At 45.1% G+C, this 144,179-nt stretch overlaps 1 protein-coding gene across 4 annotated transcripts; it reads right to left on the bottom strand.

The window, feature by feature from the left end:
* Positions 1-25,182: 25,182 nt before the first annotated feature.
* Positions 25,183-104,884, bottom strand: ADAMTS9 (ADAM metallopeptidase with thrombospondin type 1 motif 9). 4 transcript variants are annotated; one of them, XM_066327253.1, is made up of 40 exons: positions 104,591-104,884; positions 104,095-104,483; positions 102,783-102,945; positions 90,080-90,366; positions 89,029-89,112; positions 88,808-88,929; positions 88,403-88,443; positions 88,175-88,280; positions 86,181-86,327; positions 85,180-85,321; positions 84,860-84,967; positions 80,304-80,449; positions 74,268-74,449; positions 74,031-74,167; positions 72,879-72,996; positions 72,520-72,615; positions 69,826-69,992; positions 69,588-69,717; positions 68,893-69,019; positions 67,061-67,271; positions 66,193-66,357; positions 64,926-65,090; positions 63,933-64,052; positions 62,056-62,160; positions 61,746-61,913; positions 61,283-61,567; positions 60,508-60,669; positions 59,764-59,940; positions 47,632-47,799; positions 43,424-43,597; positions 38,209-38,379; positions 36,541-36,735; positions 34,140-34,272; positions 33,798-33,892; positions 33,551-33,645; positions 33,323-33,456; positions 31,733-31,824; positions 30,154-30,258; positions 28,070-28,164; positions 25,183-27,769 (listed from the first exon to the last, which is right to left on the bottom strand). In XM_066327253.1, the coding sequence occupies exons 1-39, from the start codon at positions 104,682-104,684 to the stop codon at positions 28,075-28,077; spliced, it is 5,796 nt and encodes a 1,931-aa protein (XP_066183350.1). In that variant the 5' UTR covers positions 104,685-104,884; the 3' UTR covers positions 25,183-27,769; positions 28,070-28,074. The 4 variants fall into 4 exon arrangements, with proteins under 4 accessions (XP_066183350.1, XP_066183351.1, XP_066183352.1 ...); XM_066327254.1 differs by having other exon boundaries at positions 84,860-84,964; XM_066327255.1 differs by lacking the exons at positions 25,183-27,769; positions 28,070-28,164 and having other exon boundaries at positions 33,357-33,456.
* Positions 104,885-144,179: the final 39,295 nt, after the last annotated feature.

Here is a 144,179-nt window from a genome sequence, read left to right as displayed (position 1 = left end):
TGCAGGGAGCGTCCCACTCTGCAAACTCACTCATCGCTCACATCCAAACAGCTTCACTTTTCCTGGATCACACAAAGGCATTTCCCAGCAATAGCCATGGTCAGGCCAAATTTCGGCCTTCCAGCTGCTGTTGTTGCCATGGAAGAGCATTAAGGAGATGTAAAGCTGTGTTTCACTTTGCCTAAAATATCCCACAAAGGCCAGACAGATTTTATTTGAAGGCTGTTATCACAGGTCTCACACTGATGACCACTTTCTTGGTCCCTGGGAAATTCATGACATGACTTCCCCGAGGTCAGGATTTCAGTCCAAGCTTGGAAGAGTTCAGGTCAAAAGGAAAGTTTCAGCAGTTGCTGCGTGCACTCTAAGAAGCAGCTGGAGCAGGGAGCCAGTGTTTAACAGCACTTGCAGCCCTGCAAAATTTTACAAGACACAACCCTCACATTAGAGGATCCATTTCTTTCTTCATAAAATATATTGGGCCTTTCCACAACCTCCTTTTATTGGTCCATTTGGCTATTCACTCCTTTTATGAACTACTCAAGCTCCTGGATCATCTGGAAAAGCCAAGGGAGATGGTGGAGCTGAACCACAACGATGTGCTAGCCATTGCTAACAACCCTCTCTGCTACCAGGGCTCAGGCACTGTGTGCCAGCACACAGGGCAGCTGGATTTCAGACCCTGAAAGGAGGCATGCAGCATCCTTTTAACCCATTTCTTCTCACTGCCTACAAGATTTTGGAGTCCCAAAGAGGAGATAAATCCCCCAAACCCAGGTGTCTTTATGCCTTTCACTTCATACCAAAATCCACTTAGCAGCAAACAAGCAGTTAAGACAGGGATATTTTTTTAACCAGCCTCCAACATCTCTTCCATGGGGGTCCTTTAATTGATCTAGTTAAAGAGCAAGCTTGCATGGAGGTCCACATGCTAACATAACAACATATTTTAACTGTGTATTTAAATAGTTTCATTTCTATTGACACTGGCTAAGGTGAGTCCTAAGGCATGCTGGTCTCCAGCACAAGGCTGGACAATTCGTAAGTGCAGCTTTTCAAGCTCTGCATTGCCACATCTCTGTTAACAACAAAACATTTCCCAACCAGTGTTTCCCGAGGAGACTGCTACCTGGGGCACTCTGTGTGCTAAGTCCAGTTCTTCTTGGCATGGTCAGCACTGAAAAAAGACCAGGAAAGCCTTACAAGAAAGGAAAAGCCAAGCAGGAGGAGCAGATACGTGCCCAGCTCTACACATGTGCTCCTGCCCAAAAACCTGTAGCCAGCAGGGCAGGACCAGGGTCCTGTGCTCCAGGCTGTGGTGCTGCAATTTCCTTTTGGTGCCAATCCCAGAGCTACAACAGTTCATTCCCAGTAGCCTTCTCCCAGTACTTCCCAGCCCACCAGCAGAGGCAGGAGAATCTAACTGGTTGTGGCAGCACCATATGGCTCTCACAGCCCCAAAACCATGCGACCCAGAAATAATGGGACAAAACACCCCGATCCCAGAGCCCAGCTCCAGTGACACCTCCACAAAAGTAATTATCCAGGCACAACAACATAACAGCGCCTTTATCCTAGTGAGAAGGTGCTTTGCAGCACGTCGGCCAGCTTGTATCCTTGAAATTACTTACATATGTCATGTCTGAGCTGTACCAAGCCCTTGTGAAATAACCGGCCAAGGGCGAACGCTGCTTGCGACAATCCCACGGAGAGGCTGCTTTAAGCCGTGTAACAAGGAGCTCTGCTGCCCTCCCAAATAGCAGGAGCTACTTCAGAAAAAACCTTACTATTGTAATCTTGGATTACTCCCTACCACCCAAATCCATCTCATCATAATTAGCACCCATTATTATAAAGCCCCTCTGGCATTTCCATATTTCTCTGATCATTACGCTCCACAGATACTCTATAGCAAAATCCACCCAGCTGTGTATTTTGCATAAACTGGTTATCTTGAACCACATGCCCTCTCATTCTTGTTACCAGGCCTATATTTTATACAACAGCGTTGACACTTCCAGCCTCTTGCAGGAGCCTTCCTTTGAGAGATTTAGATTAAGCCCAATGCAAGCAGATCACTGGGGGAGACAGGAGGAAATCTGAATTCCTCTTGAATTAATTACTAAAATCTGAAAATTCAGCATGACATCATATAGTTTTACCATGAAACATGTCACCCAAAGCATGGCACAAAATCCAGCTACCCAGAATACTTTAACAGCACTACAATGCAGCCAAAAGGTGATCAAGGACTTTGCTTTGGAGTTCTTTACTCCCTCTTAAAAGAAAAACACAAGGTGCTCTAAGAGTTAAACTAGAAACACACTGTGGCAGTACCTTGGCAGTTCGAGCAATCAGCTAAAGGGAAACAAAAATGAAAAAAGTCCATTTTTGTTGGAAAAAACTTATACAGAAGATAAAGTGGCCCCAATCTCTGTGATAATTTCCAGACAATGAAGCACACACCTCGGTACCTCCAGGATGGGGTCCTTCCCCTAGCAAGCAGGTGTTTAATCTTCCAGCTAACAATGCTCCAAGCCAGCATCCAGCTCTTCCACGGCATCCTTGGGGCTAGTGCTGCTTCCTGCTCCAGGCACAATCTCAGTATTTTACATTTCCTTACACAGATAACTTCTACAGTAAGGATAAGAACAATCTCAGGGATTTTCACAAGAGCCTCGCAACTCCACTTTGGTGCTGCTGGGAACGAGACCTCAGCACTGCAAACTCCAGCACAGAACCCCCAAGCCCCCAGATCAGATGCTTTTCTAGACAGAAGGACTCTTAATTTTGCACCCGCCAATATTATCCCTCTTTCAAGCTCTTTCCTTTGCTCGGGTTGTTCCCAGCATCCCGGCTGTCACCAGATTCTGTGCCTTCAAGACGAAGATTGCAACCCGTCACTAGCCAGGGCCTCTTCATTTTCTCCTCTCGGCGCACTTCAGTCCCCTCTGAAGCTCAGCATAACAGCAGGCAGAGCATTAATCAACACAACATGTGCTTCACCTAACTTCAGCAACCACTACGAATATTTAAGTTTTACATTATGTGCTGGGATTATTTTTATATATACGCCACCCTGTGTCTTTTTATATACACACTCACACCCCTATATAAGCAAACACACACACAGAGTATTTCATTTCTGCAAACTATAATTTAAGCACAGGGATTTTTTTTTTTTTCCCTTCGGGCAGCTGGAGCAGCAGCCAGAGTAGTACAGAAGCGATGCCGAGTGCCCTCTGCTGTACATAAGACAAATGCTTCTTTGTTTAAAAATCTTCCTCAAATACTTAATGACTTTTCTTAGGAAAATATTTATTAATGTTACATTTGATCATTTCGAGTGCAACATGCAATAATGATGCCACCAAATTTCTCCTGTCAGACTGAAAGATTCATGTTTCTCTCAAGTTACATCAGCAGAAAGTAAATAAGACTGGGCTGGAACTGCACCGGGTCCAATGTGAAAATGTTTTATTTATACACTTGAAAATAACAAAGGGAGATCAGAACAAACAATATAGCTTTATTATTCAGGCATTTATCAGATAGCCTTCACACTTCAGCAAATCACATCTATTAGAGGTACAAGCTGAAACTGTCACGTGGCAATGTGAAATCATTTTTCTATTGTAAAGCAGCATAGTTCCTGCTACGGGAAGGAAAGATAATACTAAAACATATTCAAATATATGTATTTCAAACTGCTACACCTTGTAATAAATTATGCACTCGATATTAAAAATCCAAGCTATGCTGCACAAACCTGACTTCAGAATATTATCTTTTATTGTCTTCTCACATCCCAGTTCTTCTCATAGGTGACATTTAAAGGGGCTGCACTTTAGACATGTGGCCTTTATGGCACCAAACACAGATAATATGGCCCAGCCACAGCACTGTGATGAGTGCTCCCACTGTTTGGCAGGTGAGAAGAGAAAGAGAATCAAATGAGCTTTAAACCCATCCTGCTGCTACTTCTTCAAATGTGTAATTTCAAGCAAAAGTCTGACTTTGATAGAGTTGGGGTGTTGCAAAAGCAGAGATTAAATCATCTAAGAGTCAGGGCAAGATAGGGGACACCCGGTCCAGCAGCATCTCTGCACAGAACTCCACCTCCAGATGGGTCAGAGAGCACCCAGGTCCTTACAGAGCAAAGCCTGCTGTACCAAGCACCCAACAGCCTGGAGGGATCAGAGCAGCACTGTCTGCTACACAAGCATCAAAATCCCAGTTACTGGCACCACGATGTATTTTCTCCCTCTCTGTGTCACACTCCCACAGAAGGAGACATCTTTTTTTAACCTGTCTCTGTGCAGTACCTTGGCTCTGCAAGAAGGGCCCATCTGCTCCACAGTGCTCCGTGAGGACACCTCCACACTGCCCTTGGAGGGGAGTCCAAGCACCCTTGGGTGCTGGCTAGAGATGGCCAAGCCCCCAGATGATTCCACACAGCCACCCTGTCCCCGTTGGGTGAGAGAGCTGCCTGTCGATCAGCACAGTCACACCAGAACAACTGGTTCCTCATCCCTTCCAGTGACTCACTGCAAAACCTCTCAATTTCCAGCATTTGTATTCACTTCACAGCTTGGATTTCCTAGAGGAGGCACTACCCAGGGAAACAAGCCTCCTCTTACACCCTCCTGGAAATGTGTCCACATGAAGCTGATCAAAAATATTCCAGATTATTTTTTTAAACAAAATCTTTTACCAGCATTTTTTTTTCCACCAGCAAAATGCTGTGGTTTTTTATAACTTCTCATCTTGCTCTTCTCAGGGATTCTTGTCCTAGATTCCCTGTCTTGGTTGAAGGCCAAGCATCACTAGCTGAGCCAGAGGGAATATAAAAGCATCTTTCTAAGACGCTATAGAAAAGAAGAAGAATTGGACCCTGCGAGACAATTCGCTTTTATGCCTTGGGTATTTAAGGATCAAACACACATTTGTGAGCTGACACCAGGTAAAGAGGTGGCTTTGAGACTTTATGGCATCTAAAGAAGCCTCTCAAAGCATCTTTTTACCAACTAGAGCAAAAGAGAAAACAAGGAGCAGTGATACAATCCCTAGTGTGACTGCCAAGCCCCTGGGGACAGCAGGGCTCATGGGCCACTCCTGGTGACACCAAGGGCACTTGCAACCACTGCTCCACTTGCAAAGCAAACAGATGAAGGCAGGGAAACAGGAACCACCCAAGACATGCTGAGGAGGTTTCCTATGGTTACTGCTGCCATGGAAATATTTTTTTGTTGGCTTGATCTAAATAATCTCTGGCTCCTTGGCTGCAGTATGCTTCCTGCAAGGTTGGGTTGGATCCTTAGACCTTCACTCTGCTGCTGGAATGTGAATGCACTGAGCAGTGGCCACTTTCAAGCTGGTCCAGAAGCATCTCAAACCTGAACTGCTTGAGCTTTCCTCTGGACTCCCCATAGCCTGTGACTTGCTTTCAAAGAGAAGAGGAGGAAAGAAAGTGCAGGGAGGGGAAAAGACATCCTTTACTAATTGCTCACAGCTGTGTCCGAGCAGCTCCCACTTCAGCTGCCAGGAGCTGCAGGCTCCAGAGCAACAGAAACCCCTCCCAGGGAGAGGGACTCTCCATCCATCCACACAGCTCTGCATAGAGATTTCAATAATTATACTTATACACTCCCCTTATCAGCAAGAGCAGCCATTATGTTTTTTATCACCGCAGCGGCAGCATCCACACAAGGGCGATGGATAGCGGGTGAAATATTTGCTGCAATGGCTGAGTACAAAGTGTCTCCCTCTGCAGCGAGAATAATAATTGCCACGCTGAGCTCTCCAAGTGATAAGCTCTGGTATCAGGGTCCTGTGAAGAGCAGAGCCACACCTGGGAAGAAACAGCCTCTCCAGCAGCAGAGAGGAGCACCCTGAGTTTTCTGTACACCTCTTGGCCCAAGCACAGGGGAACTGAGAAAGGTTCTGGCCATTGGGGCTGCACTGATGCGTGTCTGGGGTCTGCAAGCATGAGAAAAACGTTCTTTACAGCCATGCTCATGAGGTTTACCCTGAAATTAGTTTTCCTCACATCAGACAATTCTGCTAATGTTACAAATTCCTCCAACATTAGATAGTGACCGCAGAGATGCTACGAGCGCAGGAAGAGTCCAGGAAGAGTCCGGCTTTCCACCACCACGGCTGGGAGATTATTCATTGGAGAAAAAAGCAAATATCCAAATGAGCACCACAAATTGCAAAGCCAGCTGCCAAAGGTCTCAGCTGATACTATCGGCCATCCTTAAACTCGGTGATAGACTTACAAGCCAGACAATGAAAACGCAATTCATTATTTGAAGAGTGACTCACTGGTGTAATAAGGATGGATTACTGGGGCCGGGGGTGGGGAGGGGGGAAGAATGTCTTTGAAACAGTCTGAAAGACTGCAGATTGACTTTTTAAAGGCAAACAGAAAACGAACAAAACCAAATAAAAACTCCTGAAAACACTGCAGACTCTCTAGAGTCGAGAGCAACAAAGAGGAGGGCAGCGCTCAGTGGGCGTCAGCCAAAGAGCCGCGCCCGGCCCCTCCAGCGGGGATCCCGGGTTCCAGCCTTGATCCCACCAAAGCGGTGGCTGGCAGCTTTTTCTTTCACGCCACACCGCGCTGGTGACAAAGGCCTGTTGCAAACCCTCTGTTAAAGCAGCAGGGGTTTTCCTGCCTACCCACAGGCCACAGGCAGCACAGCAGCGGCGGGTTCCAGCGGGACACATCCCGTGGGGAGCGCGGATCCGTGCGCTCCTTGTGCCGCCGGGCCAGGAGCTCCGGCAGGGCACGAAACTGCAGCAAGGGCATCAGGATGCGGACTGCAGGAACGACAGCTCAGCTTTGCATGGCACAGCACCGGGGCAACTCTTCATCTCCCACCTCCTCCCCCTCATCAGCCCAGAAGAGGCTTCAACAGGCGATTTAACCCATTCCCCTGGGCTTGGGTGGATGCACAGGGATCTTCGGACCTTGCACATCCAACAGCGCTGAGCTGTTAAATCAGTTCAGCATGTCCCACTAAATCACAGCCTGCACAGCTCCCAAATCCATGACTGGCAGCCTCCAGCACCAACAGCTGTCTGCTTCTAGGAGATCCCAGCGCACGCCAATCCATCCTGCTTCCAAGTTTTGTGGGTCTCTCTCGGGCAAATCCATCCCGAAAGGCTCCAGGAGGGAACCGTGCTTTGTGAGTCTCCAGCAGCGCAGCCCCGTGCCTGAGGCACCAGGAAAGGACTCACCAGCCAAATTCTGCCTTGGGGACGGCAGACCCCATTCAGTCACACCAGGCAGGTAACATCCTACTCTTTGCATACCAAGAAACACTTATAGTCATAAAAAAACCCCAACAAACAAACAAAACAAAAACAAACAAATCCCCAAAATAAAAACAAAACAACCCCCCCCAAAAAAACCAAAGCAGAAGCTAAAAAAAAAACCAACCCACCCACAAACTAAAGAAAACCCCAACCCAACAAAAAATTGACCAAATTTTAAATTTTTTTTGTTTAGAAGTAAAATATCACACAAATTCAGAATTCAGTGTGTCTGCTCTACAGACAGCTATCCATCATCAGTGTAATTCACAATCACACCAGAAACAGAATAAACTCCACAAAATCAGCCCAAAGCCTGCAACAGCTTGTTTTTTCACACCATTCATAAAAATAGACTCACACAAGGCCACTTCAAAACAGGCAGAAAATCTACCCACACTGGCCGTTCCTTAGGAGAAATTCTGCTTTTCTGGCTTTCTGCAGAAATTCTGCAGCTCAGTGGCAATGGAGCTGGGCAGAGCAGCTCCAGTTAGAGCAGCTGCAGAGCAGGGCTCTGTGCTCAGCTGAAATTCAATCAACAAGTGTCCAAACTCCTTTGAGTTCTTGCAATACAATCCTGAGTGGCTTGTAAAGGACTTCAAACAGGCTCCCTGGGCTTGCCCGGAAACAAGTACATACCTCACCTGCTCTTTTGTACATCACATACAAAAAATTAAAGAATTTATTTTAGGCTTTTTGCCAGGGACAACACTGCCTCTGACACTGTAATGCTCTGGTAATGTGGATACTGTGTCTCCCAGCCAACACAAACAGGATACCTTATCAGTCTTGGCTGTTTTAAGCGCTGTTTCAAGTGCTGTTTCAGCAGCAGGGCACAAAGAAATGGAACTCACAAGTCAGAAAAAACGGTTGGGAGTTCCTTAAATGTAACTGTGCCCTCAACATTTAGGAAAAAATTGTCCCAGGGCAGGACAAAGGCAGGACAAAGGCAGGACAAAGCCAATACCTACAGCACAATCCACCCAAACCCCCACCTCAATGCCCCAGCTGCCCCTTGGTAGAGCTGCTGTTGGAACAGTGCGAGCAGCACAAGCCATCACTCATTACCCCAGCTCTCCCTGCTACCACAGGGGTGAAAAGCACCCCCCTCAAAAAGTAGACCTGATTTTCCAAACACTTACACAAGTGTTTTATCTCTCAGGAGTAGGAAAATAGGACAGCTGAAGTCATTGATGCCAAGCCAAGTGCACACAGCAGCCACCCCCACCAAACCACCCTGGGCACGGGGGTTCAAGGGCATTGACTGTCACTGAAGAACCTGGCAGGGAATGACTCCTCCTTTCTGAACCTGTGACCAAATAAGCACACAAAAATAAACTAAAAACAAGGTAATGATACCAACAGCTTTGTGTAAGGCTTTAAAGTCAGCAAACAATACCAATCTTTGTTTTTTATTTTTTTTTTAATCCCCTCTGCCAGGGTGACAGTACCTTTGGGAATCAGGTGACTCCTCCTGCCCACCCCAAGGACAGGCAGAGGCCCTCTAGGGATAGCAGCACCCTTAGCCCTCTGCAGTCCCTTAGGGACTTACTTCAGGAGCGGTGTGATGGATCTACACTGGACTAGACCAGCATTGCCTGAATTTTGCCTATTTCAGCCCATTTCATTTCAGGTTCCCAACTGCAAAATGATGAATTTTCTAAAACCTTCCAGGCCAGCACAATTCACCGCAGCAGTGATAGGATCATCAGCCTATTCAAGATAAGGTATTGCTATTCTCACATCTCCAAATCCTTTCAAATAAACATGCAAGGAAGTGCAGAATATCTGAATCCTAAAGAAGAGAGGCACAAAGCCTGTTATTCATGCCAGGGAAAAGCTGGGAGTGTGTGTGTGCAAGAGACATAACCTATGAAAAATGCTGAAAACATATGGAAGCAATAATCTGTACTTTTTTTTTTTTTTTTTTTTTTTTGGAAGTAGAAACAAATGCTTGAGAATTCGGTGTTATTCGTTCATGTGCTGTGTTACAAATATTATTGTTTCTGCTCTCTGGATGAGGAACTAGGCATCAAACTGGAGACCCAAAGGCACTCAGGGATGTACACAGGAGCTTGCTGTGGTGTTATCCCATGGGCAGGATAAGAGCAGCAGGAATGCAGAGAAAGGCTGCAAACACACAGAATTTCTCATTGCTCCTGCACAGCAATCTCCAGAGCACTGGGCACTGAACAAACACACAAACAAAACAAACATCCACTGTCACCAGCAACTCCCTGCCTAGAGTCAACAAGGCAGAGAACGGAGTTGCAAAGCGACTTGTGCACCATCACCCAACAACATCAAACACCGCAGGGCTTCTGGTCCATCATCTCATTTTGGGTCACTGTCCCCTGACCTTGTCTTTTCCTTGTCCATAGGATTTGTGATCCAGTGGTCAATCACAACCCTTTGGGCTGATCACCTGGGATCTCCAGGCAGATCTCTCCTGAGCAGATGAAAAGTTTGTCTCTGCAGACGCTCCTTAATCCAACAAGGCCAGATGAGATCAGACTTCAGCAGGACTCACTGCAGCAGATGCTGAGTTATGGAAAGAAATAAATAAATGCTGGAAACAACTCTTATGCAGCAAAATTTGTTAATATGGAATATTACTGAATACTACATCAGGTCACATGAAATTGCCCTGGAAGGGAAGGGCCAGGCACTGTGCTGTACAAACACACACCACTGATATTAAGAGCATGATGTGTGACAGCAATGCATGAGAAGAAGTAGATCTCTTCCCTGGCAAAATGCGATTCCAAGGGACAAAGACTGCATGACGTGTGCAAGGAAAAAGATGCTCCAAGAAAAGATGTAAGACATAATCTCACACTGAAACTAAAACCTTGGGAAACCAGTCTTTGTCTTTATGTCATATTTATTACTGCTTTTCAAATGCTTCTGCAAACCAGGAGAATAACTATGGCAACAAAGACTTCTCCAAAGGTTTTCAGACTCTATTTTTAAAATTGTCTTCTCTGTCACAGCATCCAAATTCTTTCCCTCAGAAACCAGCCGTACGCCACTGCCTCTGCAGGCTTTGCAAACCAGGTGGTGCATCCCTCCTTTTTCACACCAAAGCTCAAATACCATCCTGAGACCTGGATGTCCTGCATCTGTGTTTTCAGCTGGTGGGGTCTGGAGAAGGCAGAGAGCAGGGAACAGCAAGGTCTGTTGAACTGCAAGTGTATTTTGCAAGACGTTCTCCAGGAGCAAACCAACCATGGCTCCGTGTGCTAAACACATGCCAATCTCCAACACCAAGGATCCGCTAATACTGCGGCATTAAGGCTGCAATTTTACTTCACCCCGAGTAAATCTGAAATTAGTTCTTCACAGTAAGCTTAACAGCAGCAAAAGCCAACCATTTGTCACCTTTAAGGTTTGCATATTCACACTAATTGCACCGGTACTAGGTTATAAATTCCCTTCCCTGCTCCTGGACCACCTCCCTCGAAGGCTTTTCTCCGCAAGACATTATGCAAAAGACACTCCTAATGGCTATTCATTCACCAAACTCCAGTGAGGGCTTTATTTAATGCCAAAGCTTGTTAACAAGCTGAATGGCACACAGTTTAATGTAATGCAGATCTGATTAGAAAACAGCAACCGGGCTCCTAAGGAGTTCAATTTTTATTGAATTTGATTTCCCTTTTTCCACACAAAGCCACCTTTATTAATGAGGATTTGGTTACGCCATTTCCATCTTCCCGACTGGAGCCCACACAGATGAACTCAGTCCTTTTGCACTTTGCTGAAAACCCACCACAGCAGAAAGCAATGAGAGGAGAGGAAGGAGTCGTTTTCCTGCTCAGGCCATGAGAAATTCAGGGTTTTACTGGTTATAGTTTGACAGCTGTGTCATCACGTACTTCGAGCCCAAAGAGGGTGGAATTCAATCTTCAGCCTTCTCAGACAAACCACTTACTTTTTCCTCTTTGGGGGTTAAATGATGTAAAACTAAAAATTGAATTTCTGCCTTACAACAAGAGGCAGAGAGATCTGCAGCATGCAGAAGAGAGATTTGAGGGAGTAAGATGTAGGCTCTAGTCATGCTCTAGTTTAACCGAGCTGTTTTCAATTCCTTGCTTCCACCAGATTAGCATTAAGTATACTGACACTGCTACAGGATAATTCACCCACTACCCTGAATGTGGGATTATAATTTCGGAGGAAAATTATGAAGATTCAAAAACAGACTTCAAAAACCAGGGATGTTATTTAATTATTTAACAACCTCCTTTCATCTTCTTTTTGCACACCACCTGCAATACAGAGACTAGGCTTATTCTGAAAACAGTTCTGCAGAACATAATTTATTTTCAAGAGTTATCCCTGTCTCAGGAAGCGTGCCTATGCTTCCAGGAATGATAAATTCAAGGAACACTCAGAGCCATCTCGGAGAAAAGTGACTTATAAGGCAACAAACAAGCACAGAAATCTTCACTGTCTAGCAAAGCAATCTGCCTGCTTGAGGGAGTGCCTGCACAGATCACACCTAAAATCACAGGTAAGTAGAAAATACACAGTCCAGCATAATTAGGTATAGACAATGCCTGTCTCAGCAGTGGTTTCAGCATCTGCAAGTTTATAAATTTTGTCTCCCTAAAGTGTTACCACCACTCTATATCTCTGAATCAAAAACATCCCATTTATATTTATCAGCAAAACTCTGTTGTCAGAAGATTATAAAAAGCCTTACAAATCTCTACTGGTCAACTGAGCTGGATTTATACCCCTAATCTGAGGATCTCCTTGCAAATGCATGTTTTCTTTCAATCTCATTCTGCACATTCAGGTAAGCAGCCCCACCACTTGTGCACAGAGGGCACAGGCTCCTCAGCATGTTTTCAGCCTACAAACTACTGTGAATAATTTGCCTTCTTACCTATTCCTGGCATTAATAGACCACTGGCTAGTAAAAAATGAACACATTTCCTCTCTATTGTGTTCTGGCAAATAAGCTGCCTTTATTTGGTTTAATTGCGTAATTACTCTTACATCAAGGCAATTAAATGGGAATGTCTGCAGGAGGGCTCTCAGCTCATCGAGTCCTGGTGTGAGAGGTGTAAGGTCTAACCTGCTCAGTGGGATGCAAACCCGGAGCACAGGCTCCAGTGCCTCTAGGGACTGACCCCATCCATACCCAAAGGGTCCCCACCCTTCTCCTGCCCCAAGGGACATAACCACTCCTTTCCTGAGAGAAAGCTGCTGGAAAAATCCACACTGTTTTAGCAAAAATCCTCTCCTATGTCTGGGGTTCTTCAGGAATGGAGATGGTTATGGGCAGTCCTGGCAGGCTGGAGGCTGCTGCACACGGGGTTTGGCAGGATCTGGCCTAGAGGCACGGTGTACCAATGCAGAGGGCACAATCTGAAAAGTGCCGCAACATCCTTCTCATCTGACACTCCTCAGGTACCTGTGTGCCCCTTCTGCTGGGCCATTTGGCCTCTGGTGGGATGCTATCAAATTTCACTTAATTCTTCAAAAGCTACTGTACAGTTGTACCCTCTGACATAATGACAGCACCTCACGAGTCCTTGGAGCAGGGGAGAAATACTGTTGGTGACCACGGCTTTTCTTCTTATCCTGCATTCCAAAGTTCTCCTCGACACTTTTGTAAGTATTACAAAGCGGCTCTGCAGTGACACGAGGGACAGCCGAGGACCACGGCAAGCCCCACCTGCTGCTGTGCATCCCTCAGGGCAGACCTCAGCCTATGGAACCCGTCCCACCACACCCTGGGGGCAAAGAAGCGATGATTTGCAAGGCTAAACATTAAGATACAACTCAACAGGAATATATCAATTCCCCTCCTCGCTCGGGATCCAAGCTTTAGCCTGGTGAGACACAGATCTGAGAAGTAGGGCAGAGGCTGGGAGGAACGCCAAGCACGGCAGATGCTGGAAAAAAAGGGTATACCCTGAAAAATAAGGTTAAAAGGTCGCCAAGGGCTCCCTGGCCTACTAAGACTGCGTAGAGCTCCCAGAGCCCACAGCCCAGATTTAATATCATCAAGTCCCAGATCGCCCATCAGCATGAACTCGTTCTGAGGCAGCAGAACACGGCGAGGGGAGAAGGGGCTGACCCAGGAGAAGCCAGGGCTTGCTGTGCTTAGCAGGCACCGGCACTGTCAGCTTTGTAGAGACACAACAGAAACAGCCAAAAATACTTATTCATTCCTACACACCCCCATCCGTTTCAACAGCTAAATCTCTGCTTGGCATCACCGACGGGATAAATCCAGTCACAGGGGACGCGGGAGTTTCATGCAGCGGTTTGGTGCAGACCGCCAGAACCCCTTCAGCCCCATTTTTCCCTTCCCACCCCACCCCGGCTGTCCCTGACAGCTGAGGGCGGCTTCAGCCCCCGGCAAGACCCGGAGCAGCAGGACGAGCTCCTGACCGCAGCGGGGAAGCTGCGAGTTGGTAATTACCAAACCAGTTACCCCAGTCCCGCATCTGGAGCCTGCTGCGCCCCGCACCGGCCACGGGCACACCTGCCTGGGGCTGGCCCACCCGTGTCCCCAGAACCCCCACCGTGGGTGGGCAACGCGCTTAGGACTAACACAAACACTCCCAAAACAGCCACACCTGCACCCCGGACGCGCAGGGAACTGGGAGGGCGCCGAAAAACCCTGCGAAGGGAGCGCCACGATGGGAGCGCCACGATGGGAGCCAGCGTGGGCGGACGGGGGATAAGCGGGGGTCTCGCCGGGCCTTACCTCCACTTGTGCAGGGCGAAGCCGGGGCACTGGTCCCCGCAGGTGTTGCAGGGCTGGCCCCGCTCCGGCTCCCCCGACGCCGTCAGCTGCAAGGAACAGCAGAGTCAGCGCCGGCTGCGGGACGAGGGGGACGGGAACAGGCACCCGGGGGACAAGGAAAGGGGCACGCCCGGGGGAAAGGCACCCGCACGGCTGGGAGAGGGCAGGGGAAGGGCCGGAGCGGGGGCGGCGGGGACCCCAGCCGGAGCGGGCGGCGGGACGGAGCCACAGGTTGGAGCGGACGCGGGGCAGGGGGGGCGAGGGGCCAGAGCCCCCCGACACTCACCGAGCGGCTGGAGAGCCGCTTGCGGGAGCCGCGGCCGAACATGGCAGCGCTCCCGGCGCGAAGCCCGGCGCAGCCCTGCCCGAGTGCGCGGCAGCAGCGGCCGCCCCGTCCGGGCCCGTCCCGCCCCCCCGGCGGCCGCCCCTCGGCCGCGCTCCCGCCCCTCACCCGCCCCTCAGCCCGGGAGGCACCGCCCCGGCAGCGCCCGGCTCCCCCGGCCCGGCTCTCTCCCGGGTCCCCTGCCCCGGCAGCGCCCGGCTCCCCCGGCCCGGCTCTGCCCCGGCAGCGCCCGGCTCCCCTCTCCTAGCAGCGCCCGGCTCCCCCGGCCGGGCTCTGCCCCGGCTCCCCTGCCCCGGCTCCCCCGGCCCGGCTCTGTCCCGGCCCCCCCGGCCCGGCTCTGTCCCGGCAGCGCCCGGCTCCCCCGGCCCCGCTCCCCTGCCCCGGCAGTGCCCGGCTCCCCCGGCCCGGCTCTGTCCCGGCTCCCCTGCCCCGCTCCCCTGTCCCGGCAGTGCCCGGCTCCCCTGCCCGGCTCTGTCCCGGCTCCCCTGTCCCGGCAGCGCCCGGCTCCCCTGCCCCGCTCCCCCGGCCCGGCCCTGCCCCGGCCCTGCCCCGGCCCTGCCCCGGCCCTGCCCCGGCCCTCGGAGCGCCGCGCTCGGCCGGCTCCGGGCCGGGCAGCGCAGTGTCCTCGCTACGCTCCGCAGCTCGGCTGCTGATAAAGAAGCTGAACTCCCGAAGGGCAGAGGTGGGGCTCGGCAGGGATGAGGTTACCTGCGCTGTGCAGGAGGGGTTTTCTGGCCCAGGCAAGGAGCCATCGTCCAGGGTCCATGCCGGGCGTCCGATCCGCTCTTCAAGAAGAACAGATTTAGCCCACAAACAGGAGCAGGGTGCAGGAAAAACACTGTCACGGGAAATATATTTGAGGCCTGAGATGCTGGGACGGGACACAAAGCACCTGTTACAGCTCCAGAGCTCACGGTCCTCCCAGAGTTACTTGTGGGCCAGCAGGGCTGTGAGCCTGGGATCCGTGGGGCTGTGATCCTGGGATCCTTGGGGCTGTGATCCTGGGATCCGTGGGGCTGTGAGCCTGGGATCCGTGGGGCTGGGATCCATGGGGCTGGGATCCGTGGGGCTGGGAGCCTGGGATCCATGGGGCTGGGAGCCTGGGATCCATGGGGCTGTGATCCTGGGATCCGTGGGGCTGGGAGCCTGGGATCCGTGGGGCTGGGAGCCCGGGATCCGTGGGGCTGGGAGCCCGGGATCCGTGGGGCTGTGAGCCCGGGATCCGTGGGGCTGGGAGCCCGGGATCCGTGGGGCTGGGAGCCCGGGATCCGTGGGGCTGGGATCCATGGGGCTGTGAGCCCGGGATCCGTGGGGCTGGGAGCCCGGGATCCGTGGGGCTGTGAGCCTGGGATCCGTGGGGCTGGGATCCGTGGGGCTGCCCATGCATCAGCCCACTCTTGTCATAAATACAGTGCACTAAAAGCAATGCCCACAGCCCACAACCACCCCGTGCCCCTGGGTTTGCAATCGAACAGCACATCTGGTGCAAGGCAGAGCAAAATGAACCGTGGGGAGAGGAGGAACAGCAAAGGCTTCACAGAGCACAGGGCTCCTCAGAAACTCTTCCCCAGTGGGGCTGGAGCAGCTTCACCATTAGCATTTCACAGCTTCACCCAGGGTTGTGGTTGTTTGCAGATCCTGTCAGCTCCTTCTCCTCCTTCCCTGCCTCTTTGTTCCCTTGCCTTGCTGCCTCACAGGTGGTTAAAATGGTAACCCTTTGATAACTTCTTTTTTTCCTTTAATCAGTTCTCATTTTTGATTCTTCTCTTGTATCTTCCTCCCTGGGAGGCTGAAATGAGGCTAGGAGCTGCATAGCTGAGGTGGCCTTTTGAAGAGTCTCAGGCAAAAAGTTTTGGGGAGATTTTCATTCTTTCCTGCCATAAATACTGTGCTTCCTTTAAACAAAAAAAAACAAAAAAACAAACAAACAAAAACCCAAAAACCAAAACAAAAACAAACAAACAAACAAAAAACCCCAACCAAATAAAACTAACAAACCCAAACCAAGAAAAAAAACTCTGTGTAGAAAATTTTATCATGGTGAAAATTTCCTTTTTCACAGGCTTTCTTCATGGCACTGGGAAAATATTGAATGCTCTGTGTTTCTGTGGTTGCTATTTTTACCTTTCCAAAACTCTCCAAGCTTCCCTCCTTTGCTCCCTTCTGCTAAATTTCATCATCATTTTCCTTCTTGGTTTCTCTCCCAGTTTCCAACCCATACAGTGGTGCATGAATATATTATGAGCTCTCAAGGGAAGAGGTGATCTCTCCAAGTATACATTTCATCACACAGTAGGCAACTGGTTGCAGACTGGGGTTTGACCTCATATTGAAACATCTCTACCTACAGCCTTTATCCAATGTGGAATACATTATCAGGGTGCTGAGTTACTGTTATCTCTACAGAAGGACAATGGGATTTCAGGGAATGTGTGTTGTGCAAGAGAGGGCCTGAAAATCTCCAGCACTTTGGGTGTCTTGCATAAGATTCAGAATATTTAAAACTTCAATTAAAACTGCTGAAATAAAAGCAGTATTTGGATACAGGACTTATAACAAGATTCAACGTGCTGTGGGAAATGCTTTAAAGGTGACCTGCAAATCCTCTTTAATTGCTCTGCTGTTGCAAGCAATGCTGTGTGCCCTCAATAACAGGGCTGGTGAGGACATCTGCTATGAGTTTAAAACAGCAAATGTAAGTCAAAGTTGGAGGATAAATTCCTTGGAGGTGTGGCTGTTCTGAATCACAGCTCCAGTCTTCTGATGAAGATGCAGGTCCTAAATTGCTACCTAAAACAAGGCTGGCTGGTCCTCTCTTTCCATCCCAAGTTGTCCATGAAGCTACCAAACTTCCCTGTCACCCTGCATGCTTGTATCCTCCAGGCTCATGCCAGCAGATACTGCAGGCACAGGGGGTGGCACAAGCGGAAGGCAGGAGAGGCTCTGAGCATCAAGGCTTGCATCAGTGTGTAGAGAAGAGGGAAGATGAGGGCTCAGCCTGGGAGTGCAGAAGATGCAGATAAGAGGGGTGAGGAGTGCTCACTGCTTCTCCTCTGCTGTGCCTGCGGAGGGATCTGGGGGAGTCGGGTCCATGCAGAGCCAGAAAAACGTCCAGGTAGCACAGAGCCCAGTGAAGTCAGGTCCTTAGGGACTCCTGGTCACCTAAATATCTAATGGGAACAGCAATTTCTCTCTGGTCTGAGACATCCAGGGAAAATGAAGGGCTATTTGGGAGGACTCCATCCGCTTTTAGGGATGCTCAGATGCTCCATCTCCATATGGAAACAGCCAGGCCAGAACAGCATCTCTGGGATGCATTTGGGAAAGGGAGGGGATACATTATCTCATTGGCCTGAATGCTCCTCTTTCCTCCCCCAGAAAAGCTGGCAAGAGTAAAGATCTCTCAGGAAATAAACTCCCACTCCCTTGTTCTCACCATGTGCAAAGGGGATGATGCACCATCCTGGCGTGGCTGGGTGGGCAGGGGAGAGCAACACAGCTCCAGCCCTACCTGTGCTACCATGACAGCTACTTTCAAAGGGGATTTTGCATTATTATTTTTATAGACATGGAGATCTTTCTCTCGAGTGGAGGCAGACTCAGCTTGGAGGTGGGGGTGTCAGATACTGCTGTCAAATAGGCTCAGAAACAGACACACATGTATAATACATGCTAGACAGTTTGTCTGACAAATTATTGTTTCTGCTGTCACTTAAATTGTTCCATACGTCATCTTCCCCTCCCATTTCTGCTTCAATCAAACCTGCCTAGGGATGACTCTCCTTCCAGCCTTTCTCATGACTAAACCAGTTTAAAACCCAAATTGCTCCATTCATGCACTGCGAGTTGGACTCATTTCCCTTTTGAAGTTGTCCTCTTTGGATGGCCAAAGAGGAGGGAAATGACAGGGACACTCTTTGCTTCCTCCTCCCTGTTGTACCTGATATTACAAAAATAATTATGGTGAAAATCAAAGAGCTCAGGAAAAGGAAAAATACAGCTCCTGTGTTAGCTTTTGGTCACAAGGCAGGTGGAACAGGGACTGGCACGGGATAGATGTGTGCAGAAGAGCAGCCTGGGATGCAGGGCAGAGCTGTCATTAGGGCTCAGTTTTCCTGGTGACCTCCATCCCATGTGGGACACCAGCATGTGCAATAGCAGCAGTGATTGTGTCCAAGCCCTGCTGGCAGTCCTTCCTACCCAGGAAAAGGTGCTGCAGGTCTACAGCAGTAGCTGCAACCAGGGAATGGGAAATATGGGAACAACTTGTGCCACCAAAGACCACGGAAAGTCTGCCTCCAGCTCTGGTCCAGCAATCCTGAATGGGAGTTAGCTGGCAGACAAAACAGTTTTGTGTGTGAAGCCAGGAAAATTTGCTAGTCTTTCCAGGAAAGTGCCCCTGGCTTTTCTATCCTGCAAATCATGCCTCATGTCAGGAAATCACCTCCAAAATACTCACATGCAGGAAGCTCTCAGCATCCCTCCATCAGCTCTGACACACCTTTGCCTCCCACAGTCCAGCCTTGACCATCAGCACCAAGGCAGGGGAAACACCAACAGAGAGCACTGGAGTCAGGCAGAAAGCAGCTCTCATTTTGATGCTGGACCCATCCATTTCTCCCCTCTGTGATGTCAAGGTGAATTTGCCTGTTACATACCAAGTCAGTCCCCTCATGATTCCTCTTGCCAGCAGCCTGTGCAGGTGAATTACAGCTCAACATGAATCCTGTCTCCATCTAGTTCCCTGAAGGCAATAAATGTCTGACTGTTATTAGGGAGTTATTGTCTGAAGCCTCTCAAACAGCAAAAAGAGGGCTTAAAAACACCTCTAAGTGCCACAGCTGCTGAAGGAGTGTGCTGGGGAGCAGGCATCTAATTTGCTACATCGTTCCTCCACCAAGCCTGCTTCCTGGGTAAATGTGCCCCCATGAGGGTCTTTTAGGAGTTCGCAGTGTTTCTGCTCACTCCAGCTCCACGATCTGCAATTACTGCAGGCAGAAAAGGCTGTGCATAAACCCCAGTTTGAGGTGGGGATATGGAATTTCAATCTGTGCTGTGCATAACAGGAACCCAGGCCGGGATGAATCATGCTATGTTACTTCAGTTTTAAATTTTTTTTGCACTGCGTAGGATTTTCTGGGGCATATTCCATCAGGCACGTAATGGTCAGATTCACTCTGAACGTTTATTACATGATTGCTTTACAGAACACACACTTCAAATGTCACAAATGGCAACAAAGTGGGTTTAGCAACTTAAGATACCCTTCTACAAGTTCTGTAGATCCCCATACATTTTCTGAGTGCTCTTTATCACAGCCATTTGACTACTACTTTTTCGGTTAGATTTCTGTGTTCTGAGGTATTTTGATTAAAACGGTACTGAGTAATTTCACCTTTTTTTCTTTCATCAGTACACTCATTTGTAAATATCCCAGGAATTTTTTTTGTGTCCTCCCACCCAGGAATGCAAATGGCCATTATGTGTTCCCCAAGGTATCTCCAAATAACCCTTCTCCTTTTAACCTTAGGATTTTATTGTGTTAGTTGCTAGGTAACTGAGTAAGATTTATAGCCATCTATTGTTAATTTTGAAGGCGGTCTTCAATTTCCCTGTAAATAGCATTTGGGAGTTGGAGTCCACACCAATAAAAACTTGGAGCCCAGTTCCACTCTGCAGAGAGGAGCACCTGCTATGAAATGCAGAGCCAAGTGGATACATAAAACTTACCCTCTCAAAAAGGGACCTGTCCCTCTCAGAGTGGGCAGGCTGGGCATCGTTGAGGTGCTGGAGGGACCCTGACCTCTGATGCCAGCCTGGCAGAGTGTCACAGGCCCCCTTCTCTCCCGCTGCTCCTTTCCAGCCCCTCTCCTCATCCTTCGGGCTGTTGCTCCCTGAAATGAAACGACAGTGCTTCAGCTTTTCCCCAGAACTGTATTTCCCTGCTGTCACGGTCAGGAGCCCCTCAGCACAGCTCTCCCAGCCTCTCCGACAAAGAGGGGTGGGAGACGGCCCCGGTTCACGTTGTTGCTTAATGCCTTTCAATTTGAGGCTAAACAAAGCAATCAGGTGGGATTCTCCCGATTTGCACACAACATCCTTGCACTACAGCAACAAGTAATTTTCTACTGTGCCCCCTCGCCCTCACTCCCTGGAGCTCTCTTAGGTGCAGCAGAATTATCTGCTTTACGCTATAAATTCACACTTTGCCATTCTACTTTGACTTTTCAGGAGCATTTATGAAGAGAAGGAAAACCAAACCAATTTAGGGTAACTGGCAGAGAGGCAGGTGCCAGCAGGAACGGCAGGAGGTTGAGCTGGCAGGAGTGAGGCCCTGCTGCCCTTCCCTTGCCACAGCACTGGAAGTGTCACAGATGTCCTGCAATCCCTCACATTAATTGTTCATTTGCCACCCTGCAGGTAGAAAGGTCCTTTTACTCATGTTTTTAAAGCTGTTTTACTGTCTCTTTTGATTGGGAGGAAAACAAAAGGGTCTTTTGCTTACCATTTTACAGGATTGAAACCTATGGAAAGAGAATATAGGGGGAGAATAGGGGAGAGAAATGCCTAGCAAAACCAGGCTGCTGGTGGTAGCTCAAATAATGAGAAATTAGGTAGCTGGTCAAAGGGAAAAATCAGGAAACTTTGTCAGTGGCCCTGAGATGCCAGAAATTGTTTCTTTTGCTGGACACCAGTGTTATCAGGTTTTATATAGGTGCTGTTTTTGCCTGCTGGAGCCACAAGTCCTTTAGCCAAGGCAAACAGCCCAGGACACATCTGCTGTCAAAAGCTTCTGATTCTCCCTAGTTAAATGCTGCCATATATTTAAGTTCTTGAAAAGCCTGAGCCATTGGGAATGATCAGATGGGAAAATGCCATTAGTGATATCTAAGTGCCAGTTATGCCTGGAAAGCTTCACATACCAGTTGCACAATGTGGGGGAAAGCTGAAGAGGAGGACACACTCAGGTTATCTTAGGCCACAGCCTCTCCAGGACAGGCAGGCAGCTCTCAGGGGTTATTCCAGGTGAGCCCTGCACCAGCACAAGGCACACCCACTGCATTTTTCCACACAGAGCAGGGTGAAGCTGTCGGTGTTGACAAGAGCTGTTGAAAAGTCTTGAGGACACCCCACTTTATGCAATTCAGTCAGCAGAATTTAGAAACATCTCTAGAAAGTGGATCTGAAGGGTATCACCTCTCCATTTGCCCTACCTGAATGGAGCAGCAGCTCAAGTGAGAGTCAGCAGAGTGATCTGCTGGGGTTTCCTTAGATCACCTGTGCCACTGATGTGGGTGGACTGTCCCCGAGGCATGTGGATTTGAGGAGACACGGCATGCTCAGGAATACCCTGGGAGGAGAACAGTGAAGAAAAGACAGACAGCAAAATGTCAGAGCAGCTGAGCCCCAGCACAGGTAAGAAGAAAGGCCGTTGCCTCCTGCTCCCACAAACAAGGCTCAGACTCACCGTGCTGCTCCTGTGCTGCCAGGAAACAAGCCTCCACGGCCACTGCTGCCCTACATCTCCTGTCAGCAGCTCGTGGTTTGTTATTCTAGCTCTCAGTTTTTTGCCAGTTCAGCTATGCAGCGTTTTCTGGAGCAGGGAAAGATTGCCACCAGTGTGTACTTGCTTGTTCTAAGCTCTGGCAAGGCGTCAGCCTCAGTGGGAAGTGCAGAGCTGCATGCTCCCACCACTGCACACGTGGATCCTGCTCCAAAGGGCTACTCAAACCTGGGACCAAGCTGAAAATCTACCTGTGGGAAGTCCAAGCCATGCACGAGGCCACAGCTCCAGCCTCTGGCAGCATCTGGTACCTGCTTGCATCCTCTGCTGCGGGCGGCCTCGCTCCCACCTGCCGGCGGGGGCTTGGAGACACCACGTGTATTGAGTGCTCCTTGTGTTTGCCAGTAACAGCAGCTAACCTGGACACGTCTGTTCTTGCCGGTGAGTTTGCAGGGAGCCATTCCCACTTCCCTGCTCCCGGGAGCAATGAAAGCGTTTCACAGCCAGTGCTCATTTCTGTGCGGGGCTGGGGAAGGCAGGCAGCGAGCAGTGAATAGCTTCAAAGGGGAAGGTCAACAAGCCAGCGAGGATGGATTAGAAAAGGACAATGCAGGAAAGACCTGATTAATTTAATTGCTCATCTGAAATGTAGTCGCAGACTAAAGAAGGATGAAGAAATTATAAGCATATGAATGGAGCCAAGTAATGATTTTAAGAGAGAATATCAGAGTCCTGCCTCCCCCTGCGCCCTCTGCCTCACATACAAAGGGTTTTGTATTCAGAGATTACTCCAGACTGCTGGCTCTTCTCCTCACTCTGTCTCTTCAGAAATAGAGACACTGACTACCAACACATGTTTAATTAGCTGCAGCTTGATCTTGCTGCTGGCGGCTCAGACTGATCATTAGAGCCAGGCATGTGCCAAAGCCTGTGAGGAGATGTAATGTGGAAACCATTCTGCTCCCAGCAGAACTGAGGTTTTCCTGGTGGAAATGGATTGACGGGCATGGCCTCAGCCTCTGCACTTCATATCCTGCCTTGAAGGACCTGGATCAGCATCACAAAGGAGAAATACATTTCTACCTCCCCTTTCTTGAAACGGTATCTACATCGGATCTTGTACTTACAGTCAACAGATCACATCTCCAAACACTTCAGAACTTATATTTATAACTAGAGAGAGGCAGAAGTAATTTCATGGAAAATTTCACAGGTTTTTTGTTTCATCGGGGGTTTTTTGTTTGTTTGTTTGTTTTTAATTGGAAGAAACAAACAAAAGAAACCTCCCCAGGAAATACAGTATAAAAGGCATTTAGGTTAGGTCAAAATACTATTCTTCCCCGCCTCGTCCCCCGAAATCTGTGCCTTATGTTTGCTAATACTAAATAGCTGAAAAATTAAGCCAACTTTGAAGTGGAAACTCAGACTCTTCTGTGAAGGCTGAAAATAACTTCTTAGCATTCTTCATCTCGCTGTTGCAAAGAGAGGTCAGAAACTTGTCAACTAAATCTGCTTCTGGAAGGCTGCAATTCCAATTGCCTGGATCACTTCGCAGGCGAAAACACTTGGAAAATATTGGAGCGAGACTGACAGGCACCACTTTCGGTCATCAGCTTCTTCCTCCCGCTCAACGCGAGCCGGAGAGCTGCCTCCAGGAATTTGTACCACAGAGGGACTCATCCCCTCCCACTACGAGTCCAGCACTACAAAGGGTTGTGACTTCTGGATGAACTCAAACACGTCTCTTACAACGAGGGACTGAAAGAGTTCTCCATTTGAAGAGTTCAAGTGATGGGAGAACTTAACGCATGGGCTGAGCCACTTCAGCTGTTAATGACTCCTGGGTTGGGTTGAATTCCTGTGCCTTTGCCTGGTGATGGGAGGTGTCTCACCTCAGTGCTCTTCCCCCGACAGAATGCTTGCTTCTGAGTCAGCCCTCAATCATCTGTTTGAGGAGTTGTGTTGGAAAGTTGGAAAGGCACAGTAGAACAGGCCTCTCTGCACTCTTCAATATGATTTTCAAAGTGTGGCTGTAAGGAAAGGAAGGAAAGGAATCAAATGTCCTGATTTAGGACTAATTCCTTGAGACATGCCTTTCCAACAGCCTTCAACAAAATGCGTTTTATTTTTCTGTAGAAGAAAAATGCCCATCATTGGGGCAGAAGGCCAAAGTGATCAAGCAATCACCTCTGTCTCTGAAGCTGCACAAAGAGGCTGAAGAAGAGTGCTGCAATTGTCATAGAACGTCAGCACTTAAGCACACAGAACCTAAGCACTGAAAGTGTTAAAATGACCTTTCATTACACGGGGCTGGAAGGTAAAATAAGATTCAGGGTCTGTGTATTAGTTCTACAGCAGCTCACGTTTAAAGCCTGTAATAATTTATTAAGGATAAATGATAAAAAATACACTTTTATGGGATTGGTAATTTAAAATAAGAATTGAGCTTTTGAAACCCTGCATGTGCTGTTTTCTGCATCTGACAGTGTTTCACACAGCACAAGGGAGGAATCCTCTCTCCTTTGAAAACACAGAAGCTGGAAAAGTCTGGACCTGCCAACACTAACAGATCTGCAGCATTTTCTGAGACAAAGCATGAGGAACATATAAGGGAAGACAGAAATTGCAACTTCACTCTTACCTGCAGTATCTGGGGCAGTGGTGATGTAAGACTGCTGGCACTTCAACACTTGATTGCCATCCTGGAAGGCAGTCCCTACATTTGCTTCCTTTTAAATCAAATTTCTCCTGCCTGAATTTTTCTTGTATATTTGGCACTATCTTTTCCAATTTAGAAAAGTTGATTTTTTTTCCCACATTTCTTTCCGTAATATTGTAAGTGGTGGGGACCAGGCCTGTTATCCCAGCTCATCATTCAAAAACATTTGCAAAATAAACTGCAAAATAATCTCCCTTATATTCCATATCAAAGGATGTCCCTGGTCATTGAAGGCAGCACCAGCCAGTCACCAGACAGTCTGAACAATGCATAGGACATTTCTGTGCTTTTGTATATTATGCACCTTGGAGCAGCCCTTTCTGGACAGGAATTTGGGAGCATCAGAGTCTTCAACCAGCAGGACATGAGTGGGTGCTCATGGCCATTCTCCAAGGTGGTCCCTGGTCCACACACTCCAACATAAGTTTGGGGCAGGGCACCATATAAACAACATTCTTCCCGTCCCTCATTCCTTTTGCATGGGACAATCACACCCAAACCCTGGAAATAAACACCAGCACAGGAAGGAATGTTTACCATTCAATGTATTACTCCCTTGTGTACAAAGTATTTTGTCTCTATAGTAGCACACAGATACTGAAATACGATGGCGAATGCAGCAAGACCATACAGACATGTCATACAGGTATTCTCATTTCCTTTTGAGTATAAGCAGAAAGAAAAGAAACATTGTACAGGAAAGTGCTTGCAAACAAAAAAATACCCCAGTTTGTAGAAAAATAATGGCATTGATATACAAAATCCAGAGTTCTTTCCTGAACAAGAAATGTCTATTGTCTCTGATCCTCAAAATCTGCTCTATTTAATGATGACCGTTAAGGAATGTCAGGGTCAGTGCTCTGTCATTTTTTCCCTTATAGTTTATTTCATATCTTTTTAGGTTCTGCTAGCTCTGTTAATAGCTGCTCTGAAACTACACAGTAGAAATGAATGTGTACAGGTCAAAATAGTACTTCTTTTTATAAATAGCCATTCACTTCACTTCACTTACAATGGTAAAGCACCACTATTTCTTTCTAAAGTTCATAGTGCAATTTTCCCTTTTCCCCTACAGAATTTATACATAAGCAATTATCATTAGGAAATCACTATTCCATCATTACTCCTTTCCCCTTTCCCTTTTTTCTCTTTCTCTTTCCCTTTTTCCTCTTTCCTTCACCAGTTCTTCAGCTGCCGGGCTGTACCACAGCCCTGCTCGCCTGTGAGATGTCTCCCAGCTGACAGGAATGTGTCAATCGCTGACAAACCCTGACAAGTTTCACTCCAAAGGCTGAACACAGCCCGGCACACACAGGTTATGAATCCAGGGATCATCTATCACCATTGATCCGACTGTTTTGTAACACATTGATTACACATCTTTTGGGGAGCTCTGTGAAAGACTCACACAAGATCCTGAGGTTGCGTTTGGTCACTGCTTGCATCCAAAATGGAAAGAGTTATCTGGAGTAGCAGATAAGCCTCTTTGGTTTTCCAAACTGCTGGTAATTTTGTGCTGAAAAGCTTCCTTTCCTTGTAGTTTGTGCTCCTGGCTGCCTCGGAATGTAAGGTGAAAGGGCAGCACCCTCCTATCACTAAATAAAGTTGTGGGGAAAGAGGTAAGGGTCATAGTCACAGACTACAGCAATAACCTGGTCACACCACCCCCATTCAATGTGCTACGAAGCTCTGTGAAAGCGTGGCATGCCACAGGCAGAGGGCTATGTACAGGCAGGAGCCTCCACACCTAAGGGACATGGCTCCTCAGTTTGATTAAAAAAAAGCCAACAGTAAATGTCTGGCTGTACACGGGAATGAGGAGAGGCAAGGAGCACAGATGCCTTACCAGGAAGATCCAAAGCAACACAGGAGTAGGCGTAAAGCAGCTTGCTTTTGAAGGGGGGGGGGGCAGAATCATCTGTAGGTACAGAGTGATCTTGTTGAAAGGAGGCAGCGAAGCCTCCCTTTGCAGATGGTCTGGGAGTGAGTAGGAAGCTGGGGAAATGCTGCAAGTGCCTGCAGAGGAGTACCCTGGCCAAGAGAAGGGGTGGCTTGGCTGGGTGTGCTGTCCTCATCCCCTGGGCGTGCTGTCCCCATCCCTGGGTGTGCTGTCCCCACAGTCCTCACCAGCCCCATGGGGAGGGAACACCACAGGGATGCTTTCGGCTTCACGCTAGGATTTTGTAACAAAGTCTGCAAGAAACTACATCTCTTCTGAGCACAGAGCCCAGGGAAACATATGGCCTGATCAGCCTGTCTGGGATGAGTTAATACCCCGCTTCCAGATGGAGTCAGGAAGCACAGTGGCACATGCAATTAGGAGACAAAGATGTTTTTTAAAAAAAGTGAGTTCACTTCAGAACCCTAAAAAAAGGGGGCTTGAGCTGAAGATCCATCTGCAGGAATTTTCCTGAGCCTGGGGTACATCTTGATTGATTTGAATTGCCTGACAATTTTTCTGCTTTATTCCCTTCTTCAATGATAAAGGCACTGGATTAACTAAAACTATAGAGAATTAATAAATATCATGTTAGCACCAAACCAGTGCTTCCAGCACTGGCCACAGAGGTCATGTGAAATTCAAAACGTACCTAAAAGATAAAGATTGCTAATGCAACTAGCTCAGTATTCATTGTCATGTTTTCCTTGAGTGCTGTCAACCTAATCCCTAAAAATAAAAATTTAAGCACATCTTGTCTAATTTCCTTGCATAAAGACAGATTGAAATGCCAAAAATACCCCTATGCAGATTGTGTAGCACCGTGGAGGGCCAAAGCAGCCCATAACTGAAGGAAAATTACTGACTGAAAGTAAACAACTGAATACAGTGACAATAAAGTATCACTTGTCATAATGCTACATATAATGTAGAGTATACAAAATGCAGTGGTTTGACTGCAGGATTTAACAATAAAAAATTAAAATAGTAAAAGCAGCCTTAATATAATGATTTTACGTACAAAAATATTAAATCAAAATAAATAATTCCAAACATAAATATTATACTATATGCAATCTATATACACATATACACAGATATAAAAGTGGAAGGCAGAGGTATTGCATCACTATCCTTCATCCATCTCTCATCTCCGCTGGCTGCTCCCAGAGAACCTGGAAAACACAGAAAAGGTGCACATTTAGAGTCATCCTGGCCTCTGGAACATGTCACTAGAGAAACTGGCACAAGAGCAGAGCAAAAGTGGGTGCCAGTAAGGTGGGGAGGTGTTTTCCTGGTGACAGTGCTGCATCCACAAGGGTTCCTGGGGAAGTAGGGGATCCCACTCGGATGCTCTGTGGGCTGGGTGGCTGTCACCAATGCCCATGATGTCTTTTTGCAAGCATGGCCATATCCGCTCCTTCAGGACATTTTGGGGAACATTTTCCTTCATGCAGAAGCAGCTGAGAACTCACCACTGCTATAACACCTGAATGTCGAGGCCTGTTCCAGATGATGGAGTGCACTTCCCACAGTAACCACCACATCTTCCTACTACTTTGGTACCATCCTGCAGGCAAAATCAGAAACAACAGCTCAGTAAGAGCTCAGGGAATTCCGTGCTGTAGAAAGGCCAGATCTGGGTCACTCAAGCCAGGTTTTTAGGGTGTATAAGAAAACAAATGATGCCGAAATCAATCTATGAAATCACTGCTATATTCAAATATACACAAATGTAATTCTCTTAAGTGCTAGCAGGTCAGATGGTGGACACAAATAGCAGAGGGTAGTTTTGATTTATTAAATTGAAAGCTGCCCAAGGAGACCATTTGAAGGGCATCTCAAGGATATCTGCTTTCTCCAGTTTGCCCCACAGTGAATAACAGTAATGAGTAGAAAACTTGGCTCATGCAAGACCAAAACCACCCTGGGTCAGTAACAACTGCTCAGCTCTGCCTGAGCATGGGAAGGGCATGGAAAGGGTATTTGCAGGCAATACCAGGAAACATCCGCTTGGAAGGGAAAGTCCTGGAGTGGCTCCAGAGACAAGAGAGGAGGGAAAGTGAGGAGGTGAGGTGATGTCACTTGCTGAGGTGTCAACCCTCCTCCCCTTCCCACAGCCAGAAGAGGTAAGTATGAAGTGGTCCTGAGGTTGACCTGGTCTCTAGGTGAGCCCAAGCAAGCAGAGTGCAACTCTGGGCTTGAGTCGGGAGATTAATACCTCCATCTGGCCTTCCTTATCTCACCTCTGCAGAGTCTCTCTCCTCTTGGTCATTACAATGGACAGACAGTCCTTGAGGGGAATTCAACCCTCAATTACCAGAAAATTGGACTTAAGCGCACAACAAGCTTGCACAAAGCATTTATTTTTAAACGGGCTCCACCCTGCCCTTGACGTTATTGATCTGTGACTGCAGCAGGCTGCTATCATCTCTTCTCACTATACCCTTCTTTCTTCTGCTCCTGCAGGCAATTACAACCTTGGAACAGCACTTGACAGATGCCACCAGGTGATGGAGGATTTTTGAGCAGCCCTTAAAAGTTTGTTTTAATTCTGCCAGCCATGATGTTTTCTGCAACCCTAAAGCTAACTTCTCTCCTTTTAGAAGAGGAGAATAGAAAAGCACTTGCTTGAACCGACATACAGGACCTGCGCTGGTCCTCTTCCATCTGTAACATGGTCAGACCTGTAACATTATTTCTCCTGTAAGAGCACAGAGGAGACTTGTGCTGCCCAGAGCCAGGGGGGAGACTCAAAGCAGTACAGGAGAGGATAGTTTGCACACTGCTGTTATTTAAATGACGGTGACCTCCTTTGGAGAGTTTTAACAGGGGCAATTGGGATGACTCACATGAAGCAACAGCCAAAAAAGCAATCCTGGGTTTCTACCATTTCAGAATAGGACACAGAAGCAACAGAGTGAAGGCACACAGTGACTGCAGGAGGTGTTAACAGGCAGGCAAATTAAGCAGTACAAGTACAAATTTGGCTTTGAGTGATTGTGAAGGGCTGCCTGGCTTACCCTGAGGCTCCAGGCAGCAGAGCCACAGGCAGTGACAGGGGATGGTGCCGCTGCAACACTCCAGTGACTCGAGACTTTCCCAAGGAGATAAACTCAGACCAGACCAGCAGGAATGTCCACATCCTCCATGCTTTATCAGCGATGTGTTGGGAACAATTCCTGCTCACAGCACTTGCCTGGCACCAGACCCTACCTGCAGGCCCAGCTCTGCTCTGCAGCCCTGACCCTGTCCTGCTGCCCTGCCCTCTGATGCACACTCCATGCTGAACATCTCAGGCAACTGATTAAGGATATGTCTGCCCCACAGCACTCAGTGCTTTCAGCTTCACAGTTAATCAGGCTCACTAATTAATTGCAATAACTCTGATCAAGTTAAACCCCGCGAGGGCCTCACCCCACTACCACTACATGCAACACTTTAATGTCAGATGTTCATTTTTTGTTAGTCTCTATAGGAAGATGTTGCCGTGAATGACAAACTGGTGATTAAAAACTTCTGCTGAGCAGGTATAGCCATAATTAAAGTTACAACTCACCGGGGATTTCTGAATTTCCGACACCGCGTAATTCCCTTGTGAGAGCCACTTGGCTGTTCCCATTAGGGACAGGCCTGTCCCGTACAGGTCTATGCTGAAGCGACCCTAAAAACCAAGAAGAGCCTGGTTATCCCAAAATGCCATGCTCCAGCCTCCTGGCATGCCACGGTGTCTCTTTTCTAACAGGATCTTGACAGCGATGTTTCCCTTGTTTTCCACTGCTCTGACCATGATCACTGTACAAATCACAGCATGGCTCACAAAAGGAATTCCTTCTCCTTGGTGGCTGCAGAGGAGGGGCTTCAGATTGCTTTTGAACTGCCTTTCCCCCCCGGGTTTTCACTGCTTTACCCCGATTTTGCACTATTATTTTCTGGTTTTGCACTGCTTCTTCTCTGCCGGCTGAGGGCATTGTTGGCTTTCCCATGGCAAACTGCAGAGCCTGACGTGCTCCAGCAGCTGATGGGAAGGAACCTCAGGGATGCGCTGCAGCCGCTGTCACTGCTCCCTCCTCAACTGGAGAGGGCACACTTGTCCTTGTTTTCCTTAGTTTCCACTGGTGGTTGTTTTTTTTTTGTTTGTTTGTTTTTTTTCAGACTAGTGAAATAAAAACTCTTGAATTTGCTTATTTCTTTAAAACACTTAATTCCACCCTTCCTCAAAATGAAAAAGATGGATGGAAAATTAAAGACTATGCCAGCATCCAATAGTCAGCCCCCCAGCCCTCCCCTCACCCCCATGGCAGACCCCAGTCCTGCCGATTTCTGGACCCACAGAGGGATCCTTTGGACACATCCCCAGGCTGACCCACAGCCCAGCACGGCCGTGCACTACCACGCGGCTGCTAGCTTTGCTCCTTGCACTTACTGCCTTGGGACTGCTGGTCTTCTGTGAGGAGCAAACTGTCTGGGTCAGGTGGATGGATATTAACATTTATGAGCATTCCTGAGGTAAGGAGTCAATCCCTAAGCTGCTGAGCTGTGCAGGAAAGTGTCAGCTCTGAAAGCAGGGAGGGGAGGAGATGGGAGAGGTTTGCCCTCTGCTGTCTGCTGCTGTGACTCCCTGTTAATGCCCTTTATAATGCCCACCCAATACCTTTGTCTATCCAAACAGATCACTTATCATCCCCAGCCCCACAAAAAGGAGGTGTGCTGGGAACATGCAGCAAGGCATCCCTAAGACAGTGTTATTTGTCTTCTACAGACTTTCAAAAAGCATCTGCTCTCTCTGCCCAGCATTTCCACCAAGTCCAGTCATGGACTGGTCCCCTCATCTTCACCTATGCAGGCAAAAATCCAGTTCTATCCCCACAGCCTCTTTTTTCCTCCTTTTCTCCTTTACTAGGGCCCTAGGGAATGCCAGTGGCCTAATAACATAGAAAATGGAAACTACTTTCTTCACGTTCATAAAGGAAACTTTCTCTATCACTTTCTCCATCTTCACAAAGGGGAAAGTTTCAGAGGGCTGAGATAAGAATGTGCCACTCACTGAAGCTGAGCTGCTGAAATCAGCAGCAATTAATAGAGGGCCTGAACATAACAAATGGCACCAATTCCTGTTAAATACTCTTGTCAAATACCTGCGGGCATTTGGCAGCACTGTAGCAGTCCCCAGCAGTGGCATAAGGAACAGGCCGTCCATCATGTGTCTGTGCAAACTGTAAATCGGTTGCTGTGGAGAAGAATTGGTGAATAATGTGGAAATAAAGATGCAGGGAGAGACAAAATAAATGTAAACATCCCCTTTGCTAATGTTTAAATTCACCAAAGCTGGCTTCCCACATTAATGTATGAAGTCAAGACTACTATATTTTTATGAAATGAAGATTACTATATTTTTAAATATTAAATCTCCTGATTCACCCAACATGTGATTCCCAGCATATAAGCACTGAATTTAACAGACACTTACACTCATTATTTACAGCTCAGTTTAAATCTGTTGGTGATTTAGGAACAAGGTATAAATAACAACAAAACTCGAACTGAGGTTTATTTCGCTATCAAAAAATTCCCCACTTTCAAGAACGCTACAGCACCTTCTAAATCTCTCCTTTAAACAAAAGCAAGCAACATCTCTGCTCTCCTGGCTGCCCCAGCCCAGGGGTCGGGTTTTCAAAGGCAACTGGAGTATTTTGCTCTGGAGTGATCTGAAGTAACTGAGACTCATTTAGATGGGGATGTGAGATAGCTCCTGCCTGACGGAGGTAGGTGCCCAGCTCCTTTTGAAATTCAAAGAGAGCTGGTATCAAATTCCCAGAGGGTGGTTCCTTTGAGATCTTTACCTAGGAGCTTTTACAGATTATTAGTTGCTTTTTACAGATTGATAGACTGGGAGGTCTTGAAAATTAAGTGATAAAACCCACTTATCAGATAAAGAGTCGTTTTACAGGGAAGGATTTTGATTTGCTGAAAAAACACTTAGCTATTTACTGAATGAATTCCCAACAATATGCTGTATTTTTAAAACATTTGCTGGAAACTGATAGCTGTGGAGTCAGGGGGACTTGAAACCATAACCCCATGGAATGCTACAGGGTCTCTGGTGGTGGGATGGGCTCCCAGCTCATAGGAATGACAAAAGAGAGTGTGTTACTCATAGTGCACAGCTATACTCTCTTTCTGTACTGCAAATCCATGCCCCCAGCCCTCAAGACAATTTATTTCCCTGTGGTCTGGCTCTGCCAAGACACTTTTCTGCCCTGGCCACTGGGAACAGCATCCCCACCCCGGTGGAGACCCCTGCACTGGGATCTCCTAACGCCTCTCTGAGCAAAGTGGAGGGGTGTGGGGAGGTGGTTGGGCTCCTCCCTGGTTGTGTCCGAGTCCAGTCTCAAAAGAGGGGACCAAATGAAATAAAATAAAATCCTTCACAAAACCCACTGGGCTGCTGGGAGCGTGCAAATACTCATTCTGCAGAGCAGATACACCAGCAATCGCCTTAGTATTTTCCTGGTTTACAGAGGAATAACAAGAGCATCTCTGATGTGGCCAAGTTGCAGTCTCTAAGAGTAAAGCAGCAAACAGGTGACCCAATCTAAAAGCAGCTTTTAACAGTAATTCCCAAGAACATTGCTCACTAGAGTACTACTCCTTGCTTGTAGTTACAGCTACGTTTGTGTAAATAAAGATTTTTTTTTTTTTAATGGCAAGGCCCTGTTTTTACTCACTTATTATTTGCATAGTGTTCAGGTCCAGCCTTACTTTGCGGAAGGTGGAAAAACCAGCAGCTGTGTAATCTTTCCTACACTCGCAGTCTTCTCGTCTGCTCCCGTTATACGGACACTCGGTCGGGTTATGCAGCCTACATCAAGAGAAAACCCCTTCTACTCATGACCAGGAAATATTGCCATGGAAAACAAAAACGCTGTGAGGTTCATGATTACAGGATTTCTTACCTGTAGCCATACACCTCTGAAAAGTTCTCTGCATCCCCGTTTACAAGGGTCACATACTCCTTTGGGCTGTCAGTCTGCATCCCAGAGCAATACACCTGAGAAAGAGAAGCCAGAATTGTGTCATGTGCAAAGGCATCACTCAGACAACCAAAAGTAGAAAATCCAAGAGTGGAAGTGAAAACCACATGCAGTGTCCTCTTGAACCTTTAGAAAACCCATTAAGTATCTTTCTGTTGCTGAAATGCACCTTTAATGTCTTTCCTTTGACTTGCAGGAGATATTCACCATCTTCAGTGACACCTTCAAGATTTTTAACGTCTTTGCAACTCCTTGGTAATTCACCTGAAACAAAACAGAAATACTTGTAGTCACTGAACAACTATATGTCAAAATTTCTTTTGGAACACTCTGAATCTTCCAAAGCGTCAAAACATCTTGTTTTATTTTTATCAGGTTTCACTGAAATGTCTTAGTGCTTACTTGGATGCTTCCCAATGTTTGGAAATACTGCAGATCTCTAGGAGTTTGATGGGAAAAACATGCTGAAGCCATAAGAAAGGCAAAAGAAGGTGTAAATCTGCAGACTTACAGTCATGGACATTGTGGCATGTCCTCCTCTCTTCAGGTTTCAGGTCCACATGGCACAAGCTGCTGAGCTGGTCGTCGTTGGTCAAACACTGCACTGAGCGGTGCATGACCCCAACTCCACAGGTGACAGAGCACTGCGGGACACAAGACAGAGATTCCTGGTTTATCTCAAGGGTTTATGGGCTCCAGAAGAAAGAACAGAGACAGATGGTTTCCCTTGTATCAAGAGACAGCAGCAAAGACTCCAATCCTGTGAAGTGTTCAAACGTAGGCTTAATTTTAATCAAATGAGTAGTCCCTTTGGTAATTAATCCCTTCCTTATTATCATTGATTACTTCAAGACTACCATACTTGGCTCATTGTTTGCACACTTAGCTAGATGAGGCACTTGGTTAAAGTGAACCATGTGCTCAAGTGAAATTGCTTATTTTTCACATTAGGAAGATTGTTGTTTTCTATGCCAATTGCATAAAAAACCCCTAAACAACCAAACAAACAACAACTCCCCCAAAAAAGCCTCCAAATCTTCTCTCACCTGCTGGGAAAATGGCTACATCTGTGCAAACACTGGGACATCCTCAAACCAGATCAAGGGCAATCCTAAGGCTGAAATCACACAGGCTACTGGAGCTACCAAGCAGCAGAGCATCCAGCTACTGAGTGTGGGCTATGGGAGGTGGGAGCATCTTGCTCCCCATCCATAACCTGTTCTTTCAAGTACTTGAGAAATGAAAACCAGCTCCTTCCACAGCTATTAGATTAGGCTGGTAGAAAGAAAATGAAGTTGTTCATCCATTTAGAAATCATTATTCTAAAGGAATACACCATGAAGAAGGTAGTCTTCAATGGCTCGTGGTATTCACAGCTGGGGCATTTACTCTTTATCAAGTCCAGTTCCATAAAACTTAGCTAAAGCGCTGAGTAGGACTCTCTCTGTCCATCAAAGATAATGGCATTTTACATTAAATCCCTTTGAAAATCACAGCTGAAAAGGGTCATGACACTTGGTGGTCACTAGGACATTCAGCAGCCCAAAGTGAGGGGAAAGGTCTTGCTCTCTGAAATGACTGCTCTTTGCAGGAAAGCTGGATTAACGAGTTGGGTATTTTGCACTTAAATTCTCAGGGAAAATACCAATTAATTGAGGCTGAGCTCTTTGCTTTGTAACACCTCAGAGCTTTGTAACACCTCTGTGCTGACTCACAGGGAGGATCTGAAGCTTCCTATGGGGCAGAAGGAACTTAGGTTTCAAATGGCTTTGCCAGTTACCGTGACAACTTCTACTACCTTTCACTTGGCTTGACACTCATTGCCTTGTAAAGGTTTGACAAATTCCTACAAATGCCTGAGCTGGGTTAATAAATCAAGTTTATGGGAGAAACATCACATTTCAAAGAATGTCAGAAGCCCTAAGAAGTGAAATGTTATCACCTTAACTAAAATTTGATCTTGTAGTTCAGGTCCCAGAAGAGTCTCAGCACAAATAACTTTAGCAGAAAGGCCAAGTTCTTTCCCCTGACCTGTCCCAGCATTTATGAGAAGGAGAAGGAGGAAAAAATGAAGAAAAAAAATTCTTTTAAGGCTCAAGTGACCAATGTTTCAGCCTAATTCTGGCTCCCAAGTCTTTCTCATACACATGGCCAGGTGGGATCAACAGCAATTGCCAGTGACCTACCAATCCTTCCAGCACAAGGCTCTCAAACCCATGTTTTCTGCAATGACCCCACTCTCTGACTAAGCATTTAGCATGGCTATCAATATGGTCACAAATGTTGGCTACATCCCAATTCTCATGAATGACTCTACATGTAGCTGCTGGGAATTGTCCATACGAAGGGGTTCAGTCTGAAGTATGGAGCCCTACACACACCAGGGCTGCTGCTGCACCAGCAATATATTCAATGCATTATTTTTGTATATTCAAATTCATATAATGCATATTCAATGCATTAATTTAAGCAGCTCTAAAACATTCCCCTGCCTGTTGTTGTAGGACACAAAAGAAAGATGAGAGACTCCAAGTATTTCAGAAGGCAAAGAGTATAAAAAAAGGCTTTATTGTCTAATTCTTACTACCTTTTATAAGGTGTTCTGATTCACACTTAATATGATTGGTGAATAGGAATGACACCTCTCTGATCCCATTGGTTAAACTAGAGAAACAGCAAAACACCACCTGGAGAAAGATTGTTTTGAGAAAGGAGAGTTGCTTGCCAAGATTGTTTTGAGAAGATTTCTTGAGAAATTTTTCTTTGGGAAAAAGTTAGCAGCTGCTAGCAGGCTAAAATCTCTCAGACCCAGAAATATCAGGCCCACACGCTGCCAAACCTTCGGTCTGTGTCCAAAACCACCCCAGGTTGTTCTGGTCTTTTTGGCCAAAAAAGAAGGTTGCCCAACTTACGCTCCCCCAGTTGCCAACGCGCCAGGAGGCCGAGATGGGGCACTCCCCGAGGTAGCAGGGCTGGATGTTGGGGGGCTGTGTGCCAGGACAGTTGACCATGTTCTGGTAGCCGTACTCGTAGTGGTCCTTCCCGGTGTAAATCTCACTGCAGGACACCAAGCGCTGTCTGTATCCCTTCCCACAGGTGACGGAGCACTGCGGGCAGAGCAAAGACCAGTGAGCACCATGTGCTTCAGGAAGGCTGCCCAAAATGGGAGGGGAGGAAACCAGGCCTGTCAGCTTTTAACACAGAGAACTGCTTCAAGGGATCACTGGTATCTATTTAAGCCAGTCATGAATATTGTAAGCGGCTACTACAAGTGGGCTGGTGCCTGACACTATCTTTGAGTACCCAGTTCCTCTCTGGGATGGATCTACAGCAGCTTCAGGACTCCCTACGCCAGGCTGGCTCCTGGGCACGTTATTTCTTCCCAAGCACACAGAAAGGAGCAGAAGATCCTTGGGAATTTGGAAAGGCCTCTATTAGTTGTTTTGGTTTGGTGGTGCTTTTTGCCATGGGATACACAGAGATAGAAAATGGTCAAGGTTGACCCTGAATTGCAGGTACTTGTCAGCAACCAGAAGAATGAGAAATTTTTCATTGTAATTAGAGGATAAACAGCACTTCTGCACTCCTCATCAAAGGGCTGAGTGGGACTTGGGGAGAGCCATACTCTGGCTCTGTAAGCCCTCTCCACTCTCTGTTTCATGGGCCTGAGTGCTCCCAAGTAGTCTCCCAGGCATTGTGAGTGGTAGAGGGTGCCTGGGCAAGGAGCAGCCAGACTCCCAGCCTGACAGGCACCTCAATATTTCTCTTAAGAAACCACTCAGGAGACCAAGCTGCTCTGAGATATTCTCATGTCTCCATGTTTCTCCCTCCTTGCACTATCTCAGGTGCCTTGCCTCTCCTCCCCCTCAGTCCCGGTATGGTTTCTTTTTTTTTTCCTCTTTCTTGTTCTTTCTTCTTAATCAATGCTGTGTCAGCAGCTGCCTTCTCATTTCCCTCTGCTGTTTCTCCAACTGGAAAGTAATCCTTCACTGGCTGCAGAAGGAAACAGGCTGAGATTAGCCTGGGTCCTCCCGCATGCGGTGCCTGCTGCAAGGAAAACTCATCTATTTTCCTTTGCCTCCCAGCTGTGAGGGTGAATGTCCTGCCTTCCCTCACTCTGGGTCCTTGCCCCTGCAAAGACAGCACTGAGGAAGGATGTGCCCCCATGGTCACCTCCAGGCTTGCCTCTCCCCCATGATGCACACCTGGGCCCCTAACACAACTCACAGGGCCCCAGAGCCCCTAAGGAGTGGATGGGAATAAAACCAATTAATTACATAAATGAAATAAGCCAGCAGAAAACCAAAGAGGGTGCCTGCTGAATGCACTGTGCTTTGGAAGAAAATTGCCTCCGGACAATATTAGCTAGGACCCTGAGCTTTTAGTCTAAAATATCCTGGTTGTCTCCCACAGCACCGCTCCTTTCTGTCCAACAGGGAGACTGCACACTGAAATAAACCCAAAAATAACAATTAAAATCCACAGCCCTGCCTTGCCACTGTTGATTTGGGTTGCAGCACCTCAGCAAGGGCAGTGCTGAGGGGAGGAGAGCACGGCCTGGTGCAGGGATGAGGACTCACCTCTGACCACTCTCCCGTGATCCAGATGTACTCGCAGGGGGGCAGCCCGCAGCTCTCCACCTCGGGGGGCCGTGTGCTGGCGTCGCAGTGGCCGCTGCTCTGCAGCTGCTTGTTCTGGTCCACACAGAACACCTTGCGCAGCCGGGACGCCTCCCCGCACGTCTTCGTGCACTGTGTGCAAAACAAACAACAGCTCATGCAGCCCCTGAGGGGCTCCAGTGAACGAATCCACATCCAGAGGCAGCCCTCTTCCCAGCAGCCCTGTAAGGTGTCACTGGTATCACTGGGGGAGAATTTCCGACAAAGACCCTGCTGTGCCACATGCTGCTGCCTGTGACAAATTGCTCCTAACCCAAATCCACAGGAGAGAGGAGAAACCAAGGTAGCAGGTCTTGGGATGGGGCAGATGTGGGGTCCAGCTGTGATAGGATCAAAAGGTGCAGGATTGGACATGCTGGGCCAGGAGATAGGGCAAGGAGAGGAGAAAGGAGCCAACCCCCATTATTTCAGCCCCTAGTAAATACAGATGTTTGGAGAACGACAACTCATCCCCCTTGCAAAAATCACACTGCTGCACCTTTGCCTGTGGCTGGTGTGGGGGGGAGCCCCTTCCTCAGCTCTCTGCCTTGGCATGAGGGCACAGAGAATCATCATAGAATAGTTTGGGTGAAAAAGACCTTGGAGATAATCTCATTCCAACCCCCTCCCATGGGCAGGGACACCTTCCCCTAGAGCAGGTTGCTCAGAGTGTCACCCAGCCCGGCCTCAAACACAACTCTGCAACACTGCAGTGGAGGCCGCCCTACAGGTTTATTCTCTTTTAAACACTGCCGTGCCTGATATTAAGAACAACCCATGCCAGCCAAGTACAACTGCTCCCCAGAGCCTTCTGGAGACTTCAAGGACTCAGTTCTTTCTCTGCTTGTCCTGGAAAAACGAGCCTGACTGTGAGGCTGCATTCCTGGGAGTAATGTCCTTGGAGAGCATCTTAGAAAAACACATAAAACAAAATAAATCAGTGTAAGAGCAGCTGTCTAGATAAAACCCTATTTTCTATTAGTTATTGCCTGTAATGGACTTCTAACACTTTTAACTAACTGGATTAACAAGGAGAAAAATGCATGAAAATAATCATTTTATAGAACATGTTGGAAATGTCTTCCCCTTAAGGAAAAGGATAAAACATCCAATCAGACCATCCCTATCTGTACAGAAACACTGTTTGAAGTCACCTAGGCTTGGAACTCTGTGCCAGTTTAATCTAGCTAGAGTCTTACCCTCCAAACATGATTTCCAGCCTCCCTGAAGCAGCTCCTGCTCTCCTGGCTGGCCAACAATTAGGAGGATCTTAGTGGGTCCAGCTAATTGCAAAATGCAGGCACTGTCATTACTGTTTCTGTAATTAGCTGTCAGAACCAGGATTGTAAATTATTTGAGAATATTGAAAAATCAGATCAGTCTGTGGCAGCAGCAGCAAACCGGAAGAGCAGCAGCGAGCACAACATCATGTTGGGAGTAAGTGTTTAAAGCTGGGGCAAAGTGGAAGGGGATGGGGAAGGAGAGGCAGTTCCACAAAGCAGCATTTATTCCAAAGAAATAACTTAGGAGCTCTTAGGCAACAGTCAACATTGCAAAATCTGCAGTCTGCCAGAAGACCCCCAAGGGCTTTGTGTGCTTTCAACCTTATTTACTCTCTTGCTTTGAGTCTTTGGAGTGGAAGCTCCTTCTAGGTCTGTGCTGAAACATGGCAATCCTACAGGGGCTGGAAGAATTTGCTGGAGTGTGATTTCCCCAGAAAGCAAACAAAGTGAGCTATATTTGTCCATCTCTGATTATCCCCCTATTATATAAGTAAAAACTGAAAGGGGGTCATTGTGTGTGAATATGGCACGACGACAGCTCCATCATTAGGGAGCTCCCTGACAGCTCTCCAGGCACCTTTTGGGGCAGCCTGAACCCTGACCTTCCTGCTCCTCCCTAAGGAGGGACTCTCCAGCACAGTGAGAGTGGGGTCACAGGATGCTCAAAGCTTCTCTCCTCTCTGGTTTGGCAGTTTCCAGCCCAGCAAGGGGTCAGCAATACAGGGTGAATTATTCCATGGTCCCTCACAGCCAAAGTAGGCACCTGGGAAGAACCAAGCCTGATTTTGTCTCATCTCCTTAATGGATATTTCATTAATTTTGCAAAGTACATTGGCTCATGCTTCACTTTAAGAGGGTGAACTATCTCTATGCCATCAAGGCATCTTCTAACATTGGCAGTTAGAGCTATCACATCAAAAGCCCATCCTTGTTTAAAATCCTTACTTGCTGATGAGAGACTGACACTCCCAAGCACAGGCCAGCCTGTTTTGGGTTTGTATGCAAATAACAACTGTGTGGCCAAATAAACCCGAGCCACATCTATGCATTTTGTCATCATCAAAAATTGGAAGTTTGGTTATTTGTATTTTTAAGGGAAACTGGCAATTAAAATAATCCCACTGAAATATCAAATGAGGCTCAAACACAGTGAGACCATCATAAAGTAAGCCAAAGAGAAACACTGCAGAGGTTCCAATCAGCCACCCCAAAGTTAAAAAACATTATTCATGTAGAAAGCAGACAATTCAGCTAGCATGGAAAAACTATTTTTCCTTTTAATGCAGTGACAGATTTTGCATGAAATCTCATGTTCAGGACTGCTGATTTAAATCTCACACAAAACAGTGGGGCCAGGCTATAACAGCTATTGATAGCAAACTCTGAAAAACAGGTCAGGCATTTGACAATATTTGTCTCTTTTGCCTCATTTCCCAACTTCTGAACTATTTTCCTGGCAGTTCAAATTAAGGATAATTTCAAGGACTTCTGTAACTGTTTTAGAAAAGCAATAACAATAATTAAAATAACCCCAAAGGCATTGCTTTGCAAAAGCATTGATTGTTTTCTTCTTTTTTTTAAATAACCATCTGACACAGGGATGAAATGTACCCCCCATGCCACGAATGTTTGTCTTGGGTAACTCTGCAATTCAAATCAGGCAAGGATGGCACAATTTCCCCCCAAAAGGAAAATGTCAAAGATTCAGGAGTTGCATGGCAGCTTCCAGAACCATGCATTGTCCTTCCACAGAGACTCATATTAAAGAAAAAAAAACCCTTCTTTCTCCCAATTTTCCCTTTTTCTTTGTGACTGCAGTCTGAGTTTTATTTTGACATTAGCAAGGTTCTTTCTATTGACTTTCTTCTCCCTGGTGAGGGCACTGAGAACAGGTGATTAATGGTGACACACCAACAGAGCAGTAAATGGTTTCCAGTAAGTTTCATATTCCTTCTCATTGTCAAGACCAACACTTTTTTCTAAACAACAACAAGAGCAAAAAGGAACAATTAAAAGCCCCCAAACCCTCTTGACAGATTTCCTTTAAAGATAAGAAATCGAGAACAAGACAGCAGAGAGATGTTATTTATATCCTGCCTTCCATGTCAATGTTCATTGCTGCTCTCTGCTCAGAGAATACCAATGCAATCTGTGCCTCCTCATGGACAGTGCCTATGGCTGGGGAGGAGGTGCTCTTCCTTTGTTTCACTCTGTACAGCAGAACAACATCAGAAGTGCTTGGAAGAAATGCTTGGAATCAGCCAAAGAGGCCAGCTCAGATTGGGCACCTCCTGCATTTTCCTGTTCATGGTTACTTATGAGCACTTATGAGTGCTCCAGTCCATCCTCCTAGTAAAGCTCTCTTGGAAAAAAAAATAAACCACCTCCATAATATGTTCAAAATTTTCCCAGTGCAATGGGGAGTCCTGGAAAACTTCAGAAAACATCAGTATTCGTATCCCATCAAGGGATCGGAAGGGTGGAGGCAGGCGCCTCTCCAAATTGTTTTGAGAAGTTGCAAAAATAAGGGAAAGAGGGCAAAATTTAGTTAAAAGTTCAACTTGATGATTCTGGAGGTCTTTTTCAACTTAATCATTCCAAGATTCTACAAAAGGATAGGGCAGGAGCTGTTTCTTTTCAGAGATGATTACACCACTAGGTAAGGACTGGCACTACATACTGTTTGGTGACCTCTTTGCTGCCTTTAAATTTATTAGCTGAAGAAGTTAATGGGCTCTGTAAAACCAAGAGTCTGTTGCAAGGAAGCTGCTGGAGCCCCCTCAGCTGTTTCTACATTTCCTTTTCTGGCTGGGATGTTTCCATTGGGTACCACTGTGTGACCAGCCTGGCTTTGCCTCCTGCTGCTTCCCATCACACTTCCTGTGTATTGGGAAGCAGCTGGGAAAGGGCCCAGCCCCCTCTGGCCTCTTGCACTCATGGCCGGGTTACACAGGATTATAAACCAAATTTCCCAGCACTGCTGAGATTGGGGAAACGAAGCTAAACTTGTGTGTCCTGTTACCGTCAGGCTACCACATGCAGGGGCTAAAAATTAAAAAAAACCACAAAAAACCAAAAAAACAACCCAAAACAACAGAATGAAAAGAATAATTTTTGTATCTGGTTTGAACTGCCTCTGCCAAAACCTGCTGTGCATTTGAAGGCAGACACAGCACCCTCTTGGCAGTGCATGGGAGGGCTTCTCCTGCTCAGAATCCCCTTGTCCTCCTGCCACCCACCAGCCTTGAGGCCACTCATTGCCCACCCTGCAGGAGAGTTGGAGTCACTCCCTAAACCACTGGAGTAGCAGCTTTATCCCCAGTTCCAGTCTCAGGAGCTGTTTTTGATGGGAACTGATCCTGGTCACACAGGAAAGCATCATCTCCCACAGAAGACTTGACCTCAGCACTGCTCGTGGTGAGCAAAGACCAGGAGTTCAGTGAAAGGACAGGGATGTCAGATGGGGTAATGGGGCAGCAGCGAGGCAATTACCACTGCTCCCTAATTCCTCCAGGCACGGGGCTCAGGCTAGAGCAGCATGCCAAGGTTCTGTCTCGTGGAAGAGATCCGCCCTACCCAAAACTTTCTCACTATTTGCATAAGGTCCCAGCCAAACACAGGGCAGCACGAAGCAACAGATTAACCCTACAGAGGCATTTCTCCGCTCCCCCTTTCAGCCAGCACGAACGAGCCTTCCTTCTGCCTCTTTTTTTTTTTTTTTAAATTTCCCTTTGGCAACCCCGGGTTGCAACCCCGACCCTCGGCAGCGCTCCCCAGCCTCGGCATCCAGCATCAGCCCACGCCTGAGCGCACCGGGGCCGGGCTGGAGGAAAGGGAGCGGGGTCTCTGCTTACCGCCTGCCATTCTCCGGCCGCCCAGCGGTGCGTGGGGCACTCGGGGAGGTGACAGTCCCTCTGCGGGGGTGGCCGGCCGGCCGGGTCACACTCGGCCTCCTCGGCTGCCTTGGCCGTGCCGCTGTGGCACTGCACGGAGCGGCGCTGGACTCCCCGGCCGCAGGACACGGAGCACTGCGGGAAGGGACAGAAGGTGAGCGGGGGCTGCCCCATCCTTAGCACCCACCGCGGTAAGTTCAGGGGGTTCAGTCTCTTCTGCTCTGGGCTCCACGGCATCTATAGAGATGCTCTATCACAGTGATGCTCTATCACAGTGATGCTCTATAGCGATGCTCTATCACAGTGATGCTCTATAGCGATGCTCTATCAAACCTCCAAGTGAGGCTTTTCGTTGTGCAAAGGAAAAAAAAAAAAAAAAAGTCAGTCTGAAGCCCAGTGGGAATATTTGCTGTTGGCTTTAGTGGGGTCAGGACTTCCTGCACAGGATTTTTATTGAAAAATCTGTTTTTATTGCAAAATAGCGGCACTGCTAAACCACCCTGACATGCCAGAGGCGGCCAGGCTCAGAGTATTGCTCTGAGTATTGCTTCTCAGGCACTGGTTCAAAAAAGTAATAGTTCAAAATACATCAAATGCCACAACCAGAGTAGGCTTTAATGAAAAGCAAACTTGGATTGTATAGAAGAAAGTGTGTAGCTGTAAGGTGTGATAGAGCTGGGATTTCTTCCAGCATGCATCTAAACATGCACATGCACCAAGGCAGGGAATACAGTTAGTTTTTGAAAACAAATGTCTTTTTGAAATTAACTGCATTTCACATTTCCGTCATTACACTGTGGGCACATTTCTCCCAACTTCAAGGCACAGCAACAAATGCCTGATTTTTTTCTGTTTCTCAGACATCTTTAAATTATTATCTATACTGCAATACTGTTAACAGCTTATTTTTTCTTTCACGCAACATTTCTTAGTGTGGTGACTAATATGTTTAGCAGTACTTAATACTCCTCTGGAACATATTCCTCCTGGCTGGACCTTAAAGTATTCTCTATACAGATTTGGAGTAAAGAGAATATGCATTTATAAAAGAAAGTGCATAAAAATTAAAGGTATGTATTAAAAACACTGTTGAATTAACATCTAATATTAGTTATTTATAACAACTAATATTAATTTGTCAGGAACTAAGATAATAAGTTCACAGCCTGTCATTGCAATGCCCACTAAAACAAGACTTCTAAAGGCGAGGAATTAAGTGGTGCCTAATGAGGAAGCAATTCCCTCTTCTGTACTCCTCCATAAAGCTCTTTGCTTTACTATCCAAATGCCCCATAAAGCCAAGAGAACCAGAGAAAAGCTGACTATTTGTCTGGCTTCAGATATTTGTAAGAGGGTGGGAGTATTTTTGTGTAGCTTTTGAAAGCAGCAGTGAGATTTCAGTCACTGGTGATGCAAATGTTTCCCATATGTTGCTGCTTCACTGGGATTAACAGTGCACTTTGTCCTACACATTCCATAGGGGTCTCTTAAACTGAATAAAGACACAAACTTGGAGAATATATACACCAGGATGCCTAGCATGCTCTAGGATATCTTTTGAATTGCATTTATCACCAATATAAAAATACCAGGTATGGATAAAAGAGCAAAAGTGACACCGTGGCTTTTTCATGGGGGGCTGTGCTGTGTGTGACACCTGGATTTGGGGAGAGGACGGTCCCTGGGCTGTGCCAGAAACTCTACCTGATGCTCTGCCTGTCTTTTTAGACAGGGCTGGATTTCAGCCTCTAGCTGAAGTATGCAAATACCAGACAGCAGAATAAATATTGGTATTTTTGTTAAATGAAAGGTAAATGGCCATAATTGACACCACTTAGGAGACACAAACACATTAAATTTCACATTTCAGTGCAGACATAAACACACTTAAAACTTGGAGAAAAAGCCTTATTAGAGAAATATCAAAAATGCTTTGCTCCAGGGAAGTGGGTTCTTAACAGTCTAGAAAAGAACTAACCACCCTCTGAATACAAAACATCTAAAGAGAAAAAACCCTAGGATTGGAGCACCAGCACAGCCAGTGTCCAACTGAGACTGGTTTTTAACCATTCCTGTATGTTTTAATCTTCATTTTCTCAGTAATTCCTTTTCCAGAAGGCAAAACCCCCCAAGACCTAAAGGTATATTCAATGGGTCCTGTGCGTATATAGTGACACAAGGATGCACTTTTATGGGAAAACCTTGCCTTATTTCTCTTGCAGACTTTTTCTGGTTTATTCAGGAGAAAAAGCACAGCAGCTCATCTTTGGGATTAACTTTCTGAGACAATGAGACCTTCAGAAAGTCTGAAGGTTTTTTGGATAATATCTAAGTGTAAAATTATCGTGGCACTGGGAATAGGGAAAGTCACATGGAGTTTTCACGCCAAATTTATACCCTGATTCAGAGCACCAAACTCCTGTCTGTTTCATGCTTGTAATGAGAAGTTCAGCATCTAAATCCAGCTTGGCTCCAAGGCATTAGATCTCTGGCAAAGCCCTGAACACACCTTACAAGGGACCTAGGGCCAGCACTTCCAACTTGTGACAACCCCAACTCTTCATCTGTCACAGGCAAAAAAAAAAAAGCTGCCAGCACCAGTGAGGCTCAGAGATCCATGTCACAGCATTTCACAGGGCTTCACGAAGCCAAATTTGACATTGCAGTGTAAGTGTTTCTACCCCTTTACTTTTTCCCTATGCAAGATGCTGGCTGGCTGAGCACATCCTGCATCAGGAACCAGGGCTGAGGAGCTACTCCTGAAAAAGCCTGTTCTTAGCCTTATCATTAGCATACAAATATTCCTTAATTGCCTGGTCATAACAGATTACCTCAGACCATAAATCACCTCATCCTCCTATTAACTTGGGTTCCTTTCTCTAGTTGCATAAAATTAACATCCATGATGCAGTGGAAAGCTGGGAATTTTAAAGCATTTTTATCAATTAGTATTAGTGTATTTTAATGCAACTGACAGGCCATTACATTATCATGTTTACAATTATCAGCTGTAAAAAACTGCTTTCAGGAGCAGTCACTTTAAATAAGGTGCAAATTGGATACCACAGACTGTCTAATGGCCTTGCATTTCATTTCAGTCTGGCTCCTGTATAAAATTGAGGTTTCAGTCCTGAAGGCATTAAAGGTAATGATATTGACTTAATTTCCAATATGGGAGAAGTACTGTGGATTTCACAGGCTGGATGCTCCTATCCTCAGGTAAAGAACTCAGACCTTGGTAACTGAACCTCCACGGTGAATGAGCACTTAGTCCTTTACTCACATAATGGCAAATACACCTATCCTGTGAATCCAAAGATAAGGATTAAAAAAACCCCCTAATACAAGTCTGAAAACAATCATAGTTCATTAATGGGTTTATTGTTCATTTTATTTGTGAACATTAATCAACAGCATCCTGTCCCAGTCCTAACGTTTGCATGCGTGCCTGTAGCAATGTTAATGGTTTGTCTTTCAGGGAACTCAAATACAGCAAGAATGGGTGTTTTGTACCTAAATTTGGAGGACAGAATGCAAGGGAACACAATGTTTTACAAGTTAACAGTTCATTTAGTCTGGGATCTTCAATAATTCCTCTGATTAGCACTCTAATGAGGTAGAGGGAAAAGCAAGGTTCAGAGTTAAAAATGTGATGCAGCAGATTCAAGGTGATGATAAAGACATTATTTTCAGGAAAACAAGGATGCAAGCAAGCAAGATGCTTCATAACTCAAAATACTTTTTAATTTCTAGCAGTCTCTGCTCTATGTATCACTATCTGACTTTTTAATGAGGGAAAATCAAGCAATGAGTTTATTACTCAAAACTAAGGGAGATTTTACTTGAGATATGGTATTTAAAACATGAAGAAATAGTAAATTCGCTTTAATATTATGTACTAATGATGTTTCCAGGAAAACCCTAAAATATACAACAAGGAATTTGTTTTCAGGTAGACACTAAAAGGAAGCTGCCTATTTTTCAGCTGGTACAAATCTGTGCTGCTCCACTGCTGTCCATGAAGCTACACTGTTTTACACCAGGATCTGACCCAGAACCTTTATCCCTGAATAATTCGTGAGGACAGAAGTGAGTGGAAAACCAGGTTCTAACCAATTTGATGGAGAAAGAATACCAAAAAGTGCAAAAGGGTACACAACATGTCTCACCTGGCCCCAATCTCCTGCTTTCCACTTCGGACATCTGCCCCCTCTGCATTTCTTTTGCACGTTGGGCTTAGCAAGGTGTTTACAATTCTCTTCTTCTACATGCCTCCCTTCCTTTGACAAACAGTACACACTGCGGTGCTTTTGGCCCCTTCCACAGGAGACAGAACACTGTAAATATAAAGTAACAACAGATCAGCTTTCACACTCATACAGGGGCCATGGCTATCCAGGGCATTTTTTTTTTAGCTGGACCAAAAAGCACCTCCCCAGGTCCTTGGCAAGCTACACAAAGCTTGAGGCAAGTGCAGACGCTTAATATCGTGTGATATTCTTGGTCAAAGCCCCAAAAAATGCCAGTATCAAAATAGAGAAAACAGCTGACATTCAGCAGGGATAACAGGCTGGATTCCTGGCATTGCTCCAGTCGTTTCAAAGGAGCAGAGTCATCTTACAGGGATCAAGGCAGGAGCCCTCAGTATCTACTCAGAACTTGAAAGGAACCATTTCCATTTACCTCGGTACAAAGGGATGTCAAATATTGGTAAATCAGGAGGGTAAAGTGGGCTCTGCACCTTCACAGAGGGAAATAATTGCACAAAGGACAAGGCAAAAAAGTGCAGCATTTCCTTGTCCTTGGTACAAAAGCTCATGTTTGTTTTATCAGTGTAGTCTGACTTTTCTTTTTTTTTTCCACACTAAACAGACTGAAACCAGGACATGTTCATCCTTAAGATTTATGCATTTTGAAAACAACTCAGAAGGTGGCAAGAAGGCAAAGCCTGGAGAATCAAAGCAAAAAGCAAACCAGCAGGTATGTTAGCTGCAAGCTTTGTAGTGAAGCAACTAATTTCAACCTCCCTCTGCAGGTTCACTGAACTTTTTCAAATGTGACCACTTCTGGCATGCAAACCCCAAGCAACTTCACTTTGATTTCAGATTAGTCTCCTCCGAAGATTTAGCAATCAAAGGGGTCTGGAATCACGACACGAATTTAATATGACAGTTTCATGTAGAACAAGCCTCTTACTCAGCATGATGCACCCAGAGACTCAGCTTCCATTTCTTCATTACATGCTACGTCATAAGCATACTGGTTTAATCCTTGAGGGCAAACACACTGTTGTAACCATCTCTCCATATAAAATGTTCTGCTTTCTTTTCAGAATGGAGCAAACACGCAGAAATGAGGCTTCGACCTTCATTTTGGAGTCACTCCATCAGTCTATTTCCCAAGAAATATATTACAGCTCAAGCTCTTCCCAACCTATAAATACATTTGAAACCTAAAAAATTTATATATATAGCAGCTCTGGAAGGATCCACTAGAATAGGAATTGGCATATACATTGACACCTGTGAATATTTTATATTACAGCCCTACTCACAGCTCATTCAGCCCACAAAGAACCAGCAAGAGAGCAGTTTGTGAATGGAAAAGTTCAGACCAATGTGGAGAGAAATGGATGTAGCTCCTAAAACCAGACATTGATCCTTAAAAGCCGGTATAAACGATGCCCTGAAAAAGGCTGTTTTCCTGCTGCAAGAGTAGAAAGATCACTAAGGTCCCGCTGATCAACAGGTTTAAGAGCCATTAATTATGCTCCTCTGAGAGGCTGAGCCTATGAGGTTTTTTTAGCTGCCTCTGAGTTTTCCTGAGCCCAGATCCAATTTGAAGATAGGCCAAAAACCCCAACAAGCAACATCCAACCCTGCACTGAAAAACAGAAGAAATGCTGTCCCTTGCAATAAAATAAAACTTCCACAAGTTACCCAGATCCACAAACTTCACTTCTTTTCTTTAGCATCAACAGAAGAAAGATCAAGCTAATATTACCCTATTTTTATAAACCTTCAAATTTCATCAGAAGTTAATTTTTTCATTCTCTCTACTTCTCTCCCCAGGCAATGGAAGTCAGCAGCAAGACAGAAAAGTCACATCCTACAAAATCCAGTTCTAAACTTCTAATATTTCCATCCATTTACTGTCTTTGGACTAAACACCAACACTGATGCCTAAACAGAAATTCAAATGCTCCTTGGTAAACAGCCTTCAAGCAGGTTATAGCATTTTACTTTGACAGCCTAAGTTAAAGAGTGAATTCACAGCATTGATCAGGACTCTCTCATGTCCCATCCTGGGCTGGTACAGTCCAGAGCATCCCTAATTTAAAAAACACATGGGATCCCACTGCTTGTCCTAAAGTAAGACTAACCACCCCGTGCAACAATGCAAGCACCTTTCTAGGGACCTGAAGCTGGTTGATAAATGCTTGATCTCACGAACAATTTGGTACTAGTTATTTCCAAAATGATTACTCCCCTTCTACAAAATGCTTAACTTTGGCGTGGAGCCTGATTCTGACATTTATCTCACGATGCCATGATCAAACAAGTCTGCGTGCAAACCTCGGTGCACTCAGAGGTTGAGGCATAATTTGCTTAATTTTGTTAATACTTAAATGTAATTCCCAAGATGCTGGAATTAATCATTTCTATGTCTGCCTTTAATATAAATCAAATTTAGGCAGCTGTGCATTTTCAGATCTAAACCACCCGTTTGCTTTCATGCACATTTGAGTTATGATCTCATTTGCACTGACAGAAAAGAAAGGTTGAATAATTTAATTTAACCAAGTATCAGAGACTGAAAATTCCTTTGCAAAGAGTCTACTTAATAACTGCCATCTAATTCATCTCAGGTATTCAACTTTTATCTGGCACATAGATTTTAAGCATATGTGAGCCACATGCAAAGCATAATTTAATAGTGGGCTGCATCTCAACACCATGTGAGTCCAGGAAACTGCTACACCCAAATAGAACTGCTACCACCATCAGCCTCATCATTTATTTTGGATCCTGGAGAAACTTTGCATTTCATTAACAGGACTTTTTGTGGCTGCCTGCTTATGGTACCTACCAATAACAGTACCACAATGAGGTAAGCTTTGACCTTGCCTTCCTCAAAACATCTGGCAAAATCACTGTCTTCACATTCCTCTTTTTCTTGACTTCTTTCCCACACCCCCCACAGAAAATGCCTTCAAGCACTGGGGGCAGATGGTGGCTTTCTGAAATAACAGCCTCACCTTATCCAAGGCTCTCTGAGTTAACAGAAAAGCCTCCACCGGTTTTAAGCACCTCTGAGCCAGCCCTGAAGGTGTAGCCAGGTATTGTATGGAATTTTTTCACTAGCCAGTTTCCTAGAGTCAAGGATCACATGCACTTGGGCATGCCTGTGGTCAACTTGCCTCTTGCCTCCAGTTAAGTGTGGGAAAACACAGCTCTGAAAGGCTGTTTACAGCCTGTGATTGAGGCACAACAGCAAACAGCACCCTTGGGTGAACCTGGGAGGACAGCCAGGCATGGAGGAGGGTGTGAAAACAACAAATTGTAATGTTTCTGTAAAAAAAACACCAAAAAGTTGGCGGCACATTTAATAATAGAGAAACAGTATTTCGAAAAATCAGCTATAGCCATCACTCTAAAACTCTAGCAAACCTTTCCCTTGTTATTATCTTTATTATCTCCTACACCCACCTCAGTCCCACCTGGCATTCTACATGGAGAACAAAAACAAAAGAACTTTCCTGAGAGCATTAGGATCAAAGCACTTAGCACAGATTTAAGGGCTTTATGTTTATTGCATGATTAGTGTTGTTAACATGCCAAGAACTGGAGATTGGCATGCTGCTGATGTTTTCAAATAAATATACTGCCTAGTTTAAATAAATGCAAGGAAAAAGGTTTAAATAAATACAGCAGAAATATTTTCATATCAACTACTTCTATAAAGGTCAGAACACGATGCTAAACATCTCCTGCAATGCATTGCTCTGTTCTGCTTGTTTTTGTTTCAACAAAAAATTTGTTTTCTATTTCAGAGTTTAGGAGATGATCGTTTTGTTTTACCAAGTTTTACCAAATTGCTTTGAAATAACTCTCACTGCATTTCCTGATCTCATCGTTTGGAAGATGAGGTACATCTTGCTAATTAAGACCTACCTAAAATAGAAAGGCTGCTTCTTGATGCACAGGGCTGGCAGCAGGAAAAAAAAACAAAATCAGAATATGTTCAAAATCTCTTAAAAATTTGTAAAAAATTTCTGGTGAATTTTGGGAGCGGGGCAAGTCCAGCACCAAGAGGACTCAAGAGCCCTGGGCACAAATGAACAAATCTTGGCAAGGAAAAAAACGCACCACAGTGCAGTCAAGAATAAATGGAGTGACTGCTCCTTGTAAACTTTGTGCGTAGAAGGGGCAGCTCCACAAAGAGCAGAAGGGCATATCCCAAGCAAGAACCTGAGAACACTCTCCCCCAGAAGTGAAAAGTTGCAGAAAATGCTGTTAGACCACTTCTCAGACCCACGATCAGCCAACGATCTGGGAGGTATTTAAGACAATGAATGCAAGCTGTGGTGATCACCAAATAAATTCCCCAAGATAGGTATGCTCCCATAGCTCAGCAAGGGCAGGGCTGGGAAGGATTAGACTAAAAATGGCTTTATCAGATTCTGCCAGGAGCAACTTTTTGGAGGAAATTAAAATCAATCCTTGTAGATTTAGGCTTCCCCACATTAAGGATTTTATGGAAAGTCAGCAGCTGTAAGTAAACCCTAGTTCATCCTTTCCAACAATCTGAGACAAAATGTGTCAGATGAAATAAAGCAGAAAAGCAACAGAGCCCTCCAATGCTTTACACCCATTTTCCAAGACGGCTGTGTTCCTGGATGCCTGGAAACTTCTCCAACTACAAGCAAACTCAACAATGTGCCCTCACAGGTACCTTTCAGCAGCCTATTAATCTCCATCACCTTTTTTACTACCACTAACACTGCTGCTGTCAGATACTGAAACTGTATCTCGGTGACTTCTGTACCTCTAAAGTCTCTTGAGCACAAAGGACATCAACAGACACATCACCAAGGAAAGCCTGGATCCTTCCTCACCAGCTGAACCTTTACCAGGAATCTTAAAATGCTGGAACCTTCGTGTGCTGTCCAGCAACAGGGGCTCTGTGGCATTCCAACCAAATTAGCTTCACAACAGCAAGGTATTTCAGCAGGTAATTCCCTCGGCTTCAGTGAGACAGGCTGAAAGCAAGGCTGCAGCACTTTGGGAGATGTTTAGGAAATATTAATTACTGCTCTGAAGCCCTGTCCCTCCCACTGCTGTGTTTTAGCACGGTCTTGTGCCCATCTGCATTGGCATGGTGAGAAATCCGTAAAATTGGGTGGGGATACATGCAAGGCAGGAGTCACCCAGCTTGGCCTTCCTTTCCTGACAAACTAAGGAGCCATGACTTAAGGCATATGGGTGCTGAGTGTGTATGGTCATGGTGATTTCAGCTGGTGCAGGGCCAGAAAATACATATGATTCTTGTACATTTAAAAGGGAAGAGGGGTGTCTACATCCAAGGGAGGGCAAATGGACCAGAGACCTGAACAAAACACACCAAAGCACTGCACTGCAGTTTTGACAGAGGCTTTAGAAATGTTTAATCCAAGCTGACTCCTCAGAGAAATGGGGTGACTGAGAAAACAGGCATGAGCATTGGGGATTTTGGAACGTATAGTCTGAATGTGTTTGTGAGCATTGTCCAGAGCCCCTGTGGAAGTGTTCTAAGAAGCCCTCTCAGCCCTCTGAGAGCTGGAGGACAGCCCCCAGTCTGACAAAGAGCAGGCTTTGCCCCAAGGAGCCCTCATTGCCCTGGGCATGGGCAAGAGTGCACTTCCATGCTGGGCTGCCCCCTCTGCAGAGCCCACAGGGTCTGCATCCTCCAGAGGCTTGGGTCTTGGCTTGGAGCAGAAGCACAGAGCTTCCCCAGTCATTACTGCAAAAGGGAGAAATGAAACAATCCACTAAATCTTCACCTTCCCACCATCAAACTCAGCTGCAGAGACTGGTGAGTGGCCTCAGATGATGTAGCCTCAAAAAAAAAACAACTGAAAAAAAGGAGGAAAATTTCTCAAAGGAAAAGGTCCAATTTGATGTGTTGCTGCAAGGTAGGGAAGAGCTGGTGTGTCTGGAGCCCACTGCTCCAGCACAAATTGCCCAGAGGAAAGGATGCTCTTGGGTTCTTTAACTCCTGCAAGATTTAAGGCCCTGAGTGCCAAAGTCAATACAGTAATTTCCCCAAGCTGGGAAACCTCACAAGATATATGGGAAGTAAGAGGTAACTGCAGCAGGAGAAGCCATGCCTCTCCTCTTCTGCAGCACCCACACAGTAAAGCAGCACCTTCCTTCCCTCTTTTTTTCCCCCTGCCCTGCTGTTACCACGAAAGATTTCACCAGGCACAGAAACTAGCAGGGATGTGAGCACACAAAGCTCTCCTAAAAGCTGTATCCCTGCCCTGCTCCACTCTATTTACCTTGAACAGCAAGCAAACAAAAAAAGCCCCATAGAGCCACTGCTCTATGGTCTAGGTCTCTCCAGGCAGGGAGGCATTAGATAGCATTTCCTCAAATTAGGAGGAGATGTGTGAGCTACCGAGGGACACCAATACAGTGGGATGTGGAAGCTGCTGCTGAAGCCTATTTTCCATGCTGTGGCACTTTTAGGAGAGTACCAATTGAAGCAGCAAGGTGCCTCAGCTAACTAACACTTTATATTTTTTGTGAACAACGGTACTACAATGCCATTTAGATATTTTGTTCCAGAATAGGATTTCTCTGTGTTGGATGGAATAAAACACAAAGTAAAGAGCTCTCCAAGAAATTTCACAGGTGTGCATCTCTCTGGGGGGTTGTAAGAGCACTGGGCTGCTGCTTGCTCCCCCATTTTATAAAGAAGAATCTTAGTTTAATGCACTAGGGACAAATATTGTCAACCTGCACACGGTCTTGGGCATCAGACAAATTTTCATCCATGCTGCTGGCTCACACACCTCCCCTGTGAGCTAGTAAAATTAAAATATGAATAGAGCTTTAAGTGCCTTTGGAACAAGACTGACTACACCATTTTTTCTTAATAAATTCACAAATCAGTCACTGTGAAAGTTAGAAGCATAGTAAACCTCTTTGTGCTAAATCCCTAGGATCTGAGCAACAGCAATGATTGCAGTGTGGAGTATACAGTGTGACTGGAAAATGGGCAAAACTGCAGGCAGACTTCCCAAAACCCAGCTCAGGGATCTGCCTGAAGATGCTGCATTTCACAACTCATCCTTGAAAGTGTGCTATTGCTTCAATGGGTCCCTTGCAGTCTAATGCATTCTTGTACTCAGAGCCAGTGCTTTGGGAGACAAATATTCCCAGCAATTGACCTTTTATTTATTGCTCCATTTCTCCTGTGTGGGGATGTCCAGATGTGCAGAAGATCTGCAGCCAGGGATGGACCACCCATAACACAAGGACTGAAGCCAGTCATTGCTGAACAGCAGCCTCACCACTTCTTTTTAGAGTTTAGGCCTAGAAAATGACCATTTTATTGAGAAAAAGTGTAAGAGAGGAGGTGTAAAAAGGCAACCACAGAGGCATGCCAAATGCAGCCAAACAGCCACTGCACTATGGGAGGGAAGAGACTTCTCTGAGTGGGAAAGTGCACTGAGGAACTTGGGGAGAAGATGCACTGTCTGGGGGCAAAGGGATGAGAAGAATTTTAAAGATACTTGAAAATAACCTTTGTGAGTCTAGCTACCGGTCCAGCTCCTGTCTGTCCTGGCAGTGGCAACAGGAGTGGTTGTTGAAGGACAGCAAATTAGATTCTCTGCAGCTCCTTTCCCTGGTACTTCCCCTGCACTTAAGTCACTGGATCAGGGAGGTCAGAAGGGACATTGCTGACAAGTCCTTTTACTTCTTCATCAGACTAAAAGGTCATGAAGGGTGCAAAGACCAATGGGGGCCTGCAAGAGGGAGAGTGGATTGCAACAGCTGAGCTTTAAGTTGCAGGAAATCAGTGCTGTGAGGAGTTGATCCAGGAATCACTAAGGTGCTGGCTCAGTGTTAAGCACAGTGCCCCAGAGTGCTCCCTCACCTGCAGGGTGTAGCTGATGGGCTCCCATAGTTGTTTTCCTGCTAATGGAGCATCAACACCAGCAAAGACAAGACAGAGAAATGATAACAAAAGTATACCTATATAGTTCTCCTTTAAGAAGCAGAAACAGAAGGAGCAATGAAAGATGGCAATAATAGCCAAAATAATGGAAAGGAAAACAAAATTTGAGATTTTAGGGTAAAAAGAGATGGAAAAAGTGATGTTCCTTTACTGGGCAGTTGGGTACCAATGGCTTTGCTCAGCTGTGATCGCCCTGGAGCCACCAGCTGTGGGCACTGAGGTGAGGAGACAGATGCATGAGCATCCATCACCACTGCCTCAGAAGAGCAACAGGCTGAAACTCCTCAAACAAAACCCCAACAGCAGTTCAGCAATGCTGCTGTCACAGCAAATTCATTTTCTGCAGAGGAGAAGAAGGGAACAGCAGCATTATATGTACTTGCAACCAAATCTGTCCCTGGTTATCACTTCTGCCTTAGCAAGACCTGACATCCTGCCTGCTATGGACATTATCAGAACAATGACACAGAGAACATTGCTGTTGAGCAGCCTATTTTCAGCCAGCTGCATGGGGAAGGGATTTTGCAAACAACATGTTGGGGCTTTGGCAGAATTAAATACAAATAACCCAAAATTTCCACTGACACCAACTCTGAGATTAAAATTCTGGAGCACCAGCTGCTTGACACAGATGTTGGCCAGGCAGTTTTTTTCCACCTCCCACCCAGTTCAGAGCCCCTTTGGTGCTCTGTCCCTGTGTGCAGGGAAAGAGCCCTGCAATGCCACCAGCTTCCTGCAAGGGAAACCAATGCTGTCCTAGCCCAAACCTGAACTCACATCCACAGTAACAGAACCCACAATAACAGAATTTGGAACTTAGCCATTTAATGGTCTAATTACTTGGCAGTAAGCTTCTGATTCTTCATTAGAGCAGAAGGCCCTTAAAGACTGATACCAGCACCTCTGCCTATAGGACACAGAGCTGGGAAGTACTGAGAGCTACAGAACCACTGCACCAGCAGCTTGAACTTTAGACACCCAACACTTACAAGTACTTGACAAAGCAGAGTAATTTTAAAATTTTAATAATTTTTTGGAAAAAACCCAAACAAATCCCAAATAAATCTAAACCTCACCCACCCATTTTCCACAGTTCAAAGCCAAATGATCACTGCCTTGTGCAGTGAAGCCCAAATCACCCACTCAACTGAACCAGGGTGCTTTGAGATATAATTGTTTTACCTTATCTGTGACCATTTCCTAACTTGGAAAGAATGAGAAGCCCACAACAAGTTAATTCAGCATTATTCATAAATTGTATCAGAAAATTAAGGATCTCGGATATTAATGCAAACTCAAAATATCAGAGATTATTGCATGGAGCACTTATGCTCCAAGACAGGTGCTTTAAGGGAGGTTATGCATATATTTTATATATGTGGTATATATATGGGTATATTTATTAAAACCAAACCTTGGGTTTTAAGTGAAGCAATGGGTAATTCTCATTGTGAACATCTCCCTCTTTCTGGAGAACACGGCAAGATTTCCTCTTAGGATTCAAGAGTGTGTATGGAGATCTGCATTCATACCATAAAGCATTCAGAGGAGAAAAAACACTCTCTGTATTCTAGTGACAGTCAGTGAATGTTTTCTAAATCATGGTTTTAATAAGAAAGTCAGGTCTATCACATGGTGTACAATTCTGCAATGGGTAAATACATGTTTTTAAATAAACATGGGAATAAAAGTGTCACCTCCTCTTAGTCCTCTTTGAACATACATTATAATGACAAGACATCTCACCAGTCTCCTGTTGTAAAATTATCATTTACACATACAATCTGTTTATCCATTTAATTATCTCTTCCAAACCTGGATTTAACCAGCCAGATAAAGATCAATTGTTTACTGTATAAAATTCCAGTGGAATTTTGCCCAAAGACTGCAGGGTGGATGCTTCGGGCTCTCTCTGCTTTAATTTGTATGCATTTTATAGTATTAATTTCACTGAAACTTGAGTAATGCTAAACCAGTCAGATGATTGCAAGAAATTAGTTATCCAAACTTTGTAATTCATACACTTTTGACTGTGTTTGTTTAATCATTGAAAATGACAATTTTTGTTGGAGAACAAAGCAAGTAAAAGAAAAGCCAGATAAAAGATGGAACATTGCAGAACAATTTCAGAAAATTTAGCAAAAGTTACCAAAACTAAGTATATGATCTGAATTTTGCAGAAGACTCAAGAAATCATTATACAAATTCATTTATGATTACATTCTACTTGTCTTTAATTTTCACTGTTCAACATTAACATTAAACATCGTAAATGTATGCAATATTTATATAAAATTAAATTACAGTATTGGAAAAATAAATACACTTTTACATAAATACATACTGCTGAGAAGTTTCAGCTAATACTATACTCTTGTTTCAAAAGTGACCAAAAAAATATGGTAGTGACACTCCATCCCAGTGGATGAAGTATGTACAGCTAAAGAATGATGTCTGCAACCGATGACAGAGCTAAAGCAAATCCAGGTGATACCACACTAAAGGAGAAAAGTTTGGCCGTTACTACCTACAGTAGTAGCACGAGGTAGACATACATGTGGAGTGTTCTGCTGGAGGGACACGAAGCCCTGGGGACCCCATAGACACTTCTCAGTCTTCAAACAGCTCTGGGTCCCCTATGTCAGAGCCCAAGGACATCTCGGTAAATGAGACTGAGAAATCAAATCAGTTGCTGGCAATGACGGGGGCTCAGCCCTGCAGCCTCTTCCCCAGGGCTGTGACCCTGCGCCAGCTGGGAGGAGACACTGCAGGCAGGACAGGGTGTCCCTGCCCTCCACCTGTCTGCCACATGTCCCACCTGCCCCCAGGAGAGCAAGGACATCCCACTGAGACTAATACAACAGAGTGGAGCCAATTGGAACTTCTCCTGGGTGAAAAGAAAACAATCAGACTAGAGGACTGCACCCTGTGTTTCCAACACTGAGAAGCAGATGCAGCCCTGGAGCCTGTTCCTGAACAGCCACGAAAAGGCTGAGTGACACCAGAATGAAACACAACTCTGTCCACACCTTTGGCTCTTGCAATGGTCCAGCACAGGTAAACCAAGGTTGGCAGTACCTCCCAGCTGGCAAATCCTGCGGGGCAGCCAGCACACGCATCTCTTCCTCTGCTTACCTCACCTTGCTCATCCTTAACACCAGCCAGGTTGATGGACAAGGGGTACATTAGCACCTCAAATGAAATATTTCATAGCACTGTCTCTTGTACTGGTGAAGCACCGGATACACACCAGTTCAGCAGTTTTATGGCTATTGCAGAACTCACTGAGGTATGATAAAAATATTGAAGAGTGTTACTGAAGGCATCCATGTTACTGAAAGCACCCACAGAATGAGAGCAGGTTTTGGCAAGATGACTTTCCAAACTATGACAATTAAAGAAGTCCAATACATTAAAAACAGGCCTCTTTTTTCTTTTCCTATAAAGTGCTTTTGAATCAGATTTTTTTAAAAAAAGTCTGCAAATGCTTTTATAACAAAATACACAATAAAAGCTGACATCTGTTTGAAGGCCACTCCAAAATGGAGGTTCACTGAACTACATAAGTCTGTGTGTGGACAGGTAGGGACATGCACACACATCTATATACACTTATACATGCCTGGGAATTGATGCCATTTAGGACATTCTCCCCACTTATCTTGCTTTTGGCAGAGAACACACAACTGCTAAACCAGTAGGTGCCCAGTGCAGTATTACCATTAAAGAGCAGAACAATTTAACTTCAATGGAAATGTACCACTTAAATTCCAGGTTTAAATCCATACGCAAAAACTTAGTCAGAACCAAGATTCACAATGCACAGCACTTGCACAGTGTAATAAAATGGACAAAGGACACTTTACTTAGCAGAAAGTGCCTTTTAAATTAAAGGACTCAAGCGCCCCTAATGTAAGCCCTTCCTGAACAGGTGTTATTCTGAATATATTGTAAATAGTCCTCTGTAAGTGCAGCTTTAAGACATGAAGCATTAGCACCTTGGTTTCAAGCAAATTAAATGTTGTTAGGGGATATCTACAAAACAGTTCACAAAGAGAAATAGTTTATGGTCGTACCGAGCTCCAAGGACCAGCACTCCAGGCAGCATCTCTAGGACAGTCCTGCACATTGCACTGCTCTCTGTCTGGTGGCTTGTCAAGGATTTCGCAGCTCAGATCTGTAAACCTTTCTCCATTAGGGCGCTGGCACACCACCAGCCGTGTCCTTGTCCCTCCTCCACATGGCTTAGTGCACTGCAAGTCAGCAGAGGACAGAGCAATCACCGTTGGGAAAGCAAAAATATTGCTCACTTGCTGCCCGAAGCACTAGCACCTCCAAAAACCAACGGTAGTTTCTGTTCCAAACTAACCCACTCCAGTCAAATCCCTCTTGTGAGCCTCAGATGGACATTCAGCTTCTCTTCCCTTAAAGCTGTTCATGCTGCTCCACCATGATATTGCCTGACTCAATGTGACAGTGGAGGTTTACATCTCCGATTGCTCATCTCAGATTAATTTTCAAAAGGAAGCAGTTTTTTAATTTAAAAAAAAGGCCCTTCAGTTAAACTAGGCTTCCCTTTAAGAAAGTCTTCATTTTTGTAAAACTCACTTTTGCCTGGTAAGAAAGTTTTCCCATGACAAATGGAAACAAGAACACCACCCAGCAATTGCTGAGGTTCACTCATTTGTCAGAGGCTGCCCTTCAAGTTCCAATGTTTCTAATAAATGTCACCACAATACCCCTCTCTTCTCCCATTTTTCAGCCACCTGCTAATGAAAATCTTGCCCTGGGCAGGGAGCCCAGATGGATGGTGCACTCACCTCTCCCCAGTTGCCATAGGCCCACTGAGGGCAGGGGCCAGATTCGCATGATCTCTGCTCCATGGGTTTGCTTTTCTCATCGCAGTTATTTGCCGTGTATCCGTTTTCATCCTGGCACACCACGACCCGCCGCTGGAACCCCCCTGCACACGTGCTAGAGCACTGCAAGACACAATTGCCCACGGCTTCCTTGAGTCCAGGAATAAGTCTGCATTCCCAGCTCCTTCCCTGTGCCTTGTGGTGGAAAGGCACTGCTAGAAGGTTCATACAGCTAATAGGCATTACTAAATTTCAAAATCAAGCTACTGCGAATCACAGTGCAATGACTTAGGTGCTGACTAAGCAAAGAAAGTAAATGCCAGCCTAGTTTTAAGGAAGTGAGTAATCCCTGCTGCACTGTTTGACATCCCATTTGTGCTTAATTCCCTTTAGAGACTTCCACGATAAAGCACTGCATACTATATGCAATGAGAGGAGCAGGCAACAACTCTGCACAGCTGTAAATGTCCCAGGAGACAGCCAAGAAACAGAGGCCAGCCTTTGCCTCATGGAAAATGATGCTGTCAGCTTTCTGCCTAGACTGCCTTGGAGATACGAGGTATGAGAGACTGACAAGTGATGTCTGAGCCCTTCTGCAACACTTGCTTGTGTGAGCAGGGAGCAGACAGTGGGGAGAGTCTTTTCCCTTTGTGCTGACTTTAAGAAAAGACCGAATCACCTTGGGAAAGAAACAAAACCCAACAAAACCCAGGAACAAGAGAATCAGGGCACTTACAGCACCCCAGGGGCCAATCCTCCACTGATTGCCTCCTGGTATATGAGCACGGTTTCGGTTCGGGCTGCCCCCAGGGTGCGGTTTGAGGCGATGATCTGGATAGAGGAAAGGGGGGATGGGCCTGCCGTAGTCATGGCTGTTCGGATGACAAGGAGACATGGAGCAGTCTTGCTCGGTGGCAGGGAGGTCGTCTGGGTCACACTCGCTCCTATCCACCAGCTGGTCACTGTAATTGATGCAGATCACTTGTCGCGTTGCCTTACCTTGACCACAAGTCACTGAGCACTGCGTTACAGTGGGAAAAAAAGACACAGTCACATTTCCAGTTTTGAAAACCAGCTCTTACTAATAACGAACAGCAGAAAACCCAAATAAACCTCACTTATAAAAGGGCAAGTGCAACAGATTAACGAAGCACATCTCCAGCAATGAGGTCTCTTGCAAGAGACAGCGTGATGCTTACAGAGCTCCACTCCAAGGCTTTCCACTGCCCGCAGGGTGTCACGGTGCACATTTCTGTGGCTGATGGCTTTGGAAGGTGGAAACAAGCTGATTCATCAGCTACGGAGCCCTGGTCATCCCGGCAGCTGACGTATCTCATCCGGGTTCCCTTCCCACATGTTGCGGAGCACTAGGGAAAAGCAAAGAGCACTCCACTAGGAAGTTGCCTGACATATGCTGCAAGGACTTTGTAATGAAAAGTTGGGCATATGCACTTGAAAATATCACGTCTACTACAAAATAATCCTGAAAGTATTATGGTGTGTGCTTACCGGTGTCCAGGATCCAAATCTCCACTGTGTCCTGTGAGTGCCTGATACGGCTCTCTTGGCTTCAGGACTATTTGGATGGGATGGACATACAGCTACTTCACAGTCCTGTACAGGAAATACATGGGGGAAAAGCAGGAAATAAAGAATTTGCAGATGTTTTCATTAAACTACCTCCTCTTCAATGTAATTATGAGGAACACACAATAATCTTGAAACTCTGACCTGCACGTGTTGTGCAGCCAGGCTTCCTCCCTGCATCCTCTTGGTGAATCAGCAAAACTCGGTACCAGTAACCTGGGGCCTTCATATGCAGTCCTACGTGGACTTTTGACTTATTGGGAACTCTACAATAGGGATCCCCACAACCACATGCCATCTCCATGCATTAAAAACAGATGTTTTTGAGGCAAAAGATGAAAGTTCATTAAGGGTTCTGGCATGAACACACATCTGCAAAACAGCAACTTTATCTCCCTTCAAAGCTCTCTTCCTTCAGTGTGAGACCTGCAGCCCACACAATAAAGGTTATGCTGCTGATTGCAGCCCTTTGATTCCCTGCAGCCCACCAGACCACCTATATCCATGTGCTGATCTCCATACACCAAGCAATGTGAGGTTTTGGGGACAGACATGTCATTCTGCTCAGACTTCCTACGGTGTCTCACAGGAGGGCTCTGGTGCTGCCTGGACCTCCTGGGAGGTCTGGTGCCAGAAACTATCAACATCCATGACTTTACTCCATTGAGTAGTCCTTGCCAAAAAGGAAATTAATAGTGATTGTCCCTATGAGGGGGAGAGCAGCTTCTGACAAATGGCAAACCTGATTTCCATTTTGCTGTGATTTCACTTATGCTGGAGGCATGCATGCCAAATGATGGTTGATGACAGGTGGGTTTATTACCCCTTGACTGCAGTGCAACTGTTCTCCATACATGGGAAAAGCAGCTCTTTCCCAAATGTTGTGGCCTTAGTTAAACTCTGTGAGTTCATGCAAAACTGAAGCTGCACAGGGCATGAGCACTACAACTCTCCTCGATGACAGATAGATGGTAATTCCCTGTTTTATTCAGCTCCTCCAGATACCTTGGACATATCCTCTGCTTCAAATGGGAATTTACATGTTTGCTTCCAAGTACACAGTATGGAAAGCCTCTTTAGCAAATTTGCAAAGGGTATGCACATTTCTTCATTTATCTGGCTAGGAAGGACGTGTCTGGAACTGCAGCTGTCACAAACATTATATTGTCACAATCAGCAGACAAGAAATTACAGCCTCTCACCATGATTTGTGGTGAGGGGCAACAGCAACAGTCCTGCTGCCACATAAGCCCAGACTGCAGCATTCTTGGCTCCATGCAAGCCAAAGGGAGTGTCTGCTGTGTCAGGACCTGAACCTCTGAGGCCAGTAAATACTGTCTCAGCCTTGTGGTTTCTTGTTGTTATCCCATATTCATCCACTGCAGCTTCTTTGGCTCATGAGCTCTTAAGGGTCCAGCTTTAGTGCTGCATCTGAACACACTCTCACATCCCACTGTATGACTAGAGCTCCATGGATGTAAACCATAAGCAAAGGTAATTAATCTTCACCTATAAAGGTAAACTCATAGGTTGCCTGTTGCCTTTCTGGCAATCTAGTGCTTCAGAGTGTAAGGTGAACCACCTGGAGAGGATGGCAACTCCCTGAACAGAATTTATCTGTCCTGTTTCTACCAAAGCAGGGTGCTGTGCTGCATTTTCCCAAGAGCCATGAGCAGCCCAAGGTACTACTCTGCAGGGCTGGCATTCAGGGCATGGCTGTGCTGCAGCCTCTGAACCTGTAGCCTGGATGCCTCTATACACACACTGGGAAAAGATGGAGACAAGAGAGCAGGATTTACCTGGGTATCTGTAGGCCTGGTTGCAGCATTACACTCATTATCATCCACCACTGACACGTAGGTGCCCACAACACACTTCACTGCTCTCATCTGGTAGCCTTGGCCACAAGTCACAGTGCACTGGGAGAAGACAGATGGAGAAAAGAGCACTGGGTCTGAGTGTAGGTGCTTTGATGAGAAAGTATTAATCAGCCCAGCCTCTGTTTAGGCACCGTAGCAAAAGCAGCAAAAATAAAACACAGTTTCCCTTCTGGTTTCTATCCACTTCATGCATTTCAGCTTTAAATTAGGTCAAAGTTTTAACTCGCTGCAGCCACCAGTGCCTTGCACGCTTCACTTGCTTCTTTGGGAAGGAAGGTGTGAGCACTGAAATGATTTACTCTGCTGCACACATTAGAATCAGAGTCTGGTAGAACCTGCATGATATCCTTCTTTAAAACTGGTTGTTCAGCCCCATGGTAGCATGAGCAGCTAATGAATAATTTTACTGATGGGAAATATGTCTGACTGGGACAACTGGTCTGGGTTTGTTGCTGTTTTTTAAGTCAAGAGCTAACAGCTTTGTGAAAAAGCAGATGCCAGAACACTCTGGGAGGAATAAGTAACTTGTATTTTAACAGAAAAAAACCTCCCTCACTAACCTAGAAATTGGAAAACATTAAAAGCAACAAAAGTTATTCAACGTGAACAGCTTCTCTGTGAAAATCAGGCCATGTATTTATGTGCCTAAATATGGATTTAGGAGCGTAACCTTGGAAACCCCTTTTTTTGAAAATCACGGCCAATTTAGTATGACAGAGATTAAATTTAGCACAAAGGGCAGGTACTGTTATTGCTGCCTATCCACTGAACCCAAGCAAACAGAGGGCTGCTTTGGTGTGCAAATCAATTAACACAGTTATGCTGCTGAATTTGGATGAAAGGGCAGCGCCCAGCCCCAGCCACCCTTATCCAGGTCCCCCCAGCCAGGAGCCCTGTGGGGCTGTGTGGTACCTGGCCCCAAGGCCCCACTTGCCACGAGGCACACTCCTGCTGCTGGCACATCTGCACCGACTCCGGCTTCGTCTTGGGGTCACAAAACCTGTCGTTCAGTCGATCTTCTCCAAACTGGCACCACGTCTGGCGGTGCTTGTGCCCTTTTCCACAGGTGACCAAGCACTGTGAGGAGAAAAGTGCAAGCTCAGGTGGTGCCAGGGATGCACTGCCAGCTCAGCACCTGCCCTGGCACTGGAAAATAAACCTGGAGACCTACTGCAGCCACTGCTTAAAAACAGCTGCTGAAGTGCAGCTGTTTAGCTAACATTAACATGTCCTGGAAGACAGGGGAGTGTCATGTCAACAAGAAGATTGCTCTCAGGAACTGGTCTAGAGCAGGAGCTGGAGCATAGAGAGCACAGCTGGGCTAGAATCCTTCAGCACGGGCAAAGTGAGACCACAAAGGCTCTTGACTTCCAGCAGCTGTGAGACATGGGTCAAAGACACAGCACTGCCCTGTGGGGTTTTATCTGTACACAACAGGGTGCTGCTAAAAAACTTGGTTCTTTCTGAGTGTGCATTTTAAGGGTTTTGGCTTCTGTAGGCTGTGAATGCCTCTTCCACAGCCCTGGCGTGGCTTGGACTGCCACCAGCTCAAATCAGAAGACACATTTGGTAGAGAACAGTCCCTGTTCCCATTTAATTGCTTTCATTATGCCCTAGAAGAATATGACTCACAGAGGCAAGAGAAATTTGCCCACAATGATGATGAGCACCTTTGAAGACTGTTCTCCAGCACCCCCAGTCCTGCTGCAGAGACAAACCTATCAAGATAGTTTTGTTGCATTGCAAAAAACACCAGCAGCAGTGGAAGAAGTAATAAACAGCAGAGAGGCTGAGCAAAACATCAGCAGGGTGCAATCCTGCCCTCCAGTGACAGCCAGCACTGCCAGGGCTCTTGAGGACAATCTCAAGGGAAAATGAGGGCAGCAGGTATTTTTCTTCCCAAATGTACCACAGAACTACAGAAAAGCTGGGGAGAAATCATTGCAGGATTGGAGAGACATTAACCCCCTGTGGCTTTGCAGGGAGGAAAGTGGCCACTTGACCAGTGTAAACAAGGCCAATGACTTTGCTGCCTGTCTGAAACCTCCCTGTGCACCTTCTGCACGAGGCACAAACAAATAATGACAGATGAGCAGGGGTGCAGACACCTCTTTGTAGATATCAGCCCCTCAAGGTGGGGGACCAGCAGGGTGAGCCCACCCTGGTGACCAGCACCTACCTCAGACCAGTCACCAGTTTTCCACTGTGGGCAGGAGAAGTCACTGCATCGCTGCACTGTCAGCTTCTCCTGCTGGCTGCACTTGCTGTCGTCCAGGATGTCGTTGTAGGTGTTCACACACATGGCTCGCCGCCGCCGCGTGCCCCCGCCGCAGCTCTTGGAGCACTGTGAGGGACACACACCCCGTCAGTATTTCCTGCCACTCTACTACTATTGCCTCCTCCTTTCTCTGCAGTCACTGAGGAGTGACTGCAGGAAACCTCTGGGACAACAATTTATACTTTAAATAACAGGCTTTTACTTTATGGATTCCTTAAAAAAGCTAATCCTGCTAAGCTTAATAAAATGTCGTGGCAATGTGTTTCACAAATTCATTTCAGGTTGTAAACCCATTATTACTTTTACAAGTGTTGCCTTTCAGTTCTCCTAAATGGCTACTTGCTCATTCTCATTTTAGGAGAGATTAACTCTCTCTGACCAGCCAGCTCCCCTTCCCTGTGCCCTCCATGGAAATCCCTAGGCTCATCAATCTATCAGTGCCTGCATTCAGGAATTTTCTTCGTCATGCAAAAGCTAAGATGTGTAAAGGAAACAAATTTCAGAAGTCCTCTGATGATGGCAACACGTCCTCCCCAGCCTCCGGCAGAGCTGACAGCTTTGATGGCAAAAGACAGCTAGCAGAGCATCATGTAATGAAGACAGATACTTAAAGGACAGATTCATTGCAGTGGAAGGTAAGAAGTACCAGGCTGACTCAGGCTAGATCCCCTGTGGCCATATTTTACATATATTCTGTAAGCAACCTAAACAGCCCAATATACTCCCCGTGCAAGGAGCAGCCTTCACCAAGTCACGGAGCATCCCTCACCTCAGTCCAGGCCGAGTACCGCCATCCTCCCACGTTACAGTCTCCAGTGCACTTCTCCCTCGTGCTGGGCTTGGCCTGGCTGTTGCAGAAGCGGTCGTCCACCTTCTCAATCTTGCCCTCTGGCCGGCTGTACTTGGAGCAGTAGATCTCCAGGGTGCGGTAGCCCAGCCCGCACTGCGCCGTGCACTCGCTCTTCCTCGCGATGTGCCACCTGTGCCCAGGACAGCAAACGTCAGCCCCGGGCTCTGCAGGGAACGTGCTCAAGGGTGTTTCACAGAAATAAGGAATATATGCTCTTGAACAGGCAGTTTTGGCTCTGTGTCACACTTCCCAGTGCTTTGGGACTTAAAATTATCCTGGCATTGCCACTTGAAGAGAAGGTACTGTCAGCATGTCTCTCTTAAGCAAAAGAAAAGACAGCAAAGCCACATTGTAACCCTGTGAGACCAGCCAAGGTGGCAAGAGGAATTCATGGCCAATCAAGGAACAGTGCCCTGAAAGCTTCTGAAAGCTTTCCACCCCATATTCCTCTGCACCTGTCACCTCAGCCACTAAAAACTAAAAGCTAGAAAATACAGCATCAGAAAATTATTTGCACAGGCTTGAGAGGTGTTCCACATTGCAGGACACCCACAAAGCAGTTTCAGCTCTCCAATGTACAAGCAAATGACTTGCTACAAGACACTCAAGCCCTAGCTGTGTCAGCAGGGGTTAGAAGCGTTCTCTCTTGACAGATGGATTTCCACCCTGCTGCCTCCTCCATGAGACGGACAAAAAGGATGGTGCTGGAGGGCCCCAAGGACCCACCCCTGCTTCACATCAGCCCAGCTCTGGAAAGAGATGCTGACATGAGGCCTGATCCAGGGTGGTGCTGGAGACCCTGAAGCCAAGAGGAGCCCACTGCCCTCACACCTGGAAGGGGTGGCTTCTGAGGGAGGAGGCAGTGACATCCTCTGGGGGCCCTGGAGACCCTTGGGCTGCTGCCTGTGCCTGTACAGGGAGCACAGAGCCCAGCTCCAAAGCCAAGAGAGCAAACTCTAGCACAGCCCAGAGAAGAATAAGATCAAGGGGATTTGGAATCAATAGCTCCTGACTGGTGGGAGCCTCACATCCCTGCATGCTTTTCAGACTCCTGCGTTTGCCCTTCTCAAGTTTCCAACCTGTTGCAATGGCAACAGCTGTTACCGCGACAACCCGGCCCCGCACAGCCCCAGTCTGACAGGGCTGGAGAAACCCCTCGGGAAACTCGGCCATCTGAATTGCTTCACCAGAGGCACAGTAATGCCACTATATTTAAGCCCCAGAAAGGAAAAAAGATTGCTTTTTAAAGTAAAATGGGTTGTGATGATTTAGGCTGTGCTCCACCAATTCCAGCTTGCCTGGAATTGTCTGGGGACAGCCCCGAACCCATTGTACACTTAAGCCTATTCTTTGCTTTAAATAAATTATGATAAATCGAAGTCTTAGCTATGTTTTTGCTTTAAGTATGTTTTCCCATCTTCGCAAGGCTGTATGTAGCATTTCTTATCCAAGCAGATGCAAATTTCAGGCTCTGTATTGCACAGGGATGATTTTTCAACATTAGAGATTGCTATAGTTAGCCCTAACTGAATCTAGCAAGAGAAATGTAAAAGCATTGAAAAGTGCCTTTCAAAACATCACTGGTGGATGACAACCCATCTTGGTTGACAAAGAGGCACCTACCAATCCTTTTCATTTTCAAAATCTAATACAGGCTGGCGAGGAAGGGAATTATGGTGAGAAGAGAAAGGAAAGAGGAGTAAATAATAAGTCCGCAATGATATTTATATACACGGCTGAGCACAGTGCACCTTAATTCACATTCTGTGTTACAAGGCTCAGTGGCGGGGTCAGGCTGGGGAATTCGGTCGCATCGCTGGTCTGACACTGTGAGCTGATCTGACTCTCTCTTACACACAGGCTTCCTTTTCCGTTCTCCTGCACAGAGAAAACCAGCACTTGGTTTGAGTCATGCAGCAGAGTTATCAATTCAGTCATTTCTCTTACACCTTTCACAGTAGTATTTAAGAGATGTTGGGTGTGCTTTTCTACCTCTGTCAGAAACAGGGAGGGGGTTTAAGACTAAGCTGAGCAGAAGGGGTGTATCACAGATGGGATGGAGACAGGCAGAGAGCTACAGTAGCCTCACAAAGATGGACTCTGAGCGAGTATTTAGCAGGGTGGGCACTGGCAATGACTGGATGTCAGACCCAAAACCAGACACCAGTGCATTTTGCAGTGTAAGGAAATGCCTCATGACCTTTTCTGTGTTCAGCTTCCTCACCTGCAAACCAGGCTGTGAGGCTCACCTGGCTGGGAAAGGCGTAAGGTGCCCTGCTCTGAAACCCAGAAACACCTTGTAGGATGTTACCCTCCACTGCAGACCAGGGAAACAGTTGTACCCACAGGGTGAGAATCTCAAAGAAATCCAACAGAGAGGGATCTGACAGCAATGCCCACACCTCAAATGAATCCAGGACAAAACTAAGCCTTCCCAAGCACCCACCTTGGCAGAGCTTACTGCAGGGCTGCCACGGGCCATGCTCATTCCAGTAAAATTGCTGAGGTTTGTCCTCAATAGGGATATTGAATGTGTAACGAACGTCAGGATTGTACAAATTGCCCACTGATAAAACCTGAGAGGAAGAAAAATGAAGCAGAGTAAACCAGCAGATATCATTACCCACTGTTTTCAGTCCAACAGTGCTGGGCAGACTTGTCCATACACAAAATATATACTTCACCTGAAGTGTAATTTCTTGCTCGATCCGATCTGTAGAATTAATCCTTTCAACAGCATTATCAGAGCCGCTGTATTCGATCACAGCATTCCCAACTTTGATTTCCCTTTTAAACATACTGACGACAAAGTCTCCATTTAATATAAAGTCTCCTTGACTGTTAGATAAGGCTGCATAGGTGCAAAAAACAAGAACTAAAGAGGCAGAATTAACTCATACATACATAACAATGTGAGTCATGTGCTCTCAATGCTCCTTTCCCTTGGGGTGGGGGGAAAAGCCCACTGGCATTCCCAAACAGAATGGATGTAAAGTGAGCAGCAGAGCTCTTGCAAACATCGTGCCTTCTCCTTTTTCCACTGGAAAGCCTCCTAAAAATGAAGGCTGAATTCCTGAAGTTGTTGCTAAACAGTTCATCCAAAACCCAATGCAGAGATATTCAAAAGACATTCTGGGCTGGCTGCTGCAAGGAGCACACATAGGCTGCATCCCCACATATACCACAGAAATAATCCTGCCCAAACCTTTTCATTAGCTGTGTGGGTAGGGTGGCTTCCCTGATATTTCCAGGTGTGTTCTTAGGGTAAATGTACGCAGCTTAATTACCTAAACATAATTTTCTAGTAGATAATTACAGGGAGTTTGGTCAGTATCTCCCCCTTTGTCTCCCTCTCCCTCTTCCCCCCATACTTTTTATTATTCCAAATCTCAAGGTATGTGAGAGCACTGGAGGCTTAAAGCCTAAATGCTTTATAAAAGGAACAGTTTCCTGAAAGCAGCAGTCTGCTGCACAACTTCACACTAATGCGATTATGTAGCTAATTTCCTAAGTTAGTTTCCCCATCATTTCACCCATCACAGCTACGTTACTAAAAAGCCCCTGTACTGAAAAATCTAAACACCAAAACACCAAAGGGAAGGTTTTTCCAACAAATGAGGAGAGATAATGAAGCAAAACACTGCTCAGTAGCAAACAGACATAGATGGAAAAAACCTCACAAAGCAGAGGCTACATTCAACCAGGTTTCACACTTTGGAGGTTTTAATGTTATTAGGCAGTAGTAAAACCTATTAAAGGATTCCTCCTCTTTTAGTATATCTTCTGTAACAGTAGGTACATCTCGGACTTGATGACAACATTAAATTCTTCCTAAATTGTTAAGCCACTGCAAGGTTCACAGTAACTGAGGGCCTGAGATTTCACACTCAGTGAGCTGCAAAGTAAGTGGACACATGCACACTTCTCATTTGCTTCCAGTCAGGCCTAATGTGAAGAGATGATCTCCCAGCAATATTAAAGCAACATTAAAGAAGATTTGACTTCATTGTTTCCCAAGAAGATTAAAGGCCCTCCAAGAAGAGCTGAGAAGTTGGGGGCTCCTTTTGGGGTGAACCAGTTTGAATAGACACAACATAGGGAGGATTGTTTTTTCCAGGGAAGAGGAAAAATAAAATTTGGCTTCCTCCTCCAAGACAAAACTCTGAGACCTCAGTAACCTTTTTTTGGTGCTGATGTGCATTCATGCTGCACCACCTCAACTTTTTGCCTCAATGAAGGGTCCAGCCACATGGATGGCATTTCAGAGCAACAGCCAAGGCTGTCAGAATTGCTTCCCTTTGGTGCATGGTAGTCTCTGGTACTTGTACTCAAACTAGTACTTTTACCTTTTATGGGCTAGGGGCCACCAGCCAGCTCCCCTTTTTAACATACCTAGTTACAGAAATTTGGTGAGATAGAACAAGATGAAGTGTTCTGTTCAAAGATATAAGTACAGGAAGGACCCTGTGCTATTCGAACACAGCTGGTGGTGCAAGGCACAAGGTGTGCAGAAGAGAAGGCTCAGAGACTCTGAGAGACCCCAAACAAGACTTAATGGCAAAATCAGCCTTCAACTGACAAGTGTAACATTAGTAAGACTAGTCATGATGTTTATTTGTATTATCTCTGCTAGTGAACCCAAACAGAACTATCTATGGGGTGGATTAGTGATCACGGTGGAAAAGACACTCATGGCCATGCTAACAGTATACATGTGCATGTAGCAGAGTGGGGAACACAGCACCACAAGCATTTTCATCTGCCTCTATAGACAAAGCCACAGATTAGAGAAAACAGCAACTATGAAAGTCCAATAGCAAAGGCAAAGTTACTGTTAGGTTTAAATCAAACCAATATCTTTAGTGCAGGGTATTTCTTTACAGTTACATGTCACTATCAGGCAAGAACAAGAAGGCCTCAATCTAAGTGAAATCAGAATTATTATTCTCAGAAGAACTGAAAATAATTTCTCTTTGTATGTGTTTACACAAACATCTTTCAGGACATGGCACCACCCAAAGCATGGTGACAGCAGAGATGAAGTTGCAGTGAGGAGACTCCAGCAGAGCTCAGAATCCTGATTAGTTCCTAGCTTTTTTCCCTCAGCTCCCACCCAGGCTCAACAATCCTTCACAGCCCAAGATATACCCTAAGGGAGTATTTTTTATAATTGGTGAACCTCCCAAACTTTGCATCTAGGATGGTACGAACAAAAAAAAAATAAAGAAGATAAGGCTGAATGTTTGGCAGACAGAGAAAAATTCTCACCAAGAAAACATGAATTCTTCAACCTCCCTAGTGGAGAGCTGCCAGTAGATATATCACAACAACCAGACAACCAAGCAGATTTCTGGAGTGAAATAAGGAGTACAACTCACCCAGGTAGTTGTCATCCTCTGGTTTCCCTGAGTAACTGTGCTGACGCACATCAATATTAGTGGCACCAGCTGGGATGCGAACCACAACGTTATAACCTAGGAAAGATTCAACAGAAAGTAAAGGCTATTACACAGGCATTTGATTTGTTTTCTACAGGGGAAGGGAAATGAGCAAAGTTACCTCACATTACACAAGCTGATACTTTTCATTTAGGGATAGCATAAATAGTTATAAAATGGAATATACTATAGCTAGAAGGATTTTGTGTTTTACATCAGTGTTTTTGTAGATTAAGTGTCATAATGGCTTTTATAGACACACATTTTTCACTATAAAGTTTTTAGCAACAGATTCTTACCATAATGCACCGTGTTAAATGTGCCTGCAACAGTTTTGCATGAAGAATTATCCCCACCACAAACACCACATTTATCTCTTCTTGCTTTTGAATTCAGCACATGATCACATCCAGCTTGCTTTAAGAGAAAAATTGAAAAAAAAAAAACAGATTGAGCAAATACAGACTAGAACAGCATTGACAAATCTCCTAATTAAGGCACACAAAAGCTGTGTATGCAAAAGGCTGCTGTGAGATAAACTGGTTTGCTTCCCCACATTTTTCCACTGATTTACAGTGTGGCCATCCCACAAGGTTTTACAACAAAAGGCTTTTTTACAAAGCAAGAATCAGAACAACTGTCTGCACCAAGTAATGCATAAAGGTTCCTATAAAGAAAAGTGTGAAAGAACAATTGTGAATGGAAATGTAGGGCTCTGGGGTCTGATCAGGAAGAACTGGGGCAAGCACAGAGGGAAGCAACACTGGGATTTAGGCTGAGACTCCACAGCCCTCAGTAACTTAGGGCAGATGTGCAAACATCTTCCAACTGAGTGTGTCCCAAGAAGAGCTGGTGAATGGTCTAGAGTAAGATGAGGACTGGCTGAGGGGGCTGGGAAGCTCAGACTGGAGAAACAGAGGCTCAGGAAATACTTCCTCACTCTCTAAAACTACCTGAAAGGAAGTTTGGGCCAGGTGGTGGTCAGGCTCTTTTCACAGGTAACAAGCAACAGGACAAGAGAAAACAGCCTCATGTTCAACAGGGAAAGTTTAGATTTGATATTAGGAAATATTTCTTCACCAAAAAGGTTGTCAAACACTGGAGCAGGGTGCTCCGGGCAGTGGTGGGAGTCACCCTCCCTAGTGGTATTAGAAGACATCTAGATATGGCACTTGGGGACATGGTTTAGTGGTGGGCTTGACAGTGCTGAGTTAATGGCTGGACTTGACCTCAAAGGTCTTTTCCAACCTAAATGATCCTATGATTCCATGCGGGACTCTTGGGCAGACCTGGAGGCTGACACACGTTTCAGACCATTTGGGGCTTTCAGAGCCTGCAGACACTGCTGGCATCCTCTGAGTGACGAGGACGTGCTGAGAGCTGTCTGGAGCACGGTGCAGAAGCGCCAGCCTGCCCTAGAGAACCGTGGTGCAGAGGAGGACAGCGATTACCCGGCAGAGGCCCTGCACGCAGATGTCGTTGGTGTCGGGGCCGCAGGGCGTCCCGTCGATGACCCGGTCCCGCAGCTGGTAGTAGGCTGTGTTCCCCGCCACCCGGCAGAACAGCTTGCACCGATCCTTCATCAGGACTGCAGGGGGAGGGAGGGACACCAGGAGCACGTTATCTGAACATCCTCAGCCCCAGGCAGCGATCCAGCAGGCAGGATCTGCATCCCCCCAGCCACTTACTGCCGCTGTATTTGGGAACCCAGCGCACATTCGTGGGCAGCCCGTTGATGTTGAAGTGCTTCCCATCAAAGTCGGCGCACTGCTCGTCCCGGAAATCCTTCTTCAGCTTTGAGCACGGCTCCGTGTTGCAGGATTTAAACTTCATGCGGCGACCCACGCAGTATTTCCCACCGTTTTTGGGTCTGCAGAGACAACACCAGGCTGGAAACGAGGTGGAATTGCAATTCTGCAACCTGCTCAGTACAGTCAGGATTTGCAACACCATTATGTGAGCTCAGTCTTTGTGCTTATCTTTAATTAATATCCACGGTTGACAAGCAGGAAATGCTATGCTGATGTCTAACAAAAAAACCCACATATGCAATAAAAATGCATGAAAAAGAGAATATTTGCTTTCTGATGGATGCCATGGTAGTGAGATAAACCAGAAAGAGCAGCATCTTCTCCCCCACCTGAGGATTTATTTTCATACTGCAAGATCCCCCTCAGGCCCATGTCTCTTTACAGCCCCATCAGTCCTATGGATTTAGTGTCTGACAATTTGTCTTGGATCCAGTGGGTTGCAAATAACTAAACATTACAGAAAAAAAGGCTTCCTTCTCTGCAGAGGCTGAAAGGTCAGGCAGCACTTAGTTCTTCAGGATTTCTAGCCCCAAATGTTAGAAACGGTAACACCAAGCACTTTGAAATAACTTTTTTACCTCCATATATTCCAGAAAGCACCAAAGATGGCCAATAAAAAGCTTACTCCCATTTTATAGCAGGATGACATTGGTAAAAACTGGGAAGAGAGATTCCATCCAAGCCACATAAAACCCAGTGGATAAACCTAGGAGAAGCTATCATCTTAAATTTCCTGATTCACAGATTCAGAGCTGTAGTCATAAAACTACTTTTCTCATGTGTAGATGAAGCCTTTCCCAGACAACATCACTCTGGGGACTGAAAGAGCCTCTCCCATTCCATCTGCTGCCAGCAGTGGTGCAAGAATGAGCTGCACATCAAAACAGCCACCAAACCTACATCCTCTACCTATCCCCTGAAAAATGAGTACCTTCACTAGGAAAGAAGTGCAATCAGAGGAGCGACTTGCCAGGCTCCAACATCCTGGCACCCACAACTCCTGCCTTCCAGGGCTGTTCTTCAGGATCAGCTCTGCCTTGCCTGGGGACCAGGCACCCATCAGTGCCCCAGGAATGCTGGCAGAATGCTCCTTCCCTTGGAGCTTGGTTGGGAAGGAACAAACACAAGGTTTGCACACTTGGAGAACCCTTCAAGACGCAGATGAATGAGTGATAAATGGGAACCACCCCTTCCCTCAGAACAAAGATGCTCACCATGAGATCTCCATGTTGCATGCAGCCAGCACCTCTAACAAAAGGGACTGCACCCCCTGCACATGCACAATGGTCTCTACACACGTGAGCCAACAATTTCCTGCAGCTGAACAGAATTTTTTAGCATCTCTACACTTCCACCACCCAGGAAGCCCAGCAGTGCCTTTTCTCCCACAAATAACAATTTTCCACTCTTCTGCTTGAAAATTTGTTGTGACTCAAGTAGCAGAGTTCTTGTGAAACAAATGAGAGACAGAAGCACAGAACAGCTTGCCCTTGCCAAAAGACTGCCTGCCAAACCAGGAAAGGCAAGCAGACTTCCCACCACCCCATCAGCACACACCAGGGATGCTCACAGGTTTGGCAGAAGGAGTTGCCTCCTTGAGCAGCTGCAGGTGAGATGCTGAGCACCACCACTTACACACATTTTTCCTGCCAGCATCCTCCAGTCACTGGGATCATCACTGCTGTGGTGCAGACCCCTCTAGAACTATCCTAAATGCCACGGGGTATGATATGTCCTCAGGCACAGCCCTAAGCAATAGCTACAAACAGCAGCTCTACCTGCTCTGAGGGCAGTTCTCACATGCCATCTGGAAGTGAAATGCCTGTCATTCATAAAGGTTTCTGGTGTTTGCAATTAAGCAAGTACAAGTAATAAAAAGCTCAAGCAACTGCACAATGCCCATTTGCAGGTTCCTGATTACAAATTGATTTTACATCTTTACAGTTCCTAGAGGAGGAGTAAGTCTAAACCTGTTTTTTACTGATTTAACCTGTTGTCAACCTTGTTGTGACAAGCAACTTCAAAGAACTTACTTGATTGCACTTGGGACAGCTCCAGGGCTATCCCAGCACAGCAGCCCCTTCAGACACAGCCCAAACTCCTCTTTGCCTTGCAGGCACAATGGCAATTGCTGGGGGTTTCCCAATACCAGAGCCCATCCCATGGACTATTCCCATGCAGGGACATGAGCTACCTCTAGCTACAAAGGGACATCTCAACCATCTTACTACACAGCACACAGGGAAACTTCTTTATCATGGCAGCAGCACGCTCCAGACCTGGGTGAGTCTGAGTCATTCATGGGGGAATTAACAGGATCCAGCATTTTCACTTCAGAAGCATTTGTACCTCTGCAGGACTGTTGCAGTTTGACAAAGCCCCTGAGTTATACAAACCTTTAAGCAGGCATTAATTTTTTTAAAGAAACGCAATTATAACATTTTTATGGCAACCACATTGCTTCCAATATAAGTCAATTTAACTAAAATGAAACTCTTAACTATTTAGTTAAGGAGAATATGGAGAACATGCAGAAAAAAATATTTAAAGGTATATCTGATAAAATCCAAACGTCCCAAGCTACTATTTCGTCTTCTCTTCTCTAGACATGACCCCTGAGATTGATACAACACTGACACATGGACACACCACAAACTGAAGGATGCTAAAGCTTGCCACCATGTTGCAAACTGTCAGCTTTGTAACCAGGGCAGTAAATCTCCTTGCAGGCAGTGCTGGGGGCCGAATCACACTCACACTTCTGACATTTAAAAACAGCTCCACACTCTCCTGACAGTTTCAGAGTGTTTTTAACCAGCATTGCTGCTCACAGAATCTGAGGGACAGAAAGAGCTGACCCTGAAAAATAAGTCACCCTCATATAACATCGATTTTCAGTGTCATGAAGAAATACAGCATACTTCATTCTGGGTAATATTTTCATGGATCAAAACCTACATACCGCAGAAGGGAAAGCAGTACATGCATAGAAGCCTTGTTCTTTTGCTTCCATATTCCTTCTCTCTGAATCATCTGCTTGACCAATTGACAGCCAGTGTGGACCCACTTTCAATCCAGTATCATTCTCCTGACAAGCTCCTGCACACACCCCAGACCCACTGCACTCCTCCCAGCAGCCCAGAAACTCTCAGGCCCAGGGAATGATGGGGTCTCATCCCCACTCCCACCCAAACAGTTCTGAAATAAATGATGCTTAATCCATCACCCTGAGCATTCTCACTCGCAGATTTTGAGGCAGCACCCAGCTCCCAGCAGTCCAGAAGCACCAAGTACAACACCCTGCCATGAAGTGCTGTTTTGAGGGTGCTTTGCACCTGGCTCCACGGGCAACAGCTCTGTCAGGGAGCACTGAGGTTGGCACAAGGAAAAGCCCCAGGAGAATTAACTGCAGGCCACATGTGTTCATCTGCACATTTGCCCATGTACCTGTGCTCATGTGTCACTGCAGAAAAATCTGTGAAGCTCCAGTGTGCACACAACAGTTTGAAATATCCTTCCACACTTTCCAGGAAGCCCTAGGACTGGGAATTGGTTGGTGGCTAGCAGTTTTCTGTATGTGTGTTTACACGTCAGGCTCAGACAGTTTTCAGCACAGGTGGATACTTCTGTGATGGACTAAAATGCAAATGTGATCTGACTCACATCCAGAGCACTTCCCCATCCAAAAAGCCATTCCTGAAAACAGGGCTTCTGGTATTGACATCTTATCAAATAGGCCTTTCCATAATTCTGCAACATGTCTTTCTTTGAAAACCAGGGCTTGCACCACAGACCCTCTGATGATGCACTGCAGCCATGGGCTTTGTCCACCAGCCAGGCACAAATTCCCATGTGGGCAATCGCAGTGGGAAGGGTCTGGTCTGGTTAGCAAACACATTCCTTCAGAGTATGTCAAAACAGTCTGTTGCCCTTCCAGAGGCTTACAGCTCTCTTCCTAGACCCCTGCAGGACATTCATCAGAGCACTCTACAAAGAAAGGCAGGAGCTGCAGCCTTGCTTTCTGTATCATGGAGGCAATGGATGTAATTTTCAACACCAGATTTAACACAATTTTTTACTGGATGCAAGATTCCACCCTAGATCATCATGCACAGAAAACATTTTAAAAAGTTAAGCTATCTTTGAACAGAAAAGATTTACTGATAATTATTTCAGACCTTACTGGAGGTATCTGGGTTGCATTTGCTGCATCCTACAACAGAGGAGAAACAGTCTCTTTTTAAAGTACTTTGAGGAGGGGAAAAGGCAAGAGAGTATCCATCGGGGCCTCATCTCATCCATTTGCACCGTTTTAGCAGCCCCACGATAATGGGGACACAGGTGGTGGAAGCTCACACTGCGGTGCCAAATTACAGGCACAAACCAACAATCAGTGGAAAGCTCTGTGGATGGTACCAGGACAGACTACTCCTAGCAGAGACCTTGTGAGGGGCTGGAGAAGAGAGGCCAGCCCAAGGCTCAGGAAAGGGGGTCTGGAAAATAACCACAATCAGTCATAAGGATTTCTTGGGCAGCTTGGCGCCGAGTGTGTTTAGGTGCTTTTGCAAATCCCAGCCACAGCAATACACCTACTGAAGCACCAGGATACAAACCACAAGCTATCAGGGAAGATAGAATTTCAAATCCCTTGGTTAGCCTTTAGGATAAAGGAGATTTTCTATCACAAAAAGCAATCACTCTGAATAGACGCCTCTGAGAAGACAGGAATACCTCTTGCTGACAGCATCCAAAGTTTCAGCAGCAGAGCTGGAAAGATGCTTTGTTTTTGTCTTTCCATGGGCACAGAAGACCATATGGAGTGTGCTGACTCAGCACAGCCAGAGGAGAGCTCTTCCCACTTGTGTTTTTCTTAGCATTGTTTTAATTAACGTGCTGGTGTCCTACTCTCTCAGCCTCAACTTTTGACACTTGCCCAGCTGTGCAGAGCAGCTTCTCCTGTTACTACACCACCAGTGTCATAGGTATAAGCCCTCCCTACTTCCATTAGCAGTGATGAAACTACCACTGGCACATCCCTAGTGGCAATTTCCTTGGCAATAAACCATCCAACACCAGTGATGAGAAATAGGAATCTTTTTAAGACCCCACAGACCGCTCTCCTCTCTGTATCTGAGTCCCAAATAAAACCCCAGAAAGCTTCCTGCCCACTCCTTCTGCAAGGCAGTTAAACAGAAACCAGCACAATTCACAATTTACGTAAACAGGCTGCTTTCATACCAGTTGCTCAAGCTATTATTATTGTACCAGCTACATATTTGTCTCCTTGAAGCCCACAGCAAAATTCCCTCCCGTTTCAAAGGGTGCAGGATTTTGCATTCCAGGCTGATAGCAAACATTTTTGAGTGCCACTTTTTAATGGGGCACAGATTTCTGCTGAGGTTTGGCTAGTCTGCACCAGCTGAAATGTAACTGTATAAAGGATCAGCTGCAAAAGCAGCCACAAACTGCAAAACCAGACAAAGCAGGAATAAAACGGTAGAAAACTTTATTATAAAGGCCTGTAGGAACAGCTGCAAAAGCAACCAAAGCAGGAGTAAAATGGTGAAAAAGGAAGGTTCCTTCCTTTCTCACTCCTTTCTGAATTATGGCTTTGGAGAAAAGAAAAACACCTCTGGAAGTGAGACCCCAGCTGCGCCTCCAGGAAAACAGAAGGCAATAATCCCATGGAGGCATCAGCTTTTTATCCCTCATCGTTGAAGGGATCCCTTTTTAGAGCATTTCACCCACACACCAATGACCAGATCCTGCCTCACTCTTGCCAGGCAAAACCACCCATCCCCAGGGCAGAGCTACCTGTCCTTGGTGCCCACAAGGACTGGGGCCAGCCCATTGGGGCAACCCAAAGTGCTTTTCCCTGTGGCCCCCTGTGTCAGCTGCCCCCAGTGCACTCACTCGGGCCGGTTGCACTCCCGGATCGCCGTCTTTATGCCGCCGCCGCAGGTCCTCGAGCAGGTCCCAAAGGGGCTCCAGGTGCCCCAGGCTCCGTCTGTCACCGGCGCCTCTCGCTCCTTGGGCACACACATCCCAAACCTGCAGTGCTGCAGGGAAGGACAGACATGGCAAAGGTGAGACTGTGCTGCTTTGCGTTATGAGCGACCGACAGTGACCAGCCTGAGCAGCAAGACTCAGCCTCGCTTATTTCTCAGCCAGACACAATGATTTTGTGATCAAATAAAACTGAACTATTTTATATTTTGTCTGCCACCTCCATATTTTTCTTTGTCCATACCCTTAAATGGCAAAGTGAAGGCAAGGTGCTGAGTCCATGGAATGATTAATGGGATGAAGACTGAGGACAACAGAAACCACTGAATATTCCCTGTTTACTGGTGCTAAGCAGTACAGCAAACTCACAGCATTGGCTTTTCAAAAAGCTGCTCTATCTGATTTTCTGGAGAGTTGCAGAAACTGTGCTGTGTCAGGGGGAGGGGACAGGCAATGAGCAGAAACACCAGGGAAAACACAAACCCCCTCACAGCTACCCAAGGCAGAAAACTCCCAAATCCAAAAGGCAAAAATAGAAAAAAAAAATTCCTCAATTCCTATTTTTTTTTTTTTACACTCAGACATAACATGGGACTTGCCAAGACTCAGTCTGTGCTTCTGTATTCCAGCTACGACTCTTGTTTTCTCTGTTTGGAAAACTGGATTAAGTTACCTTGGCAAGCCCCCCAACCCTATTTTCATGGTATAAATTGTGTCCTATGTTTACTAGATGGACTACACAGACTTCTGCAGAAGTGAGGTCTAGAGAAAAGTCACCTTCTGGCCTCACCAGAGTAGATGAAAAAATGTCCCCTCTCAGTGAACAGTGCTTGCTAGAGTTGATTTAAACCCAGAGACATGCAGATGCCTAAATCTTTGTATCTTTGTAATTATGGGAAGCCCAAACATTGCCGATTGCTCACAGATTAGAAGAGGCTATAGAATACAGATAGAGACCATCACTAAAATATTCCCTTGCAGTATTTCTGTGCACCAGGTGCTGTTCAGATCTGATGAGCTTTATGTGAACAGAGTCAAATTTGCTGATGCACTATGTTTTTCCAGCCCTTTCACTAACAGCACAACAAGGTTGTGTTAAGACACACTACAAGCTCATCCTGCCTTTTCAGACACCTTCATGAACTACCTTGGATAATGCTATCTAGGAAAACAGCAGAATCAAGCTGTCATGGGGCTGTGCATCCCATGATGGTGTCCCACAGGACAGCAGCTCTGCAGCACAAGGGACACCTTTAGCCCATGAAGGCTGACTTGTTACATAGCCTTGCTGATGAAGAAAGTTGATCTCAGGTGCATTTGCCCATGGACACGGCCTACAGGACAGCTGAAGAACTTATAATTTGAGTCCTGCATGTGGTGTTTGCTCAGAGACAAGCATGGTCTCTAGGCTGCAAAATGTCCTAGATTTGCCTTCATCTAAAGATCTGATTTCCCAGATAAAGCTGACTAAAACCCATCTGATACAGTAAAGGACAGCAATAAAGTCAGCCTGAAATGCCTGTTTCTTTGCTGCAGGACAAACCCTTACAACACACAACTCCTGCTGGCATTTAGAGGTTGAAAACCTGAAGGTCGGGGTTCCTATACAGGTTCAAAGAGGTCTGACAGTTATCATTAAACAACAGAAATACATGACATCAACCCAACAGTGCTGTCCCAGTGGAGAACTTCTCACAGCAATGTTGATGCTCACAGCTAAATATCTAACCAGAGTCATGCCTGGCACCACTGACCCAGAGAAGATGACTGAATAGCTAACTAGTGAATGAACACAGCTAACAGACCGTGACACGACCTATGTGTCTCCCATCCCATGGTTGAGTATTAACCAGGAAGTCATCTACATCCATTGATTTTATGAAAAATTTGGGGGTTGGAGTTGATGGTACAGCAAAGCAGGGAAAAAGAGCAGCTGTTTTAAATAAAAGGCAAGATTACCTTATGAAAACGCAATGGTGCTTCTTGGAACCATACTGTGAACAGTCTGGCTGTGCAACCTTTGTGTCTTTTGTATTTTAAAAATAATTTCTATGTTGAGATACAGCAGAAAGACTAAAAAGCCTGCCAGAGTCCTCTTTCCTATAAGCTTACAGTTCACAGAATGAAGAGAATAAAAGGCAGATTGTCTGGAGCAAATTCAAAATATCTTAGACACACAGTGGAGCTGGAGAGCACTGGCAGGGATGGAAAACATTACAGCAGACTTTCCTTTCCTTTGTCTTGCCACTGGAGTTCCAGATAATTCCCCAAATCCAGCTCCCATCCACACACTACCTGCTGCCACAGGGCAGCAGAAACAAATCATTACTGTTCGTCTGCTCTTCTGTTACCATCCCTTAAACAGCCCTGAAAATCACAACGAGAGTGGCCCAAAGTTACAATCCCCTTTATCTTGTTTCAGAGATTTATGTCCACCCAACAAGGAGCTGGCTCTGTGGAACATGGTAAAACCATCACCCAGCAAAGCCAGACTCTGGGCTGGGCTTATGGCTTGATTTAGCAGTATCAGATTCAGTGTCCTCACATGCAAAATATGCTTAAGTTAATACTCCCATGTTTTTTAATACCCTTGATTTAAGAGTAAATTTAGAAGCCAGTTAAATCTGCATTCCAGTAGTTTTAGCTAGATCTTTTTTTTTAGCTATTCAAGCTCTCTTATTTCCAAAGATACCTCCATAAAAAATGGTATGGTATTTTCTCCATCTGCCAACCCATACAGCACGGGCTGTAAACATGCAGACTTGAGGCATTAGTCAGCAAGCAGCAGTTTGACAGGGCTCCTGGCCACAGCAGAGCACCAAAACAGCAATTTATTCCAAAGAAAAGCACTTCACACTTGCACCTCAGCACTTTACAAGCCCAAGTAAATACCAAGCAGGACAGAGTTTATGATGATCCAAACTTTAAGCTTGAATTAGATGAACACAGTTGGAAAAATTACTCCATAAAGCCCTTCGGTGAGAACACATTTAAATGCCTGAACACAAGTGGGCTGCATTAGCTTTTCTAAAGAGTCCATCTGCTCTCAGCTGAGACGTTCAGATCACACTTGCCTAGTTTGTCTAAACTTGTCAGATTGTCTAAATTTGTGGCCTGAAATGTTTTTGCTCACACGGTCTTTATTAAGAGCCATGCAGCTGGACACTGCATGACATGGGGTGGCTCTGAGGGGGTGCTGTTCTGCTCAGCTGCTGCTGTTTGCACATCACTCTGGTCATATCCAAGGGTAAGTGCAGGTTTGCTGCAGCCCAGATTTTTGGAATTTCAAGAGATTTTCAAAGTTACTGCTGATCTTTCAGCAGTGAGCAGATCCCAAGCTCACCAATAGAGTAGTTGAGGGTACAAGGTCTCAAGTCACAGGGACTCTGCAGATATCTACACTGAAAATGGGGATTTTACACAAAAACATTAGACATTTCAATTACATCTCTAATGCACATTCTCAGCCATAAAAAAATCCTTTTCCCTAAGAAAGGAAGGCAAATTGATACATGATGCTCATTGTCCTGAAGGAAATCAGTCAAGTGGCATTGAACAACTGAGTTTTCAAGACACGTGAATGAAAAGATAAATTTCCAAAGAGTTCCACAGTCTGTATGGAAAATTGTATTTAAAATAGCATCCAGAACTTTTATTAAAGTACATTCGAGAGACTATGATTTAAAACTTTCACTCTTTCTAAAGAAAACATTATTATTATTAATGCTGATCTTAAGAGCCAGAAAAGCAAAATTCTAAGCTATACCATGGAGAATAACATCACACTATTTTTGCTAGACACAGATGGAGAATACTTTTGTTCAGGCACAAATGGTAAGAATCAGTTAGCATTTTTATTCAAAAGTTTCAGTATCTCAATAAAAGAAAAACTCTCTCAACTATTTTTCTACAGATACGAACAACTAAAAATTAAACACTTATCCTAGAAACCACAATGCTAGCTGAAAATTAACATTGCACATGGAAATGGAAAGTTTCTATGAATTACTGCTGAAAATGTTCCATACAGAAAATGTCAACCAATTCTATATTTTACTCTGAAGTTGTCAAAATGAAAAGCCAGCTGACAAATTTATGTTGCACAGAATTACTAATTGCTTACATCACATAGGCAATTTCTAACAAAAGCTTAGGGAAGCTTTGCAAAAGTTTTGCTCAAAAGTTCACTCAAGGACATTAATTTAAAAGATAAGCTCTCCAAAAGGAATATCTGCTTTAAACAATGTTATGCCAAGCAGTTGACTATAATCATGTTATCTGGGCTGGAGCTGTCCCAGGCACCACCAGTTTTAAAACACATCGAGCTGCTTTGGGCTTCCACCAGTGCAGTCAGAGCTGTGCCCCACACAACTGGCATTAGGGTAAGATTGTTTTGACTGATATGCTCAGCCTTAGCCCAAGGAAATAGAGCCACAAGGCACAAACCACCAGGTATTACAGACCTTTCCAGGCTCACATTCAGTCCCATCAGCCCAAGGTGTGTGTTGGGTTCGACATCCCTTGTGAGCACCATCGACGTTGATACACCAAAGTCGTCGACACTGCATCTGCTTAAGTGATAGCAGAGACCAAAACATTACATATGTGCCACATGCCTTACCAGACAGATGATCCTGTATGAAATTATCCCCCTAGGATTTATCATTAACTCACAAGCTTGACAGTAAGTTGATGGATTGTGAGTCTGCCATTCATCCAACCCCAGGAGACCTTATTTTGCTCTGGCAAAACCAGGAAAAATAAGGTGTGAAATTTCACTTACCATATAGGGGCACACTTGGGATCCGGGTCCAAAAATTAACTCACATTGTTTGTTGACGTCATAAATCAGCCCTGGGAGCTGCTGAGGCAATGTGTAAGTTCTTGATGAAGGTTCATCAAGCAAACACTCCCCATAACCAGTGCTGCAACAGAAACCAGAATAATGGTGTTAAACAGGAGGCAGTAAGATTAGAACCCACTAGTGTTTGCCTGAATTAGCCTTAGGGCAGTTGCACACCACATTTGCTGTATTTAACAAGCACTACAAGAGCTAATTCCAACTCAAGCACAGGAGGGTGTGTTACCCATACACCACCACCCCTGTGCTGTGACAGCAACCATCCACCACAGCACAGCTACCATGGCAAAAGCGTTTCTGAGTGTGCATTTAGTTGCTGAGCAAGCACTGGGACATTTTTATAAAGAATTCAGAAAGAAAAATCACTGATTAGCAGAACTGCCCAAGGGACTGAGCTCCTGGATTTGCCAGAACACCATCATGGCTCTCATTCTGTTGCACACCACAACACACGGGAAGGCATCACAGCAAAATGGGCGAATCACTATGCATCAAACTGACCCGTGGGCTCCTGGAACGGTGTTCCCACCAAGGATTAGTGCCAGGGCTTTATCTTGACCTGTGGAGCAGAAAGGCAGATTCAATCTGCCTTCTAAAACACAGCTCCGTATCTGGGCCACAAGGCTTGGAAAAGTCATTCTTCAGGTTTGAGGAGAACACACATTCCTTAAAAGCAATATCCATGGGGGAAGACTTATTCTTCCCCATTGAGAGGCTGGTCCTTGCCAGCTTATCATGAGGCTGAACTGGCAGGGACTGGATGCCAGGGGTGCATTCCTGCTCTATGTAAAGGATGCGTGCACACACAAATCCCTCTGATTTCCTCCAAACGCTGCACACTAGGACTCCAAATTAACTGAAGAACTCCATGGGACACATGGACATGTGAAAACAGCCCAACACATGCATATGCAAGGCCTTACTCCAGAAATTCAGTGATGTATTTCCTACTGCATTTTGACCACATCCAGGGATTGGTGTAGAAGTTCAGTGTTGGTGCCATGACATGCTGTTGATTTTTACCTCCATCTTCCTTGCACTTGTGGTTGTCATCATGTGGCATATTAAATCTAAGAGGAAAAGAGCAGCAAAAAGTAGAGTCAGTTAAGAGGCAAACATCAAGTATTTAGCATAGCAAGGGCAACAGTGTGAACTAAATGCAAGCAAACCCAAGAATTTTTCCTAAACACCCCGCTGACAGATATTACAGAATAAAAGTATTAATACACACATATTCATAATAAATTCAGAAGTGTTAATGAACAGGGCTCCTAGCACTCATCTGGAAAAAGCTGTGCAGCACCCTGCTAAGCTCTCCAGTCCATGACTGCATATATTTAGCCAGTAAAGTTCTCCAGGGAGCCTGGAGCAAGATGTAAATCCAGCTGCAGTTTCCTTTTCAGCTGACGGCTGCTAACCTGCAAACAGGCTGGAGTCTGGCCCCTCCTTTGAAAAAATGGCAAATACTTTGGAACTTGGATCACAGATCCAAGAATTGATCTGAGGGAATTCTGAAGAATTTGGATCGACTTGAGCCCACTGATTAGACCCTCATGCACACAGGCAATACTGTGTTGGATGCAAAATATTTTCTAATGCAGTTGAATACCCTGAGCCACACTGCTGCCTAAGCAGAGTTGCACCAGGGATAGACTTGGCTCCCATACTTTATGTGGCAGGTTTACAAAATGCCAGCAAGCATCGGTATCAGCAGAAACCAAAGTGAAGTTTGCAGCACATGACACCTGGAAGAATGTGGTAAATTCGCTAATGGAGACAGAGCGGCTTAAGGCACTGCACTGTTTGAAGTGGGGAAGGGGAAGTGACCTGGTGTGATCCTGTGTTCCAAGGCTGTGGAGTTTGTATTCCATTACCTCCAACAAACCATCTTTTCACTCTGCTCTCTGAAAAAAAGAGTGCAGGAGTGTTTCCTGCTCGGGAGCACTGCTAACCCCCCCTCCAGCTGCTCTAGGGCAGCATCAGTGAAGGAATTAAGCCATAGGTTAGGTGTGGGGAATACCAAAACTTTGGGGACTTTCTGTCAGGAAGTCTCATTTAAACAAATACTACTGTGGTTAAAAATAGACTCTCTCAGCCAGCTCTCCATGAAGAAAAACAGTTTAGAACAATGAGAGATCTGTTCCCAAGTACTCATCCATCCCACACCTACAGACCTCCACTGCAAAGCAGGCGTGCGGTGGTTTGAGACTGAATCAGCTGTCTAAGGTTGTAAATAGGGGTAAAGGACTACGTGATCCAAGATGATTTTTCTCATGACTGCTTAGCAGTGAGAAAAATCTCAGCAGTGGGAAAAAGCAAAAATAGTTTGAAAGAAATTTCCACTGGAGGAGGTGAATGGCAGCATCCCTTCTGGGGATGTCCAGCGGCACAAGAAACAGTTGAAGAACTGAATCAAGCTCACTTATATAGCTCATCAGCTCCCAGATGCCCTGTGTAAGTTCCTCCTTCACACACGGCTGCTGCACTGCCTTCACAAGCACCACACAGAGCTGTGGGACAAGGCTGAGGACCTGCTCTCAGAGAAGACTTCAGTCCCAGGAGGTAGTTGAGGTGTGCCAGTATCACTTGCCCTGGTCCTCTCCAAGCCACTCACGCACTTCACACCTCTACCCAAAATCCTGGCTAGTTCCAATGGCTTGGTCAAGATGTCATTGCTTAGGTGGTGCTTATGGTACTCTGTCATTCATCCTCCCCAAAACATAGCTCTGCTGGTTTTGCTGCTCTCAGGTAGGCTCCAGAGCACCCCACAGTTTCATCCACCTCAGTGGTGCATCTTCTAGCCAAGTATATTGTTCTCCCCTGAAATAATTAGTACCAGTTCCCAGCCTGGCTGGCAAGCCAAAGTTAGCATAAATATTGGGCTATTTAAATGTAAATGTATTTACATAAAACATACACATGGCCAAGTTCATGTGCTATTGTGAAAGCAGTGCTCAGTCCGTTATCTTCACTAATTGAACAGCTCCTGTATGGGTCACAGACTGTGCCCAGCTCTGCCAGACCTAGGAGAGAACAGAGAAGTTTAGAATAGAAAAAGAAATGTCACTCATAGTTCAGCACAGGTAACTAACATTGTCACTAAAAAAAAGCAGTTATTAAAAGACAAAGAAAAGGTTTTCCTTACCCAGAGTATCACATTTTTCGTGCGCTCTACAAATATCCTGTCTGAAAGTAGAACAGACCTGACGCATTAATTCTCAATGCAGCAGTGAGTTAAGGTACAAGCACAGTAACAACAGCAGAAACAACTCCAATAGTCTTCCAATGGACCTTCTCATGCTGGTTTGCCACATCATCCAGAGTCCAAACTAACTCCCCACCATAGTCAGTTTTCCATCTCATGCTAAACCCATGGGCAGACCTTAGACAGCCTTGAACCTCTCAAAATCATCTTGTTATGCTCCCACATGCTCCCATAACTACAAATATCATTACACCCACATCAAAACCTGAACATTTCCCACACATTACATGCTCATGGCCCCTGACATACAACTGGCTACAGTTTTTATGAGAATATTCACCTTACCTGGTAACAAGCACAGCTGTATCATGCCGAAGGTGACTTCCCTCTGGGTGGTTTTGGGACTGCTGCCACTGGCAGAAGTTTTTTAATGTTGTCTGGGCATTGTAGGATATTGCAGGGCCATCCTGATAAGCAACATACAGAAAGCAGGTATTTTAATGATTCGTGACAATGCTCACTGCAAATGCCATTGTCAAGCAGAAGGTGAAGAAAATTTCCATTACCTGCTCATTATGTATCACGACCAATTTCACAATAACAATATTAATTAAATTTCCAATGCTTGGGTCTTTGTAGATAGAAGCCACCTGTTTCAAAAAGCAATATTTGGAATTATTGTTAACATTCAAGGAAAGAAACAAGTAAGACAACACACATTTTCCATTTTGCAACTGTTTTTCTCCTGGGCTGCCCTTTTGCCTTGCTTAGTGCTCTGATGCTACTGGGAGAGACCTCCTGGCAGAAACACAATTTTAGAATGAAAAAACCCGATGGCATCACAGAAACCCAACATTTCCTTTTGCTTTAGCACACATTTCACCAAATTAAAAGATCATTCTGGTCTGAGACACAAAGACCACCAACCAAGACTGTCAAAAGCAACTTATTCTTACAAGTGTCTGATTTTGACATGGGCAGTTTCAGGCCACATATTCACTGCACTTCTACCCTCAAACAGGATGAGCATCCCTCCAGAGACACAAATATGTTGGATACTCCCTGCCAGTCACTCTGCATCTACAGTATTGCCTATCTGGAAACTGCACTACTGCATCCTAGTACCTGCAGCTACTAAGGTGCTTGCTCTCACTCTGGAAAGCCAACTTGAGAACTATGCTGAGGATCAAGGTGACCACAGGCTCCTTCTCCTTGCAGCAGCAAGGGAAGCCAGGCAACTGCATAACCTACCAGCATAATTCCTCTGGAAGACGGAGTGCCCAAAGTACCTTTTAAATTCAGCTCTTATTTCACATGGGCTTAAATAAAGAGCCTGTGTGTGGACTAAACAACCAGTGATACTGCTCATGGTGCTGACATGCAGAAAGCTGGAGGAGAGACATGTGAAAAGGATCAAGAAGCAAGATGGATCTGGGAAAGACGACTCCAATCAGTGTTTTCCAGCCACATTTTACCATTTTTAATGCAACCCCAGCATTATTCCCATGCCTGGTAAGGCAAACTGATGATGTTGCATATGAACACAGCAGAGAGGGACTCTGTGACCACTAGAAAATGATTTGTGGGTGAATCTACTCGCCCTGGTTGAACACTCACTATTGACATCAGGGTTAAGACATAGTGCTGTAGGTTGGCTCCATGGTAGGCGACCATCCTGCTGTCAGCCACAACCATCACCTCCACAAAACGTGGGTAGGACAGGAACCGCTTCGTTCGCTTGTGGCTCTTCTTTTCACCAACTGTCCCCGTCTTGTTGCTGTCCCCAGAAAAAGAATTCACTTCCAGGCTGTGTTTCAACATCTCCACGTCAGATAACATGCTGCTCTCTGCCCACTGCCTTCTCCAGTGTTTCCGCTTGTTCTTTTTGTGACTGTGGTCATGATCTATGGTCAAAAGGCAGAAAAAAACATACAGTACATTCTGGAGCGAACAAAATCAATACCACGTGTATGTTAAGTCAAAATACCTACTACCTCAACAAAGTTGTGTGGGCTTGCTCCAAACAAGCAGGGAACTAAACATGAAGCACTCTGTGGAAGCCCAGCATGTAAGCCAACACCTAAAGCTCCATTTTTAAAGCCATCTTGGGCAATCCAGTAGCCCTTAGAGGTGGACATTCCCTTCAGCAGAGCCAGCTCCTGGCCCATATAGGAGGGATGGAGCCCTGCAATGGTAATTAGCCACTGCAGCAGCAGCGTGAGGATTCTGGGCACATCCAAGGTGGCCAGGAAATCCCAGGAAACAAAGGTCCAGATCCTGCATTTCTAACTCAGGCATGAAGGACGGCAGGATTTGGCCTTCACAGCAAAGCAATTATATATGATTTATTTCTGTCTCTAACAATAACACGCCTAGGCTTCAGTTCTCCCTCTCCCTTTATTATTCTGTGCTACAGGAATGGTAAAGGTCATCTTATAGCACAGCTGCCACTGGCGAAATAATAGAATTCAGGAAGTTTCACATATACTGCTTTTGATATTCAATTAGGCCAAACATAAAAGCAGACTGAAAATATACTCCATGCTGATACAAAGACGACAAAGTGAAGAGGGAGAACAGGCATATAAAACATATGGAACGTGTACAATTAAGATTTACCATCTGATTAGTATGTAATTATAGCATTATTTAAATGTAAGAGCAAAATCAGGCTTATTTGATGCCACTTAATTTTTAATCAGTTCATCATAGGAAGTAGCTAATTGAATGTGATTCATCCACGAAAGACTGTTCACTTCTGCATTTAATATAAAGCCAGATCTGAACTACTCATCTACGACTCCAGGCTACAACCCTCATGCTCTTTGTAGCTTTAGTTTAATTTCGTCATGGTGGTGAAAAATATCACATTTCCTTATCTGACCCATTGAGTAGGTTAGAGGAAGCACAATATTAGGGAACAAAGGAATACTGAATGCTCAAACAAGATTGAAATGATAGGAAACGTCAAAGTTATTTTTCCTGTGTAGTTTCCTTTAGGAATATTTGTAAGAAATTCCAAAAAAAAAGAAATATGTTCTGCAGTATCACGGCAGGCAAAGGGGATCACCCAGCTCCTACCTATCTGAAAAATACTGTCCTTTTGCCCTATGTGTAAGTAGGCAATAGAGTAGTTAAGAATTAAATCCTGTCTACTCGGCACTACCTAAGCTCTCTAAATTCCCCTTTCTTGATATAGTCCAGACCACCTTAATACAGCAGAGAGTCTGCAGTTATTTGAGTAAGAATTCGAGAAAGCCAATGGCATTTGTGGTTATAATTGGATTGCCCTAGTTCCTCTGCTCTAATCAATGCCCTTGTGTTGGCAAGGTTGTGCTCTCATGCTGGCACCGCTTCGTGGGCAACCATGACATTATCCCAACTCATTCAGTGCCAATCAGCTTGGGGAGCCAGCTATGCACATAAATAACTTAAAGGTGAGGAGAGGACCAGACTGAGGAGAAAGTGCTAACCCCAGCCCTTCAGCCAGCTCCTCTCCTCTCTACGCCCTCAGCCTGCCACTCAAATTTCCCGTTTAAATAACTAACTTCCAAAATGAGCAGGTGCCTAAGGAAAAAATGTGTTAAGGATGGGAGATGCTCAACAAGGCTCGAGTGAGGCTGAAGACAAGGCTGCAAAGCAAAGACAGAGCTCTGTAGGGCCCCAGGTGAGACCATGAGGCTCAGCTGCTTTCTCCTCCAACCATCCAGGCAGAGGGAAGTTAGATGCCAAAAAAAGAGGGAATTGCAAAGACACCTGTCCTTGAAGACACCTATCACACAGAAGGTGCATAAAAGAAATTAATTGATATTCACTGGGGTTGCACTGAAATCCTGCAGCTGGTGTCACATGCTAAAAATCCCCCACAAACCCAGAGAGTACCCCATGAAATTCCACATCTTGTTCTGAGCCCTGACCTGCCCCTGATCATGCAGAGGAATCAGAGTCCAACACAGCCAGGTATACCCAGCACACAGGAAAAAACCTTTTGGTGCAGAGATCTGGTACAGAATCACAGAATCATTTAGATTGGAAAAGATATTTAAGATCATCAAGTCCAATCATTAACCTAATGCTGCCAAAGTGAAGGTACAGTATCAGTGTTCTGTCCCCATCTAGCACAAAAATGAAGTCAGACACATAATCACTTCCAAAACAACTGAATTATTTCCACTCACAAAGTCACTCCAAGACTTGCAGTGTCCTATTTGGACAGGTCACGTATTGGGTGACCTGTGTTTGTCAGACTGGTTACTGGAAAACCAGGCACCAGTGATGGGGATGCACTGCATGAAAAGCCACTCCCGGACTTTGCTAGTAGTGAACTGTTATCTTCACCCATCTTTCTTGCATGTAGATAGTGTGCACTCACCTGTAAAAAATTAAATGCTAATGGCTGTGCACTGCTCTCAACTCATCTGTAAAACCCTGCCCACATTAATAGGAGCTGCATACAGGCACTGCCAGGAACTCTGTGTGCCTGATTCTGTTGATATCCTGCTCCATTACAACGGCCACAACAGCAGTGCTCTCACTGAATGGTGCAGAAGGGAAAAATCTCTCACATTACACAAAACTGTGATTTTGCAGCACCAGCTTCCTACTGCCACACATAACACCAGAAAAGGGTGTGATATTTCCCCACCTTATTTTCCTTTTTTTTTTTTTCCTTTTTTTTTTTTCTATTGTGTTAACACAGTAATAGAAATCTGAAAGAAAAATGGTTTGCTTGGCAAGCCCTCAATCTTTGCAATGACCTGAAACAGATCTACTTACACACGATAGTAACTGGATGGGTTTAAGAAACAAAACTTTTTTTTTTTTTTTTTAACTTTGTAGAAGACAGAACTCCAGTGAGTAGACAAACCCTTTGAAACCATGCAAACTACAGTTCAATAATTCAAGCATCACGCGAGCCCATGCACTGATTCAACAGATCATATTAATTTGAGAGGTAGGTAAAGGCAAGAATAATGTCCATTTTACTGCATACTTTACTAAGACAATCGATGCTATTTTCACTGTCTTTATACAGATCTGGTAGTTTATTTTAATTTTTTATGTTTGGTTTCTTCTTTGTAATGTGGGATGTACAAAGGAGACCCAATCCTTTGAAAGGATATAATTTCCTGATGGCATCTTCCCACTAATGCAATTTATTTTTGCTTGGGCAAGAAGCCTCAGCCCAGAACCCATTCAGCTGATTTATGGTTGCTTCCTGCTGGTTAATGTACTTTGGATCTATCACAAGAAAGAGGGCAGGGAAGACTCAGGCCCTATGTGAGTATTTTGCCTGCATGAAAGGGTGACAGGGCAGAGTCAGGATCTGTTTTTGACATAGTGGTTATTGTTATACTAAACCCAAATACTACAAGGTGGAATGCTCCCTTATCCCAACAGTCCTAATCCTTTCCATTTCTACATTAACCAGTCCTTGGAATAGAAAGCAATTTGCACAATTAAGTAAGACGTAACAATTCAAGCAATTCCAGCTCAGCTCCAAGTTCATAAGGGCTGCACATAGCAGTGAACAAAAAAAATAAAACACAGAGAAAGAGAGAGCAAGAGAAGGGGGAAAGAAATTCTTGAGCTAAAAACATCTCCCTGCTAGAAAAAAAGTGCGATCCTTTCAAACCAACTTATTATCATAACTTTTCTGAATGTGTGACCTAGGATTTTTAATAAAGTTTGCCACTCAGTGGTTGGCCCACATCACTTCTAGCCCTGCTCTGATCTAGTTGCACAGATAACAAAACTATCATTTGGAAGTTAATTATTTATTGCACACCTCCGTAAAACAGACCACAATTCAGCTGAGCTCCCCTCAGGCAGTCAGGTATGTGACCTGTCTCACTCAACTCCACAAGAGCAAACCCTAGAAAAAAGCTCCAGTACAAGCTCCAGCTGTCTGGCTGGATTTGCTGCTCTAGCTGGTACAACAGCAGCCACCCAAGGGACTGCCATCATCTGGGAAACAGAGGACAGAGGTAAATGGAATTGCCATTCAGACTGGCTGAAATCAAACCACAATTTTAGGCTCTTCTTGCCAAGAAACAGATTGGAAATTGGCTCCTCTTTAGGACACAAACAGGTCCTAAGCTGGACCAAAGAATTTTTCTAGCCCTAGGTCTGTATTACTTCTACATCAAGATGTTTTGTATCTCTATATTTCTATACATCTACAAACATATCTCAGATGGATTTGCATAAGGCCAAATTTTCACCTCTGTTATATGTGAGGTGCTGTTGTGGTCACCATAACCCAGAGCTGAACACACCTTTTCTGCCAGCAGGGAAGGTGTGTGCTTCACACCCTCCTCAGTCAAGAACCAGGGATGGAAACATAATGGGGGACCAGCCATTGCCTTGTCCTGTACCACCCTGAGATGATCAGTCCTATGAGCAGGACTAATCCTGCCTTCCCTCTGGATAGCTCCTTGAGTGTGCAACCAGAGCTGCTGCTATAGCTGGGAAGGGAAAAGAGGTTTTATTAATAGAAGTGAGATCTATTAGCTACATTGGAAGGGAAATGAAGGATCTGGGCCAGCTGGGATCCAAAGAGAAAAATATTCCACACTAAGAATGGAAATGAAAGTTTGCTTGATTTTCCAAACCTGCAAATGAGAAAGTGTTGTACTGCAAATTAATCGTAGCCCACTCAACTGACATCAGCTGGGGTTTCAACCTTCAGCAGCAAGAGCTGGACAAAATTGCACAGATCAAACTTTCATGGTTGGAACTACTGAAAATGCAGTAAAATATCAGCACTATCAAAAATGCCACTCTTAGAGCAATAAAAAGGAAGGAAGCTTTGATTTGCTCAGGTTGTTCACACTTCCCTTTGAATTAAGAAACTATCCTGGGCTCAGGATAGTTCCCTCCCAAACTGTTACAGGAAAATCAAAATCTTGGGCTTCTACAAAGAACTTTTCTTTGCTACTGGGAAAAATACTTGCATGGATGGATTATAAGCCCTCAGGACCAAGGCACATCTGCTTGTTAAATTTCTCACCTTCCTCTGCTTTGAACTTTGCAAACACACTTTACTAAAGTGGTTTTCTAAATGTCCAGCTGGAGCAATGCTCAGATCCACAGACAGGTCCATGTCCAGGAGCTCCTGCTGCTGAAGTCAGTCCCACATGTCAAGCCCAGAGCCTGAAATTTGTGTTCACAATATGTGAAAACATTAAGGCCAGAAAGCAAGGCTATAAAGCCGTGAGCAGTTCAGACTGGCACAAAACATCACTAATGCAAAAACCAACAGTTCCACCTCAACTCACTCACTGCATCCTTTGTCTGTGACTACAGAGACCTGGAGGTGCCAAAGCTCAAGGTGATGCTGAACCCTGATTTCTGTCAGGGTGAGCCTGGCTTTCTTCTCACTGTTTGAACCAGAATGCTGAGGACCATGGACTTGCAGTGAGCAGCAATCAACTTCCCTCAGTAATAAAACATTCTCTGGTTTATACCATGCTAACACTAAAGACCACACATATTCTAGATGTTTTCTTTCCTGGTGATGAATATCAGAATGCATTCCAGCCTAAAAGATTATTTTTCTGCCTAAGGCCAAAAGTTGTAAGCGAAAGCTATCAATTTTGCACAGTAGACAGAAAGTAGATTAATGAACAAAACAATAAATTGCCTCTAAGAAAGAAGATACTAACACATGAGTTTAACATGTGGCAGAAAATGATTCAAGATCATCTTACAAAACTCCCACATGTGCTCTTCAGGCAACTTCCAATGCACAACAGTCACAAGTACACCAATCTGTGTTCCATACTTATGTCTAGTGACACCTATGAGGTACCATATCAACAAGAACAACACTGAGGCCACCACAACTTTGTACTGACAGTCAGTAAAAGATAAGACAAAATATTCCATTAGAAAAAAAAAATTGTCCAGCAATTTGCCACAAGGATGTTGATAATGACATTACAGGCACATGGTAGTCACAGAATAGTCAGCCTGGTTATTTTCAGTAGTATATGCCATGGGGAGCAGACAGAAAGCACCAAAGTGATCCCCCCTGCTTCTCCCACCAGTCCTCCTTCAGTGGATGTCCACACAGATGAGGTAACAACACAACCATTTTAATTCCAGGAGAATATTTTAACTCTGTCCACTTACCATGTTTAAATTGCAGAACAATAACTAATCAACTATAATTTGTTTAGTCATAGCCTTAAGTTTTACACTCTATGGTGCCAGGTGGATGCTTGATACATTTTCAACACTAAGAATAACAACAAAATGCATGCACCTTACTTATAACTCACACTGAGAAATCTTAAACCAAATCTAATTATGGGATCTCTATCATTGACTGTGATCAACGTTTAATATTACCTTATTTCACTTGCCAACATCACAAGATACCTCAAACATTACAAACTGATCCCTTCCCCAGCTCAGCATGGTAAAACCTTTATGCTTGACCTCCCAGGCCCATCTGACCAAAAACCAGTTGGCTCTTACTATGCTGTTACCTCAACAGGGAGGCAGAAATAGAATTAATTACATTAGCATATGGGCGTTGTGATGTAATTCTCTTCTGTATTCTGGGAGGGAAGGAAATCTGAATTAATTACTATCTGACTAAAAATTACAATCCACTTCTTTAAGATAAGGAACTTTTCTGAGAAGAACAAAATCAGTGTTTTACCCTGAGGCCAAAAGCAAAGCTGACAGCTTAAACAGACTCTTGAAAGAGCTCAAGGATTGCTCAACCTGGAAGTAAAGGCTTAAGAAAACCTCCCTGCAGATCTCCTACAACCCTGAGTTTACGTGACACTCAGCAGTACAGAATTTGCCTGAAGACCTGCCTGGAAACCAGACACCTAGAATGCAAAATTCTGCTGGATGAATGAGTTGAAAACAAAAAAATCCAAAAACCAAAAACCAACAACAACAACAAAAAGAAGAGACACAGCTAGAAGCAAGACAGAGTCCAAAAGAAACAGCAAAAATACTAAAGGGCTCTAGACCAAAAATCCAAGTGCAAAGGATCTGGGATTTCACCACAGGTCGCTTGCAAGACTACAAACACAGTCCTGTGGAAAAAGAATTCAAAGTTTCTGCCTCAAAACTGCTATAAAGTAAGAACATAACACATACAAAGGGTCTGTAGAAGGAGCAGGAAATTTTCTATCACTGGCCCCATTCCACTTCATTGCCAATTGTAACACTACCGACACACCTTGAATCACAGCTCCAGCAGGAACAAAAGCTCACCCCTTCTCTGCATCAATGAAAGACCACACTACAAAGTCAGGCTTTAGCCACGGTACCAGATCCCCAACACATCCTTCCCCCGGGTCTCCTCCCTGCTCGTGGTACTGACAACACACTAACAAATCCCTATTCTGGGAACCCCTACCTGACCACCCCTTCCAAGCACATGGGAACACAGTGACAGGACCCTCTCCTGCTTGTGCCACGGGTTCACCAGTGACTTCCCATGCAGCTGGCTGGCATTAGGAGAGCAGGCTGGTGCTAACTATCATGCAGAAACAAGATCACAGTCATTGAACTGGCAGCACCAGGCATCTGCTTGCTCAAGACACACAAGAGCAGCACTCCTCTCCTCTGGTAGTTCCCCAGTGTCATGTTCAGTGGGAAAGGTTGTTACAGTTACTATGAAAGGGTAATCTATTACAAATTACTCATCAACGCAACTGAAAAATCAGTGACATATTACTGAGCATGCCTGTGCAATGCTAACTCAGCAGCAAGACTTGGTTTATGCTGCTGGTTTCTCCTGTGCTTTTTACAGGACCCTTCTCAGCACAACTTAGACACAGACCTTCTCTCCTCCTCACCTGGACCACAGGGGCATCCCTTTGTGGAGCAGCTGTGCCTCTCCACACATATACTCTCCAGTAGTCAAACTGCTGTAACACTCAATGAAATATCAGCAAATCTGAGACGTTTTGCATCCATTCCTGGCAGGTACTGGGATGTGCTAAGTCTGCAAGTTGTGTCCCACAGCCATCTGTGCCGGTGATATTTAGTGGATTTTGGAAAGCAGCTTCCCCACCTCTGCCAGCAGTGGGTGGGGGCACAGTCAGCATGTTGCAGGTAAGACCTGCTCTGTCCTGCACTCATCTGAGCCTGCTTCCAAAACTTCACCACCTCAGCACAAACTGCTGGAAGGCCTCTTTGCTGGCTACAGCCCCTTGGCTCCCCTCCAGAAACAGGAACAGCTCTAATCATCTTCCTACTAGTTTGGCACCATCAGAGTGTTATTGCTGCTTCTGCATGAAGAGTTTTGCCCGTGGTGGATATTCCTGCTTTAAATGCCCTCATTAAGGAGTGAGGACTTTGTGCAAGATCCTCACATGCAGCCCCAGAGCACAGGTCCAATGCCAGCCTCAGAATGGGCACAGCTGACCAGCAGTGAGGGAGCAGCTCACACTTACTATACACTCAGTTGTTGCTTTATTCATCTCAGTCCCAGACAGGTCTTGACTATAAAAGAATTATGAGAAATGAGGCAAGAACAGAGATGCAATTACCTAATGAAGCTGGGAATGGGAATTGGAAGCGCAGATCAGCCAAATGAAGACAGTGGGTACAGAGAAGGAGTTGCCTCAAAAAGTTTAGTCAGGAGTTCTGCATCAGGCTCACAGTAAAAGCTGCATAGAATTTGCTAAGTTTGCAGTAAGAGCTGGGCAGGCAACAGAAGTGGGGCAATGAAAGGGCACAATACTTGCAATTATACTCACTCACAGAGGGGAATTGTGGTTCAGTGCAACCAGGCAGGTGGAGGCCACTTCTGTCTCAGAACAAGGGGTAGCCAATAGGCAGAATGATTGTGAAGGTTCAGTAAAAGGCTAAAGCTATCACAGACCCCAACAAGACTGAAAGAGAAGAGCTCCAGAGAACTCAACAACCAAAATATACATACAAATATGTATATACACACATCAGTGACAAAATACATGGGAAATATGATAGAAAGGAGAAGCATCAGAAATGGACATAAGACCCAAAGCAATAAGTGGTTTATTTGATGACCAAAGGCAGTGTCCTATTGGCATCTGGAGCTGGACACCTCTCTGCAAGACCAAACCTTGAAGGTTTCACATAGAAAGGGCTCATGGGTCTGCTCCTGGCAGAAGGTCCCACTGGATGGGGGCTTGGGGAGGTGCTGCTGGCCTCACAAAGGTGGCTGCACACAGATGCAGGATGCAGCTCCACGCCTTTATCACTGCAGTCAGGTTGCTCCTCTGTGGGGCGCAGGAAAGCTGTGCTCTCCAGCTTTGCAATGAGCCACTTCCTTCTTTCTTTTTTTAGGATCGCAATTTCTTTTCTCTTCCTCCTCCACCTCAAAAAAGCGGATATTTAATAATTGGGTCGGAAGAGCTTCCTATCCTGAAGCAATGGGTGGTAGTGGTGCTGCACCTATAGTGACATCATGCTGTCAGCCTGGCCAAGTCCTCATCCCGTCAGGGCTATTCAGTAAAACACAACTAATGATTCTGCCAGATTCCCGGCCAGATGACAAACTGATTCACGGCACTAACTAGAAGAAAAGAAGGAGAGGAAAATGCACCATTTCCTATGACTGAAACGACATTAACCTGTTACCCCAAGGAAAACTCTGTCCAAAGTTTTTGTTGCAGCAGCTGAGCTGTATGCCAGACGGCTGAAATGCATTGCCAGAGCTGTGTTATGAAAGTTCATCCGCAGAGCACAGCTTCCATTTGATATCCATCAGTGTTCATAGGAAAAAGATCTTTTTCCAGAACACCTGCAGAGTATCTTTTATGTCAGAAGACCTAAAACTGTTATCAGAAACTGCTAACTGAAACTTAACAAAAGTGAATACCTGGTTTTCTAAGCTGACCTCAGGACACTGAAAACTAAAAGACCAGAGAGAGGGCTGCAAATGAAAGCTTTTACTCAATCTGTTAGTCAATTCACAAGGGAAACTTTCCTGAATACCTTAAGAAGTCTAAAATTACATCATTATGGCAAGGGCACACCAGAATGTTGCTTATTAATCATTTCCAGGAAGATGATTATCAGAAAGTCATTCCTAATAGCACCACTGCCTGGCAACATGGGGTCCCTTGCTCACCTCAGGGTGGGTACCTTGGATTTCCCTCACATGAATTTCCTCTTCGAGATAATTTCCACCCCCACTAGAAGCCCACAAAGCAAATGCACTGTTTCACGTGTTCTTCTGACAAAAGACTGGATTCACACAACACCCTACAACTATGACTAACTCCCAAACTTTCATTAAACCATTCTTCTGTGGCAGGAGTGAGAGATACACCTTGTCTTAGACAGTGAGTGCTGCTAGATTTTGCACGTTCACCTCTGCTGCAAAGACACGTGAGACACCTTCTCTCACCAGGTGTAACCTCAGGTAGGATACCAAGGTTCAGCATTGCCCGAGCTGCTCTGAACTTGCTCCTTAAATGAAATAACCACGACTTGCTCACCATACACATATGGCCACAGCATCATTCCCTTTCAAAAGCTTGGACGATGACAACAAGGAGAGGTGGTCAAGAGGGAGAGATGGAGGGAAAGAGGACAGGAAGACAAATAAGACTCTTATGCCTATCTGGAACACTTAAGCTTGTGTTTGAGATGTGAGAATTCCTCTCTCCACTACACAAAGCAACTGAGAAAAGCAAGAAAACAAAGACAAGCAAGAAGCAAAGCATATTGGAACAAAGGAGGAAGAGATATACACCACATTGGTAAAATCACGGATGGAGTATTATTCTTGAGAATTACAATACAGAAGAAAAATATCCTAAATGGGAACTATTATACAATGGGGTAAAATACAGCAGTTTGTTACTGCACAGAGTCAAGTCCAAAAAGCAAAATTCAGAGCCCTCCCAGCTACCTTTGATTCAATGAGTCCTGTGATCTGCTGCTCCATTCCTCCAAGGGTTACTGATGCAATGTGCCAGATTCCATGTTTCTTTCCAACTGTTCTGAGTCTCCTGCATCTGATCTCAAAGAAGGGAGCAGAAACAGCTGGAAGAGAGAAACCAGAATGGCATATTCCAGCAGCAACCCTTGGAAGAACAAACAATGACAGCCTTGTGAGATGTGCCACTGTACCCCAGCACATACATTTGCATGTGGAGGCAGATTCATGTCTTCTAGAAGAAACACATGTTGCCCTGGCTAGTCACAGGGTATCAGAGCATCTTTGGACTTAGCATGATCAGTGCAAGCTGAACAGACTGACAGCTCAACAGCACAGCCACGATTCACAGTCATGGGTGCCAAACAAGTAATGTGTGCTAAGCGCAGCCTAATTTGGGCACCATACTTCTCCTCCAGCAGTACCATTACTTCCTGAGTAACTCCATCTACTTTGCAGCATATGAGCAGCTTGCAGCCCACAAGGAAACCCAGTCAAGGTCTACTCTGTCTAGGCTTTAAAGTTCCTGTAGATCTAGCTACAGGCCAAAGGAGGAGGGCAAAACAGCAGGTGAAACAGGAGACTGAAGGAATAAGCTTCTTCAGAGAAAATTTAGGTATTTTCTGCCAAAGAGGAGGATTAGTTGTGAACATCAGGAAGTCAAGGAAGCAGAGAGCAGCAGGAGGCCACTGCAGATAATGGGACAGTAGGAGCAAGGCTATTGCTCATCAAGGCACATGAAGGGGGGAGAGAAAAAGGCTTGGGCTCTTTCATATGTGCAAGGACTAGAAAGAGGGAGTGAGGAGGTCAGGGAGATGGTGCTGGTGGAGGAAGGGCCATGAGAAAAAAAAAAAAAAACAACCTTTGAAAATGAACCATGGAAAGTGATTACAAAGGGAAGAACTGTCAGGGTTGGTGTTAGGACCTCCTCATTTCCACTAAAAAGAAGTAAGACGTGGCAACTCACAGTCAGATTTGGGGAGGGAAGACCAGGAGCACAGCAAGACCAAGACAGAAGGATGTCATTTGAAGGACAGAGTATCAGAGAGTATATAAGATCAGGATGGTTGGGAATTACATGTAGGAGAGAGCAGAAAACAGATTCAAGGGCTCACAGAATACTTAAGGCAAGACAGACCAAAATCTCGATTGCCAGCTTTTTATCAGGAATCAAAAGGAAACGGCAACATTTTTCTGACCGCAACTTCCTTATAAACAGTTCCTAGAAAGCACAAGTGCACCACATCTCTCCAGGACAGAGTTACCACCACAAGCCCAGTCCTAGCACTCACAGCATCATTTCTAGAGGGGCGCCTCAACTGTACATCCCTCCTTTCCCACACAGACCTACTGCCTTTTAACTGCAAATAACACTTCCAAGTATCAAGTCATCCAAGGCAGTAACAAAATGAGTACCTGGAGTATTGCAAGTCTGCCTGTCCTCTGAAGAGTTGGTTGGAGGTGTCCGGTGTCGGTAGACAAGATGTGGTTTATTGTGCTCTTCTTCATACTCCTGTTCCTCAAGTGATAGGAGTGGCTCTACAAAATAGTCCCCATCATCAGACTTGAATGTGCCTAGCTGAGAGGGACCAGAGAGAGGAACAGGTCAGCTTTGCGCGATGACAAGCCACCTAGCAGCACCACCCCAACCAAGCATCAGTTCATGAGGGAGGTGTGCCCAGTTCTGGGGTAACCCGTGTGAAGGCACTGGCTGGAGCTCCAGCTTCAGTCGCATTGCTTGCACCCACCCTGGAATGCACAGCCATCCCACGGTTGGTTACAGAGGGCTAAGCACTAACCCACAGGCAGGGAGCATGAGAGGGGGCACGTCTGCCAGACCCTGTCCTTATGCCAGTGACCTTTACCAAGCCAGTCCTGCCCAAAGGGTGATGGTGCTGCTGTGCACTGGAGGCTCCATGCAATCCCATCATGTGCTGGTTTCACACAGCGCACCTCCCGGAGACTGGCTTTTAACCCACATATAAGGACCACAAGAAGGTGTCCAGCTAGCAAAATCCCTGCTTATGAGAAGACATCAACACTCCTAGTTGCATACAACTATGAATGCAAATGTTTGGCAGGTAAATAAAAAAATACCCAGGATAAAACATTCTGCAGCCATCCCATACTGGGATCCACGGCCAGTACCCGGGAGGGAAGCCACACACACGTGCCCAAGCCCAGGTGAACACATGCACCCAGAGGAGCTCCTGGACTGGATGAAGCCAGCAGAAACCTCCGGGGACCCCCTGGGATTGGCACCCATGGGACTGAAAGACACCAGGACAGACAGAAGAGACAGCCCTTTTAGGAGCTTCGGCTAATCCCGGTGCCAACATCCCTGCGCCGAAGGGCACCTGGGTGGGTACCAGGGACCGGGACATGCCCCTGGTCCGGGGCGCTGGGTGGTTCCAGGGCTAGCGCTGGTGGTAAGCCCGCAGCCACCGGCACCCCAGGTCTGGCCATGGACCGCCCGGCCGGGTGTCGGCGGGAAGCATTTTCCCCCCAACACCAGCGGAGCAGGAGCCGGTTTTGGAGGATAGCGATTCCGAGCGCGGCGCGATAAATCCCGTGCGGGGCGGGCCGCAGCCGCCCGCCGCGCTGAGGGGAAGGGGCGGGCCGGAGGAGCCATGGGCTCCGCCCTCCCTCGTCCCGCTCCTCCCGCTTCTCCTCCTCCGCGCTTCCGCCCCTGGCGCTCAGCGGGGCGGGACCGGGGCGCGGGGCTCACCATCCCGGAGCAGAGGCTGATAACGGCGGTGAGCCGAGGCCGGGCGTTGACGTGCCCCCGGTAGAAGCAGTGCTTCACGTCGGCGTCGGCCGCCTCGGCGTAGAGGCGCCGCTGATCTGCGGCGGGCTCTCCCAGGAGGCTGACGGTGAAGAGCGGGGCGATGAAGGCCGAGTTGGCCGTCAGGTTGAAGAGGAACTGCTGCCCAAAGGCGGACAGCCTGTAGTGTGCCTTCGGGGAGGCGGCGGCGGCCGCCGTCCAGGCGTCGGGGGCAGCACTGGTGCTCCGCCGGCGCCGCCTGAAGTGGACATCGGTGGGGAAGGGCTCACCGAACTCATTCACTCGGGTAGGAGTCACGATCTCGTACTCGCTGAGCTTCTCCAGCAGCTGGGCTGCGAGGGGACAGACGCATATGCCGCTGAGTGAGGTGGCCGAGCCCCGCGGCCCCGGGGGCCGGCAGCGCAGCCCTCCCCGCGCCCCTCCCCGAGCACCCCCTTACCTTGCCTGGGGTGCAGCTTCTGCCTCCTCGCTCCCGTCCTCAAGCCGTCGATGAAGAGCGTGGTGAGTGCCAGCGCCAGCGGCGCCAGCTGCATGGTGCTGCGCGCTGTTCTCGGAGGAGCAGCCTTCCCCGCCTCCGCTTCTTCTCCTCCTTTATTCCTCCCTTTCCCTCTTTCAAAAATTTTTTTTTTCTTTCTCCTCTCCTTTCTGGTGGCCGCCCTCCCGGCCCCCGGAGCGCTGCCGCGGGAAGGCGCAGGAGCCGGGCGGCGTTAGGGGCGGGCGGGCCGGCGGCGCCGGGGGCCGCGCATGGTGCCGGGGTCGGGACCGACGGGCCGGGACGGGGGAGCCGCCCGCCCGCCCGCCTGCCTGCCTGCTCTCCCTCGCTTTCCGCCTCTCCCCCCGTCGGGCTGGTGGACGAGAGCTGCCGGGACTCAGTTTAAAAAGGGGCGTGCTCCATAGATCAAGCAGGAGAAAGCCCGCCCTCCTCCACTCCTTCCAATATGTCACTTTCTTTTCTCATTGCCGGCGAACGCCGAAGTCGTAGGTTTTGGTCAAGAAAAGCCAACGCTGGAGCTGGACTGAGTGGGCGGGGAGAGTCCGAGCCGCCGGGTCCTTCCAAAGGGCTTTAAAATCCCACAGTTGCCCGGGTAGAGCTCTGCTCTGCCAGGTCCTGCTGGGGATGGGTCACTTTGTCACTCATTGAGAGGAGAGCTGAGTTTCCTGACATAATTAACGCTTTCCGTTTTTGTTGGTTTTTTTTTCCCCAAGTCAGCTTGAAGAAGTGGACCAGCAATTGGAGAATCCCGTGTGGCACTTCTTGTCGCAGTTGTTTTATTCTGCATTTCTCAGATAAGAGCCAATCCAAGCAACTTTTGTTCAGAATTAGATTTGTGTTATACAGTTTTCAGGCACCTTGAGCAAGAAGGAAGATTATATCCTTATCTGAGTTTTTTTTTTTTGGTTTTTTTTTTGTTTTGTTTTTTTACAGTTTGAAAGTAAAAATTCAAGACATCCTCTAGACCTAAATGTAATTAAACATTGTCTGCTACCCCTTCCTCAAATCAAAACCCTCAGTCTTGGTTTAAAAGGTTCTTAAACCTTTAAAGCCTATAAGCAAGGGAAAAGAGAAGTTTCGAAGTTCAATTTGCACTCCATAGAAAATGTCAAAGTTCTTTACATTCTTTGCTCAACTTTGGGACAAGGCACAGAAACGTTGGTATTTGCTGCAGAAAGGGAAAGTTTTAAAATAAAAATCAATTCAGAATCCACTTCTGGGCAAAACGGCACCTCATGAGTCTTCAAAACAACTGGTGAAGTCCTACAAACCTCAACTATTAGGAGTCAAGTATTAATTTTGTATGATGAATATAAAAGCCAGAGTAAGTAAAGCATCACCTGCAAAGCTGTACATCTTCAGCCCTGTGACTGGCTGACCAAAGTTGCAAGGCTGGGAGGCAGAGCCTCGGCAGTGCAGGAATCTCCAGGACTGTGGAGACCCAAGTCAGCACACCCTTAGGGCAAGGTGTAATGGCACATAACCTCCTTGCCTGGTGTTGTGCCCACCCTTGTAAACCAGGTTTAATTAAAATCTCAGATACTTACTGTGAAATAACTCACCCATATCTCTCTGAGCTGCAGTGCTTGCAGAGCACCCTGAGCCCTGACTACCTTCCTACAATGTCCATATGTACTCCAAAGTTTCCAGTCTTCACAGAGAGAGATACACACAGGATGCTTGAGCTTGGTATAATGCTCCAGAAATCATGGTGGGAGAGGGAAGGGTAGGCTATCCCAAACTCAGGTGGGTGTGGACACATTTCCCAGGAGTGCCAGGAGCAGACTGAGCTGCCAGTTGGGTGTGTGGAGCAATATTGAGCAGCTGATCAGCAAAGGGGAAGCGAGGAAAAGTGAACATTGCCTGAAGAAGGACAGGTGAAAAGCTGAGCATAGCATTAGGGCTGAGTCAGAGGGGAGGGGATGAGGCTTATGTGGAGCTCGTCCTGCTGGTGTCCTGTGGAAGGGGTGCAGCCTTCAGTCCTCAGATCAGCATAGTGTGGGGAAACAGGTCTGGTTTATCTGGGCAGCAGAGTGCCCCGAGGCGTCCCCATCTCACAAACATCCCACATCCCACCACTCTCAGCCTCAGCATACCCCATGCCATGTCAGGTGCTGGTGAGAGCTGGTTCACTGTCACAGAAAACCTATCAAAGCTTTGGAGGTTTTTTCCTCCTTAGTTTTTCTACAAGGTGACCAGTTAATTTGGCTCTGTGGTGAGGTTTGACAGAGCTCAGGACTGGCACAGGGTGAGAAGTGGCAGTGCAGACCTGTGCCTTGGTTGGGTAGGACCCTTTCCTTTTGGGACTGAGCTGAATAGAGCAAGGTTGTTTTGTGGAGCATCTTCACAGCCCCACCCACTGATCTGAAACCACCAACCTGAGGGAAGGCAAGAAACACAATTCCATCAATCAGAAGAGGGGATCCAACTCATGGCACTCCATTATGGGGCAGAGTTGGAAGTGGTCTGAAGCCTCCCAGGACCAAATCCTGGTTTTGCAATGTCACTAAACCTACATTTATGCATGTCGTGCAGAATGGCATGACTTCCAGAGCCATTTCCATCAATACACACAATTTGTATGTTGTGTGGCATTTTGAATCTTTACAGCTGGAGATTATGAAGTGCAGAATGAAAGCTGTACTGTAAGTAAATAGATTATGTGGAGTTTAGAGAAACTAAGCTGCAATCTTAAATTCAAATAACTTTCCTATTAGGAAGGATCTATTAATACTTACGGTATGGTAATTGTGCAGACTCCAAGTCCTCACCCAGTCAAAAGTAAGCCTTAAGAGCCCATACCTACCCATGGAAAAATCCCCTTAAAACACTGGGAATTTTGCCTATGTAAATACCGCAGAACTTGAGCTGCAAATGCCTCTCTATAATCTGAAATCGGAACTTGATCACAACAGCAAAACTTCAGTAAGAAATTTAAGGCAGTGCACACTGCTGCAGGAATACACCTGAGGAACCCAGTTTTTTACACTGCTTTCCCTCCTTGTTACCATTTCCTTTTCCCCAGTACTAATCTTTGTTCTTTGTGGCTCAGACTCTCCAGGTAAGTGTCATCTTCCTTTATCTGCTGCATCCTCTTGCTTGCCCAAAGATTATCCCACAAGGCAGACGGTTTCCCCTTTGATGGTTGTTCCTCAGTGCTACAAGATACCTGAAAACAGCCAACTTTTCTCCTTCTGTCTAATCTGTGTGGTCAAAAAGTGAAAGATTTCATTCCCTTCAAACAGCTGACTGTCCTCTCCTGCTCCTCTTATTCATCTGCTGATGCTGGTAACAAGGATACCACTCTGGGCTGCCTTTCTCTGTCTTGGAAGCTCTCATAAAGGCTTCTCTTTAAAAGACATTTTCAGCAGTTGTGTCAAAGCTGGATTTTTAAGTTAAGTCTTTTACATTTGTTTAGAGGGACTGAAACTTGCAAGTTCTTGGTGTATACTCAATTTTCCAACTTGTTATCTGTGCCAAGCCAACTCTTTTTTGTCCTCATTAAAAGGATTTAAATACACTCATCTACTGTAGTGCTTTAAGCTCCTACTTCCTCCCTGGGGTTCTCTTCTTACCCCACGTAGTGTGCTGCTGCCATCAAGGTCTGAATCACTGGGTTGTTTGGGAGTTAGCTCCTCTGACCCATAGGAGGCTGGGAAGTGCTCTCTGCCATTCCCAGCAGTACCAGCATTGCTGTCACTGCTACCACAATTTGCCCTCTGTGGGCCCATATCCTGGTCCCCATTTTAGGGCCAGTGGCCGAGGGAGATGTGAAATGATGTGCCAGGATGCTGCAGGGCCATCGGTGCCATCCCAACCCCCTGAATACTGAGATGTGCACACTGAGGTGACTAATTTCAAGATTTCCCAGGGAAATAATACTCAAACATCCTTCATCTCAGTCCTGGGCCAAACTGTACAACTCAAACATCTTCCCAGCCACTGCACTGCAGCAGGAGCTGTGTCCTGTGGGAGCCATCCATTGCTCTGCACAGAGGTGCAAGGTGGGGCAGAATGGAAGTGCAGTGTGGCCTTGTCCTTGCAGATATCCTCCCTGCTCTTTGCCTGGGTAGGGAGCCATCATTTGGGAACAACGTGAAGGAGGGAAAGCAAACAAGGCTGTCACACTGCTCCACTCACATGCAAGGCCCTCAGTTTGCCTCAGAAGCTACTCTGGCCCTGGAAAACAGATACATGAGTAGAACTAGGGACTGGGTGGGAGGAACAGCAAAGCCCACGTGGACACTGCAAATGTGTGGGATTTTCATCTTCAGGTCAGCATGGATGAACATAATGATCCCTTGAGGCTCTCCACTTGAAACTGCTGATTCCAGCTCGCCCCTCCCCTGCTCCCAGCATTGAGCTGACTGCTGGAACACTGCTCCTTTTCCTTACACCTCTTATCAGCCACGTGGAAAGTGCTCAGGGTAGCCCAGCTTCTGGGTCTTGCTTCAGCCTGGCAGTTCCTTTGGCCTGATAAGCAGTTATAGATCCCATCTCCCTTTTTACTGCAGGTAAACCTGGGACAGGTCCTAAAGTAGCTAAGTAACAATTCTGAATCTTCCCATTTTTGTGCAAATCAAGCCACACCAAGCAAAACATTATATTGGTTTATCTTTTGTGTTTGATATGCTATAAATCAAACAGGACCTGAATACACTCCTCATGACTTTTGATATTATGTATGTGTGCATCTATGCTGTGTTCCAGGTGCCTTTGCCAAAATATTAACAGTAATACTAGGAGGACTAAATAGAGCAGATGTTCTGTAATCCCACACCAAAAGGCAACCTGGGAATGTTGGAAATTATGCAGGTACAAAAAGCTTTATCCCTCGAGCCATGTACTTTTATTATATAAACAAATTATCATAACAGCTCTGTGAGGTGTCACCATCACCTTATGAAGAGGAGACTGAGATGATTGATTTGGCAAAGAACATGGGGTCATGGAGCTCTGACCTCATGGTAGTTCCACCCTCCCTCTCCATCTTGTATCCAGCCTAAGTGTGTAATGTAATATTTCAGTGCAGGGATCATTAAACTGTAAAACTCTATTTTAGGAGGGTTGTTTTAATTCTTTTTCCAAATAGTAGATTGTCTCCAGAGATAACAAAATACAAATATCCAGTAGAGCAGGGAAAAAGCTAAGCAACTTTACAGATACAGTTCTTTTTTGTTACACTGCTTGATTTCCTTTGGGGTGTAAGAAGGTACCCAGCTAAAAGCAAAGACACCTCCCTGGGGGAAGTCTTTACAATGTTGTCATATTTGTATTGTGGTAGGAAGTCTCTACTGGTTATAAAACTGTCAAAAAAATTGTCAATGGCCAAAAAGTTAGAAATGTTTTAGGCCTAATCCAGTGCCTGTCAAAACTCATCATCAAAACTCCCACTGACTTGGAGAAGTGCAGAATCTCTGTCATTTCCAGGAGCTATCTGACAGCATCATATCTTGCTCATTAATATCCACCTGACAAGCATATATAACATCCAGTATTTCTTTACCAAGATGCAACATCTTGGAAAAAACCCAATTATTTTTAACTTAGAAAAATGTCTGTGCTTGCTAAGTTGCAGTACCCAAAACTAGGGTGTTTTAAAATTCTTCTCAGGTAGCTGAGGGTTCCCAGAACAGATGGGCACAGGGAGGGAGAAGATAATCTAATGGCAGCCCATCACTTTGTAGCACTGCTGGTACCACATCATTACTGCAGCCAGAATGTGCAACAGACCAGAGCCATTGCCCTCCCTTGCTAAATGATGAAGAGGTGCTGCTTAAATGTGATGCTTCAGATTTGTCAGCAGTCTCCAACTTGCAGGATATGTTGAGGAAACAACTGTCTTCTTATAGGTGCTCCTACACTCTTGCACCCAGTTTCCTCCTTTTCTCTGAAAGCAGCATTGATAAGGAACAGACTAGAAATGCTTGGTGCAGAAGATTCAGCATCTAAGCACAGGAAAAAAATCCAAAAATGGATTTGGTCTCTCCCCAACTATGCTGTTTTTGTCCTGGATGAAGGAGTGGTGAACAAGTTCTATTTTCAGCTGCACACCCTGTGCTGTTTCTCACAATGGTTGTCACTGCCTTGAGTGGCTGGGCACACCTAGCATAGGATCCTTTACTCGGGTTTGTGCCTGAACTACTGCTTTGCTGTCAGGTGCCTGCAGCCTTGGCTTTGCTGCTTAACTTCACTGTCAGGCTCTGCTTTTGCAACCAAAATAGGGGACTTAACAGTAAGATTTCCATTTCTTAGAAGATAAGAGTTTAGGTGAGACGTTAAAAAGCAGGCACAAAAGTAGCAGGATGCAACCAAGGGAGAGTAAACTCTGGATGATCTGCAAAGCTGAAACAAAATTGTCTTTTTCTTCCCAGCTGTTTTCAACAGCCACCTCTGCTCTATGCCTTCATACCTTCTCACTCACTAAATACCCTTTTCTGATGGCAAAGGCAGTCTAGGAGCAAACCTGGAATCCATACGTTCCGCTCGCAGGTGTGGGGAGAGCTACAAGAATGATGTGAATTGGCTGCAGCCTTGCTAACCACATTCATGTCATGCCACTCTGGCTGGGATGCCGGAGAGAGAATTAATGGAGTGTAAATCCCTGTTTGGAAATCTTCAGCTTCTCCCTGTAACTCCTTCATTCCCTTTCTAAACCACAGGAAGAGGGGATCTCCCCAGAGAACCACAGCTGCACGTTTTGGGTCTTGATTAAAAGTAGCAAAGAATCCACAGAGCCAGAGCTGCCTGTCTAACAGATTCAGAGTGAACTGGGATACTTCCAAGGGAATCTGTAGTCCTGAGACTAAACCCTGTGAGCAAAAATCCTCTTTTAAAGTTATTGTATGGCTTGGCTACAAAGATAAGGCACCAGATGGCTTGGGAAGAATTTTTAGAAGACAGTCTGCTGGTATGCCTGGAAGGATCTTGAGAGTTTACATTTACAACAGACCATTTCTTTGGAGGCGAGTGTTTGTCAGGAACATCAGTTTTAATTACTTGAAATGTAGGCTGTTTCCAAATGCAGACAGTGTTAAGAGAAAGGTTTTTTTTTCCTGAAGAGAGGACAGCAAACAGAAATCCCTTCCTTTATAGGTAGCAAATTGACTTGTGAGACTACTGTTATGCAATTTTCCTCCCAAATAGTATCCTGCAGCACCTTCTTTCACTGATGAATTATTCATAGCACAAGTGGGTATTTCTTTTCATCTGTTTTCAGCCAGTAAAGTTAGTAGCTAATTTTGTCAACTCTAAGCACACAAGAATATGGGTCAGCCCTCAAAATTCCCAAGACTTTTCAACTGAGCTTTACTTTGTCTTTTGCATGCAAGGAGGGATGAGCTGGGACAGGAGCCTTAAAGATGCCAGTAGGAGTAAGCAGCCTGTCAGTAATCTCAATGTTGCTTTCACACACGCAACTTACTTCTAAATCCAGGTGTGATCAGCTTGCAGTAAGGATTATAGCTCTATTACCCACAATGTCAGGCTGAATTCAGTGACACCAGGAAGTGAGTTCCCATATAGTTAGTGCAAGGGCATGACATTTCTTTCCCGGCCAGAAGTATTACCCAAAATTATCTAAAGGATTTGGACCTTCCTGAGAACTATGGCCCTGCTGGAGCTCTTCATCACCTGCAGGTGCATGGTAGACCCAAGAGATATGCATGTGGGCAGCATACCTTGTATGTCTGGAGGTGTGGCAGCTCTGCTAAGGGGGTACTTTCCTCCCCTACAACACATGGATGTTGAGATATACATGTTACGTTTTTCAGACCTTTCAGCTTTCTCATATGCATTACAACATAAATAATAATAACAAATGCTGGTGATGGGAATCAGGCTTATGTTTGTAAGCCAGCTGTTTCCATGTTATCTCCCCATATTTTATCATCTTAATTCTTAAATATTCCTAACCTTTCCATTCAGAATTTTTAAAGGGACAAAGCACGATTTGGAAATGACTGTAACACAAGGATATTTGTTGACTTAACTGACATTGTTTTGACATGTCAGGGCCTCCTAGGGGACCAAGACCCCATTGTCTAATGACAGAGCAAACACAGGGCTGAAAATGGGGCCAGTATCGGCGTTCCCCTGCCTTATCACACTCAGTTAATGCGTTACTCCACACCAGCCAGTCAGCTAAGAATAGCATTTGTTGCAGGGAGGAGAATTCTCATACACATCAGCAGCATTCTTTCTCTCTGCTATTTTCATAGGAGGTTCCAGCACATGGTTTTTTGTAACACAAAGCCCATAGTCAAAACAGAGAATTGTCCACATCTGAGCCATTTCATCTACCAAAAAAGTGGATGTTTGTGTTCCTGCAACAGGAGGAGAGGGAGATGCTCACCCATGGCTGAGACTCATAGACCCGTCATAGTTTGTGAAATACATGGAGAGCCAAAAGACCAACTACCCTCAAACATGAGTAGAACTGGGCACATTAAAACAAACACATGTTATCCTGCTTGATTCTGTCCATCAATTAACTCGTCTGAACAATGAGAATGGAACTTTGTAGCCCTGGTTACATATACAAAACCATGTCGTTTAGGGCAGAGGTATCTAATTGCATGAAAATTTTTTGGATACAATTATGCATAGAAAATAGGCCTCTGGCACTTTTCAGAAGCTGACACGCTTCTGCTGAGAGCATTTTGAGGGGATCCAGTGTCACCACCTCTCTGCAGCATCCTTAACAGCAGTGACCAAGAACCATCTTTGTGGCCCTTCTCTCTTGCAGATATCTCTGAGTCATTCTTCTGCAACCCACTGCACAGCACAAGGAAGAAAAGATGAGTTTCTGCATTGCCTAAACACACAAGAACTACTGACCTGGCCCTCTTAGAGCTATTTCATACTCTCTCCAGGGCACACCAATGGTGAGTGTTCAGTGGTGACACTGCAAGGAAAGCTTACAGGGCCATGGTCTGAGCACCAGTCCATCTTGCAGGGATCTGTAGTTGGGTGATCCATGCCAGATATTATGTCCTTGTGCCCCTCTGCTGAGCTGCTCCAGGAGGAGAGGGGCACAAGTCCTGCTTGAGGACACACAAACATCACTGTAAGTCTCGTCCTTGTGCAAATGCAGTGCTGGTGTTCAAAATCCCAACCTTGCACTGCCCTAGGGTCTGATGCTGGTACCAAACATGATGGTTTAGTTTCCACTTGCACCACCCAGAACAGACATGACTGTGGAAATCCCAATTATCAATTCTGATTAGGAATATGCACCATAGTCTCAACGATGTGTGTATGTGACTGCTAGTGGCTGTGAGATCTCTCAGAGCATGGAGATACAGTTCCAGCTGTCAAGGACAGAAGTTCCCTTTTACTTTTCTGCTCCACTCCCTATGATTTTTCTCATGTCCCAGCCCTCTTATTGTGTTGTTCCCTCAGGCCATGTGTCATCTGTCCTGGTCACCAAGGAATTTGGTTCCCGTGCCTAGAACAGCTTTTGTGTTACTGGCAGGTCTTCTTTCTGCACCCATTGAATTCTATAAAAATAAGACAATGCGTGAGTAGCTTTTAAATCTAATTATTCTTGTGTTTACTTGGCATAATCTTGGATATTTTGCAACCAATTTATTTGACCCAGCATAGAGCTTCCAGGAGAAGACTTGAGCGTGAGATACAGTGACACGGATGTTTCCTGTTGGTCTAAAATGTGGCGCGAGCGTGCCCTTCTCTATCCAAGCCCTTTAGCAAAAGTGCTTGTAGCTTGCTCCTTGATTTCAGGGAATGGGTACAAATGCACCCAGGCTCCCCCTGCAGCTGGAGGTGTCTGGGGCAGCTCCATCTGTCCCTCACATCACAGGCATGAGCCCCTGGCCCTGAGTAGTGTGTGACTAGCACAGCAGTCAGAAAAATTCACACAGATTCTGTAAGCACATTTGCTGGTTTAAACTTTGCCCTAGAGACTCAAGACTCCTGCAACTGTGAGAAAGAAGGGTCCTTGTCATTTATAGCTGAGGTCAGCGGAGGGCCAGAGCAAGGAAGTTTGTATTGCAGCAATTTGTACCTTATCTTGTTTATAGATGTAAACACAAGGTTTACACTTCCGTTACTGAACTCTCCTACACCAGAAATGTTGAGTGCCAAGGGGAGAGGGATAGGCAACGCGTGTGCACTCATTTCTTGAACTTATTTCAAAACGTACGGTTAAAAAGTCTGGCATTTCTGAAGCGCTTGGAAATTCAGACTCCCTTGCAGGGTTTAAAAACCCATGTCTAAAGACTGCAGGGGTCATTCCAGGATCTCCATAAGGTCTAGATGTAACTTGTAAGTCTGATGGACCTGAGTCAACATCATTGAAGGCAAGAATCCTTTATGAGCTTTAGGTCACTCCCAATTGCTTCTGAAGTCATTGCCCAGGCTTTTCTCATTTTAGTCACAGTACCAGGGTTTTGTATCATCTGAAAAGCTCCAAGGCAAGGGACATATGGAGCTTACAAAAGCATAGTTATTGTACTAGCTAGCTCCAGTCCCATGCCAAGCAAATTATTCATGCACATTCTGTGGATAGGAGGCACAATTTCATGTGGTTACATGGATAAAGGGAGAAGAATTTGGGCCACTGACTCAGCCTGTCAGCAATGCTTCCCCCTAAATTCAGCCATGGAGCTGCGAAGCAGATTTCTCACAGCACTGATGGGGCAGGGCTGTCTTTGGAAAATGCAACCCCTTATTTACATGCCGCTTGGAAACCAGTATCATACAAGGGAGCCAAATTATTCCTGAAGTCTGACCTTTTGATTATAACCTTTCAGGAAAGTAAGCAATTGAATAAAAGCAGCTTAGAGATAGCATTTCAATTGAGAATTAACCAGTTTGGCTGGAACAAGAGCAGTAGCGAAGTGCCCAGCCTGTTGGAGAAGCATCACATGGCCATGCTATGTGATGCTGCTCTCCTGCATCCCAAAGGAAACCTGACATTCCACAGGTGTTCTGGTTTTTGAGTAGTCTCATGGAAGGAGACAGAGTTTCAGGAGACACACTACAAAAGGTTCCTTTTAACAGCTTCTGCTTTTCCATTTCAGCTCTGCGACCAAAGTGCTTTTTGTTTTTTCTTTTTCGTCTCAGCAGATTTTATTCAATTACCATTGCAGGGGACTCTTTGTCTTGGTTTGGAAAGACAGGTGTCTGCCAGGGAAAGCTGGAGCTCCCCTTGGAATGGAGAATCTAAACCCCCTCCCTCCAAATTACTATAATTTTGCAATTAGGGGCTTTCAGGCAAAGATATGGGAATAACAGTTTTTTACTAGGAAAAATGTAGTAGTACAAAAAAACAAGCAAACAAGCAAAAAAATCCTAGAAACCCTGATAGAGTCGGACTACAACCAGACACCCTGCTGGTCAGGGTGTTGGAAGTATTACAAATAAATCCTCCTGGAGTAACAGACGTGGTTCTGTTGGGAGTAGAGATGATCCTGTAGAAAGGGTCCAATGATGGTGAGACAGGTCCAGTCTTACTCTGAAATCCAGTGGAAAACAGGCTGCCTTGGAGTTCTGAATTGCAGGTTTTATCCAGGTAGGAATGGTCGGCTCCTCCCCCTGGGTGGAGCATCTCCCAGTGGGATGATGTAATGTTATCAGTCATTCAGTGAGCCTCGATGGCCCATTAACAGCAGATATCCCCTGCAGGGAGGATGGATTGTGGAAGAGATAAGGAGCATTGCTCCACCTGGTTTTAACAGCTGCCCATTGACAGAAGGCACCCGCCCCCTCCCTCTGGAGTTATGAGGAATGGGTTATACATGAGATAAAGGGAAAAAAATCCCAAAAAAACCCTACCTCCCTAACTAGTTTCAACAAATGGGAAATAGAACACACGTTTTTGGTTAAATATTGCATCCCAAGACAGCACTACAGAGTGCAGGGTACATTCCTGCTTCAGTTGTCCTTCTGTGTGCTTAGCAGCAATTCTGGACGTCCAGAAACACAGACTGCTACTGTTTTCCTCCATTTCCACTTTCCCTTTAGAAATATTTAATAGCCTTCCCACACTGAAAAAAGTTTAAATAATTAATTAAAGAATTTAAATGAATAATTAAAGTAATTAAATTTGCTCTTTTATTCTGGTTAGTGGAAATAGAAAAGCTAATCAGCTGACTGTTATTGTACAATAAAGTCAAGAGTAGTTAATTTCAATCCTTGTTCCATAATACTTATATAATTCAGACCTGTAGACAAAAGCACTAAGGTCATGGATTAGTAGTAGCTTAAAGTTGAAAACAGCCTGAGGAAGTAAGGATGACAAAATACGAGTGAGTGGGCAAACCATATATTAATGGCTATGGGAATTACTTAGTGTATGATATTTTATCAATGAAAATAGAAGAAATACAAAAACAAATTCAATTTTTAAGGTCTCAGTGAATAAGTATATATAGAATAAATATAAATATAGACATAAACGGTCTCTATACTTGAAACAGAGCTACAAAAAAATTAAATTTCAAATGACAACACAGTAAAACAAATAGTTTGGTAATTATTAAAACAGTTGTTGAAATGCAGAGCTAGTTCTTAATAACAGTGTTTTATAAGTTTGCTTTTTTTCAGTGATGTACAGAACCAAAACCTGTGTTGTTCAACTGAGGTGCCAAGCAGTTCAAAGAACACACTGAGCAGAAGTTCATCCCAAAACACCAGCCACAAACTACACTTGTCTAGATAAAACATCATGGTCCGTAGGTAAATAATTACGGCAATTCACTTGGAAATACCACGTGAGGAAAATGACATCAGAGCCTTCACATGCATACCCAAATAAATCAGCAAAATCGATAATAAAAGCTCTGATTCAGTCCATATTCACCAGTGCTGGAATTTTACCAGACGCCTACCAAGGTTTCTTTATGATCACCTTTTACAAGCATTACAGCTGGTACAATAATAACTGCTGTGCCAAAGAGAATTGTGAAAGCACAAAACACGGGAAAACTAGAAAAGGAATCCGGTGACAAGAATGCCATGCAATTTTTCACATACCAGCAGAGAAAATTAGATTTCTAAACAGTGGGTGAACACTTGCTTGCCAGGGTAACAACTACTGCCTGCACACAAACCACCCCTCAGAGCCCATGGGATTTTCACAACAACCAGCAGCAAACACACCCAAGGAGAACGGTGGTAATTAATTCATTATTTAGTGCTTCTGTGATAAATTATACCTGCATGTGTTAATGGTAGGTAAAAACTCACACATCCATAAAAATGTATATAGAGGAGCTCTGTTATTGATCAGAACACTTCTAGGCATTTTGACCAGGACACCTCCTTAAGGGGGACATCTTTACCCAGTGATTGGGACTTACTGAGAGAAATTCACTATGTTGGTTGGGCACAGCCTGGTGTTTGACAGCAGGAGAGGGCCCCAGGGGTAACTTCTGTGAGGAGCTGCTGGAACCTTCCACCGTGTCCGACAGAGCCAACCTCTGCCGGCTCTGACGATGGACACGCAGCTGGCCCGGGCAGAGAGGTCGGTGACGCCTCTGGGATGACATTTATGAGGGCAATGCAAACACGGCAGGTGCAGTTTTGCCCAGGAGCGGCCGGGGCGGCGGCGGCTTCCCCTGCCCGGGCCCGCACCGAGAGCGAGCGGCGCCCCACAGCCACAGCCCGGGACGGCTGCGGAGCCGCTCCACACATTCCCCGGCGGGGAACCGGGACGGGATCGGCGTGTCGGCACCGCGGCATCCTGCACGAGTCCGGGAATCAGCGCAGCTCCTTGGCCACGGCACCTACGAGCCGCAGTTTCCTTCTAGTCAGAGAGGAGGAGGAGGTGAGGACGTGAGGGGAAACAACAGGGCGGCACCAAGGCCATGGGAAGAAAGGAAGGGGAGGAGGTGCTGCAGGTGTCGGAGCCGAGATTCCTCTGCAGGCCGTGGGGAGGACTGAGGGAAAACAAAGTGTCCCCTTGGAAGGCGGGAAGGCCGCGGGGGATGCAGAGATCCACTCGCAGCCCGGGGGAAAAGCGCTGACGGCGGGGGAATGGCAGAGAAAGCTGCGATCCAGTGGGAGACCCGAACAGAGAGAGATGGGCCTGGCTTCAGACACAGAGAGATGGGCCTGGCTTCAGAGACACAGAGAGATGGGCCTGGCTTCAGAGACACAGAGAGATGGGACTGGGCTTCAGAGACACAGAGAGATGGGACTGGCCTCAGACACAGAGAGATGGGCCTGGCTTCAGACACAGAGAGATGGGCCTGGCCTCAGAGACACAGAGAGATGGGCACACAGAGAGATGGACCTGGCCTCCAGAGACACAGAGAGATGGGCCTGGCTTCAGAGACACAGAGAGATGGGCCTGGCTTCAGAGACACAGAGAGATGGGCCTGGCCTCAGAGACACAGAGAGATGGACCTGGCTTCAGAGACACAGAGAGATGGGCCTGGCTTCAGAGACACAGAGAGATGGGCCTGGCCTCAGACACAGAGAGATGGGCCTGGCCTCAGAGACACAGAGAGATGGGCCTGGCCTCAGAGACACAGAGAGATGGGCCTGGCTTCAGAGACACAGAGAGATGGGCCTGGCCTCAGACACAGAGAGATGGGCCTGGCCTCAGAGACACAGAGAGATGGGCATGGCCTCCAGAGACACAGAGAGATGGGCCTGGCCTCCAGAGACACAGAGAGATGGGCCTGGCTTCCAAACTGGAGCCGCCTGTCCTGCCAGGACTGCACCCTGTGGACGAGTGAGCCATGCCAGAGCAGTTTTGGGAAGACTGTTTGCCCGTGGAAGAGACCCCATGGCAAAACAGAGAAAATACTCCTCTCCCTGAGCAAACGGAAAAAGATCTCAAGTGACAAACTGACCAAAATCCCACGCCCCGTCCCCCTGTGCTGTCGGTGGGAAGGAGGGAGGGGCTGGGGCGGGATAGAAAGGTGTTTTAAGGACTTACTTTATTTCTCTTTTCCTCCTCTGACTCTGTTAAAAATATATTTATTTTATACCTTTGAACTTAAACCTGTTTTGCCCCAGAGTGTTTTTCTCCCAGTCCTTATCTCAACTCATGAACCCATTCATTAGTTCTTTTTTTTCCCCCTCTCCTCTCCTCAACTGTAGCAGAAGAAGGTAAGTAAGTGTATGAGTCTTGTGGGTGCCTGACCTTTGGCCAGTGTCAAACCATGACATTCACCCTGGCCTCAATTCACAACTCAGAAAGCTTACAGAGACCTCTTGGGTGTTTGTAACACTGTGTTAAGTAATAGCACAAATAAAACCACTGTCTTGGGATAATGCACCTTCTTTTATACAAACTTTTCATTTCAAAGTCTTAAATAGGCAATAAAACAATGTTTACTCTTGTAAGTCTTCTTTGGTTAGGTTCATAATGTACCTGCCTACCAATTACATTCCCTGCATTCAGAACACCTAGAAACCTCTATTTATGAGAATCCATCCCAAAATAAATGTACCACTTGAGTCAAAGGTAATCTGTTCTGAAGGAGACTGCTAAGACAGTGCCTGGGGATAAAGGAGGGTAAGGTGCTCTTGAATATTTAACATAAAATAAAAAAATTAGTGTCTTCCATTTCAGAAGTAAATTTTTTGCACACTCATTGATGTTCTCTTCATTCAGGCATAGGCTGTGACTTCCACTGAGGTCCTCCCTGAAGAAAATATCCACTGACATCCTTCTTCCTGCAGCCTTTGGATAGCAACATCTGGAAGATGACGAGACCTTGCATCCTTTGCCCACACATGCGACACAACATCTCAGGCTGTTTCAGTATTTTACCTGCCCTTCAAGGGCCCCATACAGAAGAAAATGGTTGTTATATCTATGTAGTGCAACTTAAAGGCTGCTTAACTGGCTGGTTCTCCTTCTCCTGCCTTATGAGCCACGTAATCCTATTTAGTGTTTTAGCTGTGTCACACATGAATTGGCTCTGTGCAGTGCCTTGTCCAGTGATGGCAGATAATAATGCCTTTGGTGTGCAACACTCAGCTGAGGCAAGCTTGGAAAGTGTTAACTCTGAGGCAGGATAATATCTTATTTGGTTGAAGTAAAAAGTAAACCAGTACAGGATTTACAGCAATTTAAGGCTTACATGAGATCAGATGCCTGTCATTTCCAAACACCTCTCAATCAGTAAAAAAATAATCCTTCATGAAGTGGATTGCTGGGTTTTGGTGCAAGCTTTTTTGGGAAAAATGGACCCATATGTTACTGTTCTGTGGAGTGGAGGGAGGTGAAGCATAAACTCAGCTGAAAACTTACCAGGGCTTCTGGCAAGTGCAGGCCAGAAGGGTGTGATTTGTGCTGCTTACCAGATCTCTGCATTTCATGAATCCCAGATGACGATTTGCAGAGGGATCTCTTTAAAAGGATGCAGGAAGTTGGAACTATCATCAGCTAATGAAGAGGGCAGAGAAATGAAAATGGAGCCAAAGGGAGAGGAAGATGTACTAATTTTCCCTCAGAATTACTGCATTAGAGCCACCTGCTTACAGGGTTAACTTTCTTCCTCTCTGTGTCAAATGAGGGGAGTCAACCTGACCTTTACTTGCAGATCTGAGAGAAGCCTTGAAAATGAGAACAGTGAAGCTGTCCAAATGCAAACACTGGCTGAAGCAGACCTATTTATAAATAGTTTAGAAGAACACCATGAACTACAGAAGGAGGCATATTTCCCCCTCCAAGTTTGCTGCCTCACTGAACACAGTGACAAGCTTGAATTTGCTTTCTTACATACCTGGACGCCTGTAGCAGAAAATGAAGTGAAATCCACAAACACAGGACCTACAGTCAAGAGGCACCAGCTCCAGTTTTGCTGCAATGCATGAAGGGGCCATTCTGCAGAGAATGACTTGCTCCAATATGCTCAGGCTTAAACCATTCAACTGCAATAGTAAGTAACATTAAAAATTCATGAAGTGAGAAAACTAACCCAAAATAGCAGCACCCCAGCCCTCATATATTCTTATAAGAATTCAGATTTATCATAGCCCCCAACTTGTTACACAATTCCCAGTTACCTCTACTGCTACACACTTCTGCTGGGCTGCTACTTTCACTTTTGAACCTTAGCCCTACAAGGAATTCTCTGAACAGAAGGTTAACCTTTGTTTTAGAAGATGTCATAAGTAAAAACAAACTCTGGCCTTGCAAAATTTCCCTGTTTGTATGTTTTGCCCCAGTTACTCAGAAAAAGTAATCCAATAGATTAAATTTCCCTTTCTGAGAAGTGTTATCTAACTTCAAACCAGTGGTAATGTCACTGGGCAGATGATAGTCAGTAAAGTGTTGTTACTTGGTCAGCAGAGATGGCTTAGATGCTTGAAAAGACACTGCAAAAGGACCATTTCATCCCTTTTCTGACTGCCCTTGCACACAAACACTGAGGATCCAGGCAGCTTTCCGGGGCTTGACAGAGTAGATGACAGAGAGAGTCGGCTGGTAAAATTCTGTGTGATTTCAGAATGATACCTACCTACCTGCAATTATTGCTATGTTTTGGTTTCTCCTATCTGCAGACATCACAGGCTCTCTCTGACCCCTCTGTGAATCACATCAGCATGCCAGGACTGGGAGCAGAAGTCAGTTAAGGGTGAGATGCAGAGAAGAGGAATGCACGCCCTTGACACCTCTCTACAAACAAAGGGTAACCCACTGTCCCCTCTTTCGCAGGTTACTTCAAAAGTGGGGTGAATTTTACCAACCCAGACATTTCCAGCTGCTTGTATCTTCTGTTTCCCATCTCATGTGTCCTGAAATCTCTCTAAAAAACTTCATGGGTGATTTCTGGGGTCAGAGTGATATCTTTCTATTTGTATTTCATAACTCTCAGTAGAATTGTTTTCCATGGGCTTATCTGATTACTCCTGAACTCAGGACGTTTACAGACAGCTGTAGAAAAGACTGAAAATGAGATTTTTTTTCCTATGAATAACATGGTCCTCTCTCCAACCTGCTGCCTGAAACATCCCACTCAATTTTGTAGAAAATGGTCTTGTATATGGGTTATCTTGAAGGGTCATTGAGCAAGTTGCTGGCTACATCAATGGCGGACTTGCTCTTCCAGGACAGCTGTGGCCAAGTTAATTTCTCACAGGTCCACTCTTGGATTCAAGGAAAATAAGAAAAAAATAAAGACAAAGGGTGAGCTCACTCTATGGGTCAGGCATGTCAGTCCATTTTAGACAATCTGCTGATGAGGAGTAAGAGTTTCCAGAAGTTCAGGGATGCCTCAGAGCCTTTGAAAATCAGCTACAAAAGGGCCCAGTAACACCTGGAGTGGTGAGGAAAAGAGCCCTGATACTCCTTATGCCTGCACCAAAGTCCCTGACAGAACTGGCAAAGCACTGAATTTATTTGCCTTAGATTGAGCTGATTAGAACAACAGCTGGAAGGTGAGTGTCTTTAATTAGTGGACAATAATTTATTATTGGCATTACATTGGATGCCTCACAGTAAAAAATAAACTGTTTATTAATAATGGTTTTAAATCTCAGTTCCTGTTTTAAGCAAAATAAATTTAAGTAAGCAGTCCCAGCTGAACTTCTGGTAGGAGGGAGTTTACTAGGAAAATTAAGTTTAAAAAGAAAAAAGCTACTCAGAATTTATTAGTGTTCATTTACCATCCTTAAGTTTTGTGAAGAATGTAGTGCAATGTAGCACTCACACTTCAAAGATTTTCATAAGCCACTGGCAACAGGGGTAATTTTCCCCTGGTGGAGAATTTGGAATTTTGGAACCTCTCTCCCATTTCTTATTTTCTTTGTACTGTAAATGTATTTTGTAAACACACATATGCATACACACACTATGTGTATTTATATATATACACTTCTATATACTAATATACAGGTATACATACAAATTGTTCCTGATGCAAAGCAGTTTGAGAGTTTCCCTCCATAAATAAAGTGTTCAGTTCAAGATGGCAAGCTCTCCAGAATGCAGCATGTGAGGTGGAAAAGACAGCAACTAAACATTGGGTTTGTTATTGGAAAAGAATCAGTTTCCTGTGATATGTCCAATTCCTTCTGTAACCATGGGTAGATGATTTAGTACCAGATATTGAGAGCTATTTAGGTAAGCAAAGATGTAAACAGAAAACTTATAGGAATTTCTTTAATACCTGGTGCTTAGGGGAGCTGGACATCTTTGGGGAATTTTGAGCATTGCTCTGTGTGCCTCTTTCTCTCCTAATTTGCTTCAACAGATGAAGTTTTCTCTGTCTTGGCTCTTCCTAGTTAGAAAATGTCAAAGCCAGTGATTTCCTTCCTCACTAGGAAGGATCAGGAGAGTGAAGCACTCCAGCAATTAAGTCATTGAAAAGAAAGGAGGTGGATAAAGTAATATGAAAAGTTTAATGTATTGCTGCTCACCTTTATCAAACATGACCTATGAAATATTTATCATTAGAACCACTGTCCTCACATAGATGATGATACTACCCACAGCCTAGACTGCATCACTGCTTTCCTTCTTCTCCACTGAGCAGGAAGAGCTGCTGCAGATTTGGAGGAGAGGAAAGCTTCACACATGAAAGCTTCAACCTTTCCTCAGCAGTGACAGCGTGTGCAATTGGTCATGAGGGTCTACTAAACATACAGAGCTGAAAACTAGCCCCCACCACAAAACCAGATCTGAGACCTGTCAGGAACTCACTGTTCTTTCAGCATTCATCGCAGGACCACTATGGTCCAAATGTAAATGTCCCAGGCAGAGGTCTGGGATCATGGAGTCTTTGTACCATCTTAGAGGAATCTGGCACATTTATATTTTGATTTTCTATAAGCTGTGGTCCCACACAGAGATGTTCTCAGGTGCTATCCTCTCTAATACAATAAAGCTTTCTGTGCTCCCTACCCTCAGGTTCAGTTTCCCATCCATACTCAAGAATTATGACTAAAGTAAGTACTGGAAATGCACCTCCCAGCACAGTTGCACAATATTTAATGGAAAAAACACCTTTGTGTATTTAAAACAAAGGCCCAAAAGTTGACATGCTTCTCTGACAGTGAAATTAGGAAGGAGTTTAACAAGAAGTCAATCTGTGAGCAACAGAAGCTGCAAAGCCTTGTTTCCTTTGGCTCCCTGGTTCAGGGCTGGGCCAGTCTCTGGGTAGTAACACACAAACCCCAAGTCAGAACATCTCCTATAGCAGGAATACTTTTCCTCTGAGTAGTCTGAGGGATTTGGAGAGATTTACTTGAGATTACAGGTCAACTTTTGTTCCTGATTGAGTGCCATGGATTTAATCTCTCCTCAGTGGCTTATCTCGCTATTGCTGACATACCTAGCTGTCTGTCAAATTTGGATGGAACTTAACAACGTATTCGGGTGTAGAGACTTACCGTGTGATGGTGGAAATCTCTTCAGGAAACAAGGCTTCAAAATCCCCCAACAAAGCTAAGTAATTGTAGTTTGACTTGTCTGCTTCAGCTGTGTTAACTCATGGGAAGTTACTGAAGCAAGTTCACGAACCGTCACTGATGCACAGCATGGGAACCCTGCTGATGGTAATTGCTGGGAGGATTGGTTGGAGCATTAAGTGACGGCCATTTATTGGACTAATAAACACAGAGCTTAGCATTCCTATAGGAAACACCAGCAACTTTTGAATCAAGGCAAGTGAAGATGGAGGATCTTTCCTTGTGGATGTAGTATCTGTAAAGGAGCAGCTGAATTTGTTTCATTGCAGTCGTAACATCTTTCTGAGTAACATTTCCAAATGAAGGACTACTGGGAAATCTAGACATTGTCCATTTTATCCCTAGGATATATCCTGCTGGGGCTTTGTACAGGTCATTAATACATTATCTGCTGAGCCATAAGACAACAAGAAAAGCCAGAGAAATGCAGTCTAGTGAAATTTGACAAGAGTAGAGGATGCATGGGTTTTCTACTTAAATAAATAAATGTTTAAATATTTAAACAAAATTTTTGGTTTGAAAGGAAAAGCTCCATGCAAGGGAGAGGTCAGATGAAAGCTGATGTTTTCTGGACCAGTAACAGATATAACTACTGATCCAAATAAACTTGAATACAGGAAGCTCTGCCAGGTTCCATTTGAATGGATAATGAATGGTTGGAGTAGTTAAGTGAAAAGAGATGTTATGTGATGCTAATATATAAAGCTCTAAAAAGGGTAATTGAACTGCTTTGATCAAGTAAAGAAAGAGATCCCACCTTGGCTCTTCCCAGCAGAGATGGTTATCTTGGCAAAGCTGAGGAGGAAAAGTGGCCAGGCTTGCTCTGAGTCAGTGTCAGCAGTCTCCTGATGGCTCCCCCATGTGACCTTACTGTACAGGAGGCCACGAGACAGAGGGGAGCAGTAGCCTGGGTAGGAGTAATTCCACGTTGTTGCCCTGACAGTGTTATTCCCCTGCACCCTTGGGGGCAAATCACAGTGTTTCACATGGCAATGGGAGCTCCTATTCACCATATTCACTCCATGTACAGCATGGAGTGTTTCATAGCAACCCCAGGTATCCCCCCTGAACATGACTGTCAAACATGACCATTCTGTTCCTAGGCTTCAGTAGAAAAGCTTCATCTGCCAGCAAAACACTTGAAACGAGGCTGTAATTCTGCTCTGAACATTAGCAACCAAATGACCAAAATATGCATTGTTTCCCAATCCTCTCACAGGGAGGGTGATGCCCGGGAGCTCCGGGAACTCAGTGTCTTTCCTTCCTTCATCTTCTCACCAGTAGAACCTCTTACCTACCTCAGTGGTATTTTTACCTACCACACCCCTTTGACTCCAGCTGTTTACCAAACTCCAGCCACTTCACTGGGCAGAAATGGAAGAATAAGTGATTGTGAGAATATCTTGAGGGAGTGTAATCAGTGACTGGATCCAAATACAGTTATTCAGCTATTGTTCATTCAGCACCATGCCCGAGAGAAAATGAAATTCTGACCTTTGGCTATTTTGTAACATAAAAACTGCTGATAATATAAAGACAAACATTTTCTTGCATACTTGTGGGAGACATCTGCTGAAATCAAAGGAAAGTTTCCCACTATTTGAGAGTTTAGTGTGTCAGAGCAACTGACCTTTTCAGAACTCCTTGCAGGTGTCCAGCACACCACCATTAAAAGGTGTGCACCCGTTTCATGGCATTGCGTGTACAGTGCTTCTCAAAAAGCAGGCATCCTTGGCTACACAAATTCAGAAAGCTGCTTAAACCTGGCAATGTTCCTGAACCAAACATTTCTCAGGTCTTTGTTCCTTTGCAACAATATGTGCTTTATTAAATAGCATAGGGCTCAAAATCACAGTATATTTTAAAAATTATATTAAATGTTTCACATTTCAAATTAGAAGTCACACAGAAAACTTCATGTGGACCATCTGTGTTTGACTGCTGAGATAATATTAATTTCTGGAGTTCTGGGTCACAAAATTATATTCATTTCAAAACCTGGCTAAAAGAACACTTGGATTTTATCCTGTTGGCTTAAATCTTGTGTATCTTGTACAGCTTCCTGGCTGCGTAGATGACATGTTGCAGCAGTAAGCACAGAACACTTAGAGAAATAAAACTGAGCAGTATTTGAACACTGGGATAGTTTTCAAAGGGCATTGCAAATACACTCTATCCATCATTTGTTTTGCATTACTCTAAACCACATATATTCCATGGGAAATATAAGTAAATTTTGATGGGGAGAGGAATGGAAGAGGGCAAGGGAGGGAAGGCAAGAAAATGTAAATACTTGAAGTGGAAATTAATATTGAAGAAATAGTTATTTGTGCTAAATAACTATTCCCAGGCTGAATATTAAACATTTTCTATTCAAATATAAACCAAACTATCTGTATAACATAAGCACAGTTGAGAAACAGGAGTTTATTTCAAATAAATACATATTTTTCAATTAAAATAATCAATCAACCTGTTTTACAGTTTAATCAAGGCTCTGCATGACTGCTGGGATTTTGTGTATGTACCAATCCTTTGGGTACACACTGGAGCATCAGAGGGTAGGGACTGTCCCAGTGCCCAGGGTAGTCCTAGAAATTTTTGAGTTGCCTTCTGAAGTCCTGCACATACTTTCTCTGTCATATACTGACAGTGACTCTATCTCACTGATGTTGGGTGAGGAAATTGGAGCATTCAGTTCACCTATTCAGCCATTCCAGTTCAACCATTCCAGGTTGGCCTGGAAGAACCCCCTGCCTCATTTTTGCTTCTCGTTCCTCAATTCACACACACTGTAATTTATTTTGTGTAGCTGCCTTCTCCCTTCCCCTGTTGGGAAAGCTTTTAAGATTTTATCTGGTGCGAAAATGAAACCTAATAGAAGAAGTAGGAAGTGTCCAGCTTTGGGAAATAACCTAGACAAGAGGACAAGCATGGCTGTTCTTCCTGTTATACTCCTGTTACTAGAAATCTTGGTGTTGTTGTGTCTGAGACATCATTCAAAAGCCATTCATGAGCCACCAGCCATGGGTTTGTGCAGTTCCTTTTGATTCCATTCATGCTTTGGCTTCCTCAGCTTCCAGCAGCAAGAAGCTCCATGAACAAATTGTGCTTTTTCTGGACAAGAGCACAACAAACCAAACAATGCCCACACAGATGGTGTTTTTGTTTTCCTCCTCGCTCACCTCAGTCCACTGCCCAGCTGCAGACAGTCATGGAAAAGATGCAGAACAACCTGTGCAGGCACCTCGAGCTGAGCACAGGCACAGAAGACATGCCAAGAGCCTTGATCCAACCAGCCACTCTGTGCAATCTGCTCACAGCTCCTCCTCTTGTATTGCAAACATAAACCAGAGAATGGAGAAGGAAGGTTTCCTTCATCCTTGAGTTCATGCTCGTGCTGTGCAGTGGAAGCACTGCAGTTACAGAGTTTACCCCAATGCCAGTTCTGAGTCTCCCTCAACCCCAACCCTTCCTGCAGTGTTTTCTGTAACAATTTCCATTTTCCTTCCTTTCTTCTGGGACAGAGAAGGGTAAAAGGAGAGCATACAACATTCTTGGGCAGGAAAGAAACTCTCCCTGGTGGGCTTTCAGAGCAGGCTGGTTGTCTTTGGAACTATGGTTGTGTTCAAGCCTCACTGTACCTCTCCATACCCCAACTCCTCACATCTCTATTAGTCATTCAAGGTGGATGGGAAGCAGAGAGCTCAGTGCTTTTGAGATGGTGATCAGGGGCAGGAGGGTATTTCACAAAGCTGTTGCTAGTGAAGTTCCAAGGTTTTATTCCTTACTCCTTCTCCACGTAACACATCCAGCTCACTTGTCCTGCAAAGCGTCCCATGGACTTAATGATGTTATACAAACATGATGTAGCATCAGATTTTTGCAAGACAAAACAGCAACAGGGGATGAAAATCAAGTGCTGGCAAGAAAAGCCTTCCTAGAAAAAAATAATTTCCAGATTGGAGAGCTGAGGGGACATTATCTTCAGAGAAGTGTGTTTCTGTGTTGCTTTGATCAAATGAGCTTCAAAGGTGATTGCAGCCCCATAAGTGTTTTCCTAAGCAGTATCCTGTGGGATGGGGAAGGACAGAATTCAGGCAGGAGCTTTCTCCTGTACAAAAGCCTTGCCACTGACATTGTCAAGGGATCTGTTGCACTCCATTGTGTCCATAATCTTCAAATTAAAGCTCCCTAAATCCACAATAGTCTAATAAACCACAAGCCTGTAACAGCCCCTTCAATTTTCCACGTTAATAATCCATGGATTAAGAGTCCCTCTGCTGCTACAATAGCCAGAACTGATCTTCTCTACTGTGTCAATGACCCATGAATTATAGGGCTGTGTCTCAGATGGTTAGATAATACTTCACTCAAGTCTCAGTGATAGATTTTTCTAACAGGGCAGATTCAGGACTCTGTTTTGAAGTAAAAGCACATCGTGGCATTCTCATTTTTGGGAGTGCTCTTCCTATTCCTCTTGACAGTATCCCCACACAAAAGCACAGCCCCCTTTTTATCATATCAATCCATTTGTTTTGTAATAAATGGCCTAGTCATCTTTTATTTACAACTGTACATTTAATATGTCATATGAAAGTTTAATGAGAGGCACAGTTTCATAACTGGTTAATCAACTAATGCAAAATCCTTCCATTTTCTTGTAATAGGGCCTTATAACAGCCTAGAATATTTTATACTGATTTGTGGATAGCACTTCTTAACACACTTATATCACTTAATAATCCTTTATTACCCATTTACTATGAAGTACACACAGCACCTCCAGCAGTCAAATCAGAGGGCAAAAGGAAGCAGAGCAGAGTCATTTTAGAGCCGCTGCCCAAACCCATCATCTGTAAAATGTTTATCGACTTTTCCAATCAGGAACAAGCAGGCTTCAGTAACAGTTGCATGATTTCACCTTTGCAAATGCCACTGCAGCCAGCAGCCTGGATTTTGCTTATGGATTGAAGTCAGCCACTGGCATGGAAAGCGATGTGATGGGTAGGAGCAGGCACATTGTCTCCATGACATTTTCACTGGGAGCATGGTCCCACTTGCACGTTGTCTGCCGGAACAGAATGCCAACGCAATTACTTCTTTTCCCCTTTACTTTTTAAAGCAGAAACCTTCATATTGAACTTAAAGGCACACAACTCATTGCACTTTGTTGCAGGGTTGTTAAGCCAAGGAATGCCTGTTAGGTTAGCCAGCCATGTCTTCATCAAAGCCTGGCTGTTCCAAACCATATCTTTTACAACATTTGGTTCAGACTCCTATAACTTGGACCGTTTAAAACTACATTGTCGGTTCTGCTAGACATGGTAAGAGGCTCTGCACTGGAAGTAATCAGCTACTTTTACCTCTGCTGCAACATCTTAATGTGCACTGAACAAGAAGTTTGGGTTTATTCCACCCTTTGCAGGGCAATAAATCATCTACTCAAAAGTTAGACCAGTAATGCTTTGGGGCAGGTAAAGCTGTGGCCCTGACTCAGGTGCCATGGTGATTCCCAACAAGGAAGCATCCATTATTTTCTGAGGAAATGTATTTACCGATTTTCTGGTGTTACAGACAGTCAGTGAAGGTCAGTTTTGTAAATCACCCCTAGAGGCTATGAGAGTTTATTAAATGAGGGTCCCAGGTAAAGACTTGTTAACATTGATCCTGGAGCTTCACTCTACTCTTAAATCTTTCAGTGTCAGAAAGATCAGTGCAGGATCTATAGACAATTAAAATTATAGTCAAAGTCACTGTGAGGCAATCACTGTGGTGCTGATACAGAGTGAAGACTTCTGATGCAACAAAGAGAGAGTGATAGGAACATGGAGCAGTAATGGATGATGAGCTTTTACTGTTTGTATAGCAATTGTGACAAGCATCAAGCCAAAGTGAAGTAAGTTTTGTGCTGCTGGCTACCACTTGTGATGTGATCCTGCAGCAGAACCCTACACTGCCACAAATAACTATATTCCCCTTAGCTGGCTGCCTAGTTTACAACTATGAGAATCTCACCTCTTATTTCACTCTGGTGGAGATTTTAATGACTTAATCGTCTTTTAGAAGATGATAAAACAAGGGTCTGAACTGCCTATATATACCTTGGGTTGCAGCTCAGATTTAAGAGACTAGATGTACTGCACTAAATGGCAAAAATAAAGAAACCTGACCCATTTGCCTCATGGAGAGGCACTAAAATTCTGTCATCAATTCATTTCCCTTTGCAAACAGGTGTAAGAACAATAACTGTATTGTCATTAGCCAGCATATAGAATCAATGCTAGGAACAAGCCCATACTAGCTGACCCACATGCTATAGAAAGTGCTATTTTATCTCCTACAACTGCCAGGACCTGAGCAATGACTCTCCCCCTGATATTGACACAAAGTCAGCATTGTCTTCTGAACCCATCTCAGCCTTTAAGGTATCCTTGCAGTATTTTTCTTGGTTGTCACACTGGGCACAATATTTATCTTGTTATACTGTTTATAGAGAGCAATCTATTTTTCTGTAAGGAAAACATCAAGTGTCAAACATCTGAAAGTCCAGAGGACCATGTATTCAGCCAGGGTCCCTGCTCCAGAGATGGGGCAACCAGTGGGAACATGGTGCCAGGGTGAGCTCCCAGTGCCCAACATGATGGTCTTCAGACCCTCCCATGACACCAACAGCAACAGCATCATATTCATTCGCTCATTCAGCCCTCATTAGAAGAGTAATTGCTACTGTGAGACCTGTGGTAGCTTTTCAGGTTTGGCAATGCTGTGATTCTTATTTAATGATAAAACACTACGCCTTGAGAAGTGACGAGAGGGCAGCACATGCACTTGTCACACAAACAGCAGAGCCTGTCACTCCACTCATGCCAAGACAGCCTAGTTCCCAAGGCATTGTGGTCCCCACTGGTGAGTTCCCCAGCCAGTCCTTTGGAGATGAGAGCAGGAGGGACACCAAAAGGACAGCTCAGGATATCCCCTAGCCTACTGCACTGGAAGGCACTGTGCAGGCTTCGAATTACGTGAGTTTGCCCACCCCTCTGTCCCCCTGCTCCAGCAGATCCCTACGTGCTCTCAATATACACACAGCTTGTTAGCAGCTCTGCAGGGTTCCCAGGAGCAGTGAATGAACAGAAACCGGGATTGTATGATCATAACAACCAGCTCAGTTTCTTCTGTCTCCTAAGCCCTCCTCCCCAAGCACTGGAGGAGTGGCTCTGGAGGAAAGGCCATGAATTTTTTATTTCCCTGACCAGAGGGTGATTTTGCCTGGTCGAAGCTATATACATTGTTCCTCGTTACTACGGCAACAGGTACCTTACAAATGCTGATAATACATAAACTAATACAACTCCGCAGTTTGCTCTTTCTTTCCAGTGCAGCTTAATAACCCGTGTGGATGCTGCGAGCCGCCTCTCTCCCGCTGGGATAAATGAGCACTTCAGGAAGTATTATCTCCCTCCAGCCTGGACTCCATGGTGCCCGCACAAAGAGGAGGCACTGAACTGGGGAGCTGGGCCACTATCAAAAGGCAGAGTGATTTCAGAAAGCTCCAGGGAGGATTGGGAACGGCTGTGGAAGCACCACACAAATCTGCTGTGGCACTGCTGCCTTCTTGAAACAGCAAAAGATCCTTAGTGCTCAGCGTCCAGAGGGAGGAAATCCTGGAGCAAACACTCCTTAGTTCCATGTTGTGGCCCCGTCAGCAGCATCGAGAGCTAACTGGATTAGGGGCTCTTTGTCAAACTCCACCTCAACTCCCCCTCTCAAGTCCGAGTCCCTTTGATACACATGCCCAGTTGTTAGGGGAACACTCCAGTTCCCCAGTGCTCTTGCGGTGAGAGCAGGGTTAAAATGCTTCACTGCTCTCCTTAATCCCTCTCACATGATTTAGTCAACACCAGTAGGGGAGAAGGACTCGCAGGTTTTGCCTCCGTGGCTCCCTCCTCTTCAGAAGCCGGGGAGGAGGGCGGAATCCAGCGCAGCACTCGGGCTGGATGCTGTGGGAGCTGCAGAATCTGTCAGCTCTGAGCACACCCAAAAGGTACTGGAGGCTGCAGCACCCACGGGCTCGAGAGCTGCTGCTGCTGCTCGAGCCTTAAAGCTTGATTTTTTCCCCCCACTACTCAGCACCATTTGAAGCTGGAAACAGAAAAGGCAAAGAGAAATTTAGAATACACCTTTCTGCTCCTGTCCAGAGCTGCTGTAGCATTTGTTCTGTGATAGGGAGGTGATCACTGTGCAGAGAGAAAAGCCACCAGGAAACAGGGGCAAGTGCATAGTACTTACTTCTCTTCAGTGGACCAACACACCAGTGATCTAGCTGCAGAATTTAATTTTCAAAGGCAACACTTGTGTTAGAGAAACTGAATAAGTGGCCTTATTTCTGGAGAACAGAGATAGCTTGAGATGCAGTAGGCTAATAAGAGCTCAAAAGGAAAAAAATACAATGCATTAACCAAAGCAACTCAAAACATAACAACTGATCCTCACTTCCCCTGCCTCTTCCCTTCCTGTTTTGGGAGTTTGTTTTATTTAGTTTTTTAGAAAAAGAATCATAGGGGCATATATTTCAACTATTTTATGCTTGTTACCAGTCAGCCCCTTTGTCCCCATGATCTAACAATAACACAAATAACTTAAATAATGTATGTTTAACTTCCTTCCAAAAGCAAAACACAGGATGGGTAGTGTACTCTCTCTCAAACAGCTTTACAAGCACAAAACCAGGACAGTTTTACAGACCCCATTCTTGTCCTGGATGACTCGCTGCTGCTACAGGACAAGGGGCTTTTATTGAAATCCCAGCAGAAAAGTAAACATTTGAAATAAAGCTAAACAACAGTTTAGTTGTGGAGGAAAAGACAGTCATCTGTCAGCATATGGCAAGCAAGCTCTTATAAGTGGGGTGCTGAACTGGGACTCCAGCATTTGGGTTTAACCTCTGCAGTCTGAATCCCTTCTACCTAAAGAGAGGGCGCCCTGCTGGATCAAATTTGAAATGCTGTTGGCTGCTGGAAGAACTATTCATTTGCCAAATAGATCTAAGGAAAACAAACCTGGGTTCCAAGTCTCAGAAACACCGAAATATGCTACTGGAGAATTCCCCTCAGGAAAACACCGTGAGCTCGCCACCTCCCACGGAAGGCTGCCAGCCAAAGGTGCCTGACTTAGCTGTCAGTTTATTGCCTTCCCATTTCATCTCCCCAGACCTTGCCTGCACTGTTCTCTAACCCAATCCAGCCTTCCAGGCTACATGTAGAGATGCCAGGTAAGGGGAAGGGATTGCCCTGTGCTCCCACAGGAAGTACTTCAGTCAAAAAAGACATGAAAATGTTGTAACCAAGTCAGGCAAGGACTGGAGCACAGGACAGACCAAGAATGGCATTTTTTCAGCCTGGAAGGGAACCAGCTGACAATCGGTGCATCAAATTGCTTTCTCCAGCTACCTCATTGGCGGCTGTGATAAAGACAAAGGCAGATGGTCATCCTTTGTGTAGGCATTGGTCTAAGTGACCTGTAAATTTTCTTTCCAACCTCAGTTTCTCTGTGATTCTATGAAACCATTCTGGTAAGAATTGTTTGCAGAACACGACATTTGAAGTAATTGACTCCTGGAGAATGCGTAAAGCTCAGTTTCACCATAAACTCAAAGGAGAAAAAAAACAAATCTATGAAGTCCTTCCTTTGCTCCTGGATCACTTGCCAACCCAAACACCTGTTTCATATGGGTAGAATGCAACAAATAGCTGACCCATATCTGTAATTAATCTTGAGGGCGTTTTGATTTTTCAGAGGATTAATGCACCCAACATCTTTAATAGAAAACAAAAAGCCAAAACAATCCAACCCTTCTTGAAATCAAGCAAAACTTAAAGCAGATGGCTAGACAACAGTTGCAAAGCAAACAAATATTGCATGGTTCAGCTGAACTTCAAAAAAGTTCAGCACTGAAAACCTGAGTAAGCACGGAGAATGTGTTACCTTTGGCAATCAGCAGGGCTTCAGATCTGCAATATCATTTCTGATCTATGCAGACTGCTAATCAAAAACGACTATTCAGATTCTAATCAAAATAAGCCTTCAAATTACTTCAGATGTAAACCATGGTTGAGACTAAAATGCCAAGTATTCAAAAAAGTTCTTTGACTGAACTAAGGATATACAGACAATCTCGTGCCAACTGATTATACTTCAGTTTTTGGTTACATAGAGTGTGTGAAAACTAATAGGAGTGGCCTACCAGCCCCATTTCCCACTCTGCTTTATCAGAGTGACACCATCTGACCTTGGCAAAAGCAAGGCACAATCCAACATGCCTGGAAACAGCAAGACCAGGACATTTTCTTAATCACATTTTTTTCTTCATGACAAGGTTGGACCTTTCATGAGGTTAGACCCAAGATGATCTTTCAAGATCCTTTCCAGTCTGGGCTGTGCTATGATTCTATGCAGGATTTCTTATAAACAACAGCTGAAATTTCCAACATACAGTGCCTTACTGAACCTCCCTTCTCCTCAAGATACACTTTTGACTCTCTTGTTCTAAAATTCTTCATTTAGAAATCACTTGTAATAAAATAGTTCTTTCCTTCCTCTTCAGATTTTCAGGTGTTACCCAGTTCCTCTGGCAGGCAAACAAGAGTGACACCATGCCTTATGTATGGGACAGAAGTGCTCTGGGAAATCCATTGCTGGGATATATGGAAGGGGGAGGAGGTGAGAGGAAGACAGCATGATCACTTTATACCCTAGATGAGACTGGAATCACAGTACAGACCCCTTTACACCACAACTCCTGCAAGTGCTGACAGGCACAGATGATTTTTGCCTAGAACGGAGGATGTGGGAGGGAAGGATTAGCTACAGCGCATGTCAGTGCATGTGACCTGCTTCAGACTGAAAAACCTGCTCTGGGGCTGCCATTGAGGTGCCTTTGGTGGAAATCCCTGTATTCCATTTATCCTTACTCACATGCTTCTCAATATCTACTGACAAAACAGTATCTGGCCTGTGCAGAAGTACAAGAAGGCAAAGTTTCTCCTCCCTGTGCCCCAGACAACGTGAGGTGTCTACAGCATTTCTCAAACATTTATCTTAGAATTTTTTTTGTTGGGTTGTTGTTTGTCTTTTTTTTTTTTTTTTTTTGGTATTTTAGTACCAGCCTCTGGCAGACACAGCTTAAGTTTCAGCTTATTAATCAAACTCCTCCACACCCCATCAGCACTGATCTTGGCACATGGCTACTTTAGTCTCAGGAACTCCTTGAGCTGTGTGCCCTGAGTCTAAAAAAATTCCCCCCATCCCTCAAACCTCAGGAGACAGACAAGGTTATGGTCCTGGAGGGGAATCCTGGAGACCCTCTGAGGAAGAGGAAAGAGCACTGAGGGCTCTCAGTTTTTAATATTACTACACTAGAAAGCATTTTAGGATTAGAACAAAGCCTAAACCATGCAACATGAATTCATAACACTGGAAAATGTAAGGATGAGACATGTCATAATTAAGTGTGGGTTTTTTCCCCCTCATTCTTGGACATGTCTGATATGGAAAAGGAGAAGCGGGGGAGAAAGTACAGCTTTCCTTTCTCTCTAAAAGTCAGGATATCTTTCCATGACAAAATACATCTGACAGTTTCACTGCTCCTCCCAGGTCTCTCCAGTTGACTGAAAACTTAGCCTGTAAGAGAAACTGGAAGTATGTGGCAGCAGCAATGTGTATTTTGCTCCTGACACTGGGTCAGAGTGCCCAAGACCAGAGAAGAGACTCCTAAAGCCCCATGTCTCCACCAATCCATCCCAACCACTCCTATTTGTGTCACTGATTGCATTTGCTGCTACAAGACACTGTAGACCATTGCTTGTAATCAGATACACTTAACAACAGTTCTTTTGATCTTCAAAAGGGTTTCACTTCTTTGATTGTGAGTTTATCAGTAGCACATACTCAGGCTGCAGACATACAGAGTTTAGTCTTAACCCATTCTGAAAGCAGGTACACAGCCAGCAAATGTCCTTTATGTTGTATCCAAGTATCTATTGAGATAAACTGCCTTCACTGTTCCAGGAGACAGCCTTTCTTGGCAGGTGCAACAGGGTGAGCTTCTCAAGAAATCAAGAAGCGTCACGGCTAATAAACTGGTTATACTGTGACTTTTCCCTCAAGATGAACTCTCAAATACACCATATTCCATATCAATCCCAAATGCAGTGCATTAAACCTATAGCATCTTTACATATGGTTTGACTCTCCAGCACTCTCTAAGAAAAAGGTTGTCAGTTAAAAAAGCCCTCACAACACAATAGTAACATTTAGAATTAGGGATAGCAAAAGATGTTCTTTTCACTACACCAAGCTGCAAACAGAGTCAGACACTGCCTTAGGAGCTGCCACACAGGCAGGTACAGCCCAAAAATGAAAATAAATGCAGTATCAGGAAAGAGAGAGAAGTACTTCAAGAATAATTAATTACTCTGCATCCATATTTGGTAGCTGATTTAGTTACTGACCCATATGGAAATGCTGACAGCGCAGTCTAGAACACCTGCTGCTGTTTAGGCAAAAAAATCATTAAAACAAGGGTAAAAAAGAAATAACAGTTGGCTATTTCATGTTTGTCACCCTACAGTTAATTCTATGAAATCTGATTGATTTTGATAGCAATCTGCTCAGCTCCTTGCTCTTTACAAGGAGAACTTAGCTGAAAAAATTGTTTGAGGCACATGTGATGAAATTGTGTTACCCAACTGTGTGTGGGGAAGAGGAACTTGCCACTGAAGCTCCTCTGGCCATGCCCTGGAGCCTGCTCCTGTTGCCTCTGTTTTATCACCACTTTCTCCAGCCTTCTGCTGCTGGTCCAGGCTCATTACCTCTTTGCAGCTCTTTCCTGTGGGCATCATCAAGCCAAATACAAAGATCCTGCCAGAAAATTAGAATATTTCTATAGAGATCTAGGATAGTTCTAAAAATATTCAGAATCAAAAAAACCAGATCAGATTTTCTTTTGAAAGGGTTAAAATCCCCTCCAAAAGGAGATCACTTTTTTCAGGAAAGCTTAACATGCTGTTTAACTTATTCAAATATCTTGAAAAACCCTGGCCTCCATTACAGCATGGAACACCTGGAACTGGACATGGTTGGGTTTGGATGTCTGCTCCTAAAAGCAACAATAGCTTGTGCTGTTGTGGGTAATTCACCTTTGGAAGCAGAAGCCTTGATTTATATGAACTCCATGCTAATGGAGAATTACTTCCAGTTTGTTACAGATTTCAGCACTGAAATTAGGTGGTTTTCTTGCCAAATTTGGGTCCAATGTGATTCCAATCGAATGAGTTTTGAAGAGCTCCAGTCCTTTTTATAATACTGCAGCATGGTTTGCAAACTAGCTTTTACATGTTTGGGGTTACCCAGCACTACAAAGTGTTCTTTTATCAGATGCAGCTGACTGAAAAATGAAAAAAACACTCCCTCTTTCCTCCCACTCTAAAAGCATTTAAAATGCAGTGTTTCCGGCAACCTGGCTGGGTGGAGGCAGTTGGCAAAGTGGTTTGTAATGTATAAAATACAGAGGGACAGATGTTCAGCTGATGGCTTTAACAGATACAACAGCAGCACGAGGATGACAGCTCTATTAGATTTCAGGAGGTGATGTGTCATTTCTGCAGTAGGCTACTCCACATCTTCATAAAACCCACTTTTTATGGGGTGAGACGAGAGAGATCCAGATAAAAGTGACATAAGAAGGCTGGTCATGAGCTCGATTAGAGATTTGCTGGAAATCACGTTAAATAGGAGCTCACATCTGCAGATGAGCTCTGGGGCATTCGCAGTTGGTAGCAGAGCTTCTCCTTGCAGCCACTGCTCCCTGGTGCATCCTTCACCTCTCTTACACCCAGGAGTGGTTGATACTCTTTTCAGAGGAAGAGAGCTGCACATTGCCCAGAGCATTGCCACATGACGGACATTTGGAGAAGATCCAGTCTCAAACTAGTAACATCACAACAGCATGGTATTGCCAGGGACAAAACCAGGGCTGGAAATCCGTATGATCCATGAAGCAGGAGCAGTCTCATCTCCAGCAATGTCCATAGTGTTAGTTTTAGCTGCTGCAGTCTTTGCTCTTTGCCTGTGACCTTCTTCCACTTCATCTTGTATTTCCTTTTTAAATGTCTTTTTCAGCTCTTGAATCCCAGGTGTTTCTCCTTCTTCAGCTGACACTCAGGCTGTGCATCAGGCAGCCATCATGACTTGGCAAAGGTTTGTTGGGTCAATGAAGGAAGACCCTCAGATCCAGATTTTTGCTGTTAGAGTTGTCAGTCATGTAAGTCCTTGGAGACTGCAAGAGTATGAAAATTAAATCTACAGATTGAATTATCCCATGCTTTTATTTTTTCAGCCTTAAGTGCACATGTGGTCTTGTCATTTTGTCATTTTTATCACTGTTGGTGATGATCCTCAAAAAATACTGGGTTAAACGATCCAATTTCTTATTCTTGCTGCAAGCTGAATACCAAATTTGAACTCTGCAAAGTGCAGTTATTTATTCTACTTCATCTATCACATTCTTACATTCTATCATACATAATGCTTATGTAGCATTTGCATTCATGCACATGAGGAGAATTTGCCTCAGGCAGTAACAAACTGATGTCCTGATACCAACAAATAGGAAAATCTGAAAACATCTGTGTCTTGCCTGGCACTCAGTCAGAGGAGAAGGTAAAACTACTCTGGTGATTCTGACCTGTCAATCTCAGTCCTTGGCAAGTCACATTCAGTGACTGGGAATCAAAACACAAGAGCTCGTGGAGATCCAGGGCAAAGAGAACATGGACAACAACTACAGAAAAAGTGATACTGTTTATTTTGAAAGTAAAGTTCTCTTCTCCCAACTCTAGTTCACTCTAGCCAACTAAAGTAAAACCCAAACCTGTGAAAACTTTTGCTTCATGTCCACTTTCTACAGCAACCTCCCTTCTGCTAACACTAACACAAAACAGGCAGAGAAACTTGTACATTTTTACTTAGGAAAGAGAGAGCACAACCAAGAGCTGTGCAAACCCCACAGTGTGAAGACCCAGAAGAATGGGTATGCAGGACTATTAGCAGAGTTTCTGTTCCTCTGATGTAGTCATGCACAGCTTGAACAGAAACAGGAATCTGGTGAGAATTCATATAACTAAACAACAGCCCAGAGTTTCAGGTGTGATGCGTAAATTGCTTACATGATTTTTGGTTGACAAGTTTAAGGTTTCTTGAAAGACCCAAGCAGCTGGAGCCCTTCAGCCTTGCTGGAAAATCTGCTTAAGATGGGCAATCTTAAATAGTGTAAATAATAAAACTAGGTCTGTTGCAAGGCTGCATTTCCTGGGAAACTTAGTAGTAAAGGATAAGATTTTGGAGGATGAAGTAAGAAAAATCAGGGGGCTGAGGACTATTCTTCCAAGGTCACCCATCTTCTGTTGAAAGTCGAAACTTGTTGAGTTTGTCTGGTTAAAAAAAAAAAAAAAAAAAAAAAAATCAACATGAAGCAGGTCCACAGCTCAAAGCAAGAGATTTAAGCACCCTGCTACCAGTTTTGACCCTCTGTGATTAGAAATTTGTTTTCAAGTTCCTAAAGCATAGACTAGCACGTGGCATCAATGCTAACAAAGCAGGAAAGATTTCTGTACATCGACTAAACTGCTAATCTGTTCTGTCTTCTGGCATATGTCCAATATTTACACTTATTTGTTTAAACTGTGATTTTTATCCATGAGTGGTATAACTGTAAATTTGCATTTTATTTGCAGTTTTGTATGCTGCCCCAGTGGTTTCCTGAAAAACCCAAGAGGAGGAGTTCATGAAGGATAGGAAGTGTCGTGCAAAGTGTCAAGGCTATTTCAGTGGTAAGTTTCTTTTCCAGGCTGGATTGCAGGAGAAAGGTAGTCTCAAGGGGGAAAAACAGAATGAGCATATGTACTCAGTAAATTCTTGATGCTTCGTGAAAAATCTTGGCCCAGATACAGCTATGGCTAATAGTCCAAAGTAAAGCTAGTGGGAAAAAAATGCCTCATACACAAACTAAACAGTTTAAAAGTTGAACTTAAAGCCTTCTTCTGAATAGATGTCCAAACCACATGAATTATTTCATGCACAAAGTAGACAGACACAGAGTTAAGAAACAACAGCTGGAAATCCTGACAAAAAACCCCAAACCTCTGTATTGAAATGATAACATTATGAAGGTATCTCATGATTCTCACATTGAGATCCACAGAGCACGGGACATCAGCAATGGGGTGTGTGAAGGGATGAGTACCTACCCTGCTTGCATGGCATTGTTTCTATAAAAACCTTCTTCAACATGCAATAAATGACACTGGAGAAGCTTTCGGGAGATGTTTTAGGAGGTCACATATAAACCTCTCTCAATGGGAAAATGATTACTGAGCAAAACAACCTTGCTGTGGAATTTGTTTAAAAACACATCAAAGCCAGAGATGTTAAAAATGAAGTATTTTCTCACCAAAAAAACCAACCAACCAACAAACCCACAAACCCAACAACATGAAACTCCAAAACACCCTCAAAAGATCTTCCAAGCCCCAAATCTCTGTCACTGGAAACCAGCCAGAGGAAGAATTTATATAGTTTATGTTCCTCCCCATGATGGATGTCAGTTCAGCCAGGGAACCTGGCCCATGGTGAAGGATGAAAGGATGAAGTTCCATACTCCCAACTAGGAGAAGTGGCACCATTTTGAATTAAAATATTTAGGTTGTTAATGACATATTATTGTGCTCATAGGAAATAAAAGCTTGAGCAAAACAAAATAATAATTTTTACTAGAACAGTCAATTTTTTTAAATTAAGGAAACTATTTAAATTAGGCTTTTTACCAGACACAGGAGAACAACATTTCTGCATGTATTCTGCTTGTAGTTTGTCCCTATCTCCACAAGGAAAAAAGACCCAAAACCCACCAAGAAGTAAACCTATCCAAAGTCATCTCCTCGCAAAAAAACCAAAACAAAACAACTTTCCCACAGCTCGATATCTCAAGCAGAATTTTCCATAACAAAAGCAGGGAGAACAGCTTTACCCATTTAGAACAACTGAGATTTGGCCCCCAGACCTTCAGAAATCAAAAACACACAGCAGATGCAATTATGTCTCACAGCAGAAATAAATATTCAACTTACTGTAGGAATGTCCCAATGGACAACTTTGCTAGAAATAAATTTCAACTAGAATTCATTTAGTTTTGCAACAGATGCTTTGAATTTCAGTCTGCTGGTTCTCAAAAACCATGAGACAACAGCTGACCTTAAGCCATATCTTCCTATCACCCTCATTCTTATATCAATTTATAAATTTCTGGATGAAGTTAAGAGCAGAATTCATCTTGTATTTAGGATTTACAAACCATTAGGAAGAGCTAAGCTCACTCTGACTTCATTTTGTTTTCGTCACTAACGCACATTCATTAACTACTGGTATAGAATCCCTGAGCAGTTTCTAGGGATTGTAACACAGCTATTAAATGCCTTTTGGGTCCAAACAGTAGTTATCCTGCACCAATCTGTCTGTCCAGCTCTTGACAAGTATCACATAGGCAGACATCAAAAAGGGCTGAGTATTTGATGAAAATTTTACCAGATGATCCTGGAGCAGCAGAAAGGTTACAGACTTTGGTGCCTGTACAGGGTTTGGCCTGTAGGGCACAAGCTGGAAGTGCCTCTGATGTACCATCACATGATTAATGCTCAACATCTTTAATCATTCCCTACATTATTTAAAATAGGAATAAATCTAAAGTCTCTCAAATGAACATTGTTTATAATCTTGGACAGAAAACAATGTGGGAGTTAATGTGCATGTAGAATACAATATTAAAACTCCCTTCCTATTTTCCTGTTTCTTTGAAAGGGTCCAAGTGAAAATAGCACTGTTCCCTGTTCTCTGAGCTATCTGTCAAAAGGAAATGTTTCTGTGAATGCCACCAGCTGTTCTATATCATAATTAAAGGATTGGTTTGTTATTGGTACTTACAGAAAAATATATTTTACTGATAAATACAGCATAAATATTTATGCCAATTAGTTACAGCAAAACAGAAATAGTTAAGAAACAGCTTTTATCAGTTATTACACTACCTAGCAGTGCAACTACTGAAAGTATAATGTATGGTAGTAGAAAAATAAATGTTGAGAGTAAGAGAATCTTCATACTTGCTCTTTTCTTGGCGACTAGGAGAGACCCTTGCCCAGCTCTGACTGTGAGAGTGTTTTTTTTAATCACAAAGGTGTTGAAATGCAAATGCCGTCACTAAAAACTGAGTGGCTGCTGTCTGTAGTACCTTGTGTACTTTTATTTTTTTATCCTGCAAATGAGTTTGCTTCAGTTTTGCTATTCTGCAGCTATAATTTGTTAGCAAAGCTCTCTGCTAGGAAATCCACACAAACAACATTGTAAGCAAATATTGTCGCAAGCTAATGGGAGACAATATTTACATTTACAAAATATATTCTTGAAACCCAAGTCCAGATACCACAACCACTTATCCAAGGTTAACTTTACATGCACTAGGGACTTTACAGACCTCAGGACCACTGCAGTGCTTGAGTAAAGTGAGTCAGACAAGACCCTTCAGAAAACAACAGCAGTGAGAACTTCCAGTTGTTTACATCTGAGAGAAACCTTTGCTTACACCCTTAGTTTTATGCACCTATTTAGGTCTTATTAAACTGTTTACATTCTTAACTGCACAGAGATGAAACCTAATTCAGAGACGCCTTTAGATAAGAAAGACATAATGAGAAATAATTTATAATTGGAAAGTTGTTTAAAACTAGTGATAGACAAAATTACTGAGTGCAAACATAACCTATTGATTTTACCCTATTTCGTATTTAAAAAGAGAAAGAAAAATTCAAACACAATTTGTTACAACTGTGGATTATCCAAAGCATGACTGAAAATATACTTGGAGGATTTCTTAAAGCAGAAATCTTGCGTGGGGAGAAGTAAGAGATCTTTAAAGTAAATGAAGACTTTTTTGTACATTGCCCCAGAGATTTTTGCATGCTGAGGACATTTGTCTTCCCCAGTTTTTGATTGACTAAAAATGCAGAGAAATAAAATGAAAAAATGAATAGGC

This window comes from Sylvia atricapilla, chromosome 11 (genome assembly GCF_009819655.1).
Source record: "Sylvia atricapilla isolate bSylAtr1 chromosome 11, bSylAtr1.pri, whole genome shotgun sequence".
Taxonomy (NCBI): Eukaryota; Metazoa; Chordata; class Aves; order Passeriformes; family Sylviidae; genus Sylvia; species Sylvia atricapilla.
This window is presented reverse-complemented; position numbering and strand designations above follow the sequence as displayed.

Bases quoted from the DNA above. Each gene is read 5' to 3' on its own strand.
- ADAMTS9 (XM_066327253.1), bottom strand. From the start codon at position 104,684: ATGCAGCTGGCGCCGCTGGCGCTGGCACTCACCACGCTCTTCATCGAC. The intron at 47,800-59,763 runs GTACGACCATAA...TTATATTTACAG, and splicing joins GTGCTGGTCCTTGGAGCTCG to TGTTCTGTCTCCTGTGGAAG. The intron at 33,893-34,139 runs GTAAGTCTGCAG...GTTTTGTTTCAG, and splicing joins ATGCCACAATGTCCATGACT to GTGAATTACCAAGGAGTTGC.